General features: G+C 36.0%; 5 protein-coding genes, 2 non-coding genes and 1 pseudogene across 9 annotated transcripts; 5 read left to right on the top strand and 3 right to left on the bottom strand.

The window, feature by feature from the left end:
* The first annotated feature begins 32,750 nt into the window (after nucleotides 1–32,750).
* Nucleotides 32,751–38,898, top strand: LOC110871043 (transcription factor EMB1444). Of its 3 annotated transcripts, XM_022120033.2 has the most exons (11): nucleotides 32,751–33,656; nucleotides 34,893–35,000; nucleotides 35,197–35,281; nucleotides 35,363–35,404; nucleotides 36,297–36,356; nucleotides 36,781–37,506; nucleotides 37,601–37,702; nucleotides 38,005–38,145; nucleotides 38,243–38,368; nucleotides 38,478–38,571; nucleotides 38,701–38,898. In XM_022120033.2, exons 1-10 carry the CDS (start codon nucleotides 33,559–33,561, stop codon nucleotides 38,556–38,558), a joined length of 1,569 nt encoding a protein of 522 aa, XP_021975725.1. In that variant the 5' UTR covers nucleotides 32,751–33,558; the 3' UTR covers nucleotides 38,559–38,571; nucleotides 38,701–38,898. The 3 variants fall into 3 exon arrangements, with proteins under 3 accessions (XP_021975725.1, XP_021975722.1, XP_035844129.1); XM_022120030.2 differs by having other exon boundaries at nucleotides 38,478–38,898; XM_035988236.1 differs by having other exon boundaries at nucleotides 32,755–33,656; nucleotides 34,940–35,000; nucleotides 38,478–38,898.
* A 31,070-nt stretch (nucleotides 38,899–69,968) lies between these two features.
* LOC118483107 lies at nucleotides 69,969–70,051 on the bottom strand. Its single transcript, XR_004869593.1, has one exon. It is a non-coding gene; the product is annotated as a small nucleolar RNA Z102/R77 (small nucleolar RNA).
* A 115-nt stretch (nucleotides 70,052–70,166) lies between these two features.
* On the bottom strand, nucleotides 70,167–70,252 carry LOC118483106. Its single transcript, XR_004869591.1, has one exon. It is a non-coding gene; the product is annotated as a small nucleolar RNA Z102/R77 (small nucleolar RNA).
* Nucleotides 70,253–71,872: 1,620 nt separating this feature from the next.
* LOC110922482 (DELLA protein RGL2) lies at nucleotides 71,873–73,168 on the bottom strand. The gene has a single exon (XM_022166803.1). The coding sequence runs from the start codon at nucleotides 73,166–73,168 to the stop codon at nucleotides 71,873–71,875; it is 1,296 nt and encodes a 431-aa protein (XP_022022495.1).
* Nucleotides 73,169–78,772: 5,604 nt separating this feature from the next.
* LOC110870873 lies at nucleotides 78,773–82,308 on the top strand (annotated as a pseudogene).
* Nucleotides 82,309–96,016: 13,708 nt separating this feature from the next.
* LOC118490573 lies at nucleotides 96,017–98,064 on the top strand. Its single transcript, XM_035988287.1, has 2 exons — nucleotides 96,017–96,059; nucleotides 97,496–98,064. Exons 1-2 carry the CDS (start codon nucleotides 96,017–96,019, stop codon nucleotides 98,062–98,064), a joined length of 612 nt encoding a protein of 203 aa, XP_035844180.1.
* Nucleotides 98,065–100,863: 2,799 nt separating this feature from the next.
* LOC118490572 (secreted RxLR effector protein 161-like) lies at nucleotides 100,864–101,289 on the top strand. The gene has a single exon (XM_035988285.1). It carries the CDS (start codon nucleotides 100,864–100,866, stop codon nucleotides 101,287–101,289), a length of 426 nt encoding a protein of 141 aa, XP_035844178.1.
* Nucleotides 101,290–107,172: 5,883 nt separating this feature from the next.
* LOC110870887 lies at nucleotides 107,173–112,841 on the top strand. Its single transcript, XM_022119969.2, has 8 exons — nucleotides 107,173–107,362; nucleotides 108,350–108,664; nucleotides 108,749–108,948; nucleotides 109,027–109,377; nucleotides 110,392–110,592; nucleotides 110,701–110,771; nucleotides 111,268–111,407; nucleotides 112,480–112,841. The coding sequence occupies exons 1-8, from the start codon at nucleotides 107,317–107,319 to the stop codon at nucleotides 112,815–112,817; spliced, it is 1,662 nt and encodes a 553-aa protein (XP_021975661.1). The 5' UTR covers nucleotides 107,173–107,316; the 3' UTR covers nucleotides 112,818–112,841.
* Nucleotides 112,842–144,179: the final 31,338 nt, after the last annotated feature.

Here is a 144,179-nt window from a genome sequence, read left to right as displayed (position 1 = left end):
CGAATCCAATCCTCTGTACATATTAATGCCTCGACAATCGGAGTTGATAAAGAAGTTCGATAAGTATCGACAACTCTTCCGCTTGTACTAAACGCCTCCTCAGAAGCAACACTGGATACCGGGATAGCCAATATGTCTATAGTGATAGGAAGAAAATCTAATTAACACTATCGTATTATTATAAGTTTGTCATAAAACATACAATCAATTACGTAATCATTAAACGGGTAATGGTTTCAAAGATTTCATTTAAATGGGTCACTTAGGCTGGAGTAACCTAACTGTCATCAAATTTAGGCTGGGGTAAGTTAATTGACACATTTTTTAGTTATGAGGCTAAGGTAAGTTAACTGTCATCAAATTTAGTTAACTGTAATCAGGTGAATGACTTTAACTTTTAGAGTGTTGTTCGTAAAACACAACCTAGATCATTTACTCAAAAGTAAATCACGAGTAGTATAATCTGTTTACAGGAACTGAAGCTGCTGGTCTGCAGCATGTTCGCATATTTTTAAATATAATCTGTAGCCTACAGGAACTGAACTGCATAACTGTAATTAAGCTGCTGCAACATATGCGACCAGTAGCCTGGTGTTACAGCTTTTTACAGTAGCATCATAACTGTATAACGTTATGATGATGGAACTGTAATTAACCGTTCATGTAGACCATTAACCACCATGTCTAAAAAAATAAGAATACATGATAGTATGATACATACGATTGCAAACCTGAAATCACGGCGCTTTCTTGTATGGGTCTCGCGTTCTGCAGTCTGCACGTTCTTGTATGTGTTCTGCAGTCTTTAGCCGTCCCTTGTTGTTATTAGGTATAAAAAAAATATTGTATATATATACGTATAGTATGAGTGCTGGACGTTTTTTTTACAAGTCTCTGGGCCCTGGCCCCTTATCGCTTAATCGACTTATGAACTAACTAATTCACCCTTAATCCTTATCGCTTAATCGACTTATGAACTAACTAATTAACACTTATCGCTTATCATAGACTTATCAACTATTTATTTTACACTTATCGCTTAATCGTTTTATCGCAATTCAGTTATTTGTTTCGTAATTAATGAACGAAAAATGTGTTCTAATATCTAATAAATTTTGTTACTCCATAGGTTACCTCTTCGTTTACATGTCGTTATGTCTTGTACATATGTTATATTAATTTTTTCTTCTTCTTAACTATCTCTTAGATCACAGTTTTTTTTTCTCATCACAAGGACATTTGTAGTTTGCAGTGAAAAGTCGATAAATCAATTTGTAACATTCTTGTTGCCAGTTGATGTGATACGTTGTAAAATGTTCTTTTTCAATCAAATCAAAAAACGAGCAGGTTGTGAAGCAAGATGAAGAACCTTTTAAATCATTTTATTGCAAATTAGATTACTAATATAAGTTTTGGAGTAAATTACAAATGAGTGTATGCGCCCACGTACGCTAAATAACAATATGGTTTCTTATCGCGTAATCGCTTATTCATCTTCAAATTATTTTCCATATTCATCCACCGGACCACCACCGTTCGCTAATCATCAGTACCGGGGTAATTCTCACATCTTTTAAGATGCCTTATCAATGCCACTTTTCCGATTTTTTCCTTGTCCGCATTCACAACCATCGAGCAATGCTTACATCTTCCCTTAGCCTTCCCGTCCTCATCTAAAAACTTCTCAAATTTGTCCCAAACATTGATGTTTGCATTAATCCTGTTTCGAACCACCTAAGTAGAAACAACAATAAGAAGACATGATAAAATCGTGAGAAATTGCAAACTATATGATACGATCGATGGAACAGAAATAACTGAAGCAAAAGTTACGAAACAAATCATCAATACAACTTAGGCTGTTTCCATTAAATATATATATATATATATATGCCCTGTGGATTAATATATGTGATGACGACCGTGTTAACAATTGTGGATTAATCTTGTGTATTCTCTATTGACAGGTTATCAAATCACGTACCTCATCAATGATAACGATTGATGAATGAATGATGGCAGCAGCTAAGAAGTTTAATGCAGTCTTGCAGCCGTCCTGTACTCCTGTTGTGCTATGAATGATACAAAATTGGTTTTGTTAGGGATTAAAATATCAAAAGCTACTGGGCTTTTAGCCCATAATTCAATTACGTATCACTCATAATCGGTTCCAAGGTCCAAGTCGGTTTTTATCTCCTACATACCAGGAACCGACCCGAGACCGATTTAATATTGAAACATGGAACCGAACTGTGTACCTACTAGCTTAGGTCCGGGTCGATATCGGTTCTTTTTAGGGTCGGTTCTCGGGTAATTTCGGTCCGACCCTATTTTTGCTCACCCCTATTTTATATATAAAAAAATTCAAAAAAAAAATTATACTACACATGTGCACTAATACGGAAAGCCTAAACCACTTAACCCACCCCCCAAAAACCTAACCCCCCCTTCCCGAAAACCTAAAACTAAACCCTAAACATTAACCCGAAAAAAACCTAACGCCCCCCCCCCCCCCACACCCAAAAACCTAATCCTAATCTTAAACCTCCAAAAACCTAACCCTAAAAGCTAAACTAAACTTAAGAACTAATTTTAAGCATGTAATGCACATGTGTAGTACACATATAATGCACATGTGCAGTACAAGGTTTTTTTTTTTTGAAATTTTTTTATATATAAAAAATAGTGATTTTTTATAAAAAATTGTAAAAAAAAATTGGTATGTTTTTTTAGGTTTTTTTAGGCTTTTTTAGTTTGTTTTCTAATTTTCTCATTTATATGTAGTTTTCTCATGATCCTCGATCCTCTCCCTAATATGATAAACCATAAACTATCATGAGACACAAAGAAGAACATCGAGTGCTCGTCCAACTCCTTTCGGCAATATAATTTATGCTGCAAACTCGGGTTTTTTAGAGGTGCTGGCATAATTTGGATCGGAATCAAAAAAGGAAAGGTGAATAGGAAGATTGAAACAAAAAGGAGATAAATTTGAAGTTCAAGTTAAATAAATAATTAGTTTGTTATTTAAATTTGTTTTGGTTCATGGAGTTAGATTTAATTTAACTATATTTAAATAGAGTTTGAAGTGTGTTAGGAATATAGTCAGTCTTGAGGATTCAAGTTGTGCGAGTCGGAAAAATAGAGGCCCTTAGGCCCTAGCAAATTATGAAAACTATTTTTTTAAATCACTATTCATGTTATAGCAATAAACATAACAAAATCATTGTATTCGATTGACACACCGCAAGAGCGAACCGATGATTTGTGAGTAGCAAGTTGTTTGATCACATCTTCGCAATTTATACCCTTAAAGATTTCATTCTCGATAATTATTAACAATTAATCAATTAGGATCCAACATTCAAATAAACACCCAATTTGGGGCTCAATAAAATATGCAAATCTAACAATTAGAAAATAATAATTAATCAATTAGGGCTCAACATTCAACAAAACACCAAATTTAGAGCTCAACAAAACACTCAACTCTAACAATTAATCAATTAGCGCTCAACATTCAACAAAACACCAAATTTAGGGCCTAATGAGACACCCGGTTCTAACAATTAACAATTATCAATTAGGGCTAACTTGTAGGAATCAAGGAAGTGGAACAAAATAACGTACTATAAGGTTCGTGGTGGGGGTGGCTTGTAGTTAACGACCGTCGGTAGAAGTAGTGGCAGGCGGGTAGCGGGCTAGTATCGGGTCGTATCTTTTGTTGTCATCGCTCTTGTTTCTATTTTTTAAATGATGTTACATGTTATTATTATGTATTTGATTAGGCTATGTGGTGTGGTGATTTTCCTAATCACCATCACCACCCTCCACATAGGCGCCACATCACTCCACCTTCATCCACCACCCTATATGGTGTGGTCCATGACCCCCATCATCATCCACCATCCTCCACCACCAATCAAAATCCTCCAATTAATTCAAGGAGGCTCGTGGTCGGCATGGAAATATCCATGCTCACTACGCATGGATTAAGAGGAGGTGGTGTACCATGCGAATCATGTCTGATGTGGCAATCCATGACCCGAACCACCATCCCCATACCCCCATAGCCTAAATAGATCAATCATTTTTATTTGCGTCCAACCAATAAGTCATGAGATTTTAATGTTTGAAAAAGAGGGCCTAATAAATTTTGAGTTGTTAATGTTTTGTATAGAGGGTCCATTAAGTTGTTCAGTGTGTGTGTATATGAATTCAGTGCCCTGTCGGAAGCGTGGCTGGCCCTGGTTAGTAATAGTATAGAGCTAGTATAAATATACGGTTAATATAAATGTTTTAGTCGTGTCGGTTTAATGATAAAAGAGTGTCATGAGACTTGTTAGTCTCTAAATAAATCGGTTTTGTTTGTTCAGTATCATGTTTTTTTTCATCTAAAGGTTTTTTCTCATTTAAGTCCCCAAATCCCTGAGGTTTCCAAATCTTGTCGTTTTCATCTATTCCATTAAGTTCATCCAAAATTTCTATGAAGATAATGGGTAATTTAGTCTTTTTACTTGACGTATAAGTTTTTTTAGAAGCATCTACAAGTTCCTTTAAAAAAAGGATATTGGATTTTAATAACCTCAACATTCACCATTTGGTCGATAACACTCTCAACTTTCGATTTGTACACCAACACTCCTAACTTTAAATTTATTTTCCTCTATCATTCCCTAACTAACTGAAACCTAACCCAGTTAGTATTTGCTGATGTGGCATCTGATTTGGACCTTTTTGCTGACATGGCATATGATGTGGTATTTTTTGATGACATGACGGCTGATGTGGCAGCTGACGTGTCATTTTTATGACGTGGCATCTGACATTAGCTATCCGGGTTAGGGTTTAGTTAGTTAGGGAGTGCCAGAGGAAAATAAGTTGAAAGTTGGGAGTATTGTGGTACAAATAAAAAATTGGGAGTGTTATCGGCTAATTGGTGAAAGTTGGGGTTATTTAAATCCAATATCCCTTAAGAAAAACCAAAACATACATATTTGATATACCATCAATTGTAAATATATAGCATACACATTTATTCCAATTTAATGGTACTTTTGGACTATTATCATTCTGAATATTACATAAATTGTTCCTATTTGATAAACACATGTTTTTAGACGTTCCAAACAAAAAGAAGTGTCAAAGACCTAACAAACAAAGTAAAATCCGGAAGTCAGGAGACCAAGTACGGCCATGATTCCATCACAAAAGAAACTTGAAGATAAAAAGAAGAATTTGGAAAACTAGAGATATGAACGACTTAGCACGACCATGCACCACCCAACAAGAAGTCAAGCAGCAATGCATGACCATGCACGTATCTAAGCATGGTTGTAGAAGGTCAAGGCAAACTGCAAAAGCTTCGAGATCAGACAAAGATGACAAGACTAAAGATTCTATCAGACACGTGTCCACGCACAATTAAGCATGTGATAGTAGGGGACAAGATTCTACAAAAAGTACAAGAATAGATATTCTATCGAGGAAAAGAAGGACATGAACAACCATGCATCGTACAAGCACGATCGTGCCCATGTACAAAAGGACGATTCTCTGTCGGAGGGTCTGGCCTTAAAACAGTCACTAGCATTTTTCTATCTAATTAGATAAAGCCGTAACCTAGTGTCCAACATAAGTAGTACCTTACCTCAGTCCACTTTACTCATTTTACCATCATCTACCCAATATCACCACACTTACCCAAAGTACCAACCTTTAAAGTCCTTTTGATTCATGCATTTTAACCGAGTTAGTTGGTGTCGATTTGACTGCATACAATCCTATGTCTCATGCATGCTCTGGATTGAACTTAAGTGTTCCACTTCAAATTCACCCATAAATATATAGCCAAGAGTTAAGTGAACAATGTGAGGAGAGTGAGGTTATGCATAATCAAAGTTTTAGTAGGCATGTCATGATCCGATTATTATCCCGAAAATTGAAAAGTTGTAACTCATGGGAGGTAGTAGAGTTTCGAGCCACTTGAATGGCCTACAATTTTTATGCCTGAGGACATGCAGGTTTGCTTGAGGAAAAGAAAAGGTTTATGTGTGGGGTTATTTGATGTGCCACAAATTATACATTTTATCATGTACATTTATCCACATTTATTGTACTTTTAGGGCATTATCATTGAAAAAACAACATAATCGCTCCCATTTGATAAATACAGGTTTTTAGATGTCCAGAATGAAATGAAGCGTAAAAGACCGAAAACGAAGTATCATCCGGAAGTCAGATGACCAAGCATGGACATGCTTCCATGCTAGAAGAAAACTAAAGAATAACAGAAGAGTCTAGAAAACCATAGATAGGCACGACTGTCCTTAACCATAAGCACGATCGTGTACCACCCAACAAGTCAACAAGAAGTCAAGTAGTAGTGCATGACCGTGCGCATATCCAAGCACAACCATAGAAGGTAAAGACAAAATTTAGAAGCTTAGAGATTAGACAAAGCTGACAAGACTGAAGATTCTGTCAGACACGTGTCCATGCATGGTACAAGCATGGTCGTGCATGTAACGGTTGGGACATGATTCTGCAAAACGTATAAGAACAAAGATTATGTCGAGGACAAGAAGGACAAGCATGAATGTGCATCATACAAGCATGACTGTGCCAAGTACACAAGGATAATTCTATGTTGGATAGTTGCTCAAGCACAGTGAGGTACCATCAACTATAAATGTTTTTCAAAAATATTTACCCCCATTTTAGGGTACACTACCTAAATGGTTCCTATTTGATAAATACAGGTTCTTAGATGCTTTAGAAGCAAATATTTGATAAATACAGGTTTTTAGATGCTTTAGAAGCAAATATTTGATAAATACAGGTTTTTAGATGCTTTAGAAGCAAAACAAGACCCAAAAAATGAAGCAGAATCCAGAAATCATAAGACCTAGCACGGCCATGGCCATGTTTCTAACCCTAAAAAAAAAGAAAAAATAAAAAAAAAGAAAAAAAGCAAACACACACAATCGCGCCTAATTATAGGCACTATCGTACACCACCCAATAAGTCAACAAGAATGCAGAGGCACAACTGTGCACCTACATCAGGTATAAGCGTTGAAAAAAAGACAAATTTCTGAAGCTTTGAGACCAGACAAAACTGACAAGACTGAAGACTCTATCAAGACACCCGGGCACAAGTACAAGCACGGTCGTGCCTGTAACGGCCAATGACGAAAATTCGCCAAACAGTACAAGATCAAAGATTTTGTTAGGACAACTATCGAGGCAAGGTCGTTCTAAGTACAAAAACGACCGTGCACTAGTATAAAAGGACGATTTACTATCGGAAGAAGGTTGCACGCACAACCGTGCACTACAGGGCATGGCCGTGCACAGACAACGGCCTATAAATAGCAACACTTGCAGGCCATTTCGATTATCTCATTCTATACCATCCTCCCTCATATCACTCCACATAATTTCTCATCCAGAGAGTTTCCACTTCTACCCATAGAGCTTGGGATCACTCCAAAAACCCATTTGTTGTTCTATTCGGTCTTTGATCTTGTTAGCGTACTTGATACTAGTAGCGGTTAATCTATTTGTAGTGTTGAAAAACCCACATCTTGTGTAAAACTCTTTTTTTATGAACTTTCATTTGGCACTTGTAGATTCTATATACTAGGCTCGAGTGTCAAGCCAACACTCGGTCTGTAAACATCGCCTGCTTGGTCTTTATGCTAGGGGCTTTTTCGTAGACTAAGAGTTTGCAAACTTATCTTAGAAAATATACGTCATTATATACTTTTTTATTATTATAACTTCTCTCGTTAAATAAGGACCAATTCCCTTTATTAGTAAGAACAAGTATCCCAAGAAGGTAGTGATGCCCTGACCAACAATGTTGTTACTAGGCACATTATACTTTTGTTTAACCTTAACGAATTCAAGACTATAGAAGTTCGCATAGTGAAAATGTTGTAAAAGGAAAATGGTAGTTAAATGTCTCTAACCCTGTCGGTGGCTTAATCAATAAGTTTTCCAAATGACTTAGGGTTGTGGTAATCTGCCCAAGAGTCCTTCCACAATAACATCAACTATTGTAATTAGTTAACTTAATCTTAAAGTGTTAGCAACCTGACCAGGATCCGGGCATTTTTAATTTGGTTTTCCACACCACCAAGCTATTAACTTAAAATTAATGCATCCCAAGTGAATTTCATCCCAAGTAATACCTCGTGTGATATAATATTCTTCACCCATTTATATACTATTAATTTAGAACATTTGTATGCTTTTTTAGTTGTAATTTGTGCTAATGTGGTTGTACCCTATTTATACTATTAATATTTGGAATATTTGTATGCTTTTTTTATTGTAGTTTGTGCTAAAGTGCTTGTACCTTATTTATACTATTAATTTGGAAAATTTGTATGCATGTTTGGTTGTACTTTGTACTTAAGTGATTGTACCTTAATCAAATAATGGTTTCATTACCTTATCAAATTCAATATGTTTTGTATGCATGTATGCTTGTAAATTATGCTTAAGTGATTGTACACTAATCAAATAATGGTTTCATTATATTACCATATTCAATCGGTTTAATCCATTCAAAGTTGTGTTGTTTTATTTGTAAATTATTATTATTTATAATAATCTAATTAATTTAGCCAAAATCTTGTATAAATATAATTTTCAACATATTGATGCAATGGTTGTTGTAATGTATGCATTATGGTTTGTATAGTGGTAATGATATATATTATATATAGATTACGATGAACCTGTCAAACAGGAAAAAATAGACGTGGGTTCATCGTAACACGCGAGTCCTAAATCAACTTAGTTATTTTATTCTATGTTTTCGGTTTAATTTCTTCGCATTAACACGCCGCAACTTCAGTGTCGGGGGTCGCTGACAGTAGTGTGGCATTAGTGCTCGCCCCCGCCGCAACGCGGGGGTGCTTAATACTAGTTTACTATTACTTATATTTATTTTTATAGTCTTTTATTTTATTGCCTTATAAACCAAATGAAATCAATTAATTGACTAGTTGGTAACAAAACAAATATTAAGTAGTAAATGTCATGTTATTTGGGTAAGATTTTTTTTAAACGACAAATTTGAATCAATGACGGACCACAGGAATATTATCGTGTCACCAGCGAAACCACTCAATCATATCCATCCCACTAGGCTATAATGCCTATAACACCAATTCACGAGAAAGCCCAATAAATCTGGAAAAAAAACCCTTATGTGAATCGAACCCATTACCTAATGGTACTAGGTTCTTATCTAAACTTTACTACATTACGATATATACTATATAGGTACACATGCTTATTTTGTGTGGTTAGTATAAGTAAAAATCATTTCTTATAAGTTTAAAACCTTGATAAAATGTTTAAAGTATTACCTAAAAATCACTACTAAAACACACACAGCAACAGTTTACAATTTTATCTTTATTTTATGTCGTAAATATATAATGACTTTGATTAACCAAAATTAATACAATAAACGTCTATAGTGACATTTATTTTGATGTGATTTTTTTTTGTGTCAAAAAAGTGTGTGTTACTAAAAATACTATAGATATTTAACTAAAAAAAGTTTTTAGCGAGAAAAAATGATAAGGATGTGTATGATATCCATACCGAAAATAGTGATAACAAAAAGTTTGAATCTCCAAAAAGGTGAACTTGATATTTGGAATAGCGAATCCATCAATTTGAAAAAAAAATAAATAAATAAATAAATAAAAAGATGAATAACCCGTCAAAGTCTGGACACGACTATCACTATTGCATTGCAAGTGACTACAATTAACAAAAACATACATGTTGCCTCTTGACTTTTTCAAAAGTTTTTTAACTCACTTGCAGAAAACAAAAGTGTGGAATTGTTGACTGGAATAGCGACATATGGATTGATTATACAACAGATCAAACCCAAATAAAACTTTACATATTCATAATAGATACTATCGGTACATAATCAGGAATACCAAATACCCAAAAGCCCCTATAATGAAAATGTTCCATACGGTACCAGATAGTAAAGAAATCTCATTCCTACAAGATTTTTTTTTTTTTTTTTTCATTTGAAGGTGACAGCCTTCAACAAGTTACCACTTTAGATTTAACCCAATTAATTTACCTTTAACAAAATTCAGCCCAGTTGATTCTTTTTTTCCTTGTTGAACAGATTCATTACAAAACAAGAAATCCATCTTTTTTTTTTAAATGGACTTTAGTGCATGAGTGCATGAATTTTGGACCAAAATATTCCATGTTAATGCAATCAGATTTTAACCTATGTCTGCAATGGTAATACATAAAATCGACATGAATTTTGACCCGGCAACCCGTTAGTGTATCTTTCTATCCTTTTTACCTCAATCGTGTCGTTGTAGTTCATTGTTTCTGCACAAGTTAAATGCAAAAAAAAAAAAAAATGCTTTGTAATGATTTTAAAGCATTTATAACACAATTAATTTGCAATAAAATATATATAAAATAACCGATCAAATCTACCAACTTACGTTGGTGGCACGATGATACTCCACTGGTCCGTCAGTGATCCAAATTTGCCGCTAAAAAAAAGGAAAAAGTGATATACCTAATTAATTAATTTTTCTAAATTTTCAATCCCTACATCATATCACTACATTATACGTACAGTTTATACTTCGAAACCTTTCATTTTACATTTTTACTTACATATTCATTTCTAGAATTTGCATATAAATGCAAACCCTCACAATCTTAAGGTTTATTAAGGTATTATCACCAAAACTTTTAACAATGATATGTAACCTCTCAATATTGAATTTAACATAAATTATAAAGATCGTTTTTATTTACACTTTTCAGATCATTATTTTGCTTTTGATCCATATTATAAATACTTTCTAGATAATCTTTTTTTAGTAAGGTGATTTCCTGACTTCCTGTAATATGCTAGATAAATAGCTTGTAACAAAATGATTCAACAAGTGTTAACGATTCATGGGAATGGCTGGGTGATGGGTCGAAAGCATTCTCGGTAGGATTGGTGAAGAATCTGTTGATACAAAACATGGATTTCAGCTATTATGATGTTATGCGATGGTGCAAGTGGGTTCCATCAAAGTGTAATATTTTTGTTTGGCGAGCGATGATGGATAGGGCTAAGAGGTATATTGTAAATTTTGGATTTGTAATCGGATTTATAAAAGGTATATTACTAAGATAAATAAACATTAAAATTAATAAATAAACAATTTGTTTAAAAAAGTTATATTATATATAAACCAAGTTCGAGATTGGCGATCTCCCCAAATGAAACGAACGATAATAAATTAAACGTAAATAATTGCTTCAATTTTCTTCATATCATTCAACAAAACCAAAGGGCCTTAAATAGGCTTACAAGAAGGCTGGATCTATTTGGACACCTTCTGCGTCTAATTTCACACTTTTTGTACCCTAGACGTCTCGTATAGTTCTATACGAGGCGTATATGCACTGAATTCAAGGGGGTCTCAGAGGGTGTCAGGCACAACGTTTAAGGAACCATATACGAAGGGTACAGCCCTATACGAGGCGTCTAAGCTTGGTTTTTTTTTTTTTTTTTTTTTTTTTTTTTTTTTTTTTTTTGCTGAAATGAGGGGTGTTTTGGTGGGTTTTGGTATGGTTTTTTGGATAGTTTTGAAGATGTGTTTTTTTGTTGAAAATTTTTTTGGTTTTAAAAAAAGTTTTGTTTTTTTTTTCTGTTTTTTACACTATAAAAAGTTTTTGTTTTTTTAAAAATCAATTATTTTAAAAATCGGCTCTTTAAATATATTATATCGATTAAATATTATATTGTTTTTAACATTTTACTTTTTTAAATATTATTCTTTCGATTAAAATTTTATCTCTTTCAAATATTGTTTCCGTATTATATTCAGGGGATATATTGTTTCCGTATTATATTCAAAACATATTTTGTTTCCGTATTATATAAATTTAAGACAACAATCATTAAGTAACCGAATAACTGAAAACAAACATAAATATGACATATTAGCTTCAATTTTCTTCATATCATTCAACAAAAACCAAAGGGCCTTAAATAGGCTTACAAGAAGGCTGGATCTATTTGGACACCTTCTGCGCCTAATTTCACACTTTTTGTACCCTAGACGCCTCGTATAGCTCTATATGAGGCGTATATGCACTGAATTCAAGGGGGTCTCAGAGAGTGTCAGGCACGACGTTTAAGGAGCCCTATACGAGGCGTCTAAGCTTTGGTTTTTTTTTTTTTGGCTGAAATGAGGGGTGTTTTGGTGGGTTTTGGTATGGTTTTTTGGATAGTTTTGAAGATGTGTTTTTTTGTTGAAAATTTTTTTGGTTTTAAAAAAAGTTTTGTTTTTTTTTTTGTTTTTTACACTATAAAAAGTTTTTGTTTTTTTAAAAATCAACTATTTTAAAAATCGGCTCTTTAAATATATTATATCGATTAAATATTATATTGTTTTTAACATTTTACTTTTTTAAATATTATTCTTTCGATTAAAATTTTATCTCTTTCAAATATTGTTTCCGTATTATATTCAGGGGATATATTGTTTCCGTATTATACTCAAAACATATTTTGTTTCCGTATTATATAAATTTAAGACAACAATCATTAAGTAACCGAATAACTGAAAACAAACATAAATATGACATATATAAGATAACTTTTTACATCCATAACCAAAATATATAAGATAAGTTTGTACATCCATAATAAAAATAAAAACAACAACAAGTCTATGCATCCAAATCCGAATCCTGATGCGGCTGCTGCTGCTGATGTGGTGCTCGAGCCGATGGAAGCGGTATCGGGGGTAATCCCTCTCTCTCTCTCGTCTATCCTGCTCGGCCCGTACCAGCCAACCTACCAAATCGTTGAGCCTGTCAAGCTCGGCTCGTACATCCGGATGTAGCGCAGCTCCTGGGGCATGACCTGGAATAATGTGACGTGGAAACTGAGGTGCCCCGGCAAGTGGCGGTGGCTGTGGCACCGCTGCACCGTCTACATCCTCCGGAGGGTCCTCCACGGGCACTGCATCAGCAGGATCTGCAGGAGGATGAACGGGCTCGAAATGCTCTGGTAGGGGCTCCTCTGTCCATACGCCCCCTTCGCGGTTTTTAAACCGCGGGCCAACGGGGAACCTCTTGATTACCTTCATCCCCCACAGCGACTGAAAACCCATCCGTGTCGGCATGATTGCCGGCGTCCGTAGATGTGGGTCCTGGTGTGGTACGAGGCCCAATGAACGGGCAATGACGGTCACGTACGCCCCGCCATACAAAAATCCACGCTCCTGCCGGTGATGGGCGGATGCGTAGTACTAGGCTAGACCGTGTGCTAGCGCGCACGGCCTCCTATACAACAAACAATAAAGGAAAAAAAGATCTGTGGTCGTACACCACTCACGGTTGTAGCCGCGCGCTGAAATAGAAGTAGCGAGCAAATGGTGCAGATACCTGCAGATAGTGTTAGCGAAATACAAAAACAGAGATTAATAAACAGTGCATATAATCACAATAATTGCCATAATAAACGTACATACCTGTACAGTGGGTCCCTAACAAACGACACCCTCCCCTTCGACTTGTCGTGCTCCCAATGATTCGCCCCTGCAATCACCTGCCAAAACCTTACAAGAGTGGGTTTTTCAACCACCACTAGCCCTGCTGTGTAAATCTCAGTCTCGATCTCTCCCTGCATGTATAAACCACAATGCACCGCAAACTCTGCTAGCGTCATCGAACGCATAACGCCAGCAAGCCTGAAAGAAACCTCAGGCGGAGGGGGAGCACCTGGGTGCGGAAGCGGCACTGGGACCCTAGGAGGGTGAAATGTGAATGACGAAAGGAACTCGACCAGCAGCTCCCTGTAGGTTGGCGTGTGCGCCAAATCAAAAAGACGATGCCACGGCGAATCGACGGGTATAAACCGACGCACTCTCGGTGTCTCAGCAATCCCATCTATCGCATCCCAGTCGATCGCTGCATGCAATCCAATGTACATCCTCCTAAGCTTCTGGCAATGACGGGCGGCCTCGGTGCCGTCGGGAAACTCTAGATACGGGTGCCCCTGCAGCGAATCCACAGGCGGTCGCAGTCTCCGTCGTGGACCCTGCTGAACCGGCTCTACGTGAATGTCATCGCCCTGAATCACATCGTCCTCCATAATCAATCTGCAAATAAATACCGTATACGTATAAAAACAATAATAAATAAATAATTAAATAATAATAATAATAACATTAATAATAATAATAATGTTTATAATAAATAATAATAATGTTTATAATAATAATAATTAATTAATAATAATAATATTAACAATAATTAATAATAATAATAATATTAACAATAATAATAATAATTAATAAATAATAATAATGTTTATAATAATAATAATAATAATAATAATTAATAATAATAATAATAATAATAATATTAACAATAGTAATAATAACAATAATAATAATAATAACAATAATAATAACAATAATAATAATAATAATAATTAATAAATAATAATAATATTTATAATAATAATAATTAATAATAAATAATAATAATATTAACAATAATAATAATAACAATAATAATAATAATAATAAAAAGAATAATAATAACAATAATAATAATAATAATAACAATAATAATAATAACAATAATAATAATAATAATAATTAATAATAATAATATTTATAATAATAATTAATAAATAATAATAATATTAACAATAATAATAATAACAATAATAATAATAATAATAATAATAATAAGAATAATAATAACATTACAAAAAAAAATCAGAGCCTCGTATAGCCCTCGTATAGGGCTATACTCGGCGTCCTGTTCTACTGGTTCATCTTCAACATTTTAGTCAAACCCCCAAAACCCAACAAAAATCAAATTTCAGGGCAAACCTACGGTCTAAAGGCAAAAACGAGGCAAAAATACTAAACTACGGGATGAAATACGTACCGGTGATGCTTCAAATCTTCAAAAATACGGTCGAAATACGTACGAGGTGTATAGCTCTCTCTTCTCCGTATGTGTGTGTGTTTATTGTTTGGGGGTGATAACCAGTGTCGTCTAGGCCCCCAAACTTATACGAGACATAGACGACTCGTATAGACCTATACGAGACGTCTATCCTTTTTGGTAAATGACTATTTTGCCCCTGTATAGCCCCCAGTATAGGCATTTTTCAAGGGCAAAATGGTAATTAACCAAACCAAAAAGATATTTCTGGAGTGGTTAATTACCATTTTGCCCCTGAATAATGCCTATACTGGGGGCTATACAGGGGCAAAATGGTCATTTAATAAATTTTTTTAAATAATTAAAAAAGGAAAAAGTGTTAAAGTTGTCACCTCAGTTGTATGGGTCGTACAGACCTATACGAGTCGTCTAGGGTTTTAAATTACCTTTAAGCCCCTGTTAAAGGGCTATACTGGGGACTTTCAGGGGTAAAATAGTAATTAACATAAAATATTTTCAAAATTCAAATTTAAAGTTGTCGCCTCAGTTGTATGGGTCGTACAGATCTATACGAAGCGTCCTTTTTCAAAAAATTCAAATTTTGATATTCAGATATTCAAAATTTAAATTTTCAAAAACCCGCTCAAATAGACCACGTCAACGTCATCGTCTATCAATTTACAACTTTGGAAGTTAAGTTTCCGCCAGAAGACGTCTATGTCTTCGAGTTGAATCGGACGCTCTGCACGGTTAAAAACAATATTGTTTAAGTAAAATGAAAAAAGGAAATATATCACACAAGTGTTGTACGTTTAACAATTATTACCTTCACGCATGTACTTTTCTATCCTACAAGCACAGGGCAACCCACAGCTGTGCCACATTTGGCAACCACATGATGAATGAAAGCGCTCCAAGACATCTAGCTTCCTAATTGCCTCTCCATGCAACAAGTCAAGGGCTGTATGGGATACTTTTCCAAGTAGGTGTTGAAACATCGGGTGTTTGTGGTGTTTCATTGTTTTTTCGATGCTTTCTCGAAAAGTCTTCCTTATTTCACCGAACTGTGTCTCAACTATATCCCAGACACAACCAACTACACGGTCCAGCGAGCTCCTATCTAGGACATATCTCTTTAAGTTGGCGTGTTGGCTCTCAACTCTGTTTGTGGTACGAATACCAAAGTTGCGCCTCTTATCAGTCCACGCAAAGACGAACATCTCCTTATAGTCTTTTAGCTAGTTATCGTAAACGTATTTGAAGACTCCTAAAAAGTAAAAATAATCTTATAAAATTTGCATAGGTGAGTCGTATGTTATTAGAAAAACTTACTAGAACATTTGTACTCCACAAGTCGCTTTCACATATTGCGTAAGTGGTACTCGTAGATGGGTATGGATGGAGACTTAATCAATGTCCCCCAGAATGACAAAAATTTCTTCCAGTCTTCGTCTGTGAAGGCACCCTTGCAGTGCTTCATAACATTCTATTGTATGTGCCACCTGCAAAGAAGCCTGGAGACGTCTGGAAATACTTTAGCACACGCGCCCATAAGGGCTAGGTCTCTATCCGTTAAAATCACACGTGGCTCCATACATTCATCCAACATTGACTTAACCCTCTCAAGCACCCACACGAAGTTATCACCCCGTTCTTTACTAACAACAGCATGCGCGATAATAAACGATTTGTTGGTAGGCGTCATACCAACAATTTGGATAAAGGGCATATTGTATATGTTTGTCTTGTACGTCGCATCGATCAGCATGACGTGGGGGAATGCACGCCACATGACTCTCGAGTCCCGATGAAGAAAGAAGATCCCTGTTACGATCTCTGTTCCGGGTTCTTCCCGTGTCTCGTAAATAAAGTCGTTGTTTATCAGCACGTTTTCTAGTGACTGCATGGGAGTCAATCCTTGTCTTTGTTCGGCTCTAATCTTCGCTACAACGTTTTGAACGTCTTTCTGAACATGAAACCTATCGGGGTCCTGCTTCCTTATCGTTTGAAATATTTTGCGCGGCTCCATGTTTTGAGCTGTCAGCTGCTCGATCAGTTTCATTTCGCTTGGAGTAAACCTTCGCACAAACGCGTGGGCCGACAGGTCCTCACAAAGTTCGTGGTTATGTTCAATTGTTCCGTCTTTTATCTCCCAGGTTTCATACGGGTGGTTTCGGACAGCCAGCAGGTAAAACGGGCAACCGGTTTTTTTGCTTCCAGCTTTTCTAAGTGTTGCTATACTCTGGTGCTCACCACCATGATCACATTCAAGCCATACCCTCCCGGTTCTTCCCCCGATTTTCTTTGATCGACGGGTGACAATAACGAAACCATCCGCGTTTGCTATTTCTTGTATCCGTTTCTTTAGTTCATCTAAGGAGTTGAAAACCTGAAACATCGACAATATTAATAATAATAATAATAATAAAATAATAATAATAATAATAAAAATAAAATATTAATAATAAAATAGTAATTTATACCTGCTTTTTTAAGTACGGACTGTCAAGGATGGGAGGTGCCTCACCACCATATCTACCATATCCACCATAACCATCATATCCTCCAACGTCCGGATTGTTTTGATGAACGTAAGGAGTGCCCGGGGAAATGAATTGCTGATGATCACCGTCTCCTTCGTATCCACCGTATCCACCATATCCACTGTCTCCTCCGTATCCACCGTCTCCTCCGTATCCACCGTCTCCTCCGTATCCACCGTCTCCTCCGTATCCACGGTCTCCTCCGTATCCACCGTCTCCTCCAATCCACCATCTCCTCCATATCCACGGTCTCCTCCGTATCCACCGTCTCCTCTGTATCCACCGTCTCCTCGGTATCCACCGTCTCCTCCGTATCCACCGTTTCCTCCGTATCCACGGTCTCCTCCGTATCCACCGTCTCCTCCGTATCCACCGTCTCCTCGGTATCCACCGTCTCCTCCGTATCCACCGTCTCCTCCGTTCCACCGTCTCCTCCGTTCCACCGTCTCCTCCGTATCCACCATTTCCTCCGTATCCACCGTCTCCTCCGTATCCACTAGCATGGTATGAGTCATCTACAGGGGCTGTTTCATCAACAGGAGGATGCTTGTTCAAATCTAGAAACGGGCTGTTTTGTTTTCCTTGTATACTAGACACAACCTCCTCTTGCTCATTAGAATCGGGAACGCCAGACTCCTCCAAAATAGACAACCGTATCATCATTAGTAAATAATAAACTAAAACAACAAGTAATTAAAACATTTAAGCTAATAACTGTTACCGGAACGCTTTCGTGCCCCCACTTTTCGCTAGAATATTGCCCGAAGATATAGTTGTCGTCCCAATATGATGACATTTCAATACTCTGGGATGATAAGAACGCAAATACAAACAACAAGAGTCTTTCGAATAAATACAAGAAGAAACAGAATCTGTGAATGTGAGTGTTTGTTGAATGCTCGGGTGTGGACCAAGAATGCACTGTATGTTGCATTTTATGTGAGCTATAGACGCCTCGTATAGCTCTTTACTCCCCGTATGCCTTTAAGTCATATCAGACACATAGTCTCATCATAGTCAAATCAGTCAGCAAGACGCCTCGTATAAGTCTATACGAGGCGTCAAAGTACCCTCGTATTGATCCCTCGTACAGGGCTAGACTCCCCGTCTGATGTGACTGATGTGATGTTGTACGAGGTGCAGAAGCTGGTCGGGAAAAGCAACCCTATACGCCTCGTATAGCCCTATACGAGGCGTCTTCAAGGGTGTGGAAATAGGGATTAAGGTGTGTGAATATGTGGACCCTACAAGAAATAGACGTGCAGATGAACATGGGAAAGTGGAAAACATGCAAACATGAGTAAAAGATGCAAACTACTAATCCTAACTTTCCTACTTTCATGCATGAAATATTTGTAAATGTTAAAGAACCCGTAATTGGAAAAATGAAGGGGTTGCTTAAATTGTGTGGCCGGAGTTGCAACAGAGGGGTGGCCTAAATCATTGGTGGTGGGTTCGAGTGGCAGAGGTGGAAGGTGAGTTGTAGGCGTTTGTCGAGTTGTGTTAAGGTGATTGTGATGGATGGTGTCAGTTGTGGAGGTTGACGGAAATGGTAATTGGTGGTTGCTAGGGTTGTTTGGGGGTTCCGGTGGTAAGAGAGGTGAGCAGGTGGTGATGGTGATTATTAGCGGAGTTGTGGTGGTTCCAAGGTGGTGTTGAGGTCAGCGGTGGTGGTTAGATACAGTAGGTCTTTTCCGATGGTGACTTGAGGGTGGTGCGCGGTGGACTGGGTGGTCGGGGGTGGTGGTGGTTGGGTGGTGCTGGTGGCTAGGAAGAGAAAAAGAGAGAGAGAGTGTGTGTGTCTTTAGAGGGTCGGGGCACGTTGTGAGTGGCTCACCACACGTGGAACACCGCCGCCTCTCATGGTAACCACGCGTGGCGTGGTGATAACTCGTGGTGGTGATAACGCGTGAAGATTTCTTCCCAAACATCCCTGCTTCCTTCTCCTTCACATGATATCATGGGTGTGGTGAGTGATGAGCACCTCCGCTAAAATCTATCACTAGCGATGGAACCAAATTCGATAATGTGGCGGGACATGATTGGATGGGGTGAGTGATGGAAAGTGGAGCGCCCTGACCCCCCCCCCCTAAGAGAGAGAGAGAGAGAGTGTGTGTGTGTGTATTCTTAGAGAGAGAAAGGGTATGGTGGGATGGGTGAGTTTTATTTATTTTTTTAAAAAATAAAATTATAATTGTATTAGAGTAGGAAAAGACAATAATACTCTCACATGGGGTCCATGTGATATGATTAAACGAAAAAATTAACTGAGTTAGGGCCAAAAGATGTGATCTGCTTGGTTTTTTAAACATAAGTACGATTCTTGTAATTTTTGAAGCTAAATGACACACTTTGCAATTAAGTATAAACATAAAAGATGTTTTCTGTAATTTACTCATTTTCTTTTAACTTGCTTCTAAATCTACAACAACGTCTACCATTAGACTAGAATTCTTAATTACTTGCAAATAAACACATTTCCAACACACTTTAGCACCACTAGGCTACAAGCCTCACATGTTTAATTTTATTTACTTATCCACTTGAAGTTAAATCAAATGTGTGCGGCCTCATCCAACATTGGAGCCTCTAAACCCCATTTTCTTTATAAATACAAAGGGAAAAAAATAGAGAAAACGATTGACAAACACGCTCCATTGGAATCTCGAAAAAACTGTAGGAACCATCTATTCATCAATCCATATAATTATAGGTCTTTTAGTTAAATTATATAGATCAAGATAAATACTCAAATTGAGATTGCCTCCATTTTCAGCTTTATTTTAGGCTTGGGCTGAATGCACACCTGTCATCTTCATTTGACACTCCGACATGTACAACCCGTATATGTGTTAGGTTGCGTAAGTATACGCCTCGTATGAATGTATATGGATCGTATATAAGACCCGTATACGTGTATACGACCCGTATACATATATACGAGTCTTGTATACAATCCATACACATCTATACGAGACATATACTTACGTAGCCAAACACACTCTAATATTCCCTTACTAATATACGGATAGTATATGTATACAAGTCTCGTATACATGGTGTGAAAAAAGGCTTTTAAGTGTAGCATTAGAGACGGCCTTATTTTAATAGAAGGTTAAGCTATTGCCTTAGAAACATTTGGCGATAATTCTCTGGGAGACTTGGTAGGTTTTATGTTAGGCCAGCCCAATCATTTTTCTATGATATCAAACTAAAGACAGACCAATAAACAAATGAGTAACGAGTCAGCATGGGATTATGTCAGGTTGTCAGGTATGACTTGGTACCAAATTCAATTTGGTATTGTCATTGGATTCTTTTTAAGATTTGGATTATTGTGAGGATGATGACTTGACAAACATGATGCTTTTGGTCATGTGTAATAGCATTTCAAATAACCTGTGAATAATTTAAACATTTTACACATGAACTACAATTTTATATTAACTAATGATGCTCCTAAAACTACCTACCTCTACTTACTATAAGACTAGAGGGTATGATTTGTTTAGTCTCTAAAGAGACTACCCGCTACGTAGGCGTCACATCATAAAGGGTGGAGGACTATCCTCTTGGGGACTATCCAAGGGTGTGGAGGATAGTCCTCCCCCTTTTTTTATTATTATTTTTTTGATTTAGTTAAATAATTAAAACAAAGTAAATAAAAATAAAAAAACTTACATTTAAATAAAAACCTAAAGTTACATTAAAAAAAAAAACCTAAAGTTACATTTAAAAAAAACTAAACATTTAAAAAAAATACGACACAAATAAATAAAAAAAACTACTCGTTGTTTTCTTCGAGATTCCAAATGTGTTCGATCAAGTCTGATTGAAGATTGGCATGTGTGAAATCGTTATGTAATGAGAACCTATTTAAATCTTGTTGTTCTTCGCTAACATGAACATTATTCTGCTCCACCGCATTCTCGTCATACTCACAAATTGCATGGTCTTCGTCTTCGATGATCATGTTATGCAACAAAATACAAGCATACATACAGTATCGCAACTTTTTGGGTGTAAAAGCGCGTGCCGGGTTTTCAATAATATGTTATCTTTGTTGGAGAACACCAAAACACCGTTCAATATATCTTCTCGCCGCTTCTTGAAACTTGGCAAATTTCTTTCTTTTTTCATCTGGCGGATGCCTAACAGTTTTAACAATTATAGAGTACGGTGGGTATATTCCATCGGCCAGACAATACCCGCGTCTGTACTCCACTCCCGAAACCGCAAACCTCGTATCAGGACCGGTCCCTTTTATTCGAACCAGGAATCTCAAAAAAAGTATGTCAAATCCATAGGTCTTGAGACGCAACAACTTTCATTGATGGTTTCATGTTAAAAATCTGAAAATTTTTAATTTGAAAGGGATTAACCAGTTTTCATTGGTGGGAAAGACTAGACACGATTAGGAAAATGGTTGGGGGAAACTTGGGGATGTTCATAGTTCAGCTTTGATGGTTATAGATTAAATTGTGAGTCACTCCATTAATAACGCTTTTTTATTATCATTGTAAGCTAAAACCATACACTAAACTAATTAGTAACAGTTTGGCTTTTGTTTGGTTTCCCTGGTATAAGCTTATTTGGTGTTCATTATTAAAAAAAAATACATAAGCTAAGATCGACATAACAAAACGATAATGTTTGAACAATTAAAACTTAAAAGACATACTCGCATTGCATTGTTTAGCAAATCTTAATCAGGTGTATAGTCCAACATAAAATACTTTAAAAATTACAAAAAGTTATATGGATCAAAGTCATAAGGTTTGGTTTGGTTTGGTTTTTCCGCACTAGTTTGGAGTAAAAACTATAAAACAAACCATTCAGGAAAATTTCTAAACCTACTGACTAGAAAACTAGTTCTAAACGATCGCAAAACCAAGCCTAGGGTTTGAGTAACCAAGCCATAAACACTGCTACGGAAAATAAATAAAAAAACGAGGTTATATTTAATCTTTTTTATTTCTTACATTATATAAAATGTAGCTTTATTTTCATTTTATAACTTTTAATATATAGATTATATAAGGATGAATCATGAGAAAACTAGTTTAAATGAGAAAACCAAAAAACTAACTAAAAAAAGCTAAAAAAACATACCAAAACAATTTTTTATAAAAAAATCGCTAGTTTTTATGCATGGAAAAAAATTTTCAAAAAAAAAAATTTGTTGTATTGCACATGTGCACTATTACGGATATAGTGCACATGTGTAGTACACATATAATGCACATGTGCAGTACAACAAAAAAAATTGAAAATTTCTTTTATATATAAAAAATAGTGATTCTTTTATTAAAAAAATTGTAAAAAAATGGTATGTCTTTAGCTTTTTTTTAGGCTTTTTTGTTAGTTTTCTAGTTTTCTCATTTAGATGTAGTTTTTTCATGATCCTCTCCCTAGATAATATAAATATATTGTTATGTTGTGCTTATTTATATCTATATTTATTTAAAATCTTATCGCTAAACTAGTTTTTTAAATGGTAAACACCTTATAGTAATGTCACTAAATATTCGACAGCATGAGTTAACGTGACACAAGGGTTGCATATCAACTTTATATCAAGTATCATCTATATTCTATGAAACGTCTCTTTATATTTCATCATAGCCAAAACTACTTTAATTTACACAACTCCACATTATGAATTCTCCGTAGTTTTCACTATATGACAATACTTAATGCATAAAGTTTAGACAAATATGAAAATTATTGTCTTGTCTCATCTAAACACAAGAAACATATAGATAAAATAAATTAGGGATATATTTAGGGATAAAAATTAATTCCAAGCAAATCATAACTATATATGTACACTCAGAAGTTCAATGAAACAAGTGGTATTGTGCAACACTATTATTAACTTGTTTAAAGGTTATAAGAGAATTCCTGATGCCACTTCATATCCGAAAGTTTCATGAAACCCAACAAAAGATAGTGGGGTAAATGTCAAGTTTGTTGCTCCTTAGAGAAAGTTTCAAGTCTTCTTGCCCTTCTTGTTTCCATCATGTTAACCTAACTACTAAAGTTACCAACATAATTCAATATCTATTGTAATACATTTTTCTCGGCTGAGAAACGCTTTGTTGAAAAAGACCAAAAGTAATCACTTTAGTAGGATTTATACTTTGTTAAAATATATATAATTAGTATAAAAGACCTAAGAAATTGCTTACATCAAGTCTCTTCCCACCAACGCCTATTTCTATGTATGAAACATTTCTAAAAAAACTTCTAAAACATTCAAGCTCGACTATGCTACCAAAGTTGCATTAATTTTTTGTTGTAAAAAGCTTTGATATTTCTGGATCACCATAATTTTCTCTATAATACCATTGATTCATAGTGATATTTATATATGTGTTATTTAAACAAGTTTATAAAATGTTGGTTTATAGATGTGTCTAATTTGAGCTTTACATAGGATTACTATAGGAAAAAAGTTAATATATCATTTTGATTTATGAGCATATTTGTACATTTATTGACAATACATGTTGAAAATGTGACACTAGAGAGTAGGTTTGCATTCTTGTTTGTGATAAATATTTAACCTCTGTCAACTATATATATATATATTTTGAAAACTATTATATACAACATAAATATATATAGAAAAAATATATCGTACAATATGCATTAACGTATGACACGTACGCGAGGCAAAATCGCACGTTATATTACGAAAAATATGAAAATCGCATGAATGTGTATTTGGAAGTCGCATGTATATATAATGAAATCGCATGTATATACATGAAAATCGCATGTATATATATGTATAAAAGTCGCACATTATATAATGAAAGGTGCATGTATATATAGAAATGAAAGTCGCACGTTATAAACCCAATTTCGCATGTTGATACTGCCTTGCGTACGCGTCGTACGTTAAGGCATTTTGTACGTTAACCGGCCTCTATATATATATATATATATTGTATATATGGGTTGGGTTCATTTCAGAACTCTAAATAACTGCAGAACTTTCAGAACTCCTAATAAACAATCATTCTATATATATATTTTTTGTATTTAGGATCTTTTTCATCTATTATATGTATTTTTATGATTACATACATGTTAAAAGTAGTTTACATATGTTTAATAGCCAAATTATATATATGTGTAATAACTAATTACAAATATGTAAAAAAAACTAGTTTACATATGTGTAATTATAAATTTACATATAAAAAATGATAAAATTACTCTAAACATGTATGTAATAATAAAAATACACATAATAAATGATAAAATTATCCTAAACATAAAAATATATAAATAAAAAGATTGTTTATTAGGAGTTCTGCGAGTTCTGTAAATATTTATGGTTCTGAAATGATCTTTACCCTTGTATATATAACCTTTAAATAAATCACCTATAAACTCATTGTTTGTCATCATCGCATCAAACTTAGATATAGGAGTAGGCTCATTTTAAGCTAACAGTCATTTTTCCTTTGTAAACTATGAAAAGTGAACATGATCCGTATCTAATTTTTGTACCACAAATGTTTTTTTTTTTTTTGGAACGGTTGATTTTTTTAAGGAAAATTGGTTTTTAATAAACCAACCTTTGCCCCATTGGTAAATAATAATCCAACCTACAGAATTGGTATATAATAATCCTATATATCAACATGTTGGTACTCAATGAACTTCCGTTAGTTTTTTTTAACTGAAGTTAGTTTTTAAGTTTTATTTATTACACAAACAGTCCCTATAGTTGTAATTTACTAGTTTTAACTATGATTTAATAGCCAAAATGGTCCCTGAGGTTTGCTCTCTCTCCAAACACCCTTCTTTCTCTTCTCTCTCTTTCATCTCTGTCGAACACCACCACCACCACCGCACCGCCACCACCACCTCAAGTTAGATATTATGTTCCTCGATTCATTACAAATTAGGTTAATAGTTTCATTAAAATCAGTCTAAACCTAAAGGATTTCATGAAATAAAACACAAAAACTCGAAGATTAGGTTAACTATTTACCTGATGAGCGATGATTTGATCGATTTCAAACTGTTGTTACTGAATCTGCATTGAAATATCTTCACTGAGAAACGTACGTTTCGTTTCCGGTTACCGTTTCGCACTGCTATATGATTTAAGCACCGGATTACCAGAATTAAGAGACAAGGTGAATCAATGACAACCGTGAACTAACAATTTACAGAGAATCGCCGATTTTGGTTCCTTATTCAGTTGCTTGGAAATCGAAAATCATTTACAATGTATCGCCGATTTCTGTTCGTGAGGAAGAATCCACCGGCGCCGGCGGTGCTGTGGCGGTGGTGGCGGTGCGGTAGTGGTGGTTGTGGTGGCGATGCGGTGGTGGTGGTGGTGGTGGCGGTGCTGTGGCAGTGGTGGTGGTGGTGGTGCGGTGGTGGTGGTGGTGTTCGACAGAGATGAGAGAGAAGAAGAGAAAGAAGGGTGTTTGGAGAGAGAGCAAACCTCAGGGACCATTTTGGCTATTAACTCATAGTTAAAACTAGTAAATTACAACTACAGGGACTGTTTGTGTAATAAATAAAACTTAAAAACTAACTTCAGTTAAAAAAAACTAACGGAAGTTCATTGAGTACCAACATGTTGATAGGTAGGATTATTATATACCAATTCTGTAGGTTGGATTATTATTTACCAATGGGACAAAGGTTGGTTTATTAAAAACCAATTTTCCTTTTATTAAAGATAAAAACAGACCAAATAGCAAGGAGCTATCGGATTGGGAGAGATGGGATCAAATACAAACCTCAATATGTGTAAGAACTATAAGAACCAACCACTATTAGACATGTGTCTTTCATTAAAAAAACTAGACAAGGGTATTTTAGACTTTATCACTCTATTTTTTGAATTTAATTAATTCCAAATTTTAATTATCCCCTATATTTATGCACCATTTCAAATCAAAATTTGAAAATTTTGCAACAACAGGCACTTTGTAAATCAGCACAATCTTCACAAATCGCAACAATAGGCACTTTGTTAATCAGCACAATCTCCGCCAACAATAGGCAATTTGTTAATCAACACTTTGTAACAAATTATTACAACTATATGATTGTTTTAAACTAAGATAAAAGTCAATAAAGATAAGTACCAAGAATTCAAATAAAGAAATAAACAGATAAACTAAAATAAAAACTTGAAATTAATTTTCCATTACGCAGTTAGCATGTGTATTTACATAAATTTAGTTTCCTGTTGTGCTTGTTTTTCAAGTGCAGCAAAAAAAAAATTTAATTCCCTGTTGTGCTTGTTTTTCAAGTGCTGCTAAAACATATGCTACTTATTTTTTTCAGTATGTTTTTAATGTGTTGTTTACACATGTGCTGGTATGTTTCTAAAGTTCTGTTAGCACATGTGCTGATATGTTTTTAAAGTGTTGTTAGCATATGTGCTGGTATGTTTTTAAAGTGTTGTTAATACCAGTAGCGGACCCAGGAATTATTTGCTGGGGGTGCGGATGAGTGGCTCAAGCATATTTTCAAGGGGTGCGGTCGGGTTTTTTGCCTAAAATACACACTAATTTTTTTTTTCAAGGGGTGCGCCCGCCTACCTTGGGCTTAACCTAGGTCCGCCCCTGGTTAATACACGTTTTGGTTAGTTTTCAAAGTGCTGATTCAAATCACCTTCAAGCAGGATAAAATCTTATGGGAAGAATATTTAACAAATTTTATGAAATATCTCGATGGGCAATTATATTGTAATTAACACATAATCAGCACATTATCAGCACAATTATAAAACAACTTTTGGTAACTTTTTAAAAGTTACTTTTATAAATAAAAAAAAAAGTATAGCAATATGGTACTCATATTAAAGATAAATAAAATACTTGATTTTATGGTATATTTTTTTAAAAAAAATAATGAAGTATATAAAAGTTATTTTAGTTTAATAAACCTTGGTGGAATTTGTATTTAACTGAAAATGTCAAATGACTAGCAATTTTACATAATTACCCCTAACTTATTAGTACTAATTCTTAATTATAAGGGTTTCATTTATAATCAACCATAACCCTTGATTTAAACTATCAATGGTTCAAATCTGTTCTTACGGTTCTTATAGTTAGCACTGTTTGTACAGAATCTCAACCCCGGACTGGGATACACTAAACAGAATTAGAAATACATGTAAAGCTTAAAAACCAGAAAAATTACTCCAATGATGCCACTCCAAGCTACCCAACTTGGATCTATGCTTGCTTGACCCAAAACAAACTAAGGGCTTTGATATCTTCTACTATCTTATGAATAGACAAAGGTTTATTGGAAAATACATTATTATTTCTTGACCATCAAATGTACCGCACGTCTCTAAAAGTGTATTTCCGTCTGCAATATAAATTTATTATATTTGAAGGAAGGTGCACTCTTCGGCCAACGGATGTTCTTGTGTTTGGTTAGGCAGATGGGAAATACGCTTGTGTAGATCTTACGGAGGTGTCCCCCCCTTGTTGGGCTCAGAGAAAACCTTTTCGTGGTTAGCCAGGCTGTGTTGAAGGCAGAATCAAGGAAAGTTGCTAAATATGAAAAAGCTTGTGCTGAGAATCAAGATGTCTTCATTCCCTTTGTTTTTGATACTTTCGGGTCCCTTGCCCATGAAGCTGTCGATTTCCTGGATAGAGTGGAAGGTTGTGCACAACAATTTCTTGATGACGAAGAACTAGAGTTTTATTTTTCGTAGAATTGGAATTGCTATTCAAAACAGGATTATGGCGCAGCTTGTTGCCCGTTTACCTTCCATTGTGACGTAACTTTCCTATCGTATATGCAATACTTCATTATAATCAGAATTGCTTATCTAATTCTTATACTCGTGTATATTTTTAAGTCCATTTCTACAAAACAAAAGGATATATAACTGAAAAAACCTTTTCCAAAATAATATATGTTGCAAGAAACTGACTTGATTGATGATTGACCGAAGATAACGGTATACTTAGATTTTTTCCATATCAAATGCTAGAATACTATTTTGGATTTAGTATCCAGTTTATTATAAATTAGATAAACATATATTACACTTAAAATGTAGCACTAATAATATACTTTTGAAGCCATCCATATTGACTTATTTCATAGGGAGAAAGAGAACACCACTCATGATCTAGGAGACCCAATAGTCATCCTCCTAAGATTACAGTGTTACTAAAAGCCATGCTATAAAATCTACCTTTTATGATTTTGGTTCCCTAACCATATACAAATTAATATTTTACTTTCAAGTCATTAAAAGGACATGATGAAGAAGATAAAGAACATAACAAAATAACAACTACCACTCTAGCTGGAATAACAACATGCATTTTCAATCTTTTAACTGAAAACTATTTGATTTTATTTTAACTACTAATATCACAAACATAACGTTTAAGCTCTATTTTTTCTGATTCTTCAAGGTCGTAGCAATATGATCTTGTGTGCTTAGTTAATCGTGTAAGTTATCACTGTACACGGATCTTTATCCGAATTTACGAAGGGTTGCAATCTTAATAACAAATGCTTCTCCTATGTTTGTAAATGATATAGTTCCATGGTGGACATAATGGTGTTCCTCTTCAAGTGGTTGAGTTTAATGTTTTATAAAAGATATTAAGTCTTGTCCAGGATCACCTAATAGTACAAAAAGTTATACGTAAGTAAGATGCATGCATGCAGGTGTAAATATGTTATAATAAAAGTTAGTATCATTGGTTTAATTGCCAATGATCTCTAGATCAAGTGGTGGAGAGCTTGCATTTCTCTTGAGAGATGCAGGTTCGACTCCCACTTGGTGCAGAGTGAGTCATTGGTGGGCAATGATAGGAGACTCAGGGAAACCTGGGTTGGATCCTTGAGCCAAACGGGTTTTACTGGTAATTTCACCGTCGTGCCTACGGGCGGGTGGGTTACCGGGTTTTCCCCGGAATTGGTGGTGGACTCGGGTTACTCTCGGAGTACTCCGTTTGTCCAGTGGGTGCCCCGAGAGTGCTCGGGATTGAGTTTGTTGGCCGTTCAAAAAAAAGTATCATTGGTTTAATTAATATTTAGAATTAAATGAACATTATAACAATATGCTTTAGTCCTATGCACAAAATTAAGCAATTCACTTCTGTTTTTGTAAAATCAACATAAGATCAGTTCATTTAATTCATCTTCACTTTATATAAAATAACCATATATCTTTAGAATCTTTTAAATAATTAGGCCAAGTTAGGTAAAATTTTGGAATAATAATTTATCGTCTACATATAATAATAATAATAATATTTAGCATATTGTTAATATGTGTCCGGTTAAATACGGAAATCAGTTTTAACTATGGAACATATAAGAACCACATAAATTTGTATGTAGTGTTCGTCAAACAATTTGGGGAAAGAAAGTGAAATGGTTATACGGTTACATTGGACGTTATTTTCTATATGTAATGCAATATGTATAAATTGTTTATGTAATGCAATATGTATAAGTACTTGTGTAATACAATATGAAAGAAAGTGAGATAGTTAACCTTATGTAATGTAACACGTATAATTATATATGTGTTTGATATATTTTTATACTTAATATTTGTTATGTATAAATACTTTCATTATATATGTTTGATATATTTTTATACTTAATATTTGTTATGTATAAATACTTTCATTTGGTGACAAATTTATAATAAAATTAAATGAATTCAATTGAGATTTGATTTTAGATTACATCACGTAAATTAAGAAAATGTATTAGTCAATCAACGTGGCCTAATTTGAACAGAAATTCAACGTTCAATTTGACCAAAATAATTTTATAATCACCTAAAAATTAAAGAAAGTAAAAAGGCATGGGATCATTGTACTTTTATGATATATTTCATCCACAATCTTCTTTTTCATATATAAACTTAAAAATGGCCCATCATCATTAGCATCACTAGCCATGCTTTCCGAAACTTATTATTATTTTTATTGGTAAATTTTAATTAATTGACTTTTATATTCTAGAGTTTATTTTCATTAAAAAAATATGTTTATTGTTTACATGATGTCATTCTTTTTACTTGACTCCAAGTATATAAAACAAACAACAAATAATCAAAGGAACAGAAAACCTAGAATAAAAGAGACAACAAAATCTCAGTGGATTAAACTTTTCAAAAATATTTTCAGATTTCGATATGACCTAATAACTTATTATGTAGAAAAAGAGAGTCAGCAAAATAGTTGTATATACGAATATATATATTTTCAAAAATATATAAAAAAGTACATGTATTAAATACAATATAGAGTTAATTGCTCGGATGGTCCCTGTGGTTTCAGGTTTTTTCACGTTTAGTCCCCACCTTTTGAAAATAGCATGTATGCTCCCTATGGTTTGTCATTTTGTTACTCGGATAGTCCCCCAACATTTACTCTGGGGACTATACGAGTAACAAAATGACAAACCATAGGGAGCATACATGCTATTTCCAAACTAACTGACATTTACCCAGGGACTATCCGAGTAACAAAATGACAAACTATAGGGAGCATACCTGCAATTTTCAAAAGGTGGGGACTAAACGTGAAAAAACTTGAAACCACAAGGACCATCCGAGCAATTAACTCTACAATATAAAACTATACATGCTAGTACTCTTACTCATGTCTAATAAATACATACAAATTTTCAGCTATTTAGTTTGTTTTATTTCTAATTTAGTTTTGTATAAAGCATTTTACATGTAAAATATAATTGAAAAAGGTAATTCCATTTTACTCATGTCTAATAAATACATACAAATTTTCAGCTATATAGAAAACTGAAATTTTATATAGCTGAAATTCAGCTATATAGAAAACGAAGATTACTTTTACAAGTCATTTTATATTTATATTATATATTTTAAAAGACAATATTGTTTTCCGAGGCTTGAACTCTTAATCTTTAAGAGGAGTCTCTTTCTACTCCAAATACTTTACGTCAAAATTTCTTTACGTTAAGCTCTAAAACGGGTTAGCGGACGAGGAACGTACACACTTAAAAATAGATTTAAATCTACTCACGACAAATGGTGGGGGCAAAGCTCTTGTTGGTTGATTTTTTTTCCACAAAACTGAAAATCAACATTTCTTTTCATCAGCCAAAATTAACCCTTTTTTCACAATAGGTGATCTATAAAATCAAACATTTTTTATCTTACAAGACAAAAAGAAAAACCTAATTAATCCCTTATATTTTGTGCTTAAAACCTTCATTTGACTTTGAATTATGGTCAAAATACAACTTTTTAAAGAGTATTCAAAAACTTACCCAAATAATTGTTACTAACCCTTGATTTCCTGAGGGTTAACATACATATATTTTAAAATTTATAAATCCTAGGTTTCTTTAGTTGATGGAGATTTAAAAAAAAAATATTTATTCAAATTTTGGTCATTTCAACTATATAATGAAATGGAAACAAAACAAAAAAATATGATTAATGTTAGCAAAGTAGGAACACTAAACCTATTTTCTAATCCCATGTCCAAGAGAGGTTGACATTTTAGCATATTCCTAGACAAGGTTGGTAATTAATTCAAATGAAAAATCCGACAAGTATCATTTCATGCCCTCTTTTGTCAATCTAATTTTGTACTTATGATGTTTGGATTCTTTCACAATCAAATTAAACCAAGTACCTTCAACAAACACCAAATGAAAATCAAGTATCTTTGAGATCCTAAGCAATTCATGATCCGAATAGTCTCGGAAAAATATATAGTTTAAGTTTTCTTAAAGTCTAATTTTGCTTACGACCCATATTTGATTATATTAATTAATATATGACTTTAAAAATAACTCTCAAACGTCAGTGAAGAGAAGAGATCAACGAGGGCATACGATCATCACAAACAAATAGTAAATATATTATAGTAATAAAAATATTTTTTTATTTTTACCCTGTAAAAATCACACATGAAAGTGGTCACACTAGTGTATAAATTGTACATGACATAATGAAAATTGAAGTGTTTTGTTGGTGTCCTAACTTTTAGCTATAAAAATCATTGGTGAATAGTTTAATTATGATTATTTTTATTATAATTCTTAAAAGGGTGAGTAAGAAAGATGATAGAGATATATGAATGATGATATGGAAATATGAGACATTATTGTAACTTGAGACATCATATTGTTTGCCATAAGAATAAGACTCTATAAAAAGCCACTCATAACATCACAAAAATGATAACCATAGAGAACCCAAAAACAATTGTACAAACAAACACACACTTTAGGTGTACCCCTCATTCTTGAAAAACTTTAACAAAAAAAATGGGGTCAATTTGCAAATATGGTCATAACCAATGTACCATATTGCAACTTTTCAAAACTTAAAGGGGGTGTTTTCTAAACTTTATTCAGAAAAAAAAATAATAGCTACACTCTGTTTATAAACCCCATTTGAAACTCCCCACCACAAAGATCAGTCATTTCTTGCATAAAGTTCAAATCTTTTTTATTTTCTTTAAAATTTTAAGCAAATTTTAAGCAAATTTTTATCAAATTTCAAGAAAATAAAAAATTGGGTATTGAAAAAGATTCAATCTTTACACTTATTTCATCCATGTCGTTTGATATTAGTTAAATTTCTTTCAAAAATCTTTACTTTCTTGAAATCTTTATCATTCATCAATCCAAAATCTTGAATTGAATGTGTATCTTTATGCAAAAATGGATCTTGTGAATGTTAATTCAATAAAGTTGCTACCTTTTGGTGAATTGTGTGTATCTTTTTGAAGAAATTATAATAGGGTTAGGGTTTGTAAGAAATAGGGGGAAGGAGAATGGTAATTGATAGTCTGTTAAATCTTACAGTTGACCCACCGATAAAACGGCGAGCCGGGTTAAGGAGAAAACAGGCTGGGAGAGGCTCTTACAGGGGTAGCTAGGGGTTGAAGATAGTAAAGAAAAGATTTTTAGGTTTTTAATTTGTTTTTGAGGTCATAATGTGTTAGTTTGAGGTAGAAATTTGTTTAGAAAATTGTTGAAAAAAAAAGATGGGGATTAGTGCATTACATCAAGCACTCAAGAATCTTTGTCTTAACACTCACTGGAATTATGCTGTTTTTTGGAAACTCAATCCTCAACCTCAAATGTAAGATGTTTGTTAATTTTTTTTTTTTTTTTTTTTTTGTCTTGTTTATCTGCATATACATAACATATATTCTTGTTTTATGGTTATGCCTCTTGCTTGTAGTTTGAAAACCGGTTGATTCATTAGTCGATTATTGCTTAGATCTATTATACAGATTGCTGATTAGTTAGTGGATCTTATATACTTTTGAAGCAACGGCTCGAGAGCTACCCGGGATCGGATCGGTAAAAAGCTCGAACAAGTCGAGCTTTAACGAGCCCGAGCCCGATCAGCTCGAGCTTTGCATACAAAGATCGTTTAGGCTCGCAAGCCTAAACGAGCCTAAATATAATTTTATTTTAATTATATATATATATAGTATATAACATTGGTGGGCCGAGCTCAAGCCGAGCTTTGACTCATTTAAGCTATATTGAAGCGAGCTCTAGCCGAGCTTTGAACTCGTTTAAGATTGTTCTCAAATCATCTCAAGCCGAGCCGAGCCGAGCCGGACTTGAGCTTTGGATTTTACTTACGAGCCGAGCTCGAGCTTAAAATTTTAGGATCGAACCGAGCTCGAGCTCGAGCTTCACAAAAATATCACGAGCCGAGCTCGAGTAGTGGAAGGCTCGGGCTCGGCCCGGCTCGTTTACACCCCTACTTTTGATGTGGGATTTGTAAATTACAGTTTCTTGATTATAGATTGCTAAAAATATTGGCGGTTAATTAGTAAATGGGTGGTAGGATTGTATATAATGACTTAACATATAATAATTTATCTAATAAATTACTATGTAACAATAAAATTAAAAAGTAATTTGTATTTTCGATATGGGATTTGCGTTCGTGGTCCGGTTCGGCTGATTTTGACAAAATTTTGGGTCGAATCGGCAACTATGGTTTCGAAAAACGCAAACCAAACCAGGCTAAACATCAACGATTTGGTTTCGTGGTTTGGGCGGTTTGACAAATTTATTTTATAGTTTTTTTTTTTTTTTTTTCAAAATTGTTGGTTTTAAAATTTTAAAAATGATAAAGATGGTTCATGAATAATATTCATACACATAACTACATATTCCAAAATGAAAAAAATATATATATATGAAATCGTGAACCCAAATCGTCCGTTTTTTCAAACTGCAAACTGCGAACTGAAACGTATAAAACTCTAACTGAATATATGTATGTATTTGTATGTTAAGTTTATTGTTAATACAGTTTAGGTTGTTTGGTATTACATATGATGTGAACTTGTAGGATGTTGACCTTTGAAGATGCTTATTATGACAAAAATGATCCTTCAGATGACCTTCTCGGCCTTGCAATTGCGAAGATGTGTTATCACCAGTATTCTCTCGGGGAAGGGTATGTCAGTCAATTTGATCTTTTAGAAATAATGCTTTTTTTTTTTTTTTTGAATAAATGATTTACGAGTTTTTACGTTTTAAAATACAAATCGACTCTTGACCCTTTTGACCTTCTTAGCTATTTGTTTTATATTACATGTTTTACCCGTTAGAGGTAAACTGGTCAAATTTGATAAATGTGTGTGTATATGTAGACTTGTTGGTCAGGTTGCGGTTACATATAAACATCTATGGGTATCCGGAGATCAGCTTGTTAACGATCCCTACATGTCCTTTGAGGTAATGTTTTTAATCATGTCCTAGTGATGGTTTGCATTTATTTTTACGTCTTAATTTATATTCCAATTTGGCGTTTTTCAGGATTTTGATGGATGGAAAACTCAAATTGCCACCGGGATTAGGGTATGTCAACTCTCTTCTTTCAAAATTTAGTAACCTAATGTTAAAAGAATAAAAACAAATTAAGGGTCTTGTATGATTATAGTTTTCAAGTATCCAACTAGAAAATAAATAATCAGGAATTAATTACATTATTAGATATTTAGTTGAAAGGGGAAATGGCCTGTAATAATCTCATCTAGACCTTATTGGCCATTAATAATCCCACCTCAGAATATTCCCCCCACCAGTCCCACCTTTCACCTATTTTTCCTACAATGGTCCCCCGGTTAAAAAAACTTAACGGAGTTAAGCTTTTTTCCAAATTACAAACAGATTTTTTAGGGCTTTTGATCAGAACGTTGATACGAGTCCATTGATGTAAAACTTACTTCGAAATGGTGCTCCAAATGACTTGATTTTGGTTAATTGGAAATTTAAACACCCGAATTGAAGCGCCGTTTTCATCGTTTGGAGCACCGTTTCGAGGCAAGTTTTACATCAATGGACTCGTATCGTCGTTCTGATCAAAAGCCCTAAAAATCTGTTTGTAATTTGGAAAAAAGCTTAACTCCGTTAAGTTTTTTTAACGGGGGACCATTGTAGGAAAAATAGGTGAAAGGTGGGACTGGTGGGGGGAATATTCTGAGGTGGGATTATTAATGGCCAATAAGGTACAGGTGGGATTATTACAGGCCAATTTCCCTTTAGTTGAAATGGCCGGGTTTCTCACTTCAACTCCGTAACAAAAATGAATGGTTTGGGTTCCAAAATTTTGAACCGGCTACGCCATCTAAAGTCTAAACTTATTATGTTTGACCGGTTTAGTGAGTTTGGTATGGCAATATGAATATACTTTTCATTCTAAAATAGGTTTATGATTCATGAAATAATTTTAAGTTTTTGTGTTTCGCAGACAATTGCCGTTGTGGGTGTTGTTCCTCATGGAGTCGTACAACTTGGTTCGTTTAATAATGTAAGATGATCGAGCGTGTCGTGTATCTTTTTTTTTCTCATTCGTGGCCATCTTTTAGAGGCCATGTAATAAGCAAGTCGGGGTTGTTGCGTAGTGGGTCAAAAGTCAAAACAAGTTGGGTTGACCACAAAAACTTATATTTTAAATATTTTATTGAATATTTCTATAAATAATTAATGTGTTTATGAATAAAGCAATTTAGTAAGTATGAACTAATAGTACATTTTAGCCGACTTTCAACCCACTTGATTATTCCCTTTGCAGTTAAAATTTTTTGATACAACCGTTCGATCCGTTGAGATTAAACATAATCTAAATCAACCCGTTTATAAGTTAACGGGTTGAAACAAGTTTTTTTAATTCATTATATACTATTTCAATGATTTATACTTACATTTTTTTTCTATTTGTTTAAAATTACTAGATTCCCGAGGATTTGAAGATGGTGAATCATATCCAAGAAATCTTTCTCGAGCTACAAAGTCCGTTAACGGGGTGTACGCCTAGCAACACAAGTTCATATAACAATACGGTTACTTCCGTAAATTACGGAATAAACACATCATACCCGATATCAAATTTTAATCCGAATGCAGAATTATGTATGCCCGTCTCTTCAAACATCCAAATGCTAAACGAAAATATCGAATCACAAAGCGAAACTGACACCATGAACACCTTCAAAACGTCTTTTAAGTTTCCCGCTGGATGTGAGCTATACGAAGCACTAGGGCCCACATTTTATAAGCAAAACGACGAATACAATTGGCAAAAAGTCAATGACATGCCGGGAACAAGTAGTAGCAATCTTTTGACGACAACCTCTGGGCCGGAAGATCTTCTAGAAGCGGTTGTGGGTAATGTTTGCCAAAACGATAGTGAGTTTAGTAACTCGGTGAAATGGGTTGAGCCTCGTTTTAGTGATATGCAAACTAGCGGTTCGGGTTGTTACTCGTTTGAAAGTTCGTTAGGGTTTTCGTCTGCAAGTCATAGTAGATGTGGTGAGTCGTTAGAGAGGTCACAAGAACGGGCTAATGTCACTAAGAAACGGGCCAAACCCGGTGAAAGTAATAGGCCTCGGCCCAGGGATCGACAACTTATTCAAGATCGTATTAAAGAACTCCGTGAACTTGTACCCAATGGATCGAAGGTTAATTTTCTTCACGTGTATGTGTGTGTGTGTGTACGAACGCGTGTATATATATATATTTTTAACTTTATTGAAATGGTTAATTGTGATGCAGTGCAGCATTGATTCGCTTCTTGAACGGACAATCAAACACATGCTTTTCATGCAATGTGTTACTAAGCATGCCGACAAAATCGATAAATATGCCGAATTAAAGGTACATGTAAATATGGTTATATGAGTAATTTGGTACAGGTTGGATTGGGATGACCCGAAACACTTTCTATAGAAAAGTAGTTTTTTTAATAAATAGTTAGTGTCCTAAATATGCGAGAACTGCATAATGCATTTGTATTTGTTGCTTTGAATGTGGCACACAAGACAATTCTCAACATATTATTGTTTCCGAAAGGAATGTGCCCCTATATTATCGATGTATATCATAGTTTTACTTATATGTGTGTGTGTGTGGGGGGGGGGGGATACTTTTAGAATTCTCACAAAGTTATTGTTGTGCAGTTGCTTAGCAATAAAAATGGCATACAAGGTTCATCAAATCACGAGCAGGGTTCGAGTTGGGCAATGGAGGTCGGGAACAACATGAAAGTTTGTCCCGTAACAGTAGAAAACATCGGTACAAATGGCCAAATGCTGGTGGAGGTATGTCGGTAATTAGTGTTGTAAATTTTAAATATCTATTTTTCGGCTACTAAGAACTATTTATTTATTTATTTTTTATATATTTTCATGAATGCAGATGACGTGTGAAGAAGACGTCCATTTTCTTGAGATAGCGGATGCCATAAGAAGCTTGGGTCTCACCATTCTAAAAGGCGTAACAGAACCCGATGGTGATAAAACAAGGATGTGTTTTGTTGTTGAGGTATTACTTTATATTGTTAAAATAAATGAAAATTGACCCATTTATAAGTTATAAGTAAACGGGTCGAGATTTTTATGTGTTATTGAGATATTTGAAATGATGTTTGCAGGGACAAAATAACAGAAACGTTCATCGGATGGATATACTTTGGTTACTCGTTCAAATATTGCAGTCGAAGGCGAAGACTTAACTTGATTATAACGGTAACATAATATCGAAAGGACTTTAGTTGCTCCTTTGTGCTTGTTGGTCATGAGTTAAGATAAGCGTGTTATTCTCATTTCATGTTATAGTTTGGTTCATAATTTACGCGTTTTTTTTTCTGAATGTAGGTTTCGCAAGTATTTAGAAAAACGACACTGCGAATTTGCTTTTATGTTACTTGTTTATTATGGTATATGTATAGTAGTCATTCACATGTAATGGGGACTTTTATACTATATAGTGCTTATTTTGTAATTTTTTTTTTTGTACTGATTTGAAGGACTGAAGTCTTGATTCATATATGGTGTTAAACACATGATTCTACCTTGTTCATGTTTCTTTAGTATGGGTCCTTAAGAATTATTATATAGAGGGAATCTTATATTATAGAGTGATAGTAGGAGGTTATAATTTAAAAGATTGGAGCTTGAGTGATCTTGTTAGAATATATTTATTTGTTACCATCATTATCATTTATATTATATAATTGAAAATATATTTATTTTTTATTAGATTAGTTGGTAATTGTTTGATAGCTTTTATATTATATAATTGATCAAAATATATTTATTTCTTAGGATTAGTTGGTAATTTTTTATGGACATAATTACTCTTGTTAAGGGTGGAAGGGGCGCATGCGGGGAGTGGGGTGTTTGAGATGGTTCACCACGCGGGCACACCACCGTCAGCACTTGTTTAAGTGGGGTGATTTGAGTGGGATTGGGGAGTAGTCACCGATGTGGGGAAGAGGAGAGAGAGTTAATGGTGGGCTTCACTCTTTTTCAACCAATCACACATTTATTTTTTTTTATATATAAAAAAATTGGGAGCACCCCTAGTGTTTGAGTGCAAAATGGGGAGTAAAGAGGGAAGTTGATATGACATGAGATGATTAGCTAGGGGAGAAGTTTACCACTTCCTATGTGGGGGGAGCACCCCTTCAACCCTAACTAATCAAGGGTTACACTTTGGGTGTATATAAGAAAAGATAATGTTAGGATCTGAGGCTGTCATGATTGTGTTTGTTTGCATGTTATGATGTAAGTGCAGCGGAAATGAGTAGCAAACTTTGTAAACACATTCAAAGGAAAGTATAGATTGACAAACAATTGCTTTTCATTGATTCAAATGATTTACATAAAAGCAAAAGATTACAGTAAAAGCTTACAATCTAAACTCCCCTCAGCCTAATACACCAGAGTTGGTTGCACAAGATGAAAGGATGAATTGAGGAGAAGAACTCACTCAAAACGATCAAGTGTAACAGTACAGAGTACTGTCATACTTATAGGCAAACCAAACTACTGATATACTTCAGCTGACGTCACCATGATAGTGACATCTAACGACCTAACAAACTACAAATACTGTCCTGTACAAACTACTGTTATGTAACATCTGATATTCACTAACATACAAAACAAAATGAAAACTACTGCTTCACGTTCCACTGTTGTAGCCTTAGCACAAATGTTGAGTCTTCAGTGCTTTCTTCAAAGGTGATCAGTCTTTGAGAGGGCAGTGCTTGAATCTTCAGCAGCACTTAGGAAACAGCAGTAGATAGAGCAACAGAGTTTGTCTTTAGCAGTTGTTAGGTAATCATCAGAGTTTGGTTTATCAGTTGTTGTAGTTGAGCAGCACTTAAGATTATCAGTTGTTAGATAACCACTGTCAAGGGGAGAGATTAGAGTAAACTGCTGCTTATTTGAAGTCCACTGATGGGATCCGGTTTTGGCTTTACATTATCTGTTCCTCTGTTAGGGTTCAATCCCAACAATCTCCCCCTGGAACAGATAATGCCAAAACCCTTCCTTATTCAGGACCTTTATTCTTCATCAGAAGTTCCTTTGCTTTTCTTTTAAAATCTTCCTCAAAATCCTTGGAACTTGTATCATCCTCATCCCTGCACAGTGTAAGCTCAAGGAGATCCTGTAGATCTTCAGCACTTAGGCCTAGTGCCTGATTCCTTGATATATGCTTCACATCACCATTGAATCTGAGCAAAGTCAATACGTGGGTCTTTTGATCAGACATCCACTTTAGTATTTTTGAACTCAATGGGTTTCTTGGGAGAGATTTATTATCAGATGAACTTGAAGTGATTGGCCTGGAGAAGAAGTGCAGAGCAGTATCATGAGCCTCAGACACTCGTATGAATGCTTGGTCAATAATCTTGTTGGCTTCAGCTATGTCTGCTTCAACTTCTTTGTCAACCAGCTCACTCTTTGTGAGATTTGCTGATGACTTCTGGCTTACTACTTTGACCTTTTTAGCAAGGGTTTGTAGCTTTGCCAATCTTTCTTTATCTGAAGCTATTTTCTTCATAGCTTCTTCAATCTGTTCAGCTTCTTTGTTCTTATCTACTCCAGCAGACAGCATTTCCTTCTTTTCTTTACTCAGCTTTGTGATAAAATCTTCTGCTGTGCTGATCTGTGTTTCGAAAAGTTTGACTTGTTCTTGAAGCTTTTTGTAGTCAGACTTTTTGGGAGGATTAGAGGCTTTCATCCTCTGCTTCTCAAGTCTTTCATAAGCTTCATCAGTTTGTTGCCTAGACCATTTTGATATGGCTTCAGCAGTGCCTATCTTAGCATCCACCAACTCCCTTTTCTTCCTTTTATACTCAGCAGTGAGATCAGCAATGAGTCTTTTGTACTTACTCCAGTTTGGAGCAGTTTTCTTCTTTGAGGGATCATTTTTGACCTTTTGGATCATTTCAGCCTCACGCTTTAAAGCTACTAAAGGCCATTCCTCAAACTGTTGTCCTTCAGCAGGATAGAACTTTTCTTTCATGATGTAGGCTAGAAGCTGTTCTCTGAGTTTCTTCTTTTGATCAGCCTTTTCTCTTTCTAGCTCTTGTGCATATTCTTCCATCTGCTTAACCTTTGCAAGGTAGAACTCCAGTCTATTTGCAATGCCTTCTTCGCTTAGCCTTTCTTTCTCACTGTCAACCTTGGCTTTTACTTTAGCCTGCCTTGCCTTGATTTTGAGATAGTCATTTATATCTTCTAGAGACATGTAGCCAATTAGAGAAGAGAATTTTATTTTTGAGGGATCTGCTTCAGTATAAAACTGCCTCATCTCATTTTTGATGGCTTCAAGTTCAAGTGGATATTCAACAACATTAGGATCATGACTACCTTCATCAGCGGTGATCGGCTTTCTTTTCCTTTTTAGGAGCTGTGGTTGTGATATAGGAAGAATAAGGGCAGTTGTGGATGTCTGACTAACAGTGGTTGAAACAACTGGTGTCTCAACTGCTGTTGTCATTACAACTACTGATGTATCAGTAGTTGTCTTCTGCTTTTGAGCAGGGGATGGAGAATGTGAAATGATATTTGAAGGTGGTGATGGTGGTGGTGACTCATCATCAGGAATGAAGACCCTTCTTCTTTTTGAAGAGGAGACTGATGATGTTTTGGGTGGATCAGTGGTTTGAGATTGGATGGCAGTGGATTGTGATTGACTAACAGTGGTTGAAACAACTAGTGCTTTAATCACTGTTGTCACTACAACAGATGTTGTAACATCTGTTGTCTTCTGCTTTATTGCAGGAGGCGGTGATGTGATTGTAGATGATGATGATTTTTGTGTTGTAGACACAGGTGGTGGTGGAACAGTAGTTGTGATGGTGTGTGATGAGGTAGTGTGTGTTGGAGGTGTGTGTGTTGATGAGATGGCAGCTGTTTGGCTACTTGCAGCAGTTTTTGTAACTGCTGTAGTATCAGCTGTTGAAGACTTGGGTTTCTCAGGTTTAATGTGCATCCCATCATCTATACCTTTCTTTTTCAACCTGTTTTTCTCCCCCTTTTTGGCATTATCTGCCAGGGGTGTATCCATGAAGAAAATGGCAGAAGGAGCTTCTCACTTTGAGCATTCTGTTGAATGCTGGCCTTTATAGCCTTGATATCAGCTTGTGTATCTTTGAACCGAGATTCAACCATGTTGGTCAGCATTTTTACTTGATTTGCGTGCTGTTTAGCAGCCAATTGTTGCTGATGTTCAAGCAGTGGTTGGAGAATATTCCATAGCTCATTTGCAGCAAATGCTTGTGGAGCAGGTGCTTGAGCAGGAGGGGCAGAAGATTGGGCTATTTGAGCTTCTAACAGCTGCTGCACCATATCTTTTATTTCTGCAACTGAAGATTCCAGGTTTTCAACTGTGGCCGTCAATTCATTATATCTTGAATCATCACCTGAATTAACAGGATCATCTGAATCCCCACCAGCAGTGGTTGTATCAATGTTTGACTTAGGAAGTGAATCCCAAATATCATCCATTGATGCCCCTTGTTCTTGGTACTGGGGACTTCTTTCTTCAGCAACCGATAAACCTTTGATGGTACCAGTGGTTATATTTAACTCACTGGTGGTTACCGATGTTGCCATGGAAGAAATTGCCTTCAAGGGAGTCTTAGTTATGAAACAACTGTCCAACTGAAGATCTGTTGATCCATCAGTTGTAGTTGCTGCTCCACTTGAACTACCACCAAGAGTTACTTGTAACTCAAGGGGTGTAACCTCCTCAACTGTTGCTGGGATAGCAGAGGCATTAACATCAGACCCAGTCACTTGTGGAGGTATGCTCTCAGTAATAGGTGATTGAGAGGAACTGGTTTTTGTCTGTGCAATATCAACTGCATGCAACTGGGGTATTATTGATTGTGGCATTATTATTGGTGAGGGTGTGGGGGTAGAAAGAGACATGTCCTTGGGATCAGGACTGTGGAAGATGAATCCGAGTGGATACAGAGCTTCATAATGTGGTATCCCTGTGCTTACAACTTGATCCTTTTGTGAGGATGCAAGAGGAGTTTTAGGCTGGGGTTGAGATCTTTCTTCCAACTGCTATGAGGAAGTAGCAGCAGTGGTTTCTGGTGACTTTTGCGTTGTCACTGGCAGTTGCTCTGGGATCTCATCTTCCAGAGTTGCCTTTGTTTTGGGTTTGGTGGGTTTTCTGGATGGTTTTCTTTTGGTCTTTTTAGTGGTGGCAGGTGTGGGTTTCAGAGCAGTGGGTCTGCTACTCTGATCACCTGGAGCAGTGGGCTCAGCAGTGGTTGCTTCAGGGTCAGTGGCAGTTTTTAAAACCTGCTCTGCCTCTTTTGTTTTTAATTTTATTGGTGCCATCATTCTTGAAAAAGTTTCTTTTGTTAAAAAGTTTATTTTGAATGAGACACCTTGTTTGGGCAGTTCTGCTTCCTTCTCTACAAATGTTTGTTCAAAATAATAGCTTAGAAATCTCGGAAAGAGCAGAAAAGCTTTATTATCAACGTTCTTTACCAAATCATCAAATATTACCTGGGAGTAGTTAAAGTTTTTATCGTTTAAAATTGCATACCCCAGGCATTGAATTTTTGTTGGTATCTCATTGAAGGACGTTGTTTTATTTGAAACACACATGAGCAGTGTGTGAAATAAAAATCTGGGTGCAGAAGGGAAATAACCCTTTTGTAGGGTATCTACCTTTGGTTGTTCTGCATAACCCCTGTTTATGAAATCCTTTACCAACTCGTCTTTTGTAAAAGAGGTTTTTCCATTTAAATCATCGAGTTTAAAGGTTTCAGAGATGGATTTCGGAGAAATTTTTACCTTCTTACCCTGTATCAAGGAGTTGATGGCGGCGGTGATATCTCCTTGTTTTTCAAGGGTGGCATTTTTTCAGAACTCTCTCTGGGTATCAAGGTAAATAGGAGTGTCTGCTGTTATCAAAGTTTTGTACTTTGATGCAGAGAGAATGTCAAGGATGGAGTCGAATGTGTGATTATCGGTGGGTTTTGTGAGTATACCCACATAATTGTGTGGAGCTTTGTAGCGTATCTCCATGGTTTCAGCGGCCATTTCAGTGGCTTCTGCTGTTTTGGATGAAGATGATGAAGGTTTTGTTTTTGATTTCGATTTTGGCTTCGTCATTTTTGATGATGAATATCGAAGAAGATTTTGGAGTTATGAGAGGGAAACTGTTTTGTGAAGAGAATGTTTGGAATTCAATTCGACAGGGTAATCCTCTGTTTGGATTTAATCAGGGTTTAATTTAGGGAAAAAGTGATTGCTGATGTGGCAGCGGTTATTTTGATCTGAAGGCTAAAAACTAAACACGTGTCAAACATCTGATGAAATGGAAAATGATGGAAGACAGTTGTTTTGACAACTACTGATGAATCAAGCATCAGTAGTTACAATGGTAATAAAATGAAGCAGTGGAAGAAACAATGATTTTGAGCATCAGTGTTTTTGAAGAACAGAGGTTGACACTTTAGCAGTGGACAGATTTTAGATAGCAGATGTTAAGGCACAACAGCATTTTAGATACATCAGTGGATAAAAATGAAGATCATATGTTTAACAACTGTTTATGCAGCAGTGTTTTGACTTTTGACAAATATTTTAGCATCTGTTTGTTTAGATGTAGATATTGATTTTTGTCTTTGTGGAAACACAATATCTTATCTATCATCTGTTGTTTACAGAAATGCTATTCTTAACAGGATACATTTTAGATGTATCATATCAAGATTAAATTGTCAGCAGTGATTTTCAGAAATTTTGTTCAAGGTTTTTCCATCTGTCTATTATTTTAGACAGTGGTTTAGCATCCCAGATGATGAAGTCTTGCTTTACTTAGAACAACTCATTTTATGTCTAATTACTAGAACATGAGTGTCTTAGTAGTTCAAAAATGAATTTACAATCAATTTCTGATCAGTGACAAACTAGACTTGAGCTTAACATGACCTTGATGTGTGAGTCATTTCCTTTTGACCAGTTTTAAGGATAGTAATTCCACACAAAAATAAGGAGATTACATCCTGACCAGAGATGAACTTTCACTATTAAAAAGAGTAAAAGTACAAAATACATTTTAAATAGATTAAAATGCATCTGGTTTTATTAAAAGGAAAACACCTTAAGAAAAAAAAATAAAGGATGTTTTGGAGAAAATCAAAAGGATCTGACACTCTTTTCAAGTAAATGATCAAATTATTCTCAAGTTATTCTGACCATTATTTGAGTCATTTTCTTGTAAATTGATTGTAAATTTCTTTTAAGCACAATCACTGGATATGCCATTGTTACCAGAACAATTTCTGTATTGATGAATGTACACAGTTGTATGATGACCACTGAAGATCTAATTCTAACCTCACAAGTGTTTTATGCTAATACTCTTTTTCTTTTGATTTCAAAAGTTTTGAGATAGCCACACTTTGAGATTTTTATTTCCCTATACCCTTTTTACCCTTATTATTCATATGTTCAGAAATACTCACTAGGAGATTTTATTTTGAACATACCTTGTCCATAATCACTTTGAAGCAATGTTTTAGGAAATCTGACGATGTTTGAGCATGTTTTAGTTCAGATCTCACATTACTTATGATTAGGACTGTTTTGACAATTTATTTTCTCATTGTGTTTTGGACAAAGTAGATTTGGTCCTTTTGAAGGTACTCAACTTGCCTTTGAACACATGAGAAATTTTTTACTAAAGTTTTATTCCCTCTTTTCGATATCAGCAGTATGCAGGTGTTTTAGATGAACACAAGTTTTGCTGATCTGAGGTACATACTTTAGTGTTTATTAAAAACATCACAAATATCAAAACAACAATTGAAATCAATTTTGAAAGCATCGAACAATCCCATAATTTATCAGATATTTTACAGATCTGAAAACTATGAGTGGCATATGCATGAAAACACTTGTTGTGTGAGATTTGTGTGTCATATGACATCTTGGTTGATTTACAGAGTTTTTGAACAACCATTTTGATCATGATTTGCTTATTACTCTGTTTTCAACTGAATGCAACCAACCTTAGTATCAATGAATTTTGAGCTGAACTGTTATGTCAAATTGATTGTTAGATCGAATTTGACTGTCCAAGCTCTGATACCAATTGTTAGGATCTGAGGCTGTCATGATTGTGTTTGTTTGCATGTTATGATGTAAGTGCAGCGGAAATGAGTAGCAAACTTTGTAAAAACATTCAAAGGAAAGTATAGATTGACAAACAATTGCTTTTCATTGATTCAAATGATTTACATAAAAGCAAAAGATTACAGTAAAAGCTTACAATCTAAACTCCCCTCAGCCTGATACACCAGAGTTGGTTGCACAAGATGAAAGGATGAATTGAGGAGAAGAACTCACTCAAAACGATCAAGTGTAACAGTACAGAGTACTGTCATACTTATAGGCAAACCAAACTACTGATATACTTCAGCTGACGTCACCATGATAGTGACATCTAACGACCTAACAAACTACAAATACTGTCCTGTACAAACTACTGTTATGTAACATCTGATATTCACTAACATACAAAACAAAATGAAAACTACTGCTTCACGTTCCACTGTTGTAGCCTTAGCACAGATGTTGAGTCTTCAGTGCTTTCTTCAAAGGTGATCAGTCTTTGAGAGGGCAGTGCTTGAATCTTCAGCAGCACTTAGGAAACAGCAGTAGATAGAGCAACAGAGTTTGTCTTTAGTAGTTGTTAGGTAATCATCAGAGTTTGGTTTATCAGTTGTTGTAGTTGAGCAGCACTTAAGATTATCAGTTGTTAGATAACCACTGTCAAGGGGAGAGATTAGAGTAAACTGCTGCTTATTTGAAGTCCACTGATGGGATCCGGTTTTGGCTTTACATTATATGTTCCTCTGTTAGGGTTCAATCCCAACAGATAATTAGAGAGATAAATGTTACATAATGTTATTAACATCATAACTCACGAAATCGTTCCAACCTTCTCTTTCCCAAACCGTATTCATCATGAACACAAACACCATCAGAATTGTGCATCTTAAACGAGAACTTGACCAAGCTAACGAGATGCCATATACCACCTTCTCTGTTGCGAATACTTGACTCTATGGTGTACAACAACCTTACCCTGTATAATCCCACCTACAACCAAGCTATTGATAGGGCTGAGGAAGGTAGGATGTAGGCAAGCTTTACATCTATCCCAGTAGATAGATAAACTATTTCTAGTGAGACCCTTGGATCCAAAATCCACAACCAAAGCATAAGATTCCAAAAAACATACGTTGGCATACAACTACAAAAAAGGTAAAAATAAGAAAAACACACATATAAATAAGTATTTCTTAGTAAAACGACACCGGAAAAATGTGGAAACCTATAAAAATGCCATATAACACGTCAAAGAAACTGAAAGTTCATTTCCTAAGACAAGAACCTAAAACAAAAACAGGTCATCCTCCTAAAAGTCCTTAACCTTAATCTTACGTCTCCGCGAAGTTCTATCATTGACCATGTCCTTAGAGATGTGCAAATCGAGCAAAGTATGCCTAACCCGCTCATCCCAAGTCATTTTTGACCTACCACTACTCATCCTTCCCTTTACAGTGAGCGTTTCGACTGTTCTAACAATGGTTGTTGTCTCTCTCTTCCTGACATGCCTAAACCATCTCAATCTCTCATCTCTTGTCTTTTTTAAAATACTTGCAACCCTTAATATTTCACTAAAAACCTTATTTCTTATCTTGTCCAACTTAGTGTGCCCACACATCCATCTTAGCATCATCACCTCTATTACCTCTAGTTTACGTGCATAAATTTTCTTTAATGCCTAACAATTTGTTCCGTATAACATAGCAAATCTAATTGCAACTCTATAAAATTTCTATTTTAATTTAGTTGGGAACCTATTGTTGCAAAATACCCTTGTGGCTGCTCTCCACGTACACCATCCCACCTTAACACGGTAAGCTACCTCACTATCTATCTCTACATCACTCTGAACAAACGATCCTAAATACTTGAACTTTGTAGCCTGTGGAACCACTTGGCTCTCAATGGTAATATGAGTGTCATGATCATCGCCTGCTTCACTAAAATCACAATAATGGTATTCAAACTTAGAGCAACTAATCCTCAAACCTTAGCACTTTAAGGCTACTCGCCATTCCTCTACCTCGCATTCAAGCTTTGTTTACTCTCCTCAATTAGTACAATATCATCTGCAAAAAACAAGCACCGCGGAATTGACTCCGAAATTGACTTTGAAAATTCATCTGGGACAATCGCAAATAGAAACAGACTAAGAGCTGACCCTTTGTGGAGTCCTACCTCCAAAGGAAAGAAATCGATATCCCTTACCGGTGCACGAACACTAGTTTCAGTTTTAACATACATAACCTTAATTAAGTTTATATACTTTCCAGGAAACCCTCCACACTCTAAATTGTCCCATGTTAGTCTATGTGTCACATTGTCATATGCCTTTTCTATATCAATGAACACCATACGTAGATCCCGATTTTTCTCTCCATATTTTTCTAGTCAATCTCCTTAGAATATGTATCGCTTTAAAAGTTGACCGCCCTGGCATGAAACCAAATTGGTTTATCGTAACCTAGGTTTCTTTCCTAAGTCTAGTCTCAATCACCCTCTCCCATAATTTCATAGTATGGCCTAATAGCTTAATCTCTTTATGATTCCCACAACTTTGGGTGTCTCCTTTGCTCTTATATAAAGGCACTACAATACTACACCTCCACTGGTCCGACATTCTTTTAGAACTGAAAATAAGATTGAACAAGTTAGTTAGCCATTGAACTCCTTCATGTCCCAAACACTTCCATACCTCAATTATTATGTTGTCCGCACCAAATGCCTTTGTAACAACCCGCACCTTCGTGCGTTGTTACTACTCGATACACTCGTTACGCCTGGCACCAGAGATTCGGATCATAATGTAACTATATCAGTTATATCACTAGATCGAAGTATAATCAAATAACTACGCATATTCTATCGCAATTACAAACCTATTTTCATAAATTATAACACTCACGATGATGTTGAGTGAGGGCTTAATCTACCCTCCTCGATAACCGTGAGGTGTCAAAAACATAAACAAGCAACGCTAACAAAGACTATCGGGTGAGTACCATGTCTCCAGCCATCGTGACGATGACGGCAACAGGAGCAAGTAGTGCCCCGATAATCATTGTGGCACATCACATCGAAGGACGCACTCGAAGGCACGTGTAACTCGATCACCGCACCGAATATTGGATACATAGATACGTATATACGGCCCTTTTGTGATCAATTATAATAAATAATTAAATAATTATATAAATATATGAAAATATGGCCCAAACAGTCGAAATCGCGCCAAAAACGAGGACCAAGGGCTTCCGTACGGACGGGCCAGCCAAACGGCTGGGCCAGTCGATCGGCTGGGCCGCCCGATCGAACGGGCCAGCAGATCGGCTGGGCCGCCCGATCGGACAGAACAGCCAACCGGCTGGGCCATCTGATCGAACGGACCAGCCGATCGGCTGGGCCATCTGATCAACAGCAAACGAGTCTTGGACGGGTCCTTCTCCAAGAAGCCTGTCAAACAAGCTCGTCAAGCGATCATCATCAACTCATCCGACGATTCCTCTGGAGAATCGGTCGATGGTTCATCTGACAACTCCTCTGAAAGTTCTTCTAAGGATTGCTCCGACAATGTCTCCGTCAAATCATCAGGCGAATCCGACAACAACCCTGCACCATCTCAGGAAGCTCAACCTAGCCGCAAACGAAAGACCGTGAGCCCAGACTCATCAACAACTGGACTGCCGCAACCCGAACCTCTCCGATCAGTCCCAGTTCAACCGAAACGTTCTTACAATGGGCCTCATCCCCTGTGTTTCACGTGCACGTATCATCACCCGCCAGAAGCAAATTGTCGCTATTGCACAAATTGCAACTAGTATGGTCATCATACACAGCGTTGCCGCACAGGACCACAACTCTAAAGGAAGTCATCAACAACCGCAGTCACCGTAGGTGTCCTCCACAGCAACGTTATTTCGCTTCTAATGTTGTTATAATAATACGACTTATCGCTATCGTTTTCTTTTATGTGTGGAACTTATTTCATCTATCGTCGCATGTGAACTCTATTTCTCTTATACTCGAGCACCATTTAAATGCTAGCACTATGTACTATATAATGTATTTTACCCTTACAACACTCTTAGAACGGGGTACGATGTACGTGCAAGGAACAACTAATCGCGGGTGCACACGGGATTATTTTGGTCAGTGCACGGAGATCGTAGTGAAGTTCTAATGGTGCCATAACATTTAAAAGCATGGTCAAGGGCCTTGGCCATGTCAACAAAGTGTGACACCAAAACACGGGGCATAAGTAGTAGGGGTAACACAAGGTGTGCTTTACCATACTACCGAAGCTTCGTGAAGAAAGTGCCATGTGGAGTTGGACGTTATTAGACCTATTATATTATAATGGTTATTTTCGACACACTACAATCGATCACAAGGCGTAACAAAACTAAATCGCATTACTGCGAGACTTCTCGTAAGTCGGCGTACGCAACACAATTGCCACATCGATGGACTTGGGTAAGTTCACCCCGAAGAGCAATTGGAGCAACGCAAGACTGGTCGTAAGTCTAGAACGCAACTCAATCGCAGTTTTGCTAGATCCATCTCGCAATCAAAATCACACGATATATGGCTCGAAATCACAATCGCACCTTGTGTTATCTCGCAATCTCTAGCGTTGGTTACTGACTATTGTGTGAACCTCTATCATTTGGTGTGGATCGCTTATTGTGGATCGCGAGACGAGTATCAAAAATCACTCGCCGCTTTTTGCTTTAACGCATTTCGCGCCTATTTCATCAACTCGATACTCTCATCGCATGTCGCTATCACTCATCGATACTCGTGTTATCTGTGTTATGTTAGCACGCACGGCCTCGTTTCACGAGACAAAACTAATAGGGTCAAAACATGGTGGTGTTTCAACCATATTAGCAGACTTTCGTGGAAAAAGGCCATGTGGGCTACCATTAGTTACTGTTTGTGGTGTATTCAACTCAATCGAATCGCATATCGCTCGCAACGCAACAATCGTTACGTATCTTTTACTTGGGGTCGAATTGCTTATCGCTATTCACATCATTGTTCATCGCTTGGAAGTCATCGCAGTTGTGTAAAATTTGGGTACCTGACATCGCTTCACGGGACAAAACTAATACGGGAAACGTGGTGTTTTTCATATTAGCAACTCTCGTGGAAACATGCCATGTGGGTTTTATGTGGGATCGAATCGAAGTCGCATCTAGTCGAATCAAAAATCGCATCATTAGCAATCGAAATCGCATCAATCGAATCAAAAATCGTGCCATTCGCTATCGCTTATCAATCATCATCTAACCCAGCGTACCATATCAATGTTTCGTATGATCGAACTACTCGCACTCGCTATCTATGCCTTGTTTGCATCCGACTCACTTCTATTCAAGGCTCGGTCTAGCACCCTATCGCTTGGATCGAGGGATCGAAATTCTATTCGTGTCTTATCGGCACACGTGACACCGCCTCACGAAACAGAGATAATATGGGTAAAACATGGTGGATACGCCGCTGGTACTTCCTATATATAAGTGTTTTAATCATATTAACAAACTTTCGTGGGAAGGTGCCACGTGGGGCCCGATGTAAATTATTTTTCCGTATTATTAAAGAAAATCAATTTTTATAAAAAATTTATTAAAACCAATGGACAAGTGAAATTTTCTTGCCGCATGGGGAAAACATCGAATCAGGTTAGCTCCATGCCCAATGGGAGTTTCATAAGTCCAGTTTTTCCTTAAAAAAAAAAAAAAAAAAAAAACTTTTGCAATGACAAAAAAAGAAATCTTCCCGAAAACGATGATTCGACAATCGAGTTCCAACTCGAACCCACGTTGTAGGAAAGCTTTCTTAAAACTTATTTTGCCGCCGAATTCTTTTAAAAATGTGTGACTCAAAATCTGTCATCAAACTAACAAAAACCCTTCCCATAGCGCTGGTATGGACATCGATGCAGTTAGCGCCGCGTCACGAAGGGATTTTCCTAAAAAAAATATCTTCGAAGATTAATCGATTATCGGCAAGTTTAAAACGCTATGAAAGTCGCGTTGGTGTGTGTTATTGATTTTGACTAATCAAATCGTATCTTCTCGCCGTTCTCGCTCGTCAAATCTTGATCGATCGCTCGCTTATCTAGACGCTTTTAACCGCTACTCTCATTCGCCCCAACTCTTACGACCCTACTATTGGATTAATTTCGGGACGAAATTTCCTAAAGCAGGGGAGACTGTAACAACCCGCACCTTCGTGCGTTGTTACTACTCGATACACTCGTTAGGCCTGGCACCAGAGATTCGGATCATAATGTAACTATATCAGTTATATCGCTAAATCGAAGTATAATCAAATAACTACGCATATTCTATCGCAATTACAAACCTATTTTCATAAATTATAACACTCACGATGATGTTGAGTGAGGGCTTAATCTACCCTCCTCGATAACCGTGAGGTGTCAAAAACGTAAACAAGCAACGCTAACAAAGACTATCGGGTGAGTACCATGTCTCCAGCCATCGTGACGATGACGGCAACACGAGCAAGTAGTGCCCCGATAATCATTGTGGCACATCACATCGAAGGACGCACTCGAAGGCACGCGTAACTCGATCACCGCACCGAATATTGGATACATAGATACGTATATACGGCCCTTTTGTGATCAATTATAATAAATAATTAAATAATTATATAAATATATGAAAATATGGCCCAAACAGTCGAAATTGCGCCAAAAACGAGGACCAAGGGCTTCCGTACGAACGGGCCAGCCAAACGGCTGGGCCAGTCGATCGGACGGGCCAGCCGATCAACTGGGCCGCCCGATCGAACGGGCCAGCCGATCGGCTGGGCCGGCCGATCGGACAGAACAGCCAACCGGCTGGGCCATCTGATCGAATGGACCAGCCGATCGGCTGGGCCGTCCGACCGGACAGGCCAGCCGATCGGCTGGGCCGTCCGACCGAACGGGCCAGCCGTTCCGGCCCACCTTTCCTCCTTTTCCCTCCTTCCTTGCCTATAAATACCCCTCTTTCACCCCAAACACTTGTTGTTGCTGCTGCTACTCGACCAAGACGTTCCAGCCCCTTAATCTATCGATTTCTCGCGATTTTGTAAGTTTTCAACTCAAATATTGTACTTCCTTGATCTATACGCATTCCTTCATCTTCCTACCTTTCAAATCTTGACTTTTAACTGTGAAATCAACGGATTTGGAGTGTTCTAGGGTGATGTCACCATGGAGTTCTTCAAGGGTGATGTCATCCCATGAAGAACAACTCAGATCCGAATGGTTTCCATGCTATTATACATAAATCTCGTCTAACTCAATGTTTTTCCAATCAAGAAGCCATGGATTTGAGATGTTCAGAGTGACGTCATCACGAAATTCTTATGAACTTCAAGTGTTGGCCTCATTCCACCAAGAACAACTCAGAACCCAGGGATTTCCCAAGAATAATCAAGGATTTCACATCAGATCTATACATAAAAACGGTAGAAACAGAGCTTAGACCGACCTTCCACTCATTCTTAGTGTCGTCTTGGTCAAGGGTCTGATTCCTACCGAAGAGACGACCAATCTCGGGTTGAACACGGAAAAACCGCCAAGAACGGCCAGTTCTGATGAAACGGGGTGATTCCCGGCCGTTAGAACAGGTCGGAATTGATGGGGTTTCAGTTGTTCAACACGTCACCACAACGTCTCGACCAAAACCACCGAAAACACGAGTAATCGTCGAAAAACAGCTGGACGGGCTGGCCGATCGAGCGGCCCACTCGATCGAGCGACACACTCGATCGAGCGGTCCATCCGAATGGGCCAGCTCAATCCAATTTTTCATCCAATTTCACGTAAATCGATACCGTTTAACGCATAACCCAATACTCATGTAATTAGTCTGAAATCAGGGCATTCTCAGGCACCATCCCGTCAATCCAACCAAATACACACTGTGAGTATACTTGACCCCTTTTTATCGAAATTTTGGGTGTAACATACGTTCTTTATAAATCAAACTTATCAAACGAATGATTCAATTGGACAATTTATCACTTGCGAATGACTGTTTGCATAGATATACGTGATGCTAGTTGCATGTATGCTAGGACTTATACTCATGACGTCCCTCCACGACTAGTATAGTATTATTTCGCCCGACGGGGTCTAGTTATGCCATCGAAGAGTCGAGCATCGAGGACTTAGCTGGTAGTATCAGTTTTGTGAGTATATATGTCGTGTATTACGTTTATGCATGTGGAAATTCGCAGCACTTTTAATCTATTATACTATTTGATGTGTGTAAAATGCAACATATAAATCACATCAATTAAGGCATAAAACTAACCCTTTTTAAGTACTAATGTTGGAAAAAGAGTGTTTTTGTCTTCCTTTTGTATTTTCAGGATGAAATGAGCTCAAAATCACAAAAGAAGCAAAAAGACAACTAATTCTACCATAAATACAAGAAAAGGAACAAAAGTAGACTGCCCGGACCCTCAACGGCACCTCCCAAAGCAAAGGAGAAGAAACAGAGTCTGAACACGCCCCGTGTCCAGCGAACACGGGGGCGTGCCCAGGAAGCAGCAGAAAAGACAAACCAGTAGAAGCTTCCATTGCCCACCACGGGGTCGTGTCCAGCGGGCACGGGGGCGTGGTGAAAGTACAGCAGGCGCATTAATTGTAATTCGCAATTACAATTAATGAAGAGAGAGAATGTCAGACGGGCACGGGGCCGTGTCCAGCGGACACGGGGCCGTGTCCAGCCTTCTGTTCAGCCTATAAATAGAGAAGCTTGGCTTCATTCTCTCTCATCCCTTGGCACACCACCTCTCTCACACTTCATCCACCACCCACCACCCACCACCACCATAACACCATCATCCATTGTCCATCGTAGAGTGTGTGAGTCGTCTCGGGATCCAAGATTGATCGTAATAGTTCTTGACAATCAAGGCCATGTTTGCCTAAGTCTCTTACATCACTTGGTGAAGACAAGTGTTTAGTATAATACTTTTTATTTTTAATCTTTTGCACTTTTTATTTGGTTTTGTATTAATGACTTTAATAACTAGTTACTTATGTTGAAGGTGATCTTTCCTTATCGTTTGTCCGTGGTGTCTTGGCATTATTTTACTGTCTATATAAAATAAAAGATTTTCACCATTCATATCTCCACGGTCTATATGGAGGTATGTTGGCTACCTAGTCGGGGGTTAAGGGAACGGTTTGGTAAGGGTCTTGCCCTTGTTCAGCGTTTAGAGGTCCTGCTTGGGACCTGGGTCAAATTTAGTAGGATCTCCTTCAATGCCCATAGGTATTGGATGGCGGGGATCCAAACTCTTTGACCCCCTCATAAGTTAACTACTATTAATACTATAACCCGGCTATTTAGGACTGTATCCCTGCTGACTCAGACTACTTAGCCGAGGGTAACGTCACCGCCAAAAGCGGGGCCTACCACAATTTGCATTAATAACTTAATTCATTATCTTTCAATAATCCGACCCTTTAGGATTGTATCCTTGCTGACTCAAACTACTGGGTTGAGGGTAACGTCGCCTTCAAAAGAGGGGCCTACTACAATAACTAAGATAATCTCTTAAACAAGTGCAAAAGTGCAAAAATAATCAAAGGTTATACTAATACACGTGTCGGATCCAAGTGATTCATCTTGTCTATCTGTTTTTATTTTATTTTTATTTTCAGCATTTAGTTAGTTTTTATTTTTCTTAGTTTAAAACATTTTTCTAACTTTTTGATTTGATTAGACGTTGAGGATAAACCGGTATTAAAAGCTCTAGTGTCCTTGGACGACCTCGGTATCTTACCAACACTATACTACGTCCACGATGGGTGCACTTGCCCATATGTGTGTTTAGTGTTAGTGAATATCGTGTTTTATAAATTTAAAACTTGGCTAAAAGTGTAAAAAGGGCTTAAATACTCATCAAAATTATATACACACCGACACATATCAAGTTTTTGGAGCCGTTGCCGGGGACACAAGGATTTTAAGAAAGCTTAAAATCGACGGCCTAATCAGTTTCTCTAAACTTTTTCAAAACGCGCGCATTTTTCTGCATTTTAGTTTAGTTTTGCAATTACAGTAGCCTGAACACGGGGCCGTGCTCACTGAACACGCCCCCGTGCTGCATATTTTTACTTAAATACCCAGATACAGAGTCTGACCACGGGGCCGTGTTCACTCAACACGCCCCCGTGTTCAACGTGACCAGTAAATTTAATTAAAACGCCCAGATACAGACCCTGAACACGGGGCCGTGTTCACTCAACACGGGGCCGTGTCCAGCTTCTGTTTCAGTCTTATTTTTGTTTTCTGGTCCCGAGACTCAGTTGTGGTCTGTTGAGTGATTCTTATGGATCAATACTCAAGAGGTTACAACTACACCTATAATGAGGATGATTATAGGGGTAATTATTGCACTAATTGTCGTAACGCACGCTCGGTTCAATATAATAACTCATATCAACCATCCAATTCATACAACCATTATGAGGAGCCCAGGTACGAGCCATCAACTTCATACACATCCTATGAAGACCAAAGGTATGAACCTACTCCCTCATACTCATATTTTGATGAACCAAGGTATGAACCTTCATACTCATACTTTGAAGATTCAAGATATGAGCCACCACCTTCATACTCTTATTATGAGGAACCATGGCGTGAACAACCCACCTCATATGAGTACTATGAAGAACAAAGTTTCGACCCTTATCCATCATATACTTACAATGAAGAACAATGGTGTGAACCATCTACTTCATATGAGTATTATGAGGAACCAAGGATCGAACAACCGGATTCAAGCTTTGAGGATCCAAATTCTTTTTCTCTCACCGAAGTAACTAATAGGATATTGGAACAACTTAAAACTATCGAACGTTATATAAAAGAATCTCGCGCAAGGGAAGAGGAATCCCGCGCAAGAGAAGAGCTAAAAAATGATAATAACGTAGAGGTAGTTGAAAGTGTAGAAATGGAAGAACAAGAAAGTGAAAAACCGACACATGAGTTAAACAACGAAAAAGGTGAGTCCAATAATGTCAAAATTCAAAAAGAGTCTAATTTTGAAGAAATTAATCTCTTATCACCTACTTTCGAAAATCATTGTTTAATAACCCCTCATGCCAAGTTTTTAAAAGAGTTAAACACTAGTGCTAAAATCAAAGACTTAGTAAGTGTTAAGTTAACTAATGATCAAACCTCGCTAATAAAAGAAGATCCTTTTGAAATTAACATTACACCGGTTCCATGTTTCTTTCAAAATTCATTTACTAGTAATATCACCATTGATAAAGATCTTTGTGTTAACATAATGCCTAACTACATTTTTGAAAAATTAAGTATTAGTGATTTTACTCCACTTCAAATACCCATTTTTCTATCCGATCGAAAAGTAATGAAATCAATCGGTGTAGTTGAAGATGTTTTGGTTCAAACAAATCAAATGGTAATCCCAACCGACTTCGTCATCCTAGATGACGCCCCCTTAATCTTGGGAAAACCTTTTGTACAAACTCATAAAGCTTTGAAAAACCGGAAATTCAACAATCTACCTCTTCAATTAGGGGCATTCAAAAGGAGCATAGATCTTGAGCGTTCAATGAAATATCCTTTTGGTAACAATGACCCCCTAATTGAAGATGAAGCTGAACCACCCGATACAACCAACGAAGAAGACCACTTTGTCGAGGAAGAGATAGCCATAGAACAAACCTTTAAGATTCTTAATCTAGATGAGCCACAAAATAAGGTGTCTTCCAAAGACCCACCCGTTGAGCTCAAAGAACTTCCTAAAGGTTTGGAATATGCTTTTCTAGGCAAAGATGGTAGTTTACCTGTAATTATTTCATCTAAATTAAGTAATTTAGAAAAAGAAAAATTAATAAGCCTACTTAAAAAACACAAAAACGCGATCGCTTGGAAGCTTGTAGATATTAAAGGAATAAGCCCTTCCATGTGCACGCACAAAATTTTAATGAACGATGACTACAAAACGGTAATTCAACCACAACGAAGAGTGAACCCCAATGTTCAAGAAGTGGTTAAGAATGAAGTCATCAAACTACTCGACGCCGGACTAATCTACCCTATCTCCGATAGCCCGTGGGTAAGTCCCGTTCAAGTAGTCCCAAAGAAAGGAGGTATGACGGTAATAACTAACGAGAAAAATGAATTAATACCAACGAGAACCGTCACAGGATGGAGAGTTTGTATAGATTATAGGCGATTAAATGAAGCGACAAGGAAAGACCACTTCCCTTTACCCTTCATTGATCAAATGTTAGAAAGATTATCCGGTCATAAATTTTATTGTTTCTTAGATGGTTTTTCAGGTTACTTTCAAATACCAATAGCACCAGAAGACCAAGAGAAAACAACTTTCACATGTCCCTACGGAACTTTTGCATATCGACGCATGCCATTCGGTCTATGTAATGCGCCTGCAACATTTCAACGTTGTATGGTCGCCATTTTCCATGATATGATCGAAAAGACAATGGAAGTCTTCATGGACGACTTTTCCATCTTTGGAGACTCATATGACCAATGCCTCGATAATCTTGAACGAATGCTATCCCAATGTGAGGAAACTAACCTCGCCCTTAACTGGGAAAAATGTCATTTCATGGTAACAGAGGGAATAGTACTCGGTCACAAAATCTCAAGCGAAGGAATGGAAGTTGATCGAGCAAAAATAGAAACTATTTCTCGATTACCTCCTCCATCCTCCGTGCGAGCAATCAGAAGTTTCCTAGGACATGCCGGATTTTATAGAAGGTTTATCAAAGACTTTTCAAAAATTTCAAGACCTCTAACAAAATTACTTGATAAAGATGCACCCTTCATCTTTGACAAGGAATGCAATCAAGCATTTCTAACCCTCAAGGAAATGCTAGTCAATGCACCCATCATGATAGCGCCAGATTGGAAATTTCCTTTCGAAATCATGTGTGAGGCAAGTGACTTTGCTGTTGGAGCAGTCTTGGGACAAAGAAAAGAAAAACATTTTCACCCAATTTATTATGCTAGTAAAACTCTTAATGACGCACAAGAAAATTATACAACTACAGAAAAAGAATTACTAGCAGTGGTATTTGCTTTTGATAAATTTCGTTCTTATCTTGTTCTTTCTAAAACAGTAGTCTATACAGACCATGCAGCCATCAGGTACCTCTTCAAGAAGCAAGACGCAAAACCCCGTTTGATCAGATGGATTCTACTCCTCCAAGAATTCGACATTGAAATCAAGGACAAAAGAGGAGCAGAAAACACTGCTGCAGATCATCTCTCGCGCTTAGAAGACCCAGCTTTGGAAACAACCAGAGACGAGCAAATCAACGAGAAATTTCCCACGGAATCCTTGGAAATGATGGAAAGTAGACAAGAACCATGGTATGCCGACTACGCTAATTTCTTAGCTAGCGGTATAGTCACCAAAGGATGGCCACATCATCAAAGAAAGAAATTCTTTGCTGATGTAAAGCATTACTTTTGGGAAGACCCCTATCTTTTCAAAATGTGTGCCGACCAGCTCATCCGAAGGTGTGTCCATGGTAATGAAGCACGAAGAATTCTCCGTCATTGTCATGAAGGTCCATACGGAGGACATCATGGTGCCGCAAGTACCGCACGAAAGGTATTTGATTCGGGATTTTACTGGCCAACCATTTACAAGGATGCACAAAACCTTGTAAAGACATGTGATGCCTGCCAGAGATCAGGTAATATTTCTTCCAAAAACGAAATGCCTCAAAACGGCATTCTCGTCTGTGAAATCTTTGATGTGTGGGGACTCGATTTCATGGGACCTTTCCCACCTTCAAAGGGAAACAAATATATACTTGTGGCAGTCGATTACTTGTCTAAATGGGCAGAGGCCGAGGCTCTTCCAACAAATGATGGGAGAGTAGTGGTAAAATTTCTGAAAAAACTGTTTTCTCGCTTCAGGACACCAAAGGCTTTAATAAGTGATAGAGGTACCCATTTTTGCAATCATCAACTCAAAAAAATATTAACAAGGTATGGGGTCTATCACCGGGTCTCAACAGCATATCAACCTCAAACAAATGGGCAAGCCGAAGTGACTAATCGAGGTTTAAAACGAATACTTGAAAAACCGTAGGAATAAATAAAAAAGAATGGGCCGACAAGTTAGACGACGCTTTATGGGCTTTTCGAACTGCTTATAAAACCACTATAGGCACAACCCCATATAAACTCGTCTATGGAAAAAGTTGTCACTTGCCAGTAGAAATAGCTCACAAGGCCTACTGGGCAATAAAAAAACGTAAACTTAGATTTAGAAAATGCAGGTAAAAATCGATTCTGTCAAATAAATGAATTAGACGAGCTAAGGAATTATGCATATTCTAACTCCGAAATTTATAAAGAAAGAATGAAAAATTTACATGATAAATATGTTAAATCTAATGAATTTCGGGTTGGAGATCAAGTTCTATTGTTTAATTCACGACTTCGGTTATTTCCTGGTAAGCTAAAATCTAGGTGGTCAGGACCTTTTTCCGTCACCCATGTTTTTCCACACGGTGCAGTAGAAATTAAAACTCGAAATGGGACACCATTTAAAGTCAATGGCCAACGGCTGAAACTCTACCGAGGATCCATTGAGGATGAGGAAGAGGAGATCTCACTTCAAACGGTTAACGAATAGACTCATACCCGATATGTTACAGGTAAGTGTACGTTTAAAAACCGGTAAATCTTCTAGCCATTTTTCGGAAATAAGGGGCATGCACACGAGCACATATAAAAAAAATTTAAAACTTTGCTCGTCACGGGGCCGTGTCCGCTGGACACGGGGCCGTGTCGAGGCGACTGTCGGGATAAAACCCTCTTTTCCTATCAGTTACACCATTCCACACGCCCCGTTTAGCCGAAAACGCTCTGGTTTGAGGCGATTTTCTGCAGTTTTTCAACGTCACCACCGAATCTAACAACGTCAAGGTATGATTCTATCCTCCTTAGTAGTTAGATTAGTTACTTGCATGTAGTTAAAACATCAAAAATTGGGGAAAAATCTAGGGTTCTTCATGTTCATCCGGATCGAACTCAAAATTTTTGATGAAATTTGTTAGTAGTAGTTTAGATTAGAGTAGTAGAAAGTAAATAAGCATGTATTGTTGATAGATTTGTCCGATTTCCAACTAAAACACCAAACCCTTGTTCTTGAACCGAAAAACACGAAATTGAAAGGGTAAACGGTTTGTTTTGGGAAAAATGACACTTAGGGTTTCATTTTCGGGGGAAACCGCTACTATTGGGCTAAAAATTTTCAGGTTTTCGAAACCGGGACGAAAAATGAAATTTTTGGGTTACAGACGCCTAGACACGGGGCCGTGTCCGCCGAACACGGGGCCGTGTCCAGCCCACTGTTTGCAGTATCACTCTGATTTTCCTTGTTTCGTACTAACTTTTTATGTATTCTTTTCAGATGGCTAAATTCACAAGGTTTAACGCAAGTGAACTGGACGCTAGGGCACGATACGAGGTTCTACAAACAAGACCGGAAGAGTACCCAAGGAGGGCGTGTACTGACTTGCTAACCATGGTGAATCAACTTGACCGCTTCAACAACATTGTGAGGGGTCCACTGCATGTCGCGTTGACCACCCGACTACGGTCGGTGCATCAATGCACGATGGAGTTCTACAGCACCTTCCTTTTCAACTCGAGATGTGACCCGTTTGACCATGATGCAGTCACATTCCGATGTGGAGGGACCACGTTCACAACCTCCATGGCACAGTTTGGAGCCATCATTGGGCTATATAGTGAAGAGGAAGCGGGGAATGAAGAGAATACTGGGGGATTACGAGACTTGGATGCAACTGAACGTCAAGCCGCATGGGCTCAAATAGGTGAAGGAATCTACAACCCAAGCAGCACCAAAAGCACCAAACTGAGGGACCCGCTTTACCGCTACATTCACAGGCTCCTCTCCTACTCGCTGAACCAACGCCACGACAGTAGTGGCGTTGTTGGGTTGAAAGATTTGGTTGTCCTTCACTGCATCCACAACCAGAAGCCTCTCGATGTTCCATACCTCCTACTGTGAAACATGCACCTAAACCGCCTTGCTCACGCTCCTCTTCGGAGGATGGGTGTACCGTCTTTTCAAGCACTTCACGAATATCCCAAGGTCCTTCGAAAGGAGTCCATGGTCGGGACGGGTCGATTACCACATTTGCCGATCCATGAACTTGCTTTATGAAGCGGAGGACGGGACAGTGAGCTTTCAGAGGACGCAAGGCTATGCATGGAACCCACAGGAGGCTCTAGTTCTTCATACACCACATCCCCATTTTCAGTACCCACCCCAAGGCGATCCGGGTCAATCCTCCTCTCAAGGAGGTGGTTTTCCTAATTTTCAAAGTTTACATGATCTTTTGCAGGAAAACCTTATGTGCACCAGGAACACCTACAATCTCGCCAACAACACATACCACCGGGTTGGAGCTATCGAGCGCAACGTTAACGATATACAAGATGATATCGGTAGCATCCGGGAGTACATGGCGAGGCATGGGGGCGGAGGTGATGGTAGTGATGAAGACATGGAGTATGAGGCTTGGAGGAACAAGGGGCTGGTTGGTGATGAGCCCACAGGTTTAAGTGCCCTTCTATCTATCAAACAATTCATGGCCTGCGTGCCATTTGTCGAACAATTTACTTTCTCTAACTACTTTTTATCTTTGTTTTATTTTTACTTTATGTTTGGATGACGCTTGACGATGGTAAATTAGGATGGTTTGTGCTTGTTTGGTTTGGTATTGAGTGATTAAACAGGTGCAATGCAAGGGTTAGAGTGCTAAACATTAGCACTTGCAGCCCCGAGATAGAGAAACCGGGAGAAAAAACCTATTTTTCAGGCTAACAGACTGTCCACACGGGGACGTGTCCAGCCGACACGCCCCCGTGTTCATCTCCCAGATCTGCTGTTTGGCTACTGACCTGCAATTTTTTGCCAGACACGAGGCCGTGTCCAGCCAACACGCCCTCGTGTTCACCTTCTGTAAGTTTTCGTTACTGGCAGTTCACCACGGGGCCGTGTCCAATGGACACGGGGCCGTGTCCAGACTGCCAGTAACATAAACCTTTGCTTTTAAACCCACTTTTACGCATTCTAATCAACCAAAAACATTATTTTTGGACACATTGAGGACAATGTGTAATTTAAGTGTGGGGGGGATGCTAAAACCTTGAAATTTTGCAAAATCCTAAACACAAGCCTTACACAAAACTCTATTGGAACCGCTAAACACCCCAAATTTAAAAAAAAAAAAAAAAAAAAAAAACTTTTTCAATTTTTTTTTATTTACTTGTCTTAGTTTAAGTTGGGAATAACAAGTTCTAAAAAGGTTATATTTTTACAAGTTTACAACCGATAGAGTCGTGATAAAAAAAAAGAACCAACATAAGAAAATTATGAAACGGCATAACAAGTCTAGTTAAAAATTTGATTATATATACTTGGTCACATTAAAAACCCATTCCCACAAAAGTGAGTTTTGAGCCTTTATTGAGCATAAAAATATACATATTTAGACTAAATGCTCATTTTTCGTTTCTTGTGTGAATAGCCGCTCGGTTCTTACAAATCTAGAACTTGCCACGACAATACATTCCCGGTCCTTACCAACTTAAACCCAAGTAAGTAAATGATGGAGGCATTAGGACTAACCATTTTCTTTCAAAACCATTATTTTTCATTTTTTTTTATTACCTACCCAAAATCCCCCTAGATAGCCCCTTTGAGCCTAAACCTTTCATTTCATTACCCCAAAACCCTTTTTACCTACCAAAAACCTTTTTATTTTTCACCCTTTATTTTAGTAACAAGCTCGGTTTTTCGTAAACTCGCCTTTTCATGTGATCAAAAAAAAAATGATGATGAAGTCAAAAACAAACAAAAGCTACAAAAAAGCTTGTTTGGAGAAATACTTCAAAATAAAAAAGTCACTAAAAACAAGGTATTTTACGAAAACCGACGCTTTTTACGATTTTCGCCCTTTTTACTAACCACTAACCCAACCACCCACCTTTAACCCAAGCCTAACCCTTCACCCAAAAGTCCTCTTGATATTTACAAAGGTAAAAAGTTAAAAAGGAGGAGGATTGATTGCTTGGCAAGCCTATGGAAGGCGTAAGTTCCGTGCCGCTCTCGAGTGATTCACTAAAATATACACCTTCGGCCGAGTGTTGAGTGATCTCCCGTGAGGTATGTGAACTTGTATATAAATGGAATTTTAATAAGGCATGCTATGCCCAAATAAGTAATTTATCTTATGAAACGTTCAAAATAAATCATAACGAATAGGATTGTAAATAAATAAAAATAAAACTTACAAAGACCTTGGATTCCCGACACTCTAGGACAAGCTAAAAACTTCTCTTCTACCTATTCCATTTGGGAGTGTAAGCCACATTTAAAGAGTTTTGCTTGAGGACAAGCAAAAGTTCAAGTGTGGGGGTATTTGATGTGTGTAAAATGCAACATATAAATCACATCAATTAAGGCATAAAACTAACCCTTTTTAAGTACTAATGTTGGAAAAAGAGTGTTTTTGTCTTCCTTTTGTATTTTCAGGATGAAATGAGCTCAAAATCACAAAAGAAGCAAAAAGACAACTAATTCTACCATAAATACAAGAAAAGGAACAAAAGTAGACTGCCCGGACCCTCAACGGCACCTCCCAAAGCAAAGGAGAAGAAACAGAGTCTGAACACGCCCCGTGTCCAGCGAACACGGGGGCGTGCCCAGGAAACAGCAGAAAAGACAAACCAGTAGAAGCTTCCATTGCCCACCACGGGGCCGTGTCCAGCGGGCACGGGGGCGTGGTGAAAGTACAGCAGGCGCATTAATTGTAATTCGCAATTACAATTAATGAAGAGAGAGAATGTCAGACGGGCACGGGGCCGTGTCCAGCGGACACGGGGCCGTGTCCAGCCTTCTGTTCAGCCTATAAATAGAGAAGCTTGGCTTCATTCTCTCTCATCCCTTGGCACACCACCTCTCTCACACTTCATCCACCATCCACCACCCACCACCACCATAACACCATCATCCATTGTCCATCGTAGAGTGTGTGAGTCGTCTCGGGATCCAAGATTGATCGTAAGAGTTCTTGACAATCAAGGCCATGTTTGCCTAAGTCTCTTACATCACTTGGTGAAGACAAGTGTTTAGTATAATACTTTTTATTTTTAATCTTTTGCACTTTTTATTTGGTTTTGTATTAATGACTTTAATAACTAGTTACTTATGTTGAAGGTGATCTTTCCTTATCGTTTGTCCGTGGTGTCTTGGCATTATTTTACTGTCTATATAAAATAAAAGATTTTCACCATTCATATCTCCACGGTCTATATGGAGGTATGTTGGCTACCTGGTCGGGGGTTAAGGGAACGGTTTGGTAAGGGTCTTGCCCTTGTTCAGCGTTTAGAGGTCCTGCTTGGGACCTGGGTCAAATTTAGTAGGATCTCCTTCAATGCCCATAGGTATTGGATGGCGGGGATCCAAACTCTTTGACCCCCTCATAAGTTAACTACTATTAATACTATAACCCGGCTATTTAGGACTGTATCCCTGCTGACTCAGACTACTTAGCCGAGGGTAACGTCACCGCCAAAAGCGGGGCCTACCACAATTTGCATTAATAACTTAATTCATTATCTTTCAATAATCCGACCCTTTAGGATTGTATCCTTGCTGACTCAAACTACTGGGTTGAGGGTAACGTCGCCTTCAAAAGAGGGGCCTACTACAATAACTAAGATAATCTCTTAAACAAGTGCAAAAGTGCAAAAATAATCAAAGGTTATACTAATACACGTGTCGGATCCAAGTGATTCATCTTGTCTATCTGTTTTTATTTTATTTTTATTTTCAGCATTTAGTTAGTTTTTATTTTTCTTAGTTTAAAACATTTTTCTAACTTTTTGATTTGATTAGACGTTGAGGATAAACCGGTATTAAAAGCTCTTGTGTCCTTGGACGACCTCGGTATCTTACCAACACTATACTACGTCCACGATGGGTGCACTTGCCCATATGTGTGTTTAGTGTTAGTGAATATCGTGTTTTATAAATTTAAAACTTGGCTAAAAGTGTAAAAAGGGCTTAAATACTCATCAAAATTATATAAACACCGACACACATCACTATTACATATCAAACCTGTATACTTGCCAATACTTTTGTATTGACAATGTTTTAACGTATGTTGCAGGATTAGTTGAAGCCTGCATCAAATCAAGCTAGGAAGTCTAGAAACTCACCTCAAATCTAGGTTGTCGGATTTGAATTGTTCGAGAGGACAAGAAATCTGTGATAACTTATGTGATTGTATTGTTTGTTAGTATGGGATGAGAAATGTAATGAATATTATCGCAATATAGTTGTTATGGATTCTCTTGAGCAATCTGATTCGCCTAGTGCCGCGCCCCAATGATTCCGCCATCGGTTGGGGTGTGACAGCCTTAGCCCTTCCTATCTTCCTAAGTGTTGACATCACCTCACCCTGTGTGATATGCCTATAGTAGCAGTTATTCCAACGTTGTCTTTGGGTAATCGAGTCGTCTCTTTGTTGTTGGTAAGCCCCCTCGCCGTTGAAAATTTTGTAGAAGTATGTTTGCCATCTTAGCTTAATGTCATATTTCTTGACTAACACACGTCCATCCTCTCCCTTTATAAACTTCACTACCCCTAGATCCTACCTCATGCGCTCCCTAGTTTTGGAAATCTTGAACATATCATGCTCCCCCTCCTTTGTTTCTAAGTGTTCGTACATCTTCTTATATAGGATGTGTTCTTTGATTCCATCACTGCTTTCTTCGCCTCCCTCTTGTTTTTTTTTTTTTTTTTTTTTTTTTTTTTTTTTTTGTATCTCTCCCTCAATCTCACTCGCGTGTGGTTGTCCATGCATCTTAAAAGACCTCTAAAACTCTCTTGCTTCTCCTTAATTTTGGTTTGTACATCCTCAGTCCACCACCATGACTCCTTATGCTCATTTGTCTTTCCTCTTGTGACCCTCAGAGTCTCCTTTGCTACCTTAGTAATGGTGGTCCCTATAGCCTCTCACATTCGGTTTATAACTAGACTCTCTGGTGCAACGGATATAAGTCTTTTACCATATATTCCATACAACTATTACAGAACGGATCGACAGATCTTACAATAGGTTTATATCATCTCTACTTCCAAAAAACATCTAAGAATCTGTTTGAGGATTGTAATGGTGTAAAGATTTCTAAATGACATAATGGTAATTACCAATTATTGATTACCGTGAATAGTGCCAATTCACAAACTATAAACCAACAATTTCTTTAAAATTGATAATTTTTATTCTGTGTAGGTTGAGGATTTTAAATTTTTTTTTTCGAACGACAAAATTCTATGATTATAGAATCCGACATATGTTGTAAAAATCCGAAAAATATAAGTAAAGGACATTACAAAAACAAGATAACTTATGTTATTACGTCTCTAATATTATTATCACTCCATCTCTCCCATCCAAATTATGTAGTTTGCTCCTTCCTTTGATTGCCAAATACAATTCTTCCATGATGTCTTCTACCACTTTATGTTCTGGCTTGTCGTACCATTGAATTCTTTATCGTTTCGAGCTTTCCCTATTTGCCACATCGCCATTTGAAAGATTGCTTTTATCACATTCTTCCATTCCTTTGAACCCATGAGTGTGTTGATACCTACCAATACCCCGTCGCATGTTGTGACTGATGAGGGGCCGATACACGCAATAAACTTGTAATTTTTGAAATTCGTGGAACTCATACGACTTCTGATCTTATTACGATACAAAATTCAATTTTGGAGGGTATACAACTCATTTTGGTACTACTAAGGTTGCTCGTTGGTTTTCATGGACTTGATTAAATGGGGTTTTCGTTCAAAGCAATAATTCCATCTTATAGCATTTTAAATCCCCAAAACAAGCCTTTTTTAATCGGTTTAGACTAAACGTTGAACCAACGGTTACCTGTTTGATTTGGTTAATTCAAGTCCAGTTCAATTGTTGTGTTTTCAAATTAAATAAACTAGATTTACCACCCACCACAATGCGGCGAGGGCGTAAAAACGTTGAACCACACACGCACGTTATGCCGTGTTAATTCGCAAAATTTAAAACAAAACCTAAAATGAAAAATTTGCGAAATATGAAAAGTCTGGGGGACTAAAGTTGAAAGTAAAAAAGTTGTAATGTTAATTTGAAAAGGTGAAAACTTTTGGGTTAAAAGTGTAATATCAATTTTGTTTTTCAAAAAACTCCTAAAGCGTTTCGGTACAAATTGTTGCTAATTTATAGTTTGTTAATTATAGTTTGTTAATGAAATAAAACAAGAAAAAAGGGAATTACGGAAAGAAAATGAGAGACTGGAAACATTTGCCGTTCAATTTTTAGCTTGGTTGTAAACGAGCTGATCAACTCGGTTCGGATTGTAAACGTGCCAAGCACAAGCAAAATTCCACTCGGCTTGGTTCGAATTATTTTTAATTTATGCAACACACACTCAATTATAAATTTAAAACTAAATATAAAGGTAATATCCTAAGTTACTAAGCGACATTCTTTAACTCGAACTCTCACGCTAGAGAGTAGAACTGTACAAATCATCGCCACTCTCTCAGCGATGGCTCAGGAAATGTTCGTTTAATTTCTGACTCAGTTGTAAATGAGCCCGTCAGTCAAGTCGATTTGGTTTGTTAACAAGGCAAAAAAAAAAAAAAAAAAAAAAAAAAAAAAAACACAAACAAAGATCCAATATTAATAATGTTTAAAACCAATTCATCCAAATTTCAATGTTTAAAACCAATTCATCCAATCCAAACACTAAACGTCTAAACCAATAAGACCACCAAATACCAATCCAATATCCAATCCAGTTTTAAAAAAAAAAAAACATAACACTAAACCAGTTTATATGAAACAAAAAAAAAATAAAAATGTTAGAATTGAGAAACAAAAAGAAAAAAAATGTAAATAAAATAAAATCAGAAAAAGAGAATGATCAGTTAGACCATGTATAGTGGTAGAACACTATAATGCCCCCACCATGGGGCGTTTTGCGCCATGTGGCGTCCTAGTCAGCAAGGGGGCATTATAGCAAAAGTGGTGTAGTGGGTATAATGCCCCATAATGCCCCATTCGAAAGATGGGGGGTCGAAAGATGGGGGGTCGAAAGATGGCAACGGTCGAAAGATGGGGGGTCGAAAGATGTCAACGGTCGAAAGATGGGGGGTCGAAAGATGGCAACGGTCGAAAGATGGGGGTCGAAAGATGGTGGCAGCGTTATAATTTAAACGCCGAACGGGATTTTTTTCGAAAATCACGCCGGAAAACGCCCCCTGTAGTGGGGGGTTGGGCGTTTTAGGGCGTTTTGGGGCAATTTTTTTTAAAAAAAACGCCCCATTACGCTTGGTCTTAGAGCTAATACTAATTTAGCCATCACTCTGGCAAATCAAACCAATAGGGAATCTATTAATCATCACTTCATTCTCACCTTCTTCTGATAAATAAACAATTTTCCATAATCCAAAAACTACAATAATAAAATACATACATATATTTATCAGATATATATATGTATATATACAAAAAAAAAAGAGATAGAGATAGATCAGATAGAGCTAATACATTGTTGCCATCATATTGACAGTCAAACCAATAGGGAAAACAATTTCCATCATCATTTCAATATTAAAAAAAAAATAAAAATAATAAAAACATAAATAAAAACAATAACAAAAAACTGAGATTGACATATGATTTTGTGTTTTGAAGGGAAAACGGCTAAGGGGTTTGATGTATGAAACCCTAGAATATGTTTGTTTATATAGACAGACAACGGATCCGGATTTTACTAAATAGCATAATTGGGACTTAAAGAAATCTTAATTGCAACTTCAGTCCCTTAAAAATTAGAATATATTTTTTTCTAGTGTTAATTAACTAGCTATTAATTTTCATGTTTGGCCATGACGATATAGTGTAGTGGTATCTTGTGGGGTGGGCTTAGGGCTGTTTAAATGGCTTGACGCTTGATACTCGTTCAACACTTGCTCGAAAAATGCTCGAATTTTGCTCATTCGATTGAAAAAATGCTCAGTTCAGATCAGTTAGGTTTTAAACAAACCGAGCACGAGCAAAGGTCCTCTCAGTTTGGTTCGGCTCGGTTGGCTCGATTAATTTTTTAATGTTTATATATATTTTTTAATGAAATGACTAGCGAGAGTTTATTTAAGTAATTAGAACTAAAGTTCAATACCAATAATCCATTGTCTAATACTTCAATATGTTCATTTGAGTAATTGAGTCAAAATGTCAAATACTGAAATGTGAAGTGTCGATCAATACTCAAGTCTAAACCCACCATTCTAATTAGAAGTACAAGATCTTAATCAAAATCCCCCGTTGTCCATAATTATTCGATTCCTCCATCGCTACTCGCCAGGGTTTTGCTTCAGTTGGTTCATTCAATTGCGAACTTCCGATAGAACTAGGGTCTGGTTCAATCGGTCAACGGTAGTTGAGTGTTATTGTATTCATTGTATTTGTTAAATTTTGTGTTATAATGGGACGAAGCCTCAATGACGAAAATTGCACTTTATTCTAAGAACTAGCATCCCCATCGTCACTTTCCTTTTTTGTTATGTGATGCTTGATACTCACTCGACGTTCGTTCGAAAAATGCTTGAATCAAAAGACGCTCAACTTTGGCTAGATTGAAAAAACGCTCGGTATGGTTTGTAAACGAACCGAGTACGATCAAAGGTCTGATCGGTTCAGTTAGGCTAGTGAACAACCCTAGGTGGGATAAAGGTTAGGGACCATTAGGTGTTGGGTTCGATTCCCACAAGAGGGGTTTTTTTCCAGATTTATTGGGTTTCCTTCTGAATTGGTGTATAGACATCATTACCTAGTGGAGATGGATATAATCAGGTGGTTCCGCTAATGATACGATGACACTCCACTGATCGTCAGTGATCCAAATTTATCCAAAAAATTAATTTCCATGTTTGTTAGTTGCAACTTTGACGTACTTTGATCCAAGTTTTGACTCCTTACTCACATTTTAGTTTTATAAGACTATGATTGATTCTTGGGTTATCTTTAGTTTTTATCTAGGGTAAGCTTTGATTTTCTTGTAACATTTATATGGTATATTTTTTTCTTTGTCTTATAAATCTTTTAACAACCAACTTCTAGTAACACGTTGTATATTTTTTTCTCTGTCTTCTTATAAATCTTTTAACAACCAACATAAATAACACCGATATAAACTAGAAGAACAAGAAGCACCAAGAACCGTGATCGGTCTTATGCGAACTTCCAAGCCGAAAGACACTCGATCGGTGTTCCTTTCCACCCGATGACGATGGATTTACCGTCCATATCAAACGTACAAGAACTTCCACAAGAAAACTCCCCCGCCACAAACTTTGCTTGGTATAAAGTAGACATACTAAGTCCAATCTCTCTCATCCCAAATCGCGCAAAAAACTTCCTCCAAACATCGATGCTCACATGCCTAATCGCTCTTTCGGCTCCTTCGGTTGCCACAATGCTCCTTATCGCTTCACCTAGATACATAGATTCAGTAACACCGCGGTTTTCATCTTCGCGGTCCATACACTCTTCTAAAGCATCAAACACCGCCCCAAAGTGGAACAATGCTTCAGTCAAACGATTCACAAAGTTGGGCGAGTTAAGATTCGCCGCAACTTCACACACAACCATAACACGAGGTTTAGTACTCTTTATAACCTTCATTAACGATTCTAAACGGTCTTGTTGAGCGATTAGGCTATATAAACCGTACGCTGAGTAAACACCCAAAGCTTCTCTTGGATCTAACTCAAGAAGATCTTTGTTAAAATCTAGCATATCTTCAACTATGACTATACTAAAAGAAAATGACAAATACATAGATTCTGCGAAACTCTTTAACCGATCACCCGTTTGCTTGATTTTCTCTTCGAAACCAGTCCCAACCGCGGTTACTTTAAGATGCTTAATACGAAAACCATGTTGAGATGCAAGTGATTGCATTAGAATCAAAATTTGTATACCATGTCGTATCGATAGATCGATTACATGAACTCTTTTCGACCTGGATAACTCGTCCACCAAAGCCGCCACACCCGAAAAATGACCCGCTTGATAAAATGGTAACTTTTGATAAATCGAAATTAGACTCCTAGTAGTGCTCATTATACCCCCTTCCATGTCAAAAACATGGTTCATTGTCGGCCTGGTGAACAAGCCGATTCTCCGGGCTTCTTTATCTATCTTGGCTCGTAAAGCTTTCGAAAAATAATATACGACTCTTTGGATCGGGTTTCCCAAGCTAGATGACAACTCGTCGCACCAGTCGAGAAGCGTACTAGATTTTTCGAATTGTTGTTGGGTGAGTTTCTCTGAAGAAAGTAAAAAAATTTCAATGAGTTGAACATCTTTGAGTTGTTGATCCGAAAGGCCCGAGAATGAATCCATGTATGCGTGGGTCGATATAGACATGGAAGTCGATGAACGCGATTGTATGAACCGTTCTCCACCTAGCCGAATAACCTCATCGGTTGATAACTTCTTGTAGATTTCATTTGGTTTCTCCATAATGGAAGATGTGCACAAACAGTAGACAAAAAAAAAGAACATACAACATTTATCTCGATGGGGGACATTGATGGTAACGTTGTTGATCTGTTCGATGTTGTTTAACATATGATATTCGATGTTTGGTTTTGTTTGATTTGGTTTTGAACTTTCTCAAAATCAGCTCTAGTATTTTTAAACTAAGATGAGTTAGCTCAAATAATTCAAGTTTGTTATTATAATTTTTTATAGTTCTAATAATATTGTGTTTTTTTTTTTTTTTTTTTTTTTTTTTTTTTTTTTTTTTTTGTGGTTTTATGAGGTCTGAACTTTTGAGTGTTGGGCTTCTTTAAAGACTTGGGCTTGGAAGCTCGTTGGGATGTTGCTAACGGGCTGTCGGGCTGGTGCAAGTTTAAGGTTAAGTGTGTGGCTGAGTTCAGATCTAAAGGGGTCGAGACAATTATCTATCAAACCCCTTTAGTCAAGATCTTCACATCGCCACATTCATTCAAGTTTCTTGCATTAGGGTTGTCTAAACAATCCATTGATTTATTTTACACTCATTCATCTCTCGTTTACTAGTGGTGAGTTCGTTGTTAGACTATGGGGTATGGGGCTTGGGTTGGGGCGTGGCCCTTGGGGCTTGGGTTTGAAGCCGGGCGTGGGGTGGTCTTGACAAGCTGACATGGCAGGCTCTCAATGGCCAAACCAAACTAGCCGTTGGCCAACGGTTATGTTAAAAAAATATATATATATTTTCACTATAAAACTCACATTTTTCTTCCATTTTTTACCACATTCAACCACAACACACTTCACATCTTCTATAATCATCTTCAATTCTCCTTCTACAAAACGAAAAAATGCATCCTCATAACCGTGCTTATGACCCGAACAACCCGTTTGCATTCCAAGAAAATAATCCTAGCCCACCACCCAATCATCCAATGCCTCGTCCATTTTTAATACAATCCCCTATGCCCCTTGAAGCGAGTTATGCATCGTATATTGGGAATCGTGTGTTTACTAACTTCCCACACACCGACGACTCGATACCTACCCCGTTTACACAAACGTCCACCAACCTTTCACCAACCTCCATCGACCTTTCACAAACCAAAACCGTCCCCGAAACTCAACCACCCAACGATGATCCTTCAGCCTCAATAGTTCCCAAAAAGAGAAGTCATAAGAAAAAAACCGAGGCGGAGAAAGCACTTGGAACCGTCAAACGAAAACAACAAAAATGGGGCGTTAACGAAGAACTTGCATTGGCGAGGGCTTGGTGTCAACAATCTCAACATCCAAGTTTAGGTATTCTTAAATATTTTGTAATATATTAAATTTTGTTTTTATTAATGGTTATTTTTATATAACTTTGTAATATATTAAATTTTATTTTTATTAAAATAGGAAATTCTCAACATCGAACCCATTTGTGGGAAGCGGTTAGTAAAGCATTCCATGGAGAAATGGGAAGGGAAGCTTATCGTGAAAACGATAGCTTATCCTCGAAGTGGAGCGAGTTTAGCGGCCAACTTACAAAATATAGTGGTTTTTTAAATAAAGCAAAGCAAAACCCAAAAAGTGGTGAAACCGAAGCCAACATTGTGACAAATGCATTGGTTGCATTCAAATCAAATGTGGGGAGCGACTTCCATTTCATACATTGTTGGGAGATTTGTAAGTTTCATCCAAAGTGGGCGAATATCCCCAGTGGTAGCAAAAGTAACACGTCTTCCAAAAGGTCAAGGGCCTCGTCCCAAGCCCAATTTGATGCACGAGATCAAGAGTTCGAGGACCTTTTGGATGATTCGCCAAACCAGCCTCAGTATGGAAGAGATGCCGCAAAAAGGCGTGCTCAAAAATCAAGATCTGGTACGGCATCGCCTTCAGCTGGGAGTTCGGGCTCGCGTAGGGGAATATACAGCGATCAGTTGGATGACATTGCATGCAAGTTAGATACATTCAACGTATTCCAACAACAAAGGGCCGAAATTCGAAAGAGCAAATAAGTTAGAGATGCTCAGAAACAAAAACGGGATGATTTGAAATTTCTATCCCAGCCCATTGATAACCTAGAGGGTGACGAGTTGCAACTAGTCTTGGAGATGAGAGAAGAGATAAAAAAACAAATATAAACGTTAGGAATTTTTTATGTAATTTTCTTTATTTAAAAATATTAAAAAAATTAAATTTGTTGTTTTAAAAAATATTCAAATACCCAGCGGTTTGGGTCAGCCCAGCGAAGCCCACCAAACCCACGCCCCACCATACCGTCTTCAATGTGGGTCAGTCCAGCGAAGCCCCCCCAAGCCACGTATCAACCCATGCCCCAAACCCCCGCCCCACCATACCTCACGGTCTTACATATCATTGTATTATTGTTCGAGTCAATCCAAGGCAACTGTTTAAAATTCAAGCAAAACTCGACAATCTAGGCAAGCTTCTATGATTAAGTAGATTGCAAAACTGAAGATGCTGACCATGATACTGACATCTAATATGATCTACTACAAATATCAAAACTGAGTTGGTCTAGCGGTGTAAACAAGTCAGACCACTCTTGCGCTCCTATTGAACCATACTTAAAACGAGTAAATAAATTGAGCGCCGGCATGCCTAAACGGGATTCTACATATACAATTTTATTTAATAATATATTAAATGGGGGAGGTTCATTTCAGAAGAGGATTTTAATGCGAGAAGTACGAGAAAAAAAAACCTAAATCATTCATTTTTACAATATAACTTTTATATATATATATATAAAGTGTTAAAATACAATATTTATTTATATATCTTGAAATTCAAGAAAAAAATACAAACAAAATTCATTTATTTATACTACCTACACAATGTTGTGTCATTCGAATATCAGATATTAAAATACATACTTAATGATGGGGTAACACCCCGCAAACCCAGACCAACGGATATAACCCAAGTACGGATAAGGAAACCATGAAGTACGCAAGCCGTGACTCACATGCTTGGTCCTAGTCGCGGCTTATGGGTTAGTGGCAATAAATTAGCTCTCACCATGATGGGGTAATATCTTTTAGACCCTATAAAGGAACAACGCTCACATGTGGCGAATGATGGGTTGTTCACAAGTCGTGGCTCACAGGATTATACCAATTTGTGGCACATAGACACACTCTTGTAACCAGAAAGTACCTAAGTCGCGACTGACAAAAAAGTACTTAAGCCGCGACTCGCAAAGAAGCACCAAGGACGCATGAGGTGACCTTTTTGGAAAGTCTTGGTGGTCAACTGCTATTTTCGTAATTTTCCCTAATACGTACTATTGCATACCCACCCCACATATCTTTACTAGCGTATAAAATAAATGATACATGTTATAAAATAAGATATAGCTATTGGAGTTCCCTCGCACGTTGCAACGGGAAATTGTCGGTACCGGTTCGGTTCAATACGGTATCGATATGGTACCAACACTCAATATAGAAACTGAAAGAGAAACCCTAGAAATTAAAATCGTTATATGCTCAACAGGATAGTGACATATATTTTACATTGATTGAAAACCATAAAAACGAATAAAGATAATGATTATGATAAAACTGGTCAAAATTGGTTCGATTCATCATGGAAGCAGTACGTTATCGGCATTCGCTATAGCTCAAGATAAAAAAAAAACATTATATTTTGATTGTTCACCCACAATCGATTCGGCCTTCCTACGCTAAATGATGCCCATTTATAGAAAAGAAAATAAATGTAAAGTAACTTTGATAACATGTACTTTGTGTCTTAATTACTTATACATTAGTATTCAAAACTCGGTTTCTGATTTGATTTATATCCATACATAAATAAAAATAGACACGTCACAACAACATACTCGCAATTCTGTAAAAGATTGTAGATTAAAAGTACTCTTAGCTTTGTGATGGGAGGAAAACAACCAATACTGAAATTAGTTATCAGGGGCGGATTTACCCCTAGTCTAAGGTGGGCGGGCGCACCCCCGGGAAAAAAAAATTAGTGCTATTTTCCGTTGTAAAAACCGTATGCACCCCTTGGATTTTTTCGTCCGCACCCCTTGAATTTTTTCATCCGCACCCCTTGGAATTTTTCGTCCACACACCTTAGGTAAAAAATGTTATCGATTTATATTTTAAATTTTTTTAGTAAACTCTAATTAAAAAAAACTACCTAAATTATATAAACTTATACTACCCAACTTAACCCAAATACCCAATACCTTAACTCACTATTTCATTAAACATAATTAGCCCACTAATTACTAGCCCATTAACCAAACTCAACCTAAGTTCAAACTATAATAATTAAAATAAGCCCAATAGTCCCTTAGAATTCCTCCCGCCCTCCCTCTCTTGGGTCGTCTCCTGCTAGCGATCATCGAACACAACAGCAACCACAACAACACGTCATCAGCAGCCGCGAACCACCGCCGTCCGACACCAAAGGGTAACAAAATTCTTAAATCGGTTTGAAATTTCATGTGTTTTCACGTTGTTTATGGTTGTTTAGATGATTTTAGATGATTTTTAGGGTGATTACACACGATTTCTAGTGTTGAAAATTAAAATTAAAACATTATATTATGGAGCGATGAACTTATGGATTAATTTGTTTGTGATAGGAACCATGAGTAGGGACGTTATGGCGCGATTTCCTTTGTTTTACATGACCTGACCCGACACGATCCAAACCGACCCGATACGAACCAGTTTTTTTTACTTATATTCCTAGGGGCCTAAAATTTTTAAAAATGTTCCGCACCCCACGGAAAAGTTTCTGGGTCCGCCAATGTTAGTTATAATATAATAATCTTAAAAAAAAATTCAAATGCTCGATCGTCTGAACTTTGTGATATTCTAACTTGGCGTTTTCTAACACATGGCATCTTATGAAACTTATGGCACAATTCAAAGTACCAAAAGTATCTAACTTGAAGAACTAAGTAAATCTTTACATTTTACTTCTATCCATTTTTATATAAAAATACCCAATCACAAGGGGCAGGGTTAGAGAAGTACCCAATTCATTTACCTTTTTACACAAATCAATATATCGTCGAATGGTAGTCACCAAAATCACAAACTGATTTCACCACAAACTGTTCATAAACGCTTATCAAACAAGATATATGTTCGTGTCCGTTTGTGTTTATTTGTTAATTTTAGACAACGAACGAAAACGAACGTTAATGAACATAAATGAACACAACTAATGTTCATGAACACAAATGAAAAAATAAAAACAAACACACACAAGCGTTCATGAACATAATATATAATACACTCACACTTACTAAATATTTAATTTGTTGAAATTTTGACGTATTTAATAAAATATAAAAATTCAAAACACTAATGAACCATCGAATACGTTACCCAACGTTCCCAAACATAAATGAACAAACACGGTCTCAGTTCATGTTCATTCATTTAACTAAATAAACAAATGTTCTTGTTAATGTTCAACGAACTTCCCATCGAACGATTCACAAATTATTCATTGAATATTTGGTTCTTTTGAGCCCCATTATTATCCCACATACCCATCATTCATGGATTACCGTGTTTGAGTGGATGACTTCAAGAAGCCCAATAAACAAGAAGCCCACTTTTGATGGGCCAAAGCCCAAGTCCAGCAAACAAATAAACCGAGTAAGTCGGCTGGGTTTTGCTTTTGCAGACAAAATCCCACCTCCTGAAACCTGTTACTTTCTTTCTCTCTTTCTGTAGCTATCAATGGCCGCTGCTAGTAAATACGCCAAACGCTTGTTGTTCAGACCCCATTTTCGAGCTCTCATCACCCCTCACCAGCGAACCATCTCCACATCTTCTTCCGAAACCCTTGCAAGAACCCCAAACCCTGAAAAAACTTTCTTCAAACCCCAAAACAGCGAACTACAAGACAGTCTCGTCAAAAGATTATGCCGAGAAAACAAACACGAAGAAGCCATTATCAATCCATGTCAACGATCCCATTTAACAGAAGCAATCAACTACTTGATCGTATTGAACATCCCTCTTCATCAATCTATTCTAATCTTCTTCAGCTTTGCCTTCAACAGAGAGCCCTTGAAGGCACCAAAAGGGTACATTCGCATATAAAAAGATCAAATTTTTTGCTTGGGGTGTCTAGTTACAATCGAATTATAGATATTTATTGTAAATGCGGGAGTTTGGTGGATGCACGTAAGGTGTTCGATGAAATGTCTGAGAGAGATTTGTGTTCTTGGAACACTATGGTATCTGGGTATGCGAAAGCTGGACGGTTAAAAGACGCACGCAACCTGTTTGATGAAATGCCTGAACGAGATAATTTTTCTTGGACTGCGATCATTTCGGGATATGTTCGCCACGGGTTTCCTATTGAAGCGTTGCGGTTGTGTAGAGCAATGTTGAAGGACTACAATGTTAGGTGTAATAAGTTTACGGTTTGTAGTGCGCTTGCGGCTTCTGCTGCGACTCAATCTTTAACAATTGGGAAGGAAATTCATGGTCATATTGTGCAAACGGGGATCGATTTTGACGCGGTTGTTTGGAGTGCTTTGTCAGATATGTACGGGAAATGCGGGAGTTTAGATGAAGCTAGACACATATTTGATAAAACGTCGGATAAAGACGTTGTTACATGGACAGCAATGATCGATAGATATTTTAAAAGCGGAAGGAGGGAAGAAGGGTTTCTCCTGTTCTCGGAAATAAACCTAACGAGTTTACGTTCGCTGGGATATTAAACGTATGCGCACTTTATAATCTGGAATCTTTAGGTCGACAAGTACACGGGTATATGGGGCGTATCGGGTTTAACCAATCTTCATTTGCAGCAAGCGCTCTTATTCATATGTATTGCAGGTGCGGGAACACCGAGATTGCGGATAGAGTGTTTAAGTGGGTACCAAACCCAGATTTAGCTTCATGGACTTCGCTAATCAACGGGTATGCTCAAAACGGTCAACCCGAAGAGTCTTTAAAGTTATTTGAAGCGCTACTCGAGTCCGGAACTAAGCTGGATCATATAACATTTGTCGGTGTTCTTTCGGCTTGTACACATTCCGGGTTGGTTGATAAAGGACTCGAATATTTTAATTCGATAAAAGAAAAACACGGGTTAGCTTATACCATTGATCACTATGCGTGTGTGGTTGATCTTCTTAGTCGATCAGGCAGATTTAATGAAGCCGGAGACATTATTAAGAAAATGCGGATGAAACCCGACAAGTTTTTGTGGGCGTCTTTACTCGCTGGATGTAGAATTCACGGGAATCTCGATTTGGCAAAACGAGCGGCTGAAGCGTTGTTTAAGATAGAGCCGGAAAACGCAGCTACTTACGTCACGCTTTCCAACATTTACGCAGCGGCTGGTAAATGGGCCGAGGTGGCGAAAATCCGGAACTTGATGGACGTTAACAAAGTGGTGAAGAAACCCGGACGAAGTTGGACCGAAATTAAACGAAAAGTGTATACGTTCTTGATGGGAGATACATCAAACCCGAGATTAAACGAAATCCACACGAGTTATTAGAAGAAGTGCAAATAAAGATTAGGGAAGAAGGTTATGTACCGAAGACCGATTATGTGCTTCATGATGTGGAGGATGAGCAAAAGGAGCAAAACTTGTCGTATCTTGCTATTGCGTTTGCGATTCTTGTTACGCCACCAGGGACTTGGATAAAAGTATTTATAGTGAATTGCAAGAATTTTCCTTTATCTTTATGCCTCTGTGCAGGCGATGTCCTTTATGTTTAAAATTGACGAGTTTTGTCCTTTAAGTTTAAAAATCAAGCACGTTTTACCCTTTAGGCCTAACCCAGTTAGTTTTTTTCGTTAAATCTTGTCATGTGCCTTGTACATGAGGACAATTTTGTCATTTTATCTCTTAGGGACTAATTATATAAATAAGTAACCATTTTATTTAAAAAACCACACTTTAAAAGAAAGATTAAAAAAAAACAATTCTCCCTTCCTACTCCATTTCCCTCCTCTGTACTCCATCTACCTCCCTCTGTATTTCATTCAAGCAGACAACCACCACAACCTCTTTCATCACCACCACAACCTCCTTCCACATGTTTCCACCGTAACCGTCACCAGTCCACCACCACCACAACCTCCTTCCACCATCGCCACCACAACCTCCTTCCACCATCGCCACCACTACCACCACCATCGCCACCACTACCACAACCTCCTTCTTCATTTCCCCATTAACATCAACAATATCCACACTCCACAAATAACTAACCTGATGTTAAACCTAAATATGTAAATCTACTAGCAAGCAAGCAGATCATTTCGACTGAACCTCATCGGTTCGAATGAGATTAATCCTCAACAAGTTACAATCAACAATCGAGGCTCAAACCTAGAAGCCGTCTATGTTCAATCGTACGGTCACGATCATCGGGTACAGCTGCACCATAATTCTTGGAGGAAAAACGCAGGTATTGGAACAGAGCTCGGAGAAGGCGACTCAACAAACGCAGATCCAGCGAAGAATTCTGTTCTGTTATTCTTCTTCTGGTTCAAATTTGTGTGAGATTGATTGAGTTGATGAGGTTTGAAATTATCTGGATGATTTGTTAGAGAATCGTGAGCTTGAAGAACACCAACACGGCTGATTGGTTTCATTTCAGATCTGATAGAAATGAGAATGGTAAGAGTTAGGGTTTGATGAAGGGAGAAATGGGGATAGGGGGTTGTTTATAGGAAAGGAAGAGGGTAGCAGACGCATTGAAAGCTGGTCATCAATTTTTGACCACTAATTTGGATCATTAAAACATTTTTATTTTTGTTTTATTTTTTAAAACATTTTTATTTAAATGGGTAAAAAGACTAAAACACCCTTTTGTGATCTGATTTAACTGAAAAAATTGACTAGGTTGGGCCTAAAGGACATAACGTGCAATATTTTTAAACATAAAGGACAAAACTCGTCAATTTTAAACATAAAGGACACCGCCTGCAAAGAGGCATAAAGATAAAGGACAATTCTTGCAATTCACTCAAGTATTTAAGAATTTGAGGACTTGTGTTGATTGTCATACGTTTATTAAATACGTGTCTAAAGTTGTTAGTAGGAAAATTATCGTTAGAGATTCGAGTAGGTTTCATTGTTTCGAAGATGGGAGTTGTTCATGCAAAGACTATTGGTGAGATTAGGGCTGTAAACGAACCGAACGAACACGAACAAGGCATTGTTCGTGTTCGTTCGTTAAGAATATTATTTGTTCACGAACGGTTCATGAACACTTACCGAACGAGATTTCTTGTTCGTGTTCGTTTGTTAAGGAAATAAACGTGTTCATGAACGGTTCACAAACACAAACGAACACAGATAAAATCGACGAAGTTCAATTGTATTTTTCGATGTGAATAATAAGAAAGAAAGGTAGAGGTACGTTTTCCTATTTTATTTGTTTGGGTAATGAGATAAATAAGAATTAAGGAATATAAAAGGTTTAGATAAAATAAATAAATGCTAAAAAGAATTTAATGAACAACATAAACAAACGACCATGAACGAATGTTCACGAACACGTTACCGAACGTTCATGAACGCAATTGAACGAACGAGACAGTTGTTCGTGTTCGTTCATTTAACTAATCGAACGGAATTTCTTGTTCATGTTCGTTTATTAACTAAACAAACGAACGTAAACGAACTGTTCGCTGAACGTTCGGTTCGTTTACAGCCCTAGGTGAGATTGTAATAGTTAGTTTAGTCGATAGTAGTCAAACTATAGACTGAGGAGGGTGAGATAAACAAACTTAACTACCGTTTGAATGGTTGTTAAGTGGTTGAAACTGCATCTTGTTGATTTTCTTTGTTGTTTTTTGAAACTGCAGTTAGACCGCCCGTAGTGGGGCGTGATTTGAAACTCAGCATGTAGTTCTTGCTAAATCTGGTCGAACCGGCCTGTGAACACCCTCAATAAAAACAAAACGATGTAGTTCAGATAAAAACGACGTAGTTTAAATAAAACAAGCCGATTCTTCGGGCTTCTTTATCTATCTTGGCTCGTAAAGCTTTCGAAAAATAATATACGACTCTTTGGATCGGGTTTCCCAAGCTAGATGACATCTCGTCGCACCAGTCGAGAAGGTTACTAGATTTTTCGAATTGTTGTTGGGTGAGTTTCCCTGAAGAAAGTAAAAAAATTTCAATGAGTTGAACATCTTTGAGTTGTTGATCCAAAAGGCCCGAGAATGAATCCATGTATGCGTGGGTCGATAGAGACATGGAAGTCGATGAACGTGATTGTATGAACCGTTCTCCACCTAGCCGAATAACCTCATCGGTTGATAACATCTTGTAGATTTCATTTGGTTTCTCCATAATTTTGAGAGATCAAAGGTTTTGGCAGGAGACAAAAAAACATACAACATTTATCTCGATGGGAGACATTGATGGTAACGTTGTTGATCTTTTCGATGTTGTTTAACATATGATATTCAATGTTTGGTCTTCTTTGATTTGGTTTTGAGTGACTCAAAATAACTCAAAATCAGCTCTAGTATTGTTAAACTAAGATGAGTTAGCTCAAATAATTCAAGTTTTGTTATAAAATGTACACATTTATTCAAGTCAGTTGTATATAACATTATATAATTTTTTATAGTTCTAATAATATTGTGTCATTGTGTGTGTGTTTTTGTTAAAATAAAGTGCACATGTTAATTCATGTTGCTACATATCATATAGTATTTTAGTTGTTGTAAAGTTGTTACAACAGTTTTATAACTGATCTTGTGAATGAGTGCAGTTTACATTACTTGAAGGGCTGAGTTGTAATATCTAAGGGGATAAGCTGTACAAGTATAAACTAGAAGGTTGATATTGAAAATTAAGATATTTTCAATATAAAAGGCTTCAACAGTTGCGTAATAGTTCATTCTGGAAGCTGCTGTTTCTCTCTCATCAGTCAAGCGATTAGGGTTTTGTTCAGATCAGTTGTGATCTGCGGTGTTTGTATTTGATTGATCTCTTGTGAGATCTAATCTTTGTATTGTTTTAGTTGTATAGATCAACTGATTTACATCAGTTGATCATCTTCTTCATTGTATCGTTACAGATCTCACTATTTGTGAGATCTAGGGTTTCTGGGGGGTTTTTCTTTGGTTTGGGTAATAATAAAAGTTTTGTCACCTTTTGTCGCTATTTCTTTGTGTTCTTGGTTTATTATTAGTTTTATACCATTTTTACATGGTATCAGAGCTATGTGCTCTTGATTTTACGTTGTTCCGCTGTAGTTTGCTTATTTCTGATTATTGATTGATCTTGGGTTATTTGTTTGTTTTGAAGGTTTCTTATCTCAGAAACTGTTATCTTGTGAGTTGTTTAAATCTGAAGGTTGGAAACCCTAAATTAGGGTTGTGGTGACTGAAGGTTCTTTGCTGGATTATTGAAGATCCGTGTTGGTCTCTGTAACCCTAGAAGGATACAGAGCAAACTGACCGGTTTTGTTAGTTCTCTTGTCTTCTGATCTGTAACTATAGCCCTAAGTGAAGGCTGTAGTTCAGATCTTGCCTTGGAGTATTTTTGCACCCTCTGTAAGATCGTTTCAACTCTGTCTTTGTTTTTTATTGATTGGTTGAATAGTTGAAGTCGGGGTGGTGAGGACCGGCACTTTTGATTGCTTGTTATTGTTGATTGTTTGTATTTGTTTTTTGTCTGTTGGTAGTGGCTTCTGAGTTAAGACATGTCCAGGCACCTGTGAGTGATGAACCTGGAATCTTGACACTGACTCAGTTTCGCCTGTGTGTGAGTGTGTTATTTTTTGTGATTGCTTGATTGTTTGTTGATAGTTGTTCTGTGATATACGTGCTTTGGATAATTGATTGTGTAATTCTTGCTTGAAAATGGCTGGTGATACTGATACTAGTAGTACTTCTCAGACTTTAATTGGGAAGTTGGATATAGGTGATCCATTATATCTACATCCTAGTGATTCAAGTGCCTTGACAATTGTTAGTGTTAAACTAAAAGGAACAGAAAATTATTCTGTGTGGTCTAGTGCCATGAAGTTGGCTTTAGAAGCAAAAAACAAGTATGGTTTTATTGATGGAAAATGTGTTAGGTCTGAGAGTGATGCTGTATTAGCTGGTCAGTGGGATAGATGTAATTCTGTGGTTCTTACTTGGTTATTAAATTCTATATCTGAAGAATTGTTTTTAGGACAAGTGTTCTCTAAACTTGCTTCAGAAGTTTGGACTGATCTTAAAGAGTCATTTTATAGGGTTGATGGTTCAATTGTGTATGATTTGTATAAAAAGATTAATAGTGTTTCACAAAATGGTACTTCAGTTGCTGAATATTATAATAAACTTACAACCATGTGGAAACAATTTGATGCCATGTTGCATCTTCCTACATGTTCTTGTCAGGCTGCAAAAGATTTTAATGATTTTTCAACCTTAATAAAATTAATGCAATTTTTAATGGGACTGGATGATGTTTATCAGTCGGTAAGAACAAATCTGTTAACAAGAGAACCATTACCCACTGTTAAAGTGGCTTTCTCTGTTGTGTCTAGAGAAGAGTCACATAGGTTGGCTAGTACTGGGTCAAAAACTCAGAATGTTGCTTTTGTGTCTAAAACAAATCAATCTTTTGATCAAAAGAAAAGGTTTAACAAAGGATCTAATTCCAGTCTAAAATGCACACATTGTAATATGTTAGGGCATACTGTGGATAGGTGTTTTGAGATTATAGGTTATCCACCTGGTTTTAAAAGGAGAAGTAATAACAGCAGTCAGTCTAGTCAGTCTGGAAGATCTAATATGTCAAATGGTAGTAAAAATAACACTGTTAATAATGTTACTTCATCTGTGGGAAGTTCTGGTTTTCCTTTTACCAATGAACAGATTGCAAAATTGTTGAGTTTAGTTGGAGAAAAAGGTGGTTCAGATAGTCAGAATCAGAATGTAGGAGGTGAGTGTGTTAATGTTCCAAACTTTGTTAGTTGTTCTAGTTCAGTTGTTTTTAATATGAATGGATGGATTGTTGATTCAGGGGCTAGTCAACATATGGTTAAAACAGACAAAGATTTAATAAATAGTGTTGATGTTTCAGAGTTTAATATAACTGTTAGTCATCCAAATGGCACTAATGTTAAAGTCTTAAAAATTGGTGATTTAAAGTTAACAAATGAGTTAGTGTTAAAAGATGTCTTTTATGTGCCAGGATATAGTGTAAATCTGTTGTCTGTGTATAGATTGTCAAAAGATAATCAAGTGAATGTTGTGTTTAATGAAACAAGTTGTTTTCTACAGGATTCCAGTTCAAAGAAAATCCTGATGAGTGGTAGTCAAAATTGTGGTCTGTATTTTGTAGGCAATTCTGGTAATTTGTTTAATGCCTGTTTCAATAGTTCTGTTCAGTCTTTTACTTGGCATAGCAGGTTAGGACATCCTTCTGATCAGGTTTTAGCAGTGTTAAAACAAAGTCTTAAAATTCATTCAAGTGAACATGGTCCATGTGATGTTTGTCATAGGGCTAAACAAGTTAGGGTTCCTTTTCCTTTAAGTGAACACAAGTCTAAGGCTGTAGGAGACTTGATACATTTAGATGTATGGGGTCCTTATAAAATAACCAGTTATGATGGTTATAAATATTTTTTAACTATCGTTGATGATTTTTCTAGAGCAGTCTGGTGTTATTTCTTAACTAGTAAAACTGAAGTTTTTGAAAATTTAAAGATATTCTATGAACTTGTGCTAACTCAGTTTAAAAAGAGAATTAAAATCATTAGAAGTGATAATGGAACAGAGTTTGTAAACAATCAAATGAAAAGTTTTTTTGAAACTAAAGGTATCTTGCATCAAACAACTTGTTCCTATACTCCACAACAGAATGGAGTAGTGGAAAGAAAACATAGACATTTGTTAAATACTGCTAGAGCCTTGATGTTTCAGGGTGGACTACCTTTAAGGTTTTGGTCTGATTGTGTTTTAACTGCTTTTGCCATCATCTGTGTTAAATGGTAGAAGTCCTTTTGAAATGATGTTTACTTTTAAACCCTCATTATCTCATGTTAGAAACTTTGGATGCTTGTGTTTTAGTACTATATTACATGATTCGGACAAATTTTCATTTAATGCTGAAAAATGTGTTTTTCTTGGTTATTCAAGTTTTAAAAAAGGGTATAAGTTGTGGAGTTTGGATAATAAAAAAATATTTTTTTCAAGAGACGTTAAGTTCTATGAAAATGTATATCCTTTTAAAATTAATCAAGAACTCACTGTAGATAGTCAGCTGAATCATGTAAACTTTTTGGATAATATTGTATCTGAAGTTTCTAACATACCCGATGATGAAGAGGGTACAAATGGTGCTCAAGATCCTATTAGTGATGATCAGCAACCATTGTTTCCCTCTACATCAGCCCCTGTTTCAGATGCTGAATTGACTCTGCAAACTGAACAGGAGGGCAATAGTGGACAGGATACAAATGAGAGGGCAGAGGACACTATAGGGTCAAATGTTGAGACCAACCAATCTGAGGGTACTAGTGTTAGAAAATCTTCTAGAAAAACTGTTTTACCTAAAAAATTTAGTGATTTTGTTGTTGAGGGTAAAGTTAAATATGGGGTTGAAAAAGTTGTGAATTATGCAAACTTATCTTATGAAAATATGTGTTTTGTTGCTTCGTTGAATAAAATAATTGAACCTACTTGTTATGATGAAGCTGCTAAAAATGATAAGTGGATTGATGCTATGAATAGTGAAATGGAAGCCTTGTATAGAAACAATACTTGGGTTTTGGTTGATCTTCCTAAAGATAGAAAGCCAATTGGCTGTAAATGGGTCTATAAGGTTAAGTATAAGGCCAATGGGGAGGTTGAAAGGTATAAAGCTAGATTGGTTGCCAAAGGGTTTAACCAAAGAGAGGGGCTTGATTTTGGTGAAACTTTTTCACCAGTTGTCAAAATGACTACTGTTAGAATAATATTAAAGCTAGCTGTTAATAATAACTGGCCCTTGTATCAAATGGATGTTAACAATGCTTTTTTATATGGTACTTTGTTAGAAGATGTTTTTATGACACAGCCACAAGGCTATTGTTCAAAAGATGATAAAAAAGTATGTAAACTTGTAAAATCTTTATATGGGCTTAAACAAGCTCCAAGACAATGGAACGAAAAGTTAACTTCTGTGTTAACTGCTATGGGTTTTGTGCAAAGTATTTGTGATTATTCATTGTTTGTATTGTCAAAACAAAGTGTGTTTGTTGTTTTACTTGTATATGTAGATGATATTGTTATCACCGGAAATAACAAGTCTGAAATAGAAAATGTTAAACAAAGATTAAGAGACAGTTTTCATATTAAGGATCTTGGTTTACTTAGATATTTTTTAGGAATTGAAGTATTATATGGTGATGGTCATATTTGTTTGTCTCAACGAAAGTATTGTCTTGAATTACTAAATGAGTTTGGTTATTTGGGTTGCAAACCTGTTGCAACGCCAATTGAGCAGAGTTTTTTAGTTACAAGTAAATGTAAAAGTGATCAAAAAGTTCTACAAAATGTTAATGGTTTTCAAAGGCTTGTAGGAAAACTGATTTACTTGTCTTTAACTAGACCTGATATCAGCTATGCTGTTCAGTTTTTGAGTCAATACATGCATAGTCCTACTCAAGTTCATCTTGATATAGCTTTAAGGTTATTGAGATATTTGAAATTATCTCCTGGAAAAGAAGTTAATTTTAAAAGGTCTGAAAGTATGGAGATAACTGGTTTTGTGGATTCTGATTGGGCTAAATGCCTTAAGACCAGAAGATCAGTTACAGGTTATGGTATTTTCTTGGGAGAAACACTTGTTTCTTGGAAAAGCAAGAAGCAAAATGTTGTCTCAAGATCAACTGCAGAAGCTGAGTACCGAGCTATGTGCTCAGCTACCTGCGAAGTCATGTGGATTATCAACATCTTAAGTGAATTAAAGAATTCTTGTAAGTTGCCTGTTAAATTGTACTGTGATAGTAAATCTGCAATTTCAATATCTCAAAATCCTGTATTTCATGAGAGAACTAAGCATTTTGAATTGGATTTACATTTTTTAAGAGAAAAGATTGCTGCAGGTATTGTTGAGCATGAAAAAGTCAGTACAGATGTGCAGGTAGCTGATATATTCACAAAGGGTTTGAATGCAAACCAACATCAAATTCTTTGTGAAAGTTTGGGACTTTATGACATGTTCACCACATGAATTATTGGGGCATGTTAAAATAAAGTGCACATGTTAATTCATGTTGCTACATATCATATAGTATTTTAGTTGTTATAAAGTTGTTACAACAGTTTTATAACTGATCTTGTGAATGAGTGCAGTTTATATTACTTGAAGGGCTGAGTTGTAATATCTAAGGGGATAAGCTGTACAAGTATAAACTAGAAGGTTGATATTGAAAATTAAGATATTTTCAATATAAAAGGCTTCAACAGTTGCGTAATAGTTCATTCTGGAAGCTGCTGTTTCTCTCTCATCAGTCAAGCGATTAGGGTTTTGTTCAGATCAGTTGTGATCTGCGGTGTTTGTATTTGATTGATCTCTTGTGAGATCTAATCTTTGTATTGTTTTAGTTGTATAGATCAACTGATTTACATCAGTTGATCATCTTCTTCATTGTATTGTTACAGATCTCACTATTTGTGAGATCTAGGGTTTCTGGGGGGTTTTTCTTTGGTTTGGGTAATAATAAAAGTTTTGTCACCTTTTGTCGCTATTTCTTTGTGTTCTTGGTTTATTATTAGTTTTATACCATTTTTACAGTTTTTATTTTTATTTTTTATTTTTTTTATGAGGTCTGAACTTTCAGTAAAGACTTGAGTGCTGGGCTTCTTTAAAGACTTGGGTTTGGAAGCTCATTGGCATGTTGCTAACGGGCTGTCGGGCTGGTGCAAGTTTAAGGTTAAGAAGCGGGTCACTATGGCTGAGTTGAGATCTCAAGGGGTCGAGACAATTATCTATATATCAAACCCCTTTAGTCAAGATCTTCACATCCAAGGCCGGCCCGAAGGTGTGCAAGATGGGCGATGGCTCAGGGCCTAAACCCATCGAGGGCCCAATCTTTTTGTTTTTGTATTAGTTTTACACTGTAAAGTTAGAATATATATATGTAATAAATCGGAAAAATGCCATTGTGAAGCACTTGTTTTAGTGGTTTGAAAGTCACTTTAATAATAAGAAGACACGGGTTCTAATCCCGGTGTTCTCAGTTTGTTTTTCTTTTTGTTTCTTTTCTATTTATTAAATGCAAATAACATTAATTACCTAATTATGTCAAGTTACATTAAATGATTGGTGTTGTATATTCTTTTTAAAAATTTATATTTAAGGGCCCGTATTTTCTGTTCGCACAGGACCTAAAGATTTTCGAACATTTTCGGAGACGACAATCACATCGCCACATTCATTCAAGTTTCTTGCATTAGGGTATTCCATTCATTTATTTTACACTCATTCATCTCTCGTTTACTAGATTGAGTATTTGATCTTGGTTCTACATATTATAGAACTTGTTGTCATATAGATTTAGTGGTGAGTTCGTTGTTACAGATCATTGTATTATTGATTTGCGAGTGTTTGTAGAATCTGTTAGTGTTGTTGAATAAAAGGTTTGATTTATCATATTTGACACAACTTGATCTAAAACTTCGAGTCAATCCAAGGCAACTCGTTTAAAATTCAAGCAAAGCTCGACTATCTAGGCAAGCTTCTATGATTAAGTAGATTGCAAAACTGAAGATGTTGACCATGATACTGATATCTAACATGATCTACTACGAATGTCAAAATTGAGTTGGTCTAGCAATGTAAACAAGTCAGACCACTCTTGCGCTCCTATTAAACCAAACTTAAAACGAGTAAATAACTTGAACGCCCGCAAGCCTAAACGAGATTCTACATATACAATTTTATTTAATAATATATTAAATGGGGGAGGTTCATTTCAGAAGAGGATTTTAAACCTACACAATGTTTTGTCATTCGAATCTACACTATATAATAAAAGAAACCACTTTAGGACACTTGTCATCATATTAGGCCATCTCTTATAGATAATTATTCTTTTAATTTAATCTCTTCTAATTAATTATAGATAATTCTCCTACTAAATATTATTTATTTTAATATCTCATATTATAGATAACCCTCCTACTAAATATTATTAATTTAATATCTTATGAATAATTATATTTTAATTTAATCTCCTTCTCATTTATAATATTATTTATTTGAATTAATTATATTTGAACGTTTTGTTTAGTTTGGTATCAAATAAATTTTACGAAACTTAAAATAAAATTAACTAATATTATTTATCATTTATACATTTACGGAGTTTTAAATAAAGGGTTAAATTTATTGAGACTTCGTTAACAAATTTTGCAACAACAGAGTAATCTACTTTTATCACGAAAACCGAACTTTGTATTAATATATTAAATATTTTTATTTTCACTATACAAAATTACAGTTCTCCTACTAAATATTATTTATTTTAATATCTTATATTATAGATAACCCTCCTACTAAATATTATTAATTTAATATCTTATGTATAATTATTATTTAGTTTAATCTCCTTCTCATTTATAATATTATTTATTTGAATTAATTATATTTGAACGTTCTGTTTAGTTTTGTATCAAATAAATTTTACGAAACTTAAAATAAAATTAACTAATATTATTTATGATTTATACATTTACGGAGTTTTAAATAAAGGGTTAAATTTATTGAGACTTCGTTAACAAATTTTGCAACAATAGAGTAATCTACTTTTATCACGAAAACCAAACTTTGTATTAATATATTAAATATTTTTATTTTCACTATACAAAATTACATTTACTCGACCCATGTAACACATGAGGTTTTTTAAGATATAACTTTTTATTATTTGATATATAAAATTAGATTTATTCAATTCGTCCAATACACGGGGTTTTTTACGGATATATTTTTTATTATTTAGTACAAAAAATTACATTTATTCAAACCGTGTAATACGCATATTTTTAAAGATGTATTTTTTATTGTTTGGTATGTAAAATCACATTTATTCAACCCGTGTCGCAAATAAGGTTTTTTAAAGATGTATTATTTTATTATTTGGTAAACAATATTACATTTATTCAACACGTGTAATACACGTGGTTTTAAAGATATAACTTTTTTATTTGGTATATAAAATTACATTTATTCAACCTGTACAATATGGTTCTTATAGATATAATTTTTTATTATTTAATATATAAAATTATATTTATTCAACCCGTACATAAATGGGGTTTTAAAGATATATTATTTTATTATTTAGTATATAAAATTTATTTATTAAACCTCGTGTAATACACGGGGTTATAACCTAGTATCAAATATTAAAATACATATTTAATGATGATGGGGTGACACCCCGCAAACCTAGACCAATAGATATAACCCAAGAATGCCCAAGTACATATAAGGAAACCATGAAGTACGCAAGCCGTGACTCACTTGCTTGGTCCCAGTCGCGGCTTATGGGTTAGTGCCAATAAATTAGCTCTCACCATGATGGGGTAACATCTTTTATACCCTATAAAGGAACAACGTTCACATGTGGCGAATGATGGGTTGGTTGTTCACAAGTCGTGGCTCACAGGATTATACCAATTCGTGGCACATAGACACACTCGGGTAACCAGAAAGTACCTAAGTCGCGGCTGACAAAAAGTACTTAAGTCGCGACTCGCAAAGAAGCACCAAGAACACATGAGGTGACCTTTTTGGAAAGTCCTGATGGTCAGGTCAACTGCTATTTTCATAATTTTCCCTAACACTTACTACTGCATACCCACCCCACATATCTTTACTAGCGTATAAAATAAATGATGCATGTTATAAAATAAGATATAGCTATTGGAGTTCCCTCGCACGTTGCAATGGGAAATTGGTCGGTACCGGTTCGGTTCAATACGGTATCGATATGGTACCAACACTCAATATAGAAATTGAAAGAGAAAACCTAGAAATTAAAATCGTTATATGGTACACAACTACTAAAAAAGATGGAAAGAAAAACAGTAAAAATAAACACATAAAAACGAATAAAGATATGTTTGACATTGATTGAAAATCATGAAAACGAATAAAGATAATGATTATGATAAAACAGGTTGAAATTGGTTCGATTCATCATAGAAGCGATACGTTATCGGCATTCGCTATAGCTCAAGATAAAAAAAAGATTATATTTTGATTGTTCACCCACAGTCGATTTAGCCTTGCTACGTGTCACAAATCTCAGATCCAAAAACAATCACGGATTTATTCAAAAGAAGATTAAGAACAGTTACAATGAAATGATTAACCAGTCATCACAGATTGACCGGTGAATCATGTACATGAACAAGATCAAAGTAATAACGATAAAACCATAAACTCTCACGTATTTTACTTGTGAGGAACAAAGAAAGGGAAAGATTGAATGATAGAGATGAGAGCTGTGATGATCGAGAATGACAAAGACAACAGCCCCTTTAAGCATGTGTACAACCCTAGAATGAGGACAGCTGGAGCCCAGAAGGAGCAGCCCAAAAGCAGTGACCAGAAGGGAGCGGCCCAAACGAACAAGCCCATAGCAAACCTCAAAACCAAAGAATAAAATTGGATTAGAAAATGAAATAAAGAGGCACATTTATACTGTAAATTTAACACCCCCCTCAGTTTAAATATGCAAAAAGGTTTGTTAGACCCAGAGACTTACATATATCTGAATTAGCTTTTGGTAGGAGGCCTTTGGTGAATAGGTCGGCAAGCTGATTTTCTGTCTTGATTCCTTGAGTTTTGATCAGGCCCGAAGCTATTTTTTAATGTAAGAAGAATAGGTCCACCTCAAAGTGCTTTGTTTTGTCATGAAATACTGGGTTTGCGGCAATGGACAGGGCATCTGAGCTATCATATTTTAATGTCACTGGAATATTAACATCAACTTTGAGTTCACAAAGGGGATTGATTAGCCATAAAACTTCACAAGTGGCGCTGCACATGGATCGATATTCTGCCTCGGCAGACGATCTGGAAACAATGCTTTGTTTCTTGCTTTTCCAAGAAATCAAAGAACCTCCCAGGAAGATACAAAAACCAGTGACAGAACATCTGCTGTCAATACATTTTGCCCAATCAGAATCTGCAAAAGCTGTTAGGTGAAAAAAATTGGTTTTTGTGAACATAATCCTGGTTCCCGGGGCTCCTTTTAGGTACCGCAACACTTTGAAGGCAATATGAGAGTGTGCTTCAGTTGGTTTGTGCATATATTGAGATAAATAGTGAACTGAATAAGCTATGTTAGGTCGAGTGTGCGACAAATAAATCAATTTACCAACCAATTTTTGATATTGTGTAATGTCAACATCTTTGGTTTCCTTCTTTGTTAAATTGGTTAGAACATGATTTTGTTCTATGGGGAAACTGAGTGGTTTGCTTCCACTCATCCCATATTCATTCAGTAAGTCCATGCAATACTTTCGTTGAGAAAGGCATACACCATTGTCAGTTTTTATAACTTCGATTCCAAGGAAGAATTTCAAAAACCCAAGGTCTTTGATCAAAATTTTCAGTTTTTAAGAAATCTTTAACCTCATTGACTTTCCCTTCATTATTCCCGGTTAAAACAATATCATCGACATAAACAAGAAGGACAATAAAGACCTCCCCTTTTGACATGACAAACATAGAATGATCACATTTGGACTGAACAAAACCAATTTTGACTAAGGTTTGAACAAGTCTTTCATTCCACATACGTGGGGCCTGTTTTAGGCCATATAGAGACTTGTTCAGCCTGCAGACTTTGTTTTGTTATTTGACACCTAACCCATCAGGAAGATTCATGTAGACTTCTTCCTTAAGGTGACCATAAAGAAAAGCATTATTAACATCAAGTTGGTACAACGACCAATTATTCTAGACATATAAACTTATAACACACCTAACAGTGACCATTTTAACTACAGGGGAAAAGGTTTCCTCAAAGTCGATACCTTCTCGTTGGTTAAAACCTTTTGCAACGAGACGGGCCTTAAACATATCTATCTCACCCGTGGATTTATATTTGACTTTGAATACCCACTTGCTCCCAATGGGTTTTTTTCCATTTGGTAGGTCGACTATATCCCAGGTGTTGTTTCTATAAAGGGCTGATAATTCCTCATTCATGGCCTCAACCCATCTATTATCCTTAAGTGCATCTGTATAGGTGTTTGGTTCAGTTATTTTGTTAACATTGGCAGCAAAACAGATATTTTCACTAGGTAGGTTTGAGTAATCAACGAACTTGTCATAACTATACTTAGCATGTCCTACCACAAAATCATTAAACCTTTTTGGAGCAGACACAGATCTGGATGATCTCCTAGTAGGTTGATTACCCTCAGGAAGGTTTGATTCGTCATTCCCACTGCTTGACTCAGCCCTCACAGGATCAGGCTCAACACTTGTGGTCTCATGGCTGTTAGACACACCATCAGACCCTAAGGACTGCTGTGCCTCGTTCACAACAGTGAATTCAGCCTCGTCGTGTAAGAAATAACCCATAATGTGGCCTATGGATCATTTGAGTTATGTTTACCAACATGACATAACGGGTCCATAACAATTACTTGATGGAAGTAATTGTGAATATTTACAAATTCAGGGACCATTATGATTTATGATTTCCCTTAGATGCCTTTAATGAGAATGCCAAGGAGTTTGTGTAACTTGTAAAATGGATGGTCATCTTATTCATTCAAGTAGAGAATAACAGAACTCCTAAAAACACCAATCAAGTCTTCTCCCTTAGTCTCTATCAACCAAAGGCATCATAACGGAATCATGGCCTCATCATCATCTTCGGCTAAGATAAGCATCCCCACAAGTAAGTGCCTATAATTTTACGCTCAAGTTTATGCTTTGGCTACATGTTTAATGATATAATCAACATGTGGTACCAGAGCGATGTTGATTATATCAATCCAATTGTTAATTGATTGGGGATCTTTCGTAATTAGAAATCAAAATCTTTAGAAACTAAGCTGTTAACTTGATGAACAGTTTTTTGAATTATTTATCGAAAAAATAAATAAATAAATAAAGGCACTGTTTTTTAGTTTTAAAGATTTTTTGGCCGATTGCATATCACCTTGTTTAATTCTCTGATCATTAACCTTGTGATCAAGACTATGGTATGCGATACATGTTAAAACAATTAAAAAAATGGTTTCCATAAAAACATGTAGATCCCCTTTTCACACATTCTATATTTGGTGACTCATGTGACCATCAGGTTTTTCCATGGCATCCAGATATTCATTAAAATGTCATTATGGATGTTATGGGTTTTGTTTTATATTTGTAACTGATGCCTTATATAATTGTTTTTATTTGAAAGTAAATTACGTTGTTTTAAATATTTACTTGAATTATTGAATAGTATCCATGCCTTATTCTAAGCATATTATATGGATACCTTATTGTAAGTGTAAGTATGGATAACTATTTGATTTTAAGACGGTAGAATTTTGATGGCCATATAATTATCATCTCATGGATACAATTATTGTTAAGGGATAATATTATTTGTGAAAATTATTTTGATGAACTGTGAAACAAATAATTAAGGTTTCCTTTTAGTTTCTTACAAAATAAAGTAAGTGATGATATTCCTTTTTTATGTAGTTACATGTATTGTTATACAATGAACCTAAAGCCACATTTTTGAGGATATACATAATAATTATTAGCCTAATTACATAGATATATCATTTCTTGCCCAAAGGTGTTATGGTATACTTATGTGCTTTATTTTTACGTTCATCGTATATGAATTTTGGTCAAAGCGAAGCCAAAATTCATATGGGACATTAAGACAGGCCATTTATAATATATGTTCATAATATGTGAATTTTGGTCAAAGCCAAAGCGAAGCCAAATTTCACATAGAACATTAAGATAGTCTCTATCATTTACGTACATTCACAATACATGAATTTTGGTCAAAGCCAAAGCGAAGCCAAAATTCATGTAAGACAATAAGTCAGTCTATTATGGTATGTTTATAATATATAAATTTTGGTCAAAGCGAAAGCGAAGCCACAGTTTATGTAAAACATCAAGACAACATTTTATTTATGTATGTTCATAATGTCTGAATTTTGGTAAAAGCCAAAGCGAAGCCAAAATTCAGGAAGAATTTTAATTAATCTATTATTTTGGTGTTATAATAGATTTTATCTTCAATGTACTTATCTTTGTCTGCCTTGCTTGATTACCCCTAAATAGATTACTCCAACTCTTCTGTTTGTATTGATCTAGCATCTACTTTTAGCCCTAGCCTTGGAATTGAATTATTGACTGGGGCAAACTTTTCCACATGGAGGGATACGGTTAAACTTACTCTTGGTATGGTGGATCTTGATTATGCCCTGAGGCATGACCCTCCTGCTGCTCTGACTGCTGAAAGCACTACAGATCAGAAAATAGAGCATGAAAAGTGGGAAAGGTCTAACAGAATGTCTCTTATGGTTATCAAGAATTCCATCTCAAGTGCCATTAGGGGGGCTATACCTGATTCAGAGAATGCCAAAGAATATCTGAATTCAGTTGAGGAGCAATTCAAGGGATCTTCTAAAGCACATGCGAGTTCTCTAATTTTGAAGATGCTTACCACAAAATATGAAGGTATTAGTGATGTGCGTGAGCACATAATGATGATGAGCGACATGGCCCATAAGTTAAAGGGATTAAACATGGAAATAAGCGACGGTTTTCTAGTACACTTCATCATGACTTCTCTTCCTGCACGTTTTAATGCTTTTAAGATCAACTATAACACTCAGAAAGATAAATGGTCAATGAGTGAGTTGATAGCAATGTGTGTGTAGGAAGAGGAACGTTTAAAACTAGAACAACCAGAAGTTGCTTATATCACTACCACTAAGTCAGTGAAAAGGAAGGGAAATTTTATAGGGGAAAGTTCCAAAGTCCAGAAAGCTAATTCAAATACTGTTTCCAGCCCTAATGTCTCCAAGGGACAATCTCGTTGCAAGTTCTGCCATAACAAAGGGCACTTGCAATGAGATTGTTCAAAATTTAAGGAATGGCTGGCTAAGAAAGGTACTGATGCATTAATGATAATTGAATCCTTTAATATTAATGTACCAATTAACACATGGTGGGTTGACTCTGGTTCAATGATTCATGTTACCAATTCCACACAGGGATTCCTTACAATCTAGAGGCTGGAAAGAAACCAAAGAACACTTAGAACGGGAGGAGGGGAAGAACTTGAAGTTGAGGCCGTAGGAACCATGCAACTTATTATGAAAACTAGTCATTGTGTTAAACTTTATGATACATTATATGTACCAAAAATTACTCGGAATTTAGTATCAGTATCAAAGTTAGATAATGATGGTTTTGAAGTTTTACATGGACATGGAAAGGTCACTATTAGTTTAAAATCCCAAGTTCTTGGTTGTGGTTATCTGGATGGAAATCTCTATAAGTTAGAACTAGATGATAGCTTTTCGAAATCTTTGTTGTCATATAACGTAAATGAGAAAATCAACAAACGAAAACGAAAACATGATTTTGAAACATCATCTAAATTGTGGCATCAACGTTTAGGCCACATCTCACGAGACAGAATGTTAAGACTCGTGAAGGACGGTGAATTACCAGATCTTGATTTTAGCGATTTTGGAACATGTGTTGAATGCATTAAAGGGAAAAAGACAAATAAAAATAAAAAAAGGGTGCCACAAGGAGTTCTGGATTATTAGAACTCATACACACCGATATTTGTGGACCTTTTCCACCTGGCATTACTGGCCATACGTCTTTTATTACTTTCATAGATGATTATTCTCGGTACATGTACCTGTATTTGATTAAAGAAAAATCTGAATAACTTGAAATGTTTAAAACTTTTAAGGCTGAAGTTGAAAACCAACTTAGTCGTAAGATAAAGGTAGTGAGATCAGATAGAGGAGGTGAGTATTATGGTCGAGATACAGACATTGGTCAAGCTCCCGGTCCTTTCTTTAATTTTTGTAAAGAACACGGGATAGTGAACCAATTTACCATGCCGGGTACACCTCAACAGAATGGTGTTGCTGAGAGAAGAAATAGAACCCTTATGGACATGATAAGAAGTATGCTAGCAAACTCGAATTTGCCTAAATTTTTATGGACTGAGGCACTAAAGACGGCCGTTCATATACTAAATAGGGTTCCTTCTAAATCTGTCCCAAAAACTCCTTATGAAATTTGGACAGGAAAGAAACCAAGCTTAGAGTATATGAAAGTATGGGGTTGTCCTGCTGAAGCTACACTTTATGATCCTTTGAAAAAGAAAATTGACATGAGGACGGTCAGTTGCTACTTCATAGGATATCCCGAACGATCTAAGGGATATAGATTTTACCGCCCTACGTTACTCATATTGTGGAAAGTCGAATTGTCGATTTTATAGAGGACTTTAAGGTCAGTGGGAGCAGTGAAAGTGTAATTTTTGATTTCCAAGAAGTGCAAGAGGAGGGGGGATGGGCTTTTCAAATTTATCTCCTATTACACCTCTTGTACATGACACTGTACCACCTCATGTTTCCTCAGAAATTAATGCTCCCAACGTCCCTAATAATGAAGGCACATCAAACTCACAAGAGCAAAACCAAATCCCTGAACCAGTTAATGAACTTGTTGAACCTGAAAATCAGCTTAGGAGGTCATCAAGGCCAAGAAGGCCCACTAACTTTGATGATTATGTAACCTACCTTAATGAAGCTGATTTGGATTTAAGAAAGTATAACGATCCAACCTCTAATAATGAAGCCATTGGTAGTGATAAATCTTCTGAGTGGAATAAAGCTATGATTGAAGAGCCATGAAAAAGAATGGCATTTGGGAATTGGTTGAATTGCCCAAGGGGGTAAAACCCGTTGGATGTAAATGGGTATTCAAAACCAAATTAGACCCGAATGGAAACGTCGAACGCTACAAAGCACGATTGGTTGCTAAAGGCTATACTCAAAAAGAGGGAATTGATTATCAAGAAACTTTCTCACCTGTCTCACAGAAGGATTCTTTGAGAATCGTTATGGCATTGGTAGCTCATTTTGATTTGGAGTTACATCAGATGGATGTCAAAACTGCTTTCCTTAATGGTGACTTACATGAAGATGTGTTTATGACTCAACCTGAAGGCTTTAAACCTAAAGGTCAGGAACACTTAGTCTGTAAGTTACAGAAATCCATATATGGGTTAAAACAAGCATCACGTCAGTGGTACTTAAAATTTGATGAGATTATGAAAAAACAAGGCTTTATCAAGAATCAAATGGATCAATGCACCTACCTCAAAATGAGTGGGGGCAACTTAGCTATACTTGTCCTTTATGTGGATGATATCCAAGTAATAGTTTAGATTTGTTGCATGAGTCAAAGCGATTACTTTCGCAGAATTTTGACATGAAGGATCTCGGAGAAGCCTCTTACGTAATAGGCATCGAAATACACCGAGATCGTACTAATGGGATATTAGGTCTATCCTAGAAGGCTTATATTGATCGTGTTCTTACACGTTATAACATGCAACAATGCTCTCCATCAGTGGCTCCAGTAGTTAAGGGAGATGTTTTCGGCTCTTTCAGTGTCCAAAAACAGAGGTTGAAAAGGAGCAAATGAGATTGATACCTTATGCTTCAGTAGTAGGAAGTTTGATGTATGCTCAAGTCTGTACTCGTCCCGATATTGCACATATTGCTGGAATGCTAGGCCGGTATCAATCTAATCCCGGCCTAGATCATTGGAAAGCAGCAAAGAAAGTGTTGCGATATCTACAAGGAACGAAAGACTATAAATTGACATATAGAAGAACTGACAACTTGGAAGTAGTAGGTTATTCTGATTCTGACTTTGCTAAATGCAAAGATAATAAGAAATCGACTTCGGGGTACATCTTTATGCTTGCAGGCGAACCAATTTCATGGAGGCGTCATACAGCTAACAACAACCTCAACGATGATCGCAGAATAAGTTGCAGTGTACAATGCAACATGCCATGGGATGTTGTTAAGAAATCTCATCACTGGAGTCAAAGTCGTTAACTCCATATCACGACTATTGAAGATTTAACAGTTCGAGCGGAGCTGGTTTATACCTCGATACAAAGTTTTTGTTCGTTCGAGAACGCATAGAGGAAAATAATCTTTGTATCGAGCACATAAGCACAAAAGATATGCTAGCGGATCCGATGACTAAAGGTCTACCACCAAGAACTTTCCAAGATCTTGTAATGAGAATGGGTTTTAGTAGAGACCTTGTATGAAAGCATACACTGTGTATGAACGATTATTATTTCCTTGAATGTTTTATTTTGTCTATACTAATGTTTGTGCGCACCTTATGATTTATAGACAAAACTTATGTAAGGTATATTACTTACCCTAAGGATTATATTTCAGTCATTTTTGGTTTTATGATTAAGTGTTTTATATTGAGACTTTAGTATGACTGTTGGGGGTCTCGAGTCGAGTTCAATTCGAATGACTGTAACTATCTCCTATAGTTTTAACATGAAACTAGATGAGTGTTTTAAACTTGGCCAAAATTACTTAATACTCATCATAAATGATCACTCGGCCAAGTGGAAGAATGTAAGAAATAACCCATAATGTGGCCTATGGATCATTTGAGTTATGTTTACCAACATAACATAACGGGTCCATAACAATTACTTGATGGAAGTAATTGTAAATATTTACAAATTAAGGGACCATTATGATTTATGATTTCCCTTAGATGCCTTTAATGAGAATGCCAAGGAGTTTGTGTAACTTATAAAATGGATGGTCATCTTATTCATTCAAGTAGAGAATAACACAACTCCTAAAAACACCAATCAAGTCTTCTCCCTTAGTCTCCATCAACCAAAGGCATCATAACGGAATCATGGCCTCATCATCATCTTCGGCTAAGATAAGCATCCCTACAAGTAAGTGCCTATAATTTTACGCTCAAGTTTATGCTTTGGCTACATGTTTAATGATATAATCAACACATCACTGTGTTGCCGAGTCTCAGTAGGCGAATTAGTGACGCCCTTCTCTTCATCATCGGGATTTGTATCACTTGAGGTTTCATAGTTGTCAAAAAAATTAAGTTGGTTTAAAAGATTTGTATTGATTTGAACAGGATAATCATTTTTGAAAGGAAAAACTGTTTCATGAAAGCTCACATCCCTAGAGAAAATGAACTTCTTTTGGTCTAAACTCCAGACCTTATATCCCTTTTTAAAGTTAGAGTATCCCATGAAAACACATTTTTCAGCTCGTTCCTCAAGTTTATCAGGGTTGTCTAAAACAGTGAAAAAACAAAGACAACCAAAAACTTTCAAGTGATCAAGAGAAGGTTTGAACCTAAACAACATTTCATAAGGAGAACTACCATGCAGCATAGAAGAAGGAAGCCTGTTAATTAAGTAGGAAGCAGTAAGCACACATTCAGACCAGTATTTAAGAGGGACTTTTGACTGAAATAATAAAGCTCTTGCAACATTTAGCAGGTGTCTATGTTTTCTCTCCACAACACCATTTTGTTGTGGGGTATACGTATATGAGGTTTGATGTATGATTCCTTTATTTTTAACAAAATCAGACATTTGAGAGTTGATGAATTCTATGCCATTATCACTCCTAAACATTTTGATGTTGACCTCAAATTGGGTTTTGATAAGATTGTAAAAACTTTGTATATTTTCAAAGACTTCGGATTTGGACTTCATTAAATAGACCCATACATATCTGGTAAAGTCATCAACAACAGTGAGAAAATATTTGTAACCTTCTATGCTAGTAACTTTGTAGGGACCCCAAACATCCAAGTGTATCAGATCCCCTACTTTAGTTGACCTGTGGTCACTTAGAGGAAAAGGTACCCTGTGTTGTTTGGCCTTGTGACAGATGTCATAAGGGTTTGTATTATTAGACTCATATTTAATTTGCAAGATTTTTAACACTTGTTCAGCAGGGTGACCCAGTATAGAGTGCCAGAGCTTTATGTTTTCAGTCTTACTTAAGCAAGAAAAGGTAGGTCCTAGGTAGTTACCACAAAAATATAGACCCTCAGTTTGCCTACCAGTCACCAGGGTTTTCTTTGTGCATAAATCGTGAATGTAGCAAGTGTTTTCATCAAATATGACTCTAAGTTTGTTGTCTTTAGCTAGTTTATAGACAGAAATGAGGTTCACATAGTATTCAGGCACAACAAACACATCTTTTAAGATCACAGAATCTGATAGTTTAAAACATCCAATTTTAGTGACTTTAGCATCTGTCCCATTCGGATGCTTAATAGTTATATTATATTCAGAAACATCAACTAAGTTGAACATATTTTCACTGGACATAACCATATGTTGGTTTGCACCAGAATCAATGATCCAATTCAGATTCTGTGTTGTAGAGCCAATAGAGTTAAAACAGAAATTTTTTTTGCAGTTTCTAAAAGATGAGAGGGAGTGGCATTTGCCTCCTACATTGGACTTATTAGTGTCTTCAGTTTTATTTTCATTCAGCAACCCTAGCAGCTTAGAAAACTGATCTGCAGACAGAGTATTCAAGGAACTAGCACCTTTATCACACAGAGAGTTGTTCACAGAAGGGCCATTACTAGTATTAGCAGAATTATTAGATCTAGACCATTGACCACTTTGATTTCGTTTTTGTCTATAATTGGTAGGATAGCCATGTAATTCAAAACATTTATCAATAGTATGCCCAATTTTATTGCAGTGAGTGCATTTAAGATTAGGGTTAGGACCTTTGTTAATCATTTTCTTGTCGTCATTAAAATTATTTGATTTAGCAGCAAAACCAACATTAGGAATTTTAGACCCACTATTTGATCCTCTATGAGACTCTTCTCTAGAGATAATAGAGAAGGCAGTTTTGATAGTTGGTAGAGGATCCCTAGTCAACAGATTGGTCCTAACAGGTTGATTATTGATAAATATCATCTAGACCCATTAAAAATTGCATAAGTTTGATTAACTGATTGAACTCATTGAACTTAGTAGAAGCATTGCAAGTACAAGAGGGCAGTTGTAACATGGCATCAAATTGTTTCCACATAGTATTGATTTTATGATAATACTCAGACACACTAGAGCCATTTTGACTAACAGAGTTGATTTTCTGATATAAGCTAAACACAACAGACCCATCAACTTTATCATAGGTATCTTTTAAATCATCCCAGACTTCTGAAGCAAGTTTAGAATAGACTTGACCAACATACAATTCATCAGAAACAGAATTTAGAATCCAGGTGAGCACAATAGAATTACATCGATCCCACTGACTAGCAAGAACATCATTGTCTTTTGACCTAGCACATGTTCCATCAATAAAACCTAATTTGTTTTTAGCCATTAGAGCAAGTTTCATAGCATTTGACCAAACCACATAATTCTCAGTCCCTTTCAGTTTTATACTAACAATTGTGAGCCCACTAGAATCACTAGCATAGAGATATAGTCGGTCACTAGCATCAAGTTTGCTAATCAGAGTCATAGAAGGATCAATTTAATCACCCATAACAGCAAAAAGAACCACAGAACAGCCTACAAATAGAACAGATCAGACAAGCAAACAGACAAGCAGGTAAACAGACCAAACAGACAGATAAATATGTACAGCACAGGTAAAGGACCGGCGAAGCCTGGACAGAGGTCCGATCAGAGGTTCGTCACTCAAAGGTGTCACCGCAGACGGTAACCAGGGAGCCACAACACAACAGACCAAACCAGACAAAGGCAGCAGAGTGAACCCTCTCTGTGTCCCAAAACAAGTCGGTCTTGCCTAAAACCCGGTATCAAAAATGCCTAGACACGAGACACAGTGATGCAAAATAATGAATAAAGAGAATAGAAGGAACGATCTCATAGCGGGTGCAAGCAAAAAGGGTCCAGGTCCGCAACCTTCACTTAGGGTTGCAAACACTGATCAGAAAACCAGATAATTCCTGTTGGTTTGCCCTAAAAGGGACCAACGAGGATCTTCTTCACCAAACAGGGGAGAAACCACAAGCAGTACCGTCACCAGAACCCAAAGGATCAAAAGTGAACACCAAACCCTAGAACTTAGGGTTTCACACTCCAATATCGACACCGCCTCCACTGAGCAGGAAAGTACTCCGGAAACGAGGTCCAATTCACAGGGTGCTGTCAACAAGGAACCCTAAATCGGAAAAGGAGAAGGGCAGCCGGAACCTTCTAACGCAGCGGATGAAACACTAGAGCCCGAATTAACCTTGGGGCTCTGATACCATGACACAAATCTCAGATCCAAAAACAATCACGGATTTATTCAAAAGAAGAACAAGAATAGTTCAAATGAAATGATTAACCAATCATCACAGATTGACTGGTGAATCATGTACATGAACAAGATCAAAGTAATAACGATAAAACCCTAAACTCTCACGTATTTTACTTGTGAGGAACAAAGAAAGGGAAAGACTGAATGATAGAGATGAGAGCTGTGATGATCGAGAATGAGAAAGACAGCAGCCCCCTTTAAGCATGTGCACAACCCTAGAATGAGGACGGCTGGAGCCCAGAAGGAGCAGCCCAAAAGCAGCGACCAGAAGGGAGCGGCCCAAACGAACAAGCCCATAGCAAACCTCAAAACCAAAGAATAAAACGGGATTAGAAAATAAAATAAAGAGGCACATTTATACTGTAAATTTAACACTACGCTAAATGATGCCCATTTATAAAAAAGAAAATAAATGTAAAGTAACTTTGATAATATGTACTTTGTGTTTCAATTACTTATACATTAGTATTCAAAACTCGGTTTCTGATTTAATTTATATCCATACATAAATAAAAATAAACACGCACAACAACATACTCGTAATTCTGTAAAAGATTGTATATTAAAAGTACTCTTAGCTTTGTGATGGAAAAACAACCTATACTAAAATTAGTTATAATATAATAATTTAAAAATAAATCAAATGCTCTAATAGCTTGATCGTCTGAACTTTGTGATATTATAACTTGGCGTTTTCTAACACATGGCTATCTTATGAAACTTATGGCACAACTCAAACTACTCTCAAAGTACCAAAAGTATCTAACTTGAAAGAAGGAGTAAATCTTTACATTTCACTTTTATCCATTTTTATATAAAAATACCCAATCACAAGGGTAGCGTTAAAGAAGTACCCAATTCATTTACCTTTTTACACAAATCAATATATCGTCCAATGGTAGTCACCAAAATCACAAACTGATTTCACCACAAACTGATACATCCACGACAGTGTTACCTAAGGCTGCAAACGAACAGAACGAACACAAACAAGACCTTGTTTGTATTCGTTTGTTAAGAAATATATGTGTTTACGAACTGTTCATAAACGCTTATCGAACAAGATTTTATATTCGTGTTCGTTTGTGTTTATTTTTTAATTTTAGACAACGAATGAAAATGGACGTTGATGAACATAAATGAACACAAACTAATGTTCATGAACACAAATGAAAAAAAAAACACAAACAAGCGTTCATGAACATAATATATAATATACTGATACTTACAAAATATTTAATTTTTATCAAAATTTTAACGTATTTAAATAAAATATAAAATATAAAAACTAAAAACACTAATGAACTATCTAACACGTTACCGAACATTCACGAACATAAATGAACAAACACGGTCTCAATTCATCTTCCTTCATTTAACTAAACAAACAAAATTTCTTGTTAATGTTCAACGAACTTTCCATCAAACAGTTCATAAATTCGTTAAATGTTTGATTCGTCTATGCCCCTAGTATTATCCCACAAACCCATCAATGAAACCAAGGGTGCCCCGGTATCTTTTCTGGAAATTATATCATTTCTTTAACACCATTAAAAAAATTGAAATTGTGGATTACCGTGTTTGAGTGGATGACTTCAAGAAGCCCAATAAACAAGAAGCCCACTTTTGATGGGCCAAAGCCCAATTCCAGCAAACAAATAAACCGAGTAAGTCGGTTGGGTTTTGCTTTTGCAGACAAAATCCCACCTCCTGAAACCTGTTACTTTCTTTCTTTCTTTCTTTCTGTAGCTATCAATGGCCGCTGCTAGTAAATACGCCAAACGCTTGTTGTTCAACACAGGTACTGTTAATTCTCATTACAAACTCTATGTATGATTATGTGCTAAACTTCGGTTCTGTTTGTTTTATTATAGTCAATTTTACGGTTGGCTTAATTGTTTCTTGAGCTAGTTTGATGTCGAAATTGAGTTCTGTTAAGTTTGATGTATAAATGTTGTGTTTAAGAAAGCGAAATTGTTAATGAAAACGTATTGATTATGAGCAAAAAATATCCTGAACAACCCGATGGGAATGCCCGAAACATTCACACGGGTATTCGGGTACTTGGCTGGTTTGAAAATAATTCACGGGTACGATTAGGTGATACCTAACCCGATTACTCGAAACCATATTTATATAATTTATCATATTTCAAACGTCCAGCTTGCAGTGTGCACATATAATGTATATATGTGTGGGCCCTCGGGGGGTTGGGGGGGGGGAGTGAAATTGCACGAATTTTAACGTTAAAAGCGGTGGACGGTTAATCACGCATCATATGGTTGCATTGATAGCTGAAAGACAAAAGGGTACATGCACTAATCGGCCTTTGTCCTGATTGTTGAGTGTTATGTGCCTTATGTCCAAGGCTTGATGCAAAACTACTATCGGGCCGGGGGTCTCACTGGAAGCAGCCTCTCTATTCCTACGGGGTAGAGGTAAGGCTGTCTACATCTTACCCTCCTCAGACCCTACCTTAACTTTGCTATTGGTGGGATTTATTGAGTATGATGATGATGATGATGATATGTTTTAGTTGTTAAAAACATAAAATTGTATACGTTTATGGTATTTTTAACAAACTAACGGGTATACCTAATGCCCAGTGGTTAGTTACCCGACGGGTATTGAGCAGCGGGTTGGGATTGTTAACACCCGTCCCATTGCCATTCTGCAAGCCTAATTAATAAGATCTTTTGCACATTGCAATAGACGAAATTTTGATATGTGCACTCATGTTTCTAAGTTGTATATTCCTTTTAATTTTTTTAATTTGTTGGTGTTGTAGATTTGAGTGCCAAATTGGTTAGAACAAAGGAATCATATCAATGGTCTGTATATAACGCACTCAGTCGCTACGAATCGCAATGGTCAAAACTAGAAAAGCCTAACACAAAAGACGAAAAGGATGCATCTGTTTTACCCCGAATATCTCAACAAGCTAGTCAAACGGAGTCAAATTCCGTTCATAACAAAGACAATTCCGATGAAGATGATGCAGTTAGTAACAACAACAACAACAACAAGTGGAAGCTAGAGCTAGCTTGGCTCACAAAAGCACTTGATCCCGCGCTGCAATTGTGGAAATGGCCCTTGCCTATAGGTTTGTGCGCCACACGTGTTTTTCTTTGCACTCTTATGCTCGCTACGCTACGGTACCAATTGTTGATTCAGTTTTTATCTACAGGCAACGCAAATGCAAACAATATTCAGCCTGGAAGTCGATCATTTGCGGAGATCCTTGCAAGCATCCAAAAGAGTAAACTCGGAGTTCAAAATTGGAGCTTGAGTGATCTTACAATAGGTTTATACCTCGTTTACCTTCAACAAGCGTCCAAAAATCCATTCGAGGATGTTAAGGGCGTAAAGATTTCCAATGACACAGTGGTAATTAGTTTTTTTTTTTTTTTTTTCACAAACTATTACCAACATAATTTTTACTTGATATATATATATTTTTTGTAGGTTCAGGATCTTATATACCATGTAGAACTAGCAAAGGGGGCGTATAGGGATAGTGCAGCCGGTTTGGCGAAAAACAGCATGCTTAGAGAAAGTAACGTAGTGAAGTTTGTGAGAAATTCTAGCTTATTGCGACCGGGATATTATATAGGGGTTGATACGCGCAATAAACTTGTGATTTTTGGAATTCGTGGAACTCATACGGTTTCCGATCTGATTACCGATATTGTATCGTCAAGTGACGTAGAAGTCAATTTCGAAGGGTATACGACTCATTTCGGTACTTCTGAGGCTGCTCGTTGGTTTCTAACTCATGAGATAGGAACTATTAAGACGTACCTTGAGAAGCACGAGGTGGTGAATTTCTTCCTTTTTCATTTAATGGTCATTTAATAATTTAGGTTTTTATTTAATATAGCTATTTGAGAGATTGTAAGCATTTGAATACAATTTAGGACTATGCAGTTAATATTTATATCGGTAATATGTCGGTTATCGGTCCCCATGTATAATATCGGTGTCAAATACCGGTCAGAATATTGGTACCGAAATTACTGGCGATATTGACCGATATATCACCGATATTCCCGATATCAGTACATTTCTTCTTAGTTCTACCATTAGCCTTTCTTAGTATTGTTGCTATTAGTGTTTTAAGTCTTAATTGTTTGTGTTAAATGTTAAGTGTGTTGCAAGTTGCAAAAGGTTAAATGGTAGGAGAGTATACTGAATTGTTAGTGTTAAATTGCTATATATATAAACTACATGATATTAAAATTACCGATATCCTGCCGCGATAACCTGGATCTCAAATAGCGGTCCTTGACCGATATCCTATTTTCTACCGCGTTAACTGCTTAGATTAGACTTTTAATATGTTTCACGCATTTGACTCGTTCTATTTTTGGCAAAATTTTAGAGTAATTGCCAAAATCGTCCCTGAGGTTTGGGCATGTTTGTCAGTTTCATCCAAAACAACTTTTTTGTACCATATTGCCCTTCACTTTTGACGTTTTGCCATTTTCATCCAAACGTCTTAACTTTTTTGCCAAAATCGTCCTTGAGTTTTGGGATTTTTGCCATTTTCATCCAAATTTCTGATAGAAAAAACAAAGCAAATTAGATTTTGGATGAAAATGGCAAAAAGTCTCAAAAGTGAAGGACAATATGGTACAAAAAAGTTGTTTTGAATGAAACTGACAAACATGCCTAAACCTCGGACGATTTTGGCAATTTACTCCAAAATTTTATTAAATCTATCCATTTACCCTTTGAAGATTACACGTAACCCAAAGTAACCACTTTAAAGCTACTAAGTTAAAAATGTGAATTGTGATATCTGTTGTTGTAATACTAATATGTCTACAGGGATTTAGGTTAAGGCTGGTGGGCCATTCACTTGGTGGCGCGATTGCTTCGATGCTAGCGATAATGATACGCAAAAAGACAAGCGAGGAGCTAGGTTTTAGCCCTGAGATTGTTACGGCGGTTGGATACGGGACACCGCCTTGTGTTTCTCGAGAGCTTGCTGATTCCTGCTTTGATTACGTTACGACCGTATGCATGCAGGTTCGTATATCAAGGTTTTGTTTCACTTGTTTGTTGCTATAGTTACGTACAACACGCATTCAAACCAAATAATGAACAAAACCAATTGTGTTTCTTGACATATAATAGGATGATATAATCCCAAGGCTAAGTGTAGCTACCCTCATGAGATTGAGGAACGAAATTCTTCGAACCGACTGGTAAGTAACATCGGTCACAACATACTAATATAATAAAACTTCACTAGCATAGATTATATTTTTATTAGAGTTAAATGCCATTTTAGTCCCTGTGGTTTGGGCCATTTTGCCAGTTTAGCCCAAAGGTTTCATTTTTCCCCTGTGGGTCCAAAAAGATTTCACCGTTGCCATTTTAGTCCATTGGGTTAACTTCATCCATTTTTTTCTGTTAACAAGTAGGGCAATTCGGTCATTATATATGTGATTCTGTGAACTATAAGGGCAATTCGTCCATATAAAATGATCGAATTGCCTTTCTCGTTAACAGAAAAAATGGATGAAGTTAACTCAGTGGACTAAAATGGCAATGGTGAAACCTTTTTGGACCCACAGGGGAAAAATGAAACCTTTGGACTAAACTGGCAAAATGGCCCAAACCACAGGGACTAAAATGGCATTTAACTCTTTTTATTATTATGATAATATTTGAGATTAATCTAGATCTTAATATTCTCAGGAGAACGATATTTGAGAAAGACGACTGGAGAAGCGTTGTAGATTTAGTTACTAACGCAAAGCAGGTTGTCTCTTCTGTACAAGATGTAGCTAAGAAGGTAGTTGATTATACCAAGTTTGGAAGCCAGACAAAATTTATCGGTAAGCTGAGAATGTTACGTTGTTTTCGTGGTCAATCTGGGGTTTTTTTAGGGGTGAGCAAGTTTAGGTCCGGACCGAAAATAACCGAGAACCGAACCGAAAATATACCCAACCCGACCCGAACCTAAGTACCTAGGTATTTAGATCGGTTCCCATTTTTCATATAAAATCGGGTCGGGTCGGGTCGGTTCTCGGTTCTTTTCATGGTGAAACCCGACTTTGACCTATGGACCGGAACCGACCCTATATTTAGGGTAGTGAATCGGTTCTATATTTTATGTTTGATTGGTTCTCGGGTCGGGTCGGGTAGGGTCGGGTTTTTCCTTTTGCTCACCCCTAGTTTTTTTTTTTTTTTTTCGTAACGGGTGGTAAAATAAATATAGCTAAAAATGGTAGCTTGCAAATAGGGGTGTGACATGAGTCTTAACATGAAATTTGCGGGTTTGGGTTTAGTTCAAAAGATAAACGAGAAATGAATAGTCGGCTTTTTATAGTTTAAAACGTAATTTACGTACGTTTGCATTTTTGGTTGAATATTGTATTTTAAGGGTATTTTTATGCAAAAATAAACAAAATTAATATTTCTAATTAAATGGGTCGTGTTTGTGTCAACCCGTCAAAATTTGTGTCGTGTTCAGGTTCATCTGTTTGACGCACATTTCGTGTCTGGGTCCGTGTCAGGTCCAACTAGCAACCCGTGAACACAACCCATGTATAGTTTTTTTAATGCATAAGACCTCGTACTACATTTTAAAAAAATATTATTAAATAACATAAATTTGCTCTCATATTTGACGTTATAACCCGTATAGATACACTTTTTTTTAGGTGGAAAAGTGTCGCGGGTCGGGTCAACCAGAGCTTATTTGACCTTTACAAATGAATTTCCTGTTTTGACCCGTTACCCAATCTGCTCGACCCACCCATTTTATCATCTCTAAATTAATTACACTCCTATGAAATGAGATTGGTGCATTTTTGTCATCTCATGGGGCGTTTTGTTGACTAAGCTGTTGACTTCCATTATACAACATTTGACCAAAAGGTTTGACTTTTTGACCAACCCTAACAGATGTTCCTGGCAAAAAAGATTCAGTTGCATTACAAAACAGTACCCCTTCAACCTCCATACCGGAAGTATCAAAATCCGATGACGTTAAAAAGGAAAGACACGATTTGAGTTCGCCCGAAGAGGAACTATTTATCCCGGGCACGGTTTATTATCTAAAAAGGAAGGAAGAAAAACACAATGGCAATAAAGTAAATAAGTTCACTCTTTGGAAGAGAAATACAGGTGAACATTTTCAAAGAATACTATTGTCAAATAACTTGATTTCAGATCACAAATGTGATACCCATTATTATGCTCTAAGGGATGTCCTCAAAGGTATTCCCGCGCCTCAAACTTAAAAAGGGTTCGTTTTACTTCGCTCTTCGTTTCTTCATTTTACTCGCTCTGATAACCGGGACCCACATATCAAAAAAATTAAATGTCTAACAAAACTGTTTTTTTTTTTTTTTTTTTTTTTTTTTTTTTTTTTTTTACATTTGTTGTAAAATTTGATGTATATAGTCATTTGATGACATTTATGGAACTAATAAAGGTGGTGCCTGTGGAAATGGGCTTAACATATTTGGAATGGGCCTGTTAGGAAATAAGCCCATATAGGCCCAACTATGTGAAAATAAAGTTGGTTAACTTTGATGATGGTTTAACATCTAGGAAATTTCTTTTTGTTCACATGTAGTGCCACCCTGTTACTATTGGATATGAGACAGAGGTGAAAGAAATGTTGGGCTTTTAATTAAATGCTAGCTCAAGTTATTCTAAAGCTAGCAAGTGATGTCCTCTCTTTATGGTGCAAATATAAGAAAAGTTAAGATCCCCCCTTAAGGTGTTTTAAGCTATTCTTTTTTTTTTTTTAATTAATGTGATCTTTCTGAGTGTAAATTTCAAATTACTAGAAAAAATTAAGTTTGTTTTAAATGATTTTCTTTTAAATGCGTTAGGGTTGTTTGGTAGCCTTTTAATAATTCCATTAAGAGAGCCCTGAATCGGTCAAATATAGAGTGTGTTTGGTTCACTTAAAAGTCACCTAATGCTTCGTGTAACCTCTTAACAGGGAGAGGTTACCTCTTAATTGATCAGGTTGCCAAAGAGCCCCTTAGTTTCAAAATTTGATTTAAAAAGTTGGATAGTTTAAGAAATGGATTCATTACGCATATAACCAGAAGAAACCCTAGAAAAACTTAAAACGCGTAATGGGAAATGATTTATACACCATAAGTTCTACTATGCATGACATCGATATATACACACACACATGATGCAATGAAATAAATCTCGATTTCTAAGTGCTTGACTTTGTTCGTTTGAGATTCGGGTTTTATATCTCGCTTTGTTTTTATCTTGTGTAGTGTGTATTTTTCATAATTTTGTTATAAAGGTTATAAATTCAAGATTTGTAGTGTATAAATCTCTGCCCTTATTAATGTTAGGGAGTTCTTTAATAGATGATAATTCACATAGTTATGCAAATTTGTGGATGGGAACATGTGAAGTGTTAAAACTTGGTCAAATATTCCTTCATATAAAGAAAAGATTTATTAAACATGCTTATATGTCCTAATCATGATCTTTTACCAAAAACCACTAGTTATAGTCTTCAATTATTTGGATTACACCTGTGAATGATTAAGATTGCTTTCATAGCCTTCCCCCTTCCCATTCATTTACCATCAAGTCAAGGTCAAAGAAAATGTAGATGTTAACATGTGGCATAGATCTAGGTATCATAGCAACTAAAGTGAGCACGGTGTACGAGACATCCACTGTAGACTAGTGATTTCGTAAAAACAAGATGTTTCTTTTTTCAGGTGATTAGAAAATAGAGAAAAGGTTAATCTACTTAGATTATGTGTAGTAGTTTTAACTATAGACCAGGGATAGTCGTAAAACTAAGATGTTACTATTTTAAGGTAATTGAAAAATAAAGAAATGGTTAATCTACTTAGAATATGTGTAGTGGTATTAAGGCCATGGGATATGGGGCGGGAGTTTGGGCATGGGCTGGGGGAAAACACTCAAGGCACTATCCCGGGTGGGCTTGGGTTGGGGCGTGGCCCCTTGGGGCTTGGCTTTTAAGCCGGGCGGGGGAGCAACTGACATGGCGGGCTGTGAATGGTTATAAATATATATATATATATATATATATATATATATATATATATATATATATAGAGTAAGGTTAACATACAAAAAGCCTTATCATACATCACGTAGGAGACAATGGTAACCGTTGGATCAGGGGTATAATCACGCATGGGACTACATAATCACGCATGTGACTATAATCACGCACGTTCTATGATAATAACGCACGTTATATTTTTTGTCATGTATGTTAATGTAGGTTAAGCCTTGAAGTACATTATACTTTCTCTCTCTCTCTCTCTCTCTCTCTCTCTATATATATATATATATATATATATTAAAAAAAAAAGCTGAACCCAAGCCCCAACCCAAGCCCCACCATACCCCCTTCAAAGTGGGTTGAAGACTTGAGTTTTGAATTTCCACGTGTCAACCAATGCACCAACCCAAGCCCCAACCCAAGCCCCACCATACCCCATGGTCTAACTACACGTCTATTGTCACGTAGACAGTGGACTTTAACTAAACCACTATTTCATATGGGTGTTCTGATTCTAACTAAGCTTTAATAATTAATTCATTGTTTATATTAAAAAATGTGTGATTGGCACTTCTCCACCTTTCCACTCCTCATGCCTATTACTGCGTTGGTGAGGGTTTGTTTTTGGTGCCACCTCACCACGACAGGGCAGTGGTGTTGAAGGCGTTAGAATGCTCGTTGGGCCCAACACACAATATCAACAGTCTGAAAATAATTACGTATATGTAATATAGCGTCTCACTTCATCATATTTCATTAGAGATGTTATATGGTTAACAATTTAGGAAACAAAACCCGATAAAAGATTAAAACCGATTTGAGTTGAAACCCATTATTTTCTAGTATGGAAGCAAATCCGATCATGTTTATTTTCAAGATTTACAAATTTCTATTACAAGTAATCAATGTATGCGTTTGATCACAAAAGCATTATTCTTACTACAATACTATAAATTTATTACTAAAAGCGATTTAGGAGGTTGCGAACATTAAAAACGAACTAAGAGTTGCATAATATTATAATTCTCATTAAGACGGTGTTTTTAACGCGTTAACATTGTAGAGATTTGATGAAGACCCGAATCTTGGCATTCAACTTTAACTTCTTGTGTATGTTCATGACACAAGTCTCATGAATCGATAGGTACGAAAGTGTTTTGAGTGTGACTTGATGAGAAAGAATAGATTATAACTTAAATAATACTTTAATTAATCCCTATTTTATGGTTTGGACTTTGAAGAATTGCCTCCCATTCAAACTACACTTGTAATAAAAATGTATATAATGGATTCTTTGGACCATTTTAACTTATTATCAGTGTTCAATAATTGATAATCATGCTAACTAATTGTAATTTATTAATTATCTATTAGAAAAATTAAGTTTTGGTGGTTTGTCTCGATGTTAGTTGGTCAAGATCGAGGTTGGATCCTTTAGGAAGTGCATATGTAATCTTTGATAGTGACTTGCATGTGTGTTTTAGAAGTTCTTGATTATAAAGATGTATACTTTGTCTCTTTTTAACTACTAATATTTTTAAAACTCCATATGTTGATTTATAAAATTCATATGTGGAGAAAATGGTCGAGCCGGGGTCTCACTGGAAGCAGTCTATTTATTTCTAACGAGTAGAGGTAAGACTGTCTACATATTACCCTCTTCAGACCCTACCTTAGCTTTACTATTGGTGGGATTTATTGAGTATGATGATGATGATATGTGGAGAAAATGGCTTATTTTGGTTGGGTATGTTTCTCCATAAAAAAAAAAAAAAAAGTTGACAGGCTTACGGATAAGTTAACGTTTTGATAACAGATCCAGTCAACAAACTCACTGCCTTTGCGGTTCATTGGTCGATGGTCAAAAACAGGTTGACGTCATAAATAATCATAAAAATAAACATATAAACTATAAATTAGCAATAAAATGTTGTTTTATGGAGTTGTACCCCATGTATGGGGAGTTTTTCAAAAAAAAAAAAAAAAATGATTTTTCATTTCTAACTCAATTCTTTTCATCTTTTGCAATTTAACCCTAACACTTTTTTATTTTGGTCTTTGGCCCCTCATAATTTTCATTTTTCACAAGTTATTCGTTTTACGTTTCGTTCTAAATTTTGCAAGACACGCCGCAACGTGCGTGTGGAGTTCACCGTTTTTTGGCATATTCCCATTTGACAGGCTGGTCGCAACATGTTTATACTTCTACGTTCAACTTAGTTATTCTTTTCTACGTTCGGTCTAATTCTTCGCATTAACGCATCACAACGGGGGTGCGTGGTTCAACGATTTTGCGTTTGCTTTTCGTTCGGTGTTATTTTTTTTCCTTTTTTATTTGTTTTATTTTTACGAACATTTCCAATGTTGTGGTTGTTGGCAGTGGTGTGGCATTGGTGCTCCTTGGTACGGTTTTACGAACATTTTTAACCTATTATGTTTTTTAGTAATAATTTGTTTCGAGTTTACCCCTATACTTCCTTTACTTAAAAAACTATTTTTTACGTGCATATTTTAATTTACGTGTCGGTATAAATATGATTTGCTCTACTTTTTGACTTACACTTTTTCTGAAAACGAATCAGGTCAAATATAATACATTTTCATTAAAAAGACCATTTTTTACGTGCATATTTTTATGTACTATAAATTTGAGCTGGTCAACATTTCGATTTGGGAGATGAGTCCGGACAAATATAATATGTATTCGTGCGTATTTTATGTATGTTCCGTAAATTTTTTTTTTCCGAACGTGTGGAGTCAAATTGTAATTTCTTTTCTATGTATGAGTTGAATCACATATAAATTCGATTTACTTTGTGTTTTGATTCAATCGCAATTCTTATATAGGTTATTTCGAGTTCAATCGGATCAGATACGTCAAAACGCGCGTTTTCATACGGTTAACGCATCACATGACGTTTGCACTAATCCATTCGATGTTTGCGATGTTCTCACGCCGCAACGCATGCGGGTTGGCAGTTTAAAACAAAATATTCAATAATTGATCTTTTTGTGTGAAAATTAATATTGATCAAGTATAAAGCTTTAAATAATATGGAATTTAAGTATATAATGTTATTTTAGACTGAGCACAAATACATATAAGGTAATTTTGTGTGAAAGAATAGAATGAATGAGGTAATAGAAATGTCATAATACATTGTATGCTATCATTTTTGTTTAACGTAAGTAGTAAGGAATGAAAATAGCTATTTATATCCGTGTAGAATTTAATACGGGTGATAAAATATTTTTTTTTTGTTTTCACATTTCAATCTGTTTCATGTCTATATAATATATTTTTATTCTAGTGGATATATTGTTATTCTAGTGGATACGTAATATAATACATAAATATGTATATTTGTATAATAAAACACTAGACACGAATTTATAAGAATAGTTTTTGTTAATAAAAAATAAAAATATTTATAGAAGAGATTATTAGAAAAAAAACTTAATAGACCTCCGCAATTTATAAGTTCATAAACTTTATTTCTAAATAATGACTTGATTTTTAAAACTTTACAATTAAGTCACCGAATATTATTTTCTTTCAAAGAATGTCCTTTATATATATAACCTAAACCTACTACAAGTATAACAAGAAAGTCTTCTTTATAATTACGTACTTTTTCTTTAAACTTTAAAAGTTTTATTCAATAAAAAAAATAAGGTTCGTCCAGTTACGTGAGCACAATATAATCCTTATGAATTTCTTCGGGATAAATAGATTTGAAATCTTAACACGCCTAGCCACATGACATGAAATGCTCCAAAGTTAAAAGGATTTGAATCTAGGTGAACAAGGTTCATGTTCTAAGTAGATGCCTAAATGGTCATTTCTTCTAAATAATTTATGTCGCGTCGTGTTACATAAGTTAACATGTCGACATAACATATTTGAGACATGCTTATCGAAACACCGTAGTCTTTAGATTTTATAAATGATTAAAGAGTAAATTTCTGTTTTCGTCCCTGAGGTTTGTCAATTTTTACTAGTTTAGTCCAAAAATCTAATTTATAACAAATCTAGCCCTGAAGTTTGCATTTCTTAACGTTTTTCATCCCTAAGGGTGCTTTTTCATTTATTTCTTAGGGATGAAAAGCGTTAAGAAATGCAAACCTTAGGGATGGTTTTGTTATAAATTAGATTTTTGGACTAAACTAGTTAAAATAGACAAACCTCAAATACGAAAACAGAAATTTACTCATGATTAAATGTGTCATAATTTACTCTAACCCTAATTTAAAACTTCAACCATATTATTCTCTTAGTATTATTATATGTATGTATATATGTATATAAAGGCTATCATTTTGAGGATCATCGACCTACGAATTTTTATTATATATTTGGATGTATGGCTATATAAAAACTCACAAAATCATGTCACATGCAAACAAGATTTTCTAGGTTTCTTTTATCCAAATTTAAAAAAACAAATCTCAACTGTAGGAGAATATAGTACTCAAACTCAGTAGGTTTGCTTTTCTTTTTTTTAATAAAAATGAAATTTTATACAGATTTTCTAGAACACAATGATGGTACACGTGTGTGACGGTCCCACGTGCAAGTTGAGAGTCATGGGAACTTTGACAAGGGGTCTACGTCTTAAGCTTATTTTGTGTTGGAGTGAAGCCAATTCTAAGAGACAGAAGTGACCTATGCCGATGGTCTTGTCTGGTTGTTTTTTGAAAATTGGATTATTATGATGTCATGCATTATGGAATTTTAACAATAATGTTGTGATTGAACTTCAATATAGCATGATATTTGCATCAACTTGAATCAATCATTATGAGTGTGTATTTGTAGGTAAAATGTTTAAATGAAAATGATCAAATGATTCTTTTACTTCTTATTATATAAATTGAGCATTGACTGATTTAGTTGTTTATAGATAACATTTTTTAGCTATCAGATTTGATTAATGAGGATTATTTTACGCTCATCTTATTCCCACACTACTAAAATCTTATTCATACATGCTTTCCACTCTATCTCTCTCTCTATATATCTATGTGTATATATAGAGAGAGGGAAGATGTGTGTGAATATTAACACCCTTATTTTAAGCGGTGATACGTATGACATTTCTTGTAATTAATGTATAAAAAAGTTGTACTCACCGGATATAATACAAATACTGGGTGAGGTTCTAGAGTGAACAGTAGTGTATTTGTGAACTGAGTGAACAAATCCTGACTATTGATTTATATCATCAAATTGTAAAATACACTAATGTATTTTCATCATCAAATCATGGCCATTGATTTACACTTGTGTATTGATAATCAAGGGCTAGGATTAGTTCACTAGTGTTCACAATCAAGGAGGTTGTTCACTAATGAACCTAAGTAAATACTAGTGAATACATTAGTAGAAGCTATAGTGTATACGTATTCACTTGTAGTGTATTAACCAGTGAATTAAATTCCAATTTGATAAGCTTTTACATTAATTAAGAAATTGCCATAACATATGTCTTCATAAAGTGGCACTAACGGCTAAAACGCGCTTTATATTTTTTTTTCCTAAAAATGGTACATGGATCTCATATAAACCAAAGGATCAAATAAAAATAATCTTTTTTGTAAAAAGCTCAAGAAATGATTTGGACCATAATAGTAAGAAGTTAATTAAAAGGAATGCTTGGAAATGGGTAGAGGATGAAAATGAACACATGTTCATGCAAAGCTAATTTTCACTAATAGTTTAATCTCAACTAAGTTTTGTGTACTTTATTACAGTTTTTTATAACAATACATCTATAATGAAATGCCTCACACTCGGGGGTCTCATTTGTTGATTTACTTTTTACATATAGTTTCTTAAACTACTAAATGCAATCATACGCAACGAAAACTTTCATATCATAGGTACCAACAAATCCAAAGTCAGGTACAAGTCTTTCAACATAACATAAGTATCTAGAAACATAAAAACAGTAAAACATGATGCTAGTCTCGAGAAGTAGGGTAGCCTTCACTCCAATGTCACAACCATCCTCACGATCTCACAAATGATGTAACTTTAACTTGATGTACATACTAAAAATCGACTACGTAGAATGAGTTCTAGTATGTAAAACATTAACATACTTTATAAACTTACATAAAGAAACACAAAACTTTAACCTGTATATTTAACAATAAGGTGGCATTCACCTCATGAGTGATCAACATCAATCCCATCATGTTTCCATATAGATATTGATGGCCCCGAAGTTCACTACCCTATCAAGTGCTCACAATGAAGTAAGATTTGGCAGCCATGGAGGTAACTGTCCTATCATATCTTAAGATGACGCAAAACTTGCCTGTCCTGGATTAATTATCCTATCATATGTTTACAATTAAGGAGGATATAGCGGCCCCAGATGTAACCACCCTATCATGAACTTACAACGTACCAAGGTTCATGACCAAGGACAACGAGTAAGACTTAGCAGCCCGGAGGTAACTACCCCAAGCACTCAAGGATTAAACGATGTGATGATCTTTTTCAGATACATTTACTCTAAGGTCAGATGGATGACCATGATGAGGAAAAGAAATGTCCAAGAGCTATACTTGAAGCAAAATGTTTACACGATTTCATCATCAATAAAGAATAAAAGACAGGCCAATAAGTGTGATTTTGGCATCAGCGGATCTAGGGGGAGATTGTTGGGTTATGTAAAATCTGCTGATGATGAAAGCCAAAACCCTTATCTTCCTTAGCCTTTGAAATAAGAGTTCTTCAAACATTCAAGTACTGGAAATCCCCCCTTGAAAGCATCACAAACAACTAGAAAAGAACTAGTGATATCAAAAGAATTGGAAGACCAAGTCAAAGTGCTGAAATGTGGAAGTGCTGGTCAATAAGTCAAAGCTGAAGACAAGTACTGGTCAACAAGTCAACAGCTGAAGACTAAAGTGCTGGAAACCAAAGTACTGGAAAGTACTGGATTGTTCCAGTAGTTTGGTTTCCTAGAAATTTCCTTTTTATTTTTAGTAGTTTAGTCTTTTCAGTAATTTTAGCTGCTAGTCCATCAGTTTTGCAAACTACTGGAAATTACACCTTTATTGGGTTGTTTTGGGTTGCTTTCATGGTGACATCAACATCAATTCTCTTCTCTTATAAATACAACAATACATTGATGCAAGATGTTAACTCTTACAGCTAAATATCTCAGATTATAGAATCTAGAGAGAGAAAGGCTAACGTAAGATAAAGAGTTCACCTAGTGAGGGGGAGTTTATTTTGTCCTTGTAACGCTCCGCATTTTTCCGCACTTCTTGTTTTAGCAAGTCATGTTGTACTTTCCATATTTAGACACTTGTACTCTCTTTGTAATCTACTTTCGTTTCATTTGTAATTCGAGACTATTGGTCATAATGAAAACGAAACTATTTTATTCATGTTTGTGTTAGAATTATGTGCAATGTTCACGTTTGAACGATATATTATCATAGACTCCCGATTCGTTATTACGCTCAATGCTCGTTAAACAAGTTGAAACTCGTAAAATAGTGAAACTTGAAAGTTTCGTGAAATGAATAATCGTTTAAAGATTTTTATTCGTTATAAATAATTATTCAAATTAATTAAATTAATTAATTTTGGCTATTTAAAAAGTTTATTTTTTATAGTAATCTAGTTAGACTCGTTAGATTTTAAAGTTAGTAAACTAACCTAGTTAGTTTAAACTATATAGTTCTTTTTTTTTTAATAAAACATAACTTGATTAGTTTAAGTTAAGGGGTTATTTGAGTAAATAACTTAAACTTCAACTAGAGGGACTGTTTTGTAATATTCTGAAAGTATATATACTTGTAGGGACTATTTGTGTCATTCCTGGAAGTTTCATGTGCTGAAACAAAAAGTAATTAATTCAAAAAAAAAAAAAAATAGATGTTGACTACGGGACTCGAACCCGGGTCCCTCAACTCACACACGCAAGTGTTAACCAACTGAGCTGCGCCTTCCTTTCAAACATAACCCGGCCCAAAATTGATTTAAGCACTCATTTAAACTACCAGATCAGCGTAAACAACCTTGAACAGACGCGAATTTAGGCGCGATTTTTGTGTTTTTCTTATGTTTAAACTCACTTTTAACATTAATTAACCATCTACCAACTAACCTAAACCCTCTCCTATAAATACACACCCATTCCAAGCATTTTTTACACTTTCACAACTCTCTACAACTCACAAATTCACTCTCAAATCAGTTGCAAATCTGCATTTTCGGACAGATTCATACTCTTGCACTAAAGTGAGTATAACTTGCTCATTTCTCAACGAAATTACTTGATTCTTCTTCCTACTTGCTTGGATAATCATGGGGTTCGATTCCTTGACTTCTCCTTGGAGAAATCAGACCTGGAATTGCCCTGAAATGGTCCATAAACTTTCTGTTTTGTTTTAAGTTCTTCAAAAGCTTGTTTAAACTTATCCAACTTGTGTCTAACACATCTCATACCTATGTCCCAATGCTTACAACCTATCTCATGGTTGGTTAAGCTTAAAAACAAGGTTGACACACTTGAAATCAGAGGATTAAACCTCATAACTTTCTATTTTGATTAGGGTATTTTACCCACAAGTCATGTTCGAGCTTAGATCTTGATGTAGAGTGATTGTGGAACAACTTGGGTTGCTCCAACATAAAATCCTCACATGATTTGATGATTTCTCTTAGTTTAGATTATTTACATACTTGTATTAATCCTAGTTCTTGACCCTCCTTGGTTGTCTTTACATCAAGTGAAGTGGTGAACGTTCAAGGGGTTCCTAAATGGAAGATTGTCTTCCTACCCCATACATGACATCCATGTTAACTCGAGGTGCCTAAACGAAGATCCTAATCTTCTACCTCCTACATGAATTATTGGACTAAATAATACGTAATACTTAACCTAAATATATATACCCCATTCGAACCTTTAATGTTAAACTTGTGTTTATATGTTAAAGTAGTAGGATATCATCTAAGACCTAAAATCTCGATATGATTCTAATGGGTGTACTACCCATGAAATACAATATAACCCTAGTGGTTACATAGTGTCATATAAGAGTTATAAGTTGAAGATGATTATTTTTAATATCATACTTTATGTTACGTTAAACTCCAAATTCTTAATCTTCCGTAAACGCCAAACTCACACACCTACGTTTCCTCGTGTAGAAGGACTAGGTGCTCCAAGCTAAATCATCCACCAAACTTACTCTCGGACCTTCAAGTCAAGACTTGTAAACCGTGAGTATACTCGATCCCTTTTTCCCCTTTACACTTTGGGATGAAACATGTATACCTATTCAAAACAACTTTTATGCTTAAACAAAACATACTCTATCTATGAACGTGACATGAAACTATTGTGAATATTTGCTATGCTTGTATGCTCTATGAACGATTTGGAACGTTATATGCTCATTAACTTTGCTAGCCCACCTTAACAATTATAGCGCTATAGGATTGACGCCCCGCCCGTTATTCTTGTGGGTATTGTTAAGTTAAACTTTACCATCCCGCTAAACTTTTGGGATTAGGCTTGTTATGAGTTGTATTCTTGGGTTTGATCATATTGTACGCCAAAAATTGCATTGCTAGTAAATTTATTCATTATGTAACATGTTGGATATGAGTTTTTATTCTATTATGCTATGTAAATAAACTTGTATACTCGCCTTTGCTTTTGCATTGAACTCTATTTTAATACATGTTGCAGGTTAATTGATGAAGTATGGACATGATTAATCTATCTTTTATTGTTATGTTACAATTTGAAACAATGTTGTTATTTCTATTTGAATCTTGTATGACAATTTAGTATCATCACACTTCGTCTCATCCCGATGTTTCCGCCATCGGTTGGGGTGTGACAGTCCTATGTTGTATTGCTGAAATCAGTAATGAGAAATGTTGGACCGTTGTTTTGACCCGAAAAGTCAGTTAAGGTAGTTCATCTTCGTATATAAAGGCGGAATCAGTATATATGAAGTTACACAGCTTGTCCTTTCAATTCCAATGCTTTTTATTGCTTTCTGAGACAATTTTGACAGAGTTCCGTTCCAAAAGCACATACACGACTACTGTAGATCCGCTCAAATGATCAGGTATATATAGGGTTGCCTGGTTCGCTCCAACTGACTTGTCGAATAAGCGAACCAGTCACATTACCATATAAGCGAACCTGATTAAGACCACTATGAGCGAACCTGTATCTAAAATGTACATATAAGCGAACCTTCAACATAAAACACATATATTGACTATTTAGACCCTCTATTGACCTATCTTGACCTAAGACTTCATGTAGACGTAGTCAACAGACATTCTATGCATCAACAAGAAATTATTAGACAAACATTCCTTACAAATTCAGTTATTGCTTTGATTGATGTGTTTATTATTAACTTGTATTAATGATCTTTTGAATGGTTAAAAAGCTTTTTATCAAAAACACACACAAGCACACACTCTCAGATCCAACGCTGTGAGAATCTGCTTAGGCTCCTAGAATACAATAGCAAATTCGAAGATGATAAGCTAGGGTTTTGGTGGAGACGATAAAGGTTTCAAATTGGGGCAAATTACGCGAGGGTCATGAATGTTGTTTTAAATTTGAAAATCATTTTGATTTATAGTATATTATTTTATCTTTTATTTTTACTTTTCTTTAGCTTTAAATGGTAAAAGAATGAAAATACCCTCACATGACTTGTATGTGATCAAAGTTAACAACAAAAATAAATAAAGTTAGGGGTTGTTCGTTTTTTCAAAAAGAGTTTCTTGACCTCTTATGTCTGCGTCGCGCAGACCACACGCAGACCTTTAGGCCTGAAGACTGTTTGTTTTCTCGAAGACCTTTCATTAAAAAGGTCTATGCGTCCTCTTCTTGGGGCAGATGTGGACTCAAGTCTTCAAACCTCTTCTTCATTCTTTCTTTTTGCCCAGACACCACAAACACAACACCCAAAAAAAAACCCTAGTTCCTTCTCCATCTCCTCCCTTCTCCCCTCCACACAGCCGCCACTCCTCCCTTCTCCCCTCCACACAGTCGTCACTTCCCTCCACCTTCCCTCTATGTGCCGCCAAAACCTCTGCCGTCGCTGCCCTCCTCCTCCCCTGCCATGACGCCGCTGCTCTGGGTACACTTTCTTATGTTAATTGTGTGGTTGTTGCGTGTTAATGGCATAATATTTCTTTCCATTGTTTGATAATGTACTGAGTATATGAATTTTAGAAGTATTATAATTCTTGAAAGTCCGCAAGAGGCATGTTTGGTTGCCTATGAACCAAAATGTTGTATTTTTAAGGGTTTAACAACTTCAAAAGGCTAATTAAAAACTGCAGGTTGTTTGATTTCGTCCTGTTGAGTTTTGTTGTTTTTTAAACTGACTATTGATAGTTTGGGGCTGTTTGTTTCTTATCAAAATGGCAGTTAATTATGTTAATTAGTGGTTGTTAATTTTTGTTTAAAGTTATGAATTGCAATAATCAACTAATGACACAAGAAGCCTCTATGACACAAATTTCAGATATGACTCATTGATGACATAATACTTGCAAAAACTAGAAAAAGACATTACTATAATTGGGTTGGCCGGAAATTATTAATTTACATGATAAATTGTTTGATTAAAGTTTTTGTTTGATTATAATTGTTGTTTATATATTTCAGTTTATTTCAACAGCTTGCAGAAGTTAAAAAATAAACAGTCTTATTCTTGCGGACTGCAGAGGTTTAGTCCACCTCTTCAGCTACAGATATTTGCAGATGTGGTCTGCAGATTGCAGACGCTTTACCTCTGAAAAAACAAACAGCACCTTAGTGTTTAAGGATGTAACATGCAACAATAAATAATGTAAAGGATGCTTAGCATGTTTTTTAAACCTAAAAGTTAAAACTTAAAATATTAAGCATACATAATAAATGATGACGTTTTCTGTAATTTTATCAAATGGTTAAGTAATGTGGCATTTAAATTTTAAATCATGTCGTCTTTCATTGATTTCAATACTTTCCATCTAAAAGACCAGAATAAAAACGACAAATCATTTTATACTATTGTTTCATCATAGTTTCTAGTCATTCATAATAACATATAGTATGGTCACTTATATAAATCCCCATCTATTACTAGCTTTCTTAGACATGAAGTGTGCATCTCTTCCCCCCACATGTATACATGTATGTATTAGAACGGTGCTTGTGTACACAACGAAAAAGGCAGACACCGGTAACACATACACATGTTAACTTTTTTAATATAATAATCCATAGCAATACCATACTCAAATTAAAGATAATATAAATGCTCCTTTTATGGTATATATCTTTCTAAAGGAAATATATTAACATATGAAAAAGTTGTGACCGTTTAAAAATCTTTAGAGGTATTTGATTTAAAAGTCAACAGTCTGTTTTTAAGGATTGTATCATATGATTTAAAAGTTGCACATTATATAAAATTACCTTTTTGTTCTTATATATATATATATATATATATGTATATATATATATATATATATATATAGGTAAATGATCCTGTAAAAAGTCCATCTTTTGTAAGAATTGTAAGAAATAATCTTGGAATGACAAGTGTCCCTCCTCTTAATTAATTCAAAAGGGTAGATTAGTAATTGTACATTTTTGTCATTTAATTGATTTACAATATAACTGAAAAAAAAACTGGCGATGAGAATTTTTAGGGATTGATCGTTTCATCTCCATCTCCGATTCAGATCATCTTCTCCGCCATCTTGAATCATAGTCAATTTTGTCACACCCCCAAAATCCCACACGCGGAGTACCACCGCTTGGAGGCGTGACTGACCAGGATCAAGCCACCAATCATATCAAACATAGCATTTAATAATAATCAAAGATACGGTTGATGTTCCAAGACAAAACGTTGTATATGTAGCGGAAGCATTAAATGTAAAACCCAAAAACATAAGTATCAATGTGTGAATGTAAAAGTGTTTAATAAGCATTCACGAGTTCTTGTCCACAACGACCCGCTTCTCCTCTGGTGCAAGTTCCAAGTATACCTAAGGCCCTGCAAGGCATGCAGCAAATAATCAACAAACTAGTTGAGCGAGTTCACAGGAAGTAAATTCATAACATAGTGCATAAGTATAACTAGTGGGGGCTTCCCATACTAGTGTGTGTACTAAAGGTGGGGGCTTCCCATGTTTATCCTGGCTAATGAGGGCTTCTCATTAACGGTACTTACTAGACTAACTTCCGACCATGTGTTCTTCTTTACCGAGAACAGGAATACGTACAGGGTCACGTAGGCTTTACGTGACGTGCCCTTCCCGAGGACAGTGGTACGCGTGGGGGCTACGTAGGCTTTACGCAGCGTGGCCTTCCGACCTGGAAGCCAGTAGATGGTATTGGGTTACGTAGGCTTTACGTAACGTGTCCTCCCGACCCGGGAGACATATGGCAAATATACTGGGTTACGTAGGCTTTACGTAACGTGTCCTGACTAACCTGAGGACGATGGTCTATAGTCTGGTATATGCGTAAGTACGAGTAACTCCTTTTACAATAACATATCCAACCCAATTCCCAACCCGGGAATCCCATGCCTTGGCTGTGTGAACTCACCTTGGTTTGCTCGGCAGATACACACAAAGAGTACAATTAGCTAGCAAAAGGTCAACCACGTCCTATCACGGTTATTGTATGAGTCAGGTTTGACTAAGGTAATGCACATAATTATCACATAAGTTAACATATAGGGAAACACATACGGATCATGGTAACACGCATCACGTTGTACAGTCTTAGCGTATCCAAATTTGTGTGACCAAAAGATTGGGCTCGCACAAGTCTAACGGCCTTGTGCGAGTCGCCCGTTGATACCCATTAGTACCCGGCCCAATAACACGAAACCCAACAATTAACTTGTGCGATACATGCCGTTCATATAACCTTGTGCGACTAAGCTAAATTGTGCGATTGGCCTTATTACCCAGCCCAACATACGGCCCAAAAGACAAGCTGGCAAAACGGTCTTGTGCGACTCAAATGTCTTTGTGCGATTGAGTTGCCCTTGTGTGATTTAATACCCTTGTGCGACTATAATCGTATTGTGTGATCGCACAAGTGTGTGTGCCGTGCCAATTGCTGCCGTGAATTTTGGCAATTTGTTACAAGCAGTTTCCAACAACGCATTTATCGATTAAATCAATGAGTTATCCGTTACTTCCTATGAATTCCCACTAACCTCTCATCATGCCCTACTCAATCAATACACCTCACATGGTCATCAGACCATCACGTGAAGGCATGGCAACAACATATAAATTCTTGAAGCTTATAGGACCAACCCTTTTAGTGGACCTGACAATTACTATCACCAATTCATCATTCCATGGATAGTCATTAGTCATCATCAATGTCATGCCAATATTTAATAAAAGCAATTTGTGATTGGACCATAATAATATGTAGCATATGAATTATCAATATCAATAGCACACATCAATATTAAGATCGGCAGTTCACGTGATCCTCCATCCATATAAATCATTCAATCACATGAATAATAGGGCTATCATATATTTAGTTGAATATGCACTGTGATCTAAGAATTCATATAATAAGCACATGACATACTGACAATTACATGTGGGTATGAAAACAATGACTGAAAATCATAAAGGATTCAAGACATCAATCATGCGCATGTGAGCCGATTTTCAAGACATCAATATTAATTAACATCATCAACAATCATGTACACAATCATAACACAAGCAATACTCATTCGAAACATATCATGAACACAATCAAACATACTAACCAATTAATGGCAGGAAAGGTGATCCGAACGATAGTCTTCGGTTAGAAAGAATGTGTGTGTGCCGTCGGGTTCCAAGCAACGAGGGAGGAAGCCTAGGGTTTTGTGTGTGTATATGTTTTTGTAAAAGTGCCAAAGGGTTATCACATTCCCATATGTTAAACGTGTAAGGTGGATAAGCCGGACCCTCACTTGGGCCGCCCTAGAGTCCGATTACAAAGGACACGGCCCAAAAGGGCTTGTACTAGTGTGAGTGTTGTGCGGTTCGAGTTATTCAAACATACACGTATTCGCACATTCATAAGTCATAGAGTTCACATAATTCACGTAATCACTTAATTAGTAACGTTTACATAATTATACATCGTAATGTCATAACATTCAATCGATCAGTCAAGTTCACATGCTCACATATTTATTACAAGAACGGGTTTAAAATACGAGTTGTCACAAATTTATCCAGTTATTTTAAAACACCACGCCATGAATCTGATTATACAATGTCTCCATATAAAATACCATGACTTGAATCATAGATGTTTAAAACACCACACCATGAACAATGTCTACAGATAAAACACCATGACTTGAATCATAGTCATGGTGTTTTAAAATCTGGGAATGTTTTTGTATTGATAAAACACCACGCCATGAACAATGTCTCCTGATAAAACACCATGACTTGAATCATAGATGTTTTAAAACACCATGCCATGAACAATGTCTCCAGATAAAACACCATGACTTGAATCATAGTCATGGTGTTTTAAAATCTGGGAATGTTTTCTATTGATAAAACACTACGCCATGAACAATGTCTCCAGATAAAACACCATGACTTGAATCATAAGCGTTTAAAACACCACGACATGAACAATGTCTCCAGTTAAAACACCATGACCTGAATCATAGTCAATTTATCCAGTTGTTTTAAAACACCACACCATGAATCTGATTATAGATCTATTTATGATAAAGTATGAAGAAATTTGTTGATTTTTTGGAGATTGATGACGGTTACCATATAATTCGCTGATCTTTAGGAAGTTGATGGGGGGTTTTCAAACGGTTACCATATTTGAAACGTTGGAAAAGTCATTATTGCCCTTCAATTTTTATATAAGGTCCTTCTAATTAAAACACAATTTACATTTTATACCCGATTGATCTCAACCATTAGATCAAATATCCAATGGTTTAAAACACTTCTTACCCTTCTTACATTTTAGACACTTTTTACCATATCCCTACCCTATATATATATATATATATATATATATATATATATATATAGGACAAAGATCCGTTAGGAACCACCCTTTATTGCGAGAACCGCGAGAACCAATGTGAACACATGGCAAACTTGTAATTATACTATATTGTATCAAAAAAACACGCGCGTTCTTCGATTTCTATTCAGGTTCTGTAAGTGTTCCCCTGTTTTTAGGGTTTCATCAATTCACATCGTTCCCAATCCATAATCGATCCACAATCGGCATCATCACAATCGGCATCAGCACAATCGACATCAGCATCGATACATTGAATCGATCCACAATCGGCATCATCACAATCGGCATCAGCACAATCGGCATCAGCAGCATCGATACATTGACACGACGGCGTGAACCCGCTGTTCACGGCGGCGTACAGGTGTGTACGATTGTCTTACGGCAGGAAAAGACGGTCACTCCCACCTATTTCACGGTGGAGGCGTTCGGTATAATGATTAGGGCTACATATAGTGTCTTCTGATTCATCCCGTGTTAAACCTAACGCATATGATGATCATCATCCAACAATTTTTGAATATCATCCTCATACACCTGATGCAGAACATCAGCAATTACAGTTCATTCAGTTTGAGACTAAAGGTATTCCATGTCCATTTTATGTAAATTGTGATTTTTCAATGATATACACGTTTGCAACATGTTCACAGTTATATTAGGTTGTAAATAATGATTACTCAAGAATATATGCACATGTGCATTATGTTGACTGCATCGTATTATAATTTATGTTACATTACAAATTTATGCACATGTGCATTATGATGAAAAATAACTTATGACATTATATATTATCTGACAATGCACATGTGCATTTTGGTTACAATTTTACTATTCACCTGTTCATCATGTTGACCTTTATTTATTTATTATTTTCTCAGGAACAATTACGGCTGCTATACATTCTATGCCCAATGGCACCCCATATTGGATAGGTGAAGTTGATATTGAATACATTCCTGTTATAACCAGTGTGAACACGTGAACACATGGCATTTGTTGTAATTATATTATGTTTATAAAAAAACACACACGTTCTGTTTTTTTTTCTTATGTCATTGTTATCTCTATTTTAGGGTTTCAGTAGTTCACCAGCACCAGGTCATGGTCTTCACACTCGGCTAGGAGGCATTCACAACAGTTCACGGCGGCGGAGAGCCGTGCACGGTGGTTTTCATGGCATATAGATAGTCGCATTCATGTATTTCACGGCGGTTGCAGTCGGCACGATGTTTACAGCGGCATATGGCGTCTTCTGATTCATCCCGTGTCGATCCTCGTATATCCGATGAACCTCCTCATATATTGTCTAAATATCATCCTCATACAACATCTGATTCCGACTTTGGTGGTCCATCTGTTGTCAATACCGTTGATAGTCACAGAATTATGTCTAAACTGTTGTAAGTCGACATACACTTCATGTCTTTGAAATTCAGACTCTTTACTCTATGTCCACGTCACTTTGACTGGTACGACACCTGCAAATACAGAACATCAAGAGTTGCAATTCATTCGATTTGTGACTAAAGGTATTATATGTTGTAAATGATATGGTATTAAATGATATGCACATGTGCATTATATTGAATGTAAATGATGTTATATTAAATTATATGCACATGTGCATTGTGTTGATTGTAAATGATGTTCTATTAACTTATACGAACATGTGCATTATGTTGAAAATTAGACTATGTCGTTGATGTATAGATTCTATTTATGTATGGATTCTGAACAGGTGCCTTATGTATTACTATCCAATTATGTACAGAATGGCATCAAACAAAAGGGTCTTGGGTGGCGGACAACTACAAAAAAATAAGGGATGTGACTGTGTGGGATTGGCAATAGAAGAACAAGCTGACAACCAGGGAGGCATGGGTGGAGTTTATGCATCTTTTGGCGTCGCTGAGAAACACCAGAATGAAGACGGGTCAAGATGGGTGGGGTTGGCACTCGGAAAATAAGTCGACTTTTAATGTTAAACCATTAGAGAGGATTTTTATGTCACAAGCGGGGACCCGTCGAGTGGCTTTGTAATGACATGGAACGGCTGGGCTACATCTAAAGCCAATATGTTAGAATGGAAAAGCGTCGAAGCCAGGTTACCGACAAAGACGGATCTGGAAAAAAAGGGGAACTTAGATCAGCAACACATTGTGCCCGGGTTGCGGATACGAGCAAGAAACTGCGATAACTAATATGGCTCGTGTGTATACGATTAATCAGTCGAATACATCGTTTATTCGGTGATTACAACAAACTAATATGGCACGTCTGTATATGATTACTCATCACCGGTAAACTTTTGACCATGTATACATCGCTGATCGTATAAACATTGTGTGTACACATGCCATATATTTTATTAATTATGATATTTATATCTTCTTTTTATTCATTTTATTTTTTGTTTAGATACAGTAACAATTAAGACTGCCGTGCATCCTTTACCTAATGGCACACCATATTGGATACCTGATGTTGATGTTGAATATATCCCTACTCTAAATATAACGTCTAATCACTAGGAGGACATTGTGATGATGTACAACACTTATGCTACAAAATCTGGATTTTTTTTTCACACGCAACTACTTATATATTGATTATCACTTGTTTTTGTTTACATTCATTGTTTATATTTATTGTTTATCTACTTAACGGTGTAATATTAACTGTTTTATTCATGACCGATTAACATAAATTACCAATATGTCCACTATTTCAACACATGCACATGTGCATTACCCAACGCGTGCATTTTCAACATTGAAACCGTAGTAGCATCTAAACTTATCGATGCACTGTTTCTAATGTCATTATGTTTTAAGTGCATGTACTCCATTTTTCAATCTACCTATTATACATTGCAACGTATACATTATACACATGTGCATTTCCCACCATATACTATGTCAAACAACATTATACATTAATACCGTTATGTTATGCACATGTGCATTGCCAATATAAATTATGCTACACATTATATCACATCAATAGGTGCATGGGCATTTCTAACATATATTATACCAGACACCATACAACATTGTAAACTACATATCCTATACCAAACAACATCATGAATTACCACGATGCATCATAATATATAAATATGCACATGTGCATAGGCAACACAATCATTCACGTCACAATATTTCACATTTGTGTATTTCTAACATATACTATACCAACCACAATATAACATTTGAAAACGTTGTAAACTGAATATAATCATCCGGTAACACATCATATATCACCACCATGCATACTAATTCACCTTATGCACATGTGCATTTCCAACATATACTATACCATATTACATCAAATTATGGAATTAACGATCACATGGTTGTCATCGTCGAATAAACAAATATAAACTATCGTTAAAAGAAAATAACTAACATATAAACCACCATACAAAAAACAACCATAATTTTCAATATAACATCGTTCTATCCAACTTTCTTTCATTAATGTTTTCCACTGTCTTGTCACCCTTATCATCCATCACATAAGATCCATCACATCGTGCATTCGTCTACTTGTCCTATTCCTTGTATTTCTTTATCCTGCCGTAACTGCACGTGACATCAAAGAATATCGTTCAACATAAAGTAACAGTTGGATGTACATGTGCATATATTACCAACTGCATCATCGACTAATAACCAACCTTTTTTTTTGGCTTTTCACTTAACACTTTCGTATTCACCTTCCTTATCATCTGGCAGTTTTGTTGCCCCTTCGTCATTCGATCTCAACAAAAGTGTTATTTTCTTCGCTTTTTTCCAGTTTTTTGCCTACAATAATAATTGAAACATAATAATCAAACATGCAATTTCAATTAGTGTGTGCATTAAACAAATTTTTTCATCACTGTAACGATATGAATTTGTGCATCTATATGCACATGTGCATCACATAATCTTATAATGATGCTTAAAATCAATCCATATGTAAAATTTAATGTTATGTGCTCAAATTCAATATGCACATATGCATCAATTTAAACAACATCAACAAAATCTAATTACACAGAATCATATACACGTATATTAAACAAAGCTGCTTATGTTTGCTATGCACATGTGAATCACATGAAACAATAACACCATCATATCCTAATTACACAAAATCACAATAACACCATCATATCCTAATTACATAAAACCACGTATCTTACACAAAACTTCCCAAGTTCACTATGCACATGTGCATTACCTAAAACAACAACACCAACATTTTCTAATTTCCCAAAATCATATACACGTATCCTAAACAAACCTGCTCAAATTCACTATGCACATGAATGATATTATTAACTTTATTTGATTCACATATACATACTAGGTTGGCTATGGCACTTTATAAGATCTGTGCGATAACATAACAAGCACAGTTAACAGATCAACGAGTTGAATCACATTCATATAAGTCATTGATGGAAATCAAAATTACTGATAAAAAACAGATACCTAAAGAACAATATATATATATCTACTGGTAATAATCAGATCCTTACCGATTGGCGACTAATTGATATTTGGCAATGATAGCCGATCAGCGATTAATAAACGGACACGATTTCTGATTTCTAGGGCATGTCGAGTAATGGTAATCGATGATTTTGTAATCAATTACTGAATGTAATAACAATCAGTAACCGATGATGAATGATTTTGTTCAATTTGTGCCATGAATCGACACGATTTCTGATTTCCAGGGCATGTCGAGCAATGGTAATCGATGATTTTGTAATCAATTGCTGAATGTAATAACAATCAGTAACCGATGATGAATGATTTTGTTCAATTTGTGCCCTGAATCGTGCCCTAATTTGTGCGATGATACGGTGATGTTGACAATGGAACTCGATGGACAGAGATGTAGACACCGTGTTATTAACATTCAATATTTAATTACAATAATACCCCCTGTTCACACTGGTTCTCGCGGTTCTCGCAATAAGGGTGGTTCTCGCATGAACCTTACCCTATATATATATATATAGAAACGAGATCAGGAGAAAACGCTCAAAAGTATGAGAACGGTGAGAACGCATCCTGGCCCAACACGTGTCACGCGGCATAGAGAAGGGCGGAGGGGCTTTTTTGTCTTTTCAATCTTCTTTTATTTTCCCAACGCGGTATAATATTTTCTGCCGTCTAAGTTTTTTTTGGCGTTAATTGTATTTATTAAACTTTTTGGCGTTGATTTAATTGTTTTTGTGTCACATATATAATTTTTGGCGTTATAGCGTTTTCGGTTAATTTTTTTGGCGTTTTGCATAACAATTCACTACGAGTCATTATATTTGCATAAGATTACAATAAGACCAATTTTTTTTTGGCGCTTAGTGAATTTTTTGGCGTTTAATACCCTTTACAAGGTGCTTTGCCAGCACCCGTTCTCCTAGTTTTCATACTACTAGCGTTTTAGTGTTTGTAGTTTTTGGCATTTTATATAATATTGTATTTTATAGAGAATTAGATAACAAAACAACATATAACTTGATATCAAAACAATATAAAATGAAAACAAAAATAATAAAAAATGGTAATATAATTTTTCTTCCGAATCTTCACTGTCATCAGCATCTTTCTTCTTGAATTTGTTTTTGGCGTTTTGAACCTTTTTTTGAATACTTTAGCTAGATGCCAACTTTGCTACATAAACCCCATCTTTTTCAGAAGAAGCTGCTTAGTGGCATCCTGTGTTTTGGTGTGATATTCTTGTTCGGTGGCATGTCATTGAAGATCAACTCTTGCTTGATGCTATTTATAATAATGGAGTCCAAAATAGCATTTTACCCTTGTGTTGATCCCCTTATTCCATGCCGATATTCATAAAGAACAAAGCTCACATGATGGCATATCACTGTCATCAGTCTCTTTTTCTTGAATATTTGTCCATCTCATTCAGCAAAATATTATTGAGATAACCCCCTCAGAAGAAGAATCCATTTCAGTGAAAGCTTTGCCATCTTTGGTTTCTTTAACTAACATTTTTTGGCGTTTTAAAGTGGGTGGTTTCTAGAGGATATGGCGTCTGTGTTTTCTGGGTGTGATCAATTTCATTGTGTATAGACCCCTCTCTTATAGGAGTTTTTTGGCACGTAGTTTAGGCGTTACTTTTTTATTGTAATAAATGATAGTAATAAAGTAACTGTCTTTTCAGTTACTATTTTTGTATTTGTATTTACTGTGTCGATCAGCTTTTATCAGTTGTATAGGTTATAGACGTCCCATCTTCTAAGTTTGACGTTTTTTTAAATGGCGTCATGCAGACCAAGATGACAAAATACAATAACGGAGAAAATAAAATATTAGGCAGGAAAAATATTTTTTTGTTATTTTTGGCGTTTTGTAAGGATTAACCATTTTTATTATTTTTTGGCGTTTTGCTAATAAAGAGAGAAATATATCATTTAATTATATTAGAAAAAAGAAGATTACATAGAAGTAAAAAAAAGAGGAAAAAAAATTAAAAGCCTTCGTCAGAACGTATTTTATCCGAAAAGTATCCATCACTTGCGTCATCTTCTTCCTCCTCGGAGTCTTCATCTGGATCTTCATCCATGTCATCACCTTCTCCTTCATTAGCTTCTTGTTCCTGAAGATTCTGAGGCCTCCACTTGAACATGTCTTGCATTAACTCCAATTTTGAGTCTATTTCTGTGTTGGTGCAAGTGGCGTTATGAAATTCTTCCATGAAACCCAGAAGCTGCTTTGTCATGATGGTTTCTAGCTAGTATACTTCCTGCTCTCCGCTGTCGTATGTAACCGTCACCATGTCTGTTTCATCATCAAAACGCCATGATGTCATGACAAGGTCCGGCTTCACATCTGCTTTGATTGGTCCAAATTTCCTGGTTAATGCTTTCATAAGCATATGTGTTTCATGGCATTCGTTGTCTAGAGCGATGCCAAGGGATAAGATTCCCCTATGTATCTCTTCTTCCATCTTCAGAATTCCCCTGACCGTCTTGACATACACCCTCCTTCTGTTGTCAAAACGGAGGATGAATCGTCTGATTGCCAGAGTGTATCTCCAGGAAATGATTGTTGCCATTTTTGGCGTTTTGGTTAAGTTGGCGTTTTGGTTAAAGATGTTTTTTGCAGAAATGGATAGATTGAAGTGATTATGGAAGCTATGTTTTACCTCGTTTATATAATGATGTTTTTGGCGCGTAATTTAGGAGGGAATTTCTTCTAATAAATGTTAATAACTGAAATTCAGTTACTGTGTTGTTTCATCTTCCTGTAATATCCAACGCGTTTTATCACTAATTTTTGGCGTTTTGTTTTTAATGGCATTTTTAATGGCGTTTTATCATTTGATGGCGTTTTAAATATGAGCGGTAAAAGACCCTTTTACCCTTAATGAAGCGTGTCCCACATAATAAAATTGATGTTATTTACGAGAACGCCACCGCGCAATCTAGTCCATGGATTGTTTTGATCGGACGACCCATATGCGTTCTCATCGTTCTCACACTTTCTACCGTTTTCTCTAGATCTTGACCCTATATATATATATATATATATATATATATATATATATATATATATATATATATAGTGGATGGTTCAAATGAGAAAAATTTTTTTGTAAGAAGGAAAAAGAAGAAGTTTCAACCAATAAGAATACTTCATTTTACTTCATTTAATATTTGCATTTAATTTTAATATAAGGGTATATAGGTAAACTTACATAAAGCATTAATTTGTATTCTTCCCCTTTAATAACTAACTAAATTAAATTTGTAACTCCTTTTCAAAATATATATATATACTTTTTCCAAATCAATAAAACAACATAATTTAAAGTGTAGAATAAATTACTAGTTGTGTAGGATAAATTACGAGTTGTGTAGGATATATTTCGAGGTGTGTAGGATAAATTTCGACTGTGTAGGATAAAATTCTATAATGTGTAGGGTATATGTAGGAAAATTTTGATATGTGTAGGTTTTGTAGATTATATGTAGGATAATTAATGATTTGTTGACTAATTAATTAAAGAGATAAAAATTAATGATATGAGTTATAAATGAAATAGTATTTTACTAATATGCCCTTTCTTCTTTTTTCTTCTCACATTAAAATTCTTCTCAAATGAACCTTCCCCTATATATATATATATATATATATATATATAATCAAATAACCCTCGACTAATAATCAAAAAATACCATTGGGGTTGGTGGCCCAATGAGAGAAACAAAGCTTCTAGAATCACCTTAATTGGGGAGGTCACAGGTTCAAGTCCCACAAGGAGTATAGATAAAATTTGCCGTTAACAAAAAAGTAAATCGAAAAATTTACAATGTTAATGATTTTCATATGTAACTAGTTTTTTTGACGTCGCGCGTTACGGCGAAACCGAGCAAATGATAATGTAAAACAAACGTGGTTTGAAAATAAATCATGTTGTTTCGAAAGGCAACCATTAGAACGGTTTAGTTTATCATCGTACCATTTTATGATACCAAATAAATACTTTATTTTGAGTACAAATTTGTTTTTAACAAAACTTATAATGGAATGTCGGGGGAAAATCAAGCACAACTATGTATTTAAGTTTTTAAAAAATGTTATAAGAGTAAACTGCAATTTTACCCCCTGGGGTTTAGGCCAATTGGCACTCTGACCCCCCCTAAGGAAATAATTGCAATTTTACCCCCCAACGTTTGGTGTTATGTCGCATGTTTACCCCCGGCGTCAAAGTTGTTAACAGATCTATTAACTATAAATTGAAATGACTATATTACCCTTCAATTTTACCCCCCAACATTTATGTTATGTCGCACAATTACCCCCCACTGGTAAATTACTAATTTGTCCTTTGTTATTACCCCCTGTACTTTGTGTTAAGAAACAACATTACCCCCTGCAACTTCCAAAACCCTTCCCGCCAAAATCAGAAACCTGTTCTATGTTTCTATACTCAAAAATCAGAACCTGTTCAACACTTGTATGATCATGTAACTGTCATCAACTGCACATTTTGATCCTAACCTGTATGATCATCAACTGTATGATCATCAACTATATGATCATCAACAACAAATCTGATTAAGCACACTCACATTCAGACATTGTAATTAACAAAATCTGATTTAACACATACGCATGATCAAAATCAGTTTAAACAGTTGAAACAGGTTATGAAACAAAATCATTTTAAACAGGTTGTTGATAGCAAACAACTGCCAAATCTCTCCTTATATACTGATTAGCAGCAGCTAATAACAGCAAACAACTGCCCTAAGAACTGATTAACAAATTTATTACAAAAATGACACTATGCAGAAATTACAGATCTGCTGATCAATCTGATTAACAGGACTTATGCCCTAGCATCTGTATGATCATATATGGACTAACCACTGTCATCAAATGGAGATCTAACCTGTGTATGATCATCAAATGGACTAACCACTGTCATCAACTGCATATTTTGATCCTAACCTGCTGTACATTTTGATCAAATGGACAAAATGTAATCCTAATCAGACATCAAACATCAAAACATCAAACATCAAACATCAAACTTCACAACTGCACATTTTGATCATGTATGATCATGTAACTGTCATCAACTGCACATTTTGATCCTAACCTGTATGATCATCAACTGTATGATCCAGGTATAACCAACTACAATCACCTATACCTGCTGCACTATCACCACTATCAGTTTACACATTAGCACAAAAGAAGACATTAGCTGTAAACATTGGTCATATTTCATCCTTGTGAGAGTATAAAAAATGCTTATCAAGAACACCAATATACCATCATGAGAGTATAAAAAAGGCTTATCAAGAACACATTAGCTGTAAACATTGGTCATAACTAGGCACATTATAAACATCAAAAGATCCTAATATATATACAATTAGATCAGTATTAAACCAAAAGATCCTAATATATTAAACATCAAAATATCCTAATATATTAAACATCAAAAGATCCTAATATATTAAACCAAAAGATCCTAATATATTAAACATCAACTACACAACCATTTCCTGTTGAGGGGGAAACTGGAAGTGCAGGAAAGGGCGGCCCTGCATTTTCACAACCAAGGAAACCACAATCGATCAGAGTGAAACACGAATCCTCATGTCCACTGCAAACACAGAAAGATCGATTTTCAATAACCCCTGTTTTTACTTGTTCAACCGGACATTACTATACTTGTTCGATTATACCTGACAAGTGAGAGAACATGGAGGATTGCTGGTTGACAGGGGCATCGCCGGTGGACAGGTGCATTGCCGGAGGTGTGGTCGCCGGAGGTGGAGGTGGAAACATGGTGTTCTCTGATTCGCTCATGATGAAGAAGAAGGAGTGGAGGTGGAAGCAATGTGGTTAATCGCCGGTGGGTGTGATGATGAAGAAGGAATAGAGTGGGGGGGGGGAGTGAAGCTTAGGGGGTAAGGATGAAGTAGGAAGAGAAGTACAGGGGTAATAGAAAGATCCTCATGCAAAATTACATTTCTGCCCTTTGACCGTTTAAAGATAACTAGGGACTTTGACGCCGGGGGGTAAACATGCGACATAACACCAAACGTTGGGGGGTAAAATTGCAATTATTTCCTTAGGGGGGTCAGAGTGCCAATTGTCCTAAACCCCATGGGGTAAAATTGCAGTTTACTTAAGTTATAAACATAAATTATTAAAGAAGTATTAAATTAATCGAAAAATTAAATTATTAATATATGTTCTAAAAATAAAAAAGAATTATTAAAAAAATGGTAAAGGAAATATATGATTTTAAGAAAGGAAAAAAATTAAAAATATGTTATTAAAAGTAAATATAACATAATAATAAACTATTATAATATATATAATAAAAGAATAATAAAAAGCTATATATTATAATAAAACATAAAGTTACTATTGATCGTCCTTTATCAACAATATATATATAATATAATTGAAGTATTTGAAGTATTTTTTTTATTGATGATGTTAAAAAATCATTGAAATGCATCATCGAAGCCTGTCTGTCGTACTTCAACGAAAAGTTTGGTCTATAAATGTAAGTCCCTAAAACACATATAAGGATCGATCACTTCAAGTAACACGCACGTATGAAGTACGGAATCCAACACACGAATGTTTGAACGTAATGTAAAACAACATCTATGTGAATAACTTGCTTTTTTAATACTTGGAAATGAGAATACGATGATTATAGAAATCACACACTTATAACAACTCTTAAGAAAACTACTGCCCGACTTAGTGCACCATCATCACCATCTGCGCCAACTTGCATTGGCACAGTTGATGACAACTACGCCATCATGTCCAACTACGCCAGATTGCTCTGGCGTAGTTTTTTATATATATATAAGTGTGTGCTAGCACTTGGTAATTACAAAACACTTTCAATATAGAGACTATACTAAAACCTATCAAACTATTACATCAATATCTATCAAGTCTTCGTCACTAAGTACTGCATCTACACTAATTATTCGTCGGTAAACCCTCGATGATTATTGAAGGGTAGCCCGAACAAGAAAAAAAGAGACTTTCACTGATGAATCATTGACGCACCACTTTTCGACGAGCATTCTTTCGACATTCCGTTGCTAATTATAGAAATAGGTTTCGGATAACATTCCCATCTAGGGTTTCACACGTTTGTCGGTGCGAACCATTCTTCAACTTAGGCCTTGGGGTATACTTTAATTCTTTTTAACACCACCTAGGTGCCACATCACTTACTTTTCTCCATTTCATTTTACCTCACATCAAGGAAATTGTTTAATTCCCTTAACTTTATTCTTTTAATGGTTTGAGTGTAAAAACTTTTAATGGTTTGGGTGTAAAAAAGGAAAACAAATTAAGACAATCTCTTAACATCATGTTAACATATAATCCCTTAACACAAGAAGGGAGTGACTTGCAATACCGTTTAACGTGCCATGTCATTGTTAACACCCTAGATGTTAAGGTACACCCCATAAGCTTATTTTCGTCGGTGATCCATCATTAATTTTAAAGATAAGATTTCGGATAAGCTTTCCGCCTAAACTCTTCAAGATTTTGATGGTGGGAACCTTTTTCCCATGGATTTTCCTCGGTAATCCAACCGAAATAGTATCCGTAAATGATAACTAGACAACCTTTATTTTAAAATATACTTTTTGTTTGTTATTTATATATAGGGAAATTGGCATACAATAAGGGTTAATATGTATAAATATGTCAAATGAGTTGATTATAAAATCTGTATAAAAATGATAAGGGTAAAGTAAGGTGAGTTAGCAAAGTTTATCATGATAAAAATATGTCAAATGAGTTGATTATAAAATATGTATAAAAATATGTATACTTACCATGGACACTAGTGTAGATTAGGATTAGGATTAGATCTTTGTTGAAAAATAAAGTAAGTTTAACATAAAATAAACCAAAAAATAGAAAGCGTAAACAAGTTAAAGATCAACGGATAAATATTTAATTATCATCTTAACAATACGATTATGACACAGTAAATTAAAAGAGAGAAATATAAGAAGATACCAAAAGTTATACACAACATCACAGATATAAAGTAAAGAAATAAAAGGTTGGAAAGAAAATTCTATGAACTTATTAAGATTGATATAGGCCATGGTACTAGATGCGAAACCACTCGTGCGGGTAGTAAAGTAGCATTCATGATGTTCCTCTTGTCACCGTTAAAGTAGCAACCTTCAGGTCCTACTTGTGTGTCATGTCCAGCATATGGCAATCTGTATGAGATTTTGTATAAATGAAGTAAAGAACCACTAATTTTTTTGTTTTGTTTTTGACATATATACCATAAATACTAGTAAGAAAAACATAAACACTGCTTTCTTTTTAAATGGCTTATATAAGTTGTATCAAAACATTAGTGTATGATACAATGCTACGCTTAAACGCCAATAATATAATGTGATGTTTTATATATTACATAAAAAAGTAAAGATAATGTAAAATCTGAATATTCAGGAGTAAGTTTATATTCAGCGAAAGTATGGGGTTTGAATGCGACACATAACTGAAGGGTGCCATTGAGGCTTTGGCCTAGTGGTAGAGGGAAAACCCTCTAGGTATTTAAATATAAGAAGGTTATGGGTTTAATACTCAAGGAGTGTAACATTTAGCCATTAAAAAAAAGTAAAAATGTGAGGAAAGAGGAAGGTGATACGCGCAAAATGCAACATATAAATTACATTAATTGTGACATAAAACTAACCATTTTTTTAGTACTAATGTTGGAAAAAGTGTGTTTTTTGTCTTCCTTTTATATTTTCAGGATTAAATGAGCTCAAATTAACAAAATAAGCAAAAAGACAGCAAAATCTAACATAAATACAAGAAAATGGACAAAAGTGGATTGCCCGACCCCTCGACAACATCCTCCCAAGCAAAACAGAGAAGGCAGAAGACTGAACACGCCCCATACTC

This window comes from Helianthus annuus, chromosome 1, assembly GCF_002127325.2.
Source record: "Helianthus annuus cultivar XRQ/B chromosome 1, HanXRQr2.0-SUNRISE, whole genome shotgun sequence".
Taxonomy (NCBI): domain Eukaryota; kingdom Viridiplantae; phylum Streptophyta; class Magnoliopsida; order Asterales; family Asteraceae; genus Helianthus; species Helianthus annuus.
The sequence above is the reverse complement of the archived record's forward strand: the minus strand, read 5'-3'. Positions and strand labels throughout refer to the sequence as shown.

What these genes read in the sequence shown, in the direction of transcription:
- LOC110871043 (XM_022120033.2), top strand. Translation starts at nt 33,559, where the DNA reads ATGGGGATTAGTGCATTACATCAAGCACTCAAGAATCTTTGTCTTAAC. An exon ending in CAGTATTCTCTCGGGGAAGG is followed by an intron (nt 35,001 to 35,196) that starts GTATGTCAGTCA and finishes GTGTATATGTAG; the next exon opens with ACTTGTTGGTCAGGTTGCGG. An exon ending in ATGGCCAAATGCTGGTGGAG is followed by an intron (nt 38,146 to 38,242) that starts GTATGTCGGTAA and finishes TCATGAATGCAG; the next exon opens with ATGACGTGTGAAGAAGACGT.
- LOC110922482 (XM_022166803.1), bottom strand. Translation starts at nt 73,168, where the DNA reads ATGGAGAAACCAAATGAAATCTACAAGAAGTTATCAACCGATGAGGTT.
- LOC118490573 (XM_035988287.1), top strand. Translation starts at nt 96,017, where the DNA reads ATGGCCTCATCATCATCTTCGGCTAAGATAAGCATCCCCACAA. An exon ending in TAAGATAAGCATCCCCACAA is followed by an intron (nt 96,060 to 97,495) that starts GTAAGTGCCTAT and finishes GTATTGATCTAG; the next exon opens with CATCTACTTTTAGCCCTAGC.
- LOC118490572 (XM_035988285.1), top strand. Translation starts at nt 100,864, where the DNA reads ATGAGATTGATACCTTATGCTTCAGTAGTAGGAAGTTTGATGTATGCT.
- LOC110870887 (XM_022119969.2), top strand. Translation starts at nt 107,317, where the DNA reads ATGGCCGCTGCTAGTAAATACGCCAAACGCTTGTTGTTCAACACAG. An exon ending in ACGCTTGTTGTTCAACACAG is followed by an intron (nt 107,363 to 108,349) that starts GTACTGTTAATT and finishes TTGGTGTTGTAG; the next exon opens with ATTTGAGTGCCAAATTGGTT. An exon ending in CGTACCTTGAGAAGCACGAG is followed by an intron (nt 109,378 to 110,391) that starts GTGGTGAATTTC and finishes ATATGTCTACAG; the next exon opens with GGATTTAGGTTAAGGCTGGT.